This window comes from Scomber japonicus, chromosome 5 (genome assembly GCF_027409825.1).
Source record: "Scomber japonicus isolate fScoJap1 chromosome 5, fScoJap1.pri, whole genome shotgun sequence".
In the NCBI taxonomy this organism is placed as follows: Eukaryota; Metazoa; Chordata; class Actinopteri; order Scombriformes; family Scombridae; genus Scomber; species Scomber japonicus.
The window spans coordinates 9,419,990-9,564,168 of NC_070582.1; the positions used below are offsets into that span (position 1 = coordinate 9,419,990).

Sequence of the window (144,179 nt, forward strand, 5' to 3'; positions counted from 1 at the left end):
GGCTTTTTGCATGTGGTTGGCGCTGTTATGAGCTGCTTCCACTTGTTTTTATCTCACAGAAGCAAGAAGAAAAAAAAAACACAATCCCTGGTTTCAAAGTCAAACTTTTGTTTTCTTGGTTACTTTTTTTTTATACGTTTTTCATGTGGTAAAGAGGATGATTAGAGGACTTGGAATCTTAAAATAACTGGTCTTGTTTATCACTGAGTCTGTGACCATGTGATCAGGTGTGAGGTTTGGAGGCTGTGCCATGTGTAATACAGGCATATAGGCATGCCTCCACTGGGAGGATACTATCAGATAAGACAAAAGGCTTAGAAACAATTGTATACTCGAATGTTGCTGAAGAGAGGAAATAGTATAGGGTGTAAATGAGTGGAAGGAAAATGTTGCTGCTGCCAATATACAGAGGGCAATAATTTGGCCCGACGACATTGTACCACACCAATAAGCATTGTTGAGAGAGAAAAACCCACATGCTGCTGGATGAAGCTCCCAGCATGCTTTATGGTTGCAGTGTTTTAATGTAGTGAAAGTATACATTATTTTGTGGGTCCTCCTGTTTCAATGCTGTTGCTTACACTGCTCACTTGTTGGCATGCCAGTAAACGTTGAATTCATGCAGCAGTTAAGGAGAAGTACTGTAACCACCAGTACTGTAGTTTCAAAGAAAAGTGGTACTTTCATCCTCCTTCAGTTGTCAGCTGAAGTGACAGGTAATAATTACTGTCTTGTAATCAGAATTTGGTTTGTTAAACTTAATCTAAATTCTATAAGAAACTTGAAATCCCTCATCTCATGTATATTATATAGCATTTCTAAAAATAATTAAAAAAATAAAAAAGTTCAAGTGCATCTTGGTGAGTTTCTGCCGCTCTACTGGAAGGATTATCAGATGGTGTTAACAGGTATTCAATTGGGTTAAAATCCATTGACCATAAAGGCCATTTCAAACAATTACCATGATTGTCATAATCATCAAATCCATTCAGTGTTCTCTTGCCGGCTGAGTGGAAGCAATTACATTTTGTATTTTTCTCCACTTATACAGGATATTCAGGTTTTTTGATAGTGTGCATGTATGCTCTACCCTGACTGAAAGTACATCAACTTAAAAACCTAACTGATAATAAATATATTGTGTATTTTATACCACTTGCTGCTAAGTGTTGTGGATGCTACTTTTGTCTGTTATCGAGGACAGTCAAACTTTTAATGACATAAGAGCAGCAACCAACGATTTTTTACATTATCGTGTTGCTCAAGTGATGGTTTCTTCTATAAAATGTCAGAAAATTGTGAAAATGACATATCCAAACTGACATATTCAAACCATTTGTTTTTTTTCTTCTGACGGTCAAAACCCACCGTTGTTCAATTTACTATCACAGAAGCCACAAAATCGACTAATTGATTAATCTGATATTTTTCAGCTTTCTGCCATTGATTAGAAAATGACTACTGTTACCTTGTATGACTGTGGGGCAGCTCTAATATGGATGCTAAAAAAAAAAAACCTTTACAAACATACACGTTGACATAGTTTGTATTTAATACAGTATAGCTTGATTCAATAGTCATACGAATGATACAGTAATAGGTTATAACAGAACAAATATAAAATTAATGTAGATAACTGTATATCCTGGGCAATCGTATGAAAACAGTTGTTGAATACCATAGAAAAATAAAATAGGGCACATTCTGCGTCCATCATTGAAAGGAAAAACAATTCTAAAATCAGAGTGCATGAGGATGGCAGACTTAAAAAATGCTTCACTACAAGCAAATTCAATATGAATTTTGTAGCAAAGAACAAATTTTGTTTTCTTTTCACCCGGCAATAACATAATGCAAAGTATGACAGACAGACACTCAGATTTTGTACATGTACTCTATAATAATGGCAAGATACTGGGACCAGATGAAAGCACTGATTACAACCACAGTCTGTAGAACTTAAAAGTAACAATAATATTGAAAATATATTTAAAGACAGAATTTCTGACTCTCACGTGCCCAAGAAGGACTTTATAGGGTGTAGGCACAGATTTGTGCATGCTTATTCAGCTATTTTTGCTATTCTATTGTGACTTTCTGGTTTCCCTGTAAAATCCTCTTGATTTGTCCAATAAAGCTCTATGCAGAAGTTTACAGTAAGTCAAATGTCACTAAATGTTTTTATATTCAAGCATTGCTAAATTTAACAATAATCAAGTTATCCCAGCATCACATGTAGACCTACAGAATTACTATTAAGTCTTATTTGTCATCCCAACCTAAACGCCATAATGACTTATCTCAGCACATTGGGAATAGTTATTTAAAAGTGCTAAAACATGATTTGTGTAAAGAAAAAAAAAGTATTGCACTACTTTGAGGTCTTAACTGATGACTTACACAGATGTACGCTTCAATGGCATAGTCACTGCAGCAAGGACTGCTCTAAACAGGTGTGTGCACATGTTTGTGTGTGTGTGTGTGTGTGTGTGTAAATATAGGGACGCTTAGCAATACATTTGCACAATCACTAAAGCATGATGGCACTGCTAGTGAGCAAAGGCGGACACGGGCACTGGTCACGGTCTGTACTGCAGGTCAGGAATTCTCAATATTAGGTGAGATGGAAAGCTTCAGTGGATGCATTTGAAAAAAATAAAACAAAAAGAAGAATTTACATGGACAGCGATTTAATGAGTGATCACAGAAGGGATGTATTAATAGCCTGATCATTTGGGATGTGCTTTACCTCTCCTCACTGCCATTCAGTGGTATTTACTGAAGCAGAGGACAAACTCAAAGAACGTCTTTTGCGAATAAACAAGCCAAGTAGCAGTTTCACCTCCTTGTGTTCAGTAGGACACTCCTGAGACAACGCAAAACTAGCTCGTACCATCTACTTGACATACACCTTGTGCTAAAAATGAACTGCAGTGAACTGAATACTTAATGGACACAGACGGTGTAGAAACAATCCTAATCACAGTGGTGATCACACTTCTTACCTGGAATAAAAAATGGTGCATTTAAAAAAAAAAGGAATATTTCACCCCTCCATGTCAGTTGAAACTCCAATGAATAGATTATATTGCACCACAATTACATCTCAGCTCTTCTCAGTAAATCCTGAAAATGTTTTAAGTTAGTTTATCGCTAACTTTTGCATCTGACAGAGATGTTGTACATGTGGGGCAGTCACTGGACCACTAACCATTTAGATTACTCTACAGCAGATGTTAAGAGAATGGTAAAGTGACTTTTTGGAGCACACTGGCTGTGTTAGGTTTATGACTGAATTGCAGTTAAGACTTCAGTTCAATTTTGCCATCATTACCTTCAACAGAGTTTTAACTGACATGTATTGAGCAGATAATGCTTTTTTCTGGGGGGGTGAACTACTCTCTTAGGGTCCCTAAACCGTTGGTTTAAAGTGGAAAGTAAAAAAATTAAAAGTTATCGAACATTACCTCGACTGTGCCTGACCACAGACCACAAAACTGCACAACACTGGAGCACTTTGTTCATTTTAACCACCTATTTTCTGAGATATGTTCAGCAAAAAACAAAATGTCACAATGTTGGCGGCCAGGATGCTATCACATTGAAACTTTGTAATGTCGACACTCAAGCCTTTCTCGTCACTGCCTCGTCTTGGTCTGGCGTGTCAATGAAGAATGGCCTAGTTTCAAAAAGACAGCCTCTGTAAGGAAATTTCTTTCCTGTGCTCACTAATTGGTCACACAACACGGCTTGGGGTTAACAGGTTGACTGCAGAAATCTCAGGGCTCATGGATTGGGTTTGGGAAGTCAGGACTGAAGCTCACTGATTGGCTGGGAGCAGACCCTGCCTTTGGGCATGCTCCAAAATGGCATTGTAGCAGAAGTAGTACTGGTCTGGAGTTTGAATGCTGAAGGCCCTCTGTGTTCTCATGCGTCGCACCGTCTGGCATACATTTAGCGAGCCAACGTCCTGTAGCTGGGACAGACAGATGTCCAGGGCACAGAAGGTACCTGCAAACAACAAGTGGATTGAATAAAACAAACGAACTGTTGACAATAGGGAACAGTTGTTATTACCACCCTGAAAAGTGATGAGTCAAGTTGAGGCTTTTGTGTTCAAATCAGAAAGCTTTTCAACCTCATTCGTTCTGCGCTGAATGTTAACTGACCCTTGAAGCTCATAACATATTTCAAAACTGAATGTCAATGATTCAAAAAAACTAAAAATCTTACCTGTTCTCCCAATCCCTGCACTACAGTGGACCACCATTGGGGGTCCCTGTGGGTGGCCTGACCATTGAAGTCCCAAAGCCTTCACCATTTTCCTCTGCTGTCTCTTCACAGCTCCCAGGAAGTCAATGAGAGTAACCGCTGAGGTGGGAACACCGTAGTCAGGCCAGCTGAGGTACTGGAAATGACTCACTTGTCTCTGTTCACATGTCTGAATGGATAAAAAGAATATTTTGACAGTTACATGCTGGTTGTACATTACTTTTAATTTTTTGCTCATGTAATATGGCTTGATTGCACCATTTAGGTTTTAAATGTGAAAATAAGTTTATTCTAGCAGTGTAAGTGCATTGGCCATCTGATGTGGGGTCAAAATGTAGCTCAAACCTCAGTTATATTTATAACATCGACCTCTCTTGCTGACCCCTGACATGCTGACCCCTGCCTATAATACTGGCTCCTATGATGTTGAGTGTCATTTGTCTGGTATGGAGGGAGTCAGCGCCAGTGTGGGAGGTGTTACCAATCAGATATAGTCTAGTTACGCTGGTTGTGCAACCCAATTTGCCTCTATTGCCAGTCATGGAAAAGAAGGTTCTGACTGTTGTTTGCACCTACACACCGCAAAGCAGGTGATTGCATTTGGCCTTCATGAAGTCAGTAGGTGAATCTTTGAGATGGCATGGCCTGGAAACTCCAGTTCTGATTACTCAACACTAATGTGAGTAATGCCAGAGACATCTATACGTGTAATTTAGAAGAACAGCCTGCCAGGTAGGCTTTGTTCAGTTGCAGAGGTTGCTACTTGCAGTGGTAACAAAGGATGTCGGTACCTATTGTGGTGAAAATGCAGTAAACCTTTCATGAACACAAACAGTGAAGGAAGGCGTAAGGTTGAAGGCGAAGACCTTTGCTGGTCCTGGGAACTCAGAAGCTTCTCTGATTGAGGAACCAAAAAACCAAGTGTGGGAGGAATTCGAGAAGGTCACAGAGAGAGACTTTTGGTTGGTCTCAGACATTTTGTAACTAATTCTGTTTGTGGTTTTCATGGTACACTTATCTTGGCAAAGACAGTTATGAAGTTCTGTTGGCTTCACTGTACCCTCCAGTACATGATTTATATGCTTGGGTAATCCAGTCCACGTCTAGTAGTGGTATGGTACCATGGTGCTCTGCTAGAATACAGCAGGCACAGCTTGGGAGAAAGTTGCTTTTGTTGGATTTCTTGTTTATGATTGATGAGAAAAATGGGGAATGAGGTACAGAGGTAGATTGATGCAGCATTGGGTGAGTAGCTCAAACATCTAAATGGAGCCTGACATAGCCTGGCTGTTCCTTTGTCTTATATGGAGCCACTTGGGATGACTTTGGCAACCTGATCATCTGATGCCTCCTGGGCAACCTGCTAGACTCCTCCCTGTAGAGGTACTCTGGGTTTGTCCTGCTGGGGCAGACCTAACCCTGCTGGAGGATTTCTTATCAGGCCTGAGAACAACTTTGGATCCTCCAAGAGGCACTAGAGAACTTTGGTGGGGAGAAATTGTCTTGCTAGTCTTGTCTCCACTGTGTCCCAAATAAAAAGGAAGCTGGATGGATATCTTAGTATAGGAATTTGTAGGCCATAACTTTAAATTGAAAAAATATCTTACGATGCATTCATGTGCCCAAGAAGTATTAGATGTTCCCAATAAGTTGTTCACTGACAGTCTATTGCTACATGACCTCCCCAGTATGTATTCTTGTTGTGGGTCCATGGCTGTACCTCAGTGTTGTGCAGTTCGAGGGTGGTGTGGTTGTAATGGGTGTGGTGGTCGACCCTTTGGTTCACCACTGCCATATGACCATAGACCTCCTGTCCTCCTTCATCCAAAGGCCAATACTGTCCACACTTCCTCCGACTGCCCTCGTCTGTCCTGCAAAACAGAACCACAATACACGTTTATACAATATTATACAATACATTTTAGTCTCACAACTGTCTCAAATCTTAAATTAGGTACCGGTATCTTTTTTTGATTCAACAAAAACTATGTATTGACTTTATCTTTGTCAAATTACCTGGTTGTCATGACGATGACCAGCACATTTTGTTCCCAGACCATTCTCCAGAAATCACTGTAGGTCTTTTCCAGTGGTCCTACACAGTACAAGAGAGTAAATTGCAATTTATTTTTTCAGTGAATTAGTCAGTGATTAAATGTAATGGAGCATATCCACTTGATTGCACGGAACAGAAGCCTAATGAGATACTCTCATACTTACAAAATAATTAAGACGTGGTAGTGAAAAGTAACCCTTGCCTTTTCTCAGCTCTTCATTAACTGTTAACAACTTTTACATACTATTTAATCAAAAAAATTGGCCTCAGTGTGTTTCTGGTCACTCTTTCGTGTGCACCTGAAGTAATCTGCAGTCCATCAGTTTATTCTGTCAGTTTGAGACAGTCTCCCTCATATCTTCAGCAAATTAGAGCTTATCACAAAACCAACATCCAGCAAATCTCATGGAGCTTGTTTTGATAACAGAGCCCTGTTCTGCCCACTGTCACTTATTTACAGGTCTCTTTTATTGCAATTTGTCATCGTTTTTTTAATTAAAAGTAAACATTAAACAACTGAGCTGAATGCTGATGTCCAAAACAATCAATTAAAATACATTTATAATCTAATAAAAAAGGACTCTGGCAATTTTATGTGGGAGAAAAGCACACCATGCTAAGAATTTTCACAGTGATGTATCACAAGGCTCAGCACACTGTAATTTGTATATGCTACTTGTTTATGTTGTGTGTGTGTTGGGTTGTGTTGGCCCCACATTACAAACAGTGCTGTGTGTCATGTGTTATTTTAAATAACAGGAATTCTGCAAAAACACTTTGGTAATTAATTTATTTTTCAGTGTGCAGCTGGACAAATTAGAAATAAACCCTCTTCTTTCAATATATAATACCAAACTACCAGACAGACTCAAAAATGATTTTCAAGTTACTGACAAAGTCACAACAAATATAAGCTTAATGAATTATTAGATGTTGCAAGATCTACCTACTCAAGAAGTTTGGAAAAATGTACTGAAAATGGTGCAAAAAAAGAAAAGTAAATTCAACTTTGCTGTAAAAAAACAAATCTTTGTGTTTATATGACAAAACTTTCTCCATGACCCGTTAACTTTAAAAAGGCATGAACATGTGATTCTGAGCGCATTAGCTAAAATATCTGACATACCTTGAGTCCCAATGTATGCATTCTTCTGTTTGTAGCCGTCCATGAAGCTTGCATTGATGTAGTCTGATCTCTATAAGAACAACAAAGTTTCATCACAAAGTTGGACCGAGTCTGTGCAGTACTTTAAGTATACAGACGTCAGTTCAAGAAAACACTTCTATTGCCAAATGCCAGCTAGCTGATGATGCTAGTGTAGCAGTCTTTAATTTATGAGGCTTGTCATGTTTCTTGGCAGCCGAAAGTCTTTTTCTTTGTTATGAGTGACAGCTGTATTTTAAATATCACCAACCTCATTCCTTCTGGCTTTCAAACGAACTCTTGTTTGATCAAGACACAGCACGTCACCGTAGCGATTCCTCTCCTGATTGTAGGCTGCTCTGTAAACAATAAAGAAGATTATTAGTGTCACCTACATCTGTAACCGCCAACACTTGAAGACTATCTACAAATAAAAACTGACGTTTCCAATATTAATACATTTCTTTTAGGATGGCTACAATGAAACTATTTTGAAGAAGATAGTGACCAGCATTGGGTTCATATATTAGAAAGTAATTACACTGTGACTCTGATAGGAATATGAGACAGAATAGCACCTTCACAGATACAAAATCACAAACTGCTTTACATAATGAAAAACATATTATTATTATTATTATTATTATTATTATACATATATTAAGGCAACAGCACAGGGCTGAAAAGTTAAAATAATAGCAACAACAAATCAGGACAGAGACACAAAAACACAAACAAGGACAATAATAAAAAAGAAAAGGCAATAAACAAAGTGGAGCCACTCTTCAGCCAGGCTAACTAAAGCGTGATATGTCTGCTCTCATAAACTCACTGTGCACAGTGGAAGGTTCCAGGTGGAGGTTCTTTTCGGAGCTCCTCGTACTCCTGATGGATGCCTGTGCGCTGGAGCCTGCCGAGGTGTGTCAGCAGCTCCTGTGGGCGCATGGACTCGGGTCCGGGGACGTGAATGGAAGAGTCTTCCATGGGGATTCCCACCAGCTCGTCCACTGGGTCCACCCGGCCATTCTGACCTGCCAGTAGCTGCTGGTTCCAGCTGTAAGCATCCAGAGGTAGCAGGCCACCGAGGTGCTGAGGGAGACAGTCTCTGGGGAGGTGCTGGCGCAGCTCAATCATTTTTACCATCTGAACCTGGAGTTAGATGAGACAGGGGTGGACAGGACCCAATAAAGACAGAGTTAAAGGGTAAGGGTTAAGGATAGGTACAGGTTTTTACAAGTGTGTCTTAACATAATACTAACCTACCATTATGTATATGCAAATGAGTCTTGGTTGCTGTAACAGTTCCTACTGTCCATACTGATCCTGAAGCTATTCTCTTGGAAAGCGACTACACTGTGGAGAGTGATGAGGGACAAACTCTACAGCCCTCTTTTCATGTAAAAATGCATTCCAAAGTTCATCTGGAGCCAATATGATGCTTCACTGGTCTCAGTTAGCTAAATTAAGTCAGTGTCTTCTAAAATTCATGTCTGTTTGGTTTGAAATTTCCTCTTTTTGTTTCTGCAGGATAAAGTTCCTCGCTGAGCTGTGGCAGAGGGACACATTCTGGTAGCTGTGTGTCAATTTGTGATTTTACTACTTAAGGAGGTGCTCAGAGTTTGAAATAATTTGAAATATTTTCTATTGCCTTGGTAATCTTGAAACACAATTTACAGTAGAGAATCAGGTGACAGCCTCTAAAAGAAATCCATACTAATGTAATTTTCTTCGGGGACAGTAGTGTTGGGTGATCGACCATACTGATTCAAGCATTCAGCAGGGAGGGGATTAGTGGTTAGAGAGAACCCTCAAATCAAATGATCACTTGCAACAATCAATGACACTGACCCACCTGCTCCCTTATTGTATGCCTCTCCAGATGAACTAAAGAGGTTTTCTCCGATCTCTTTTTAAGATATAATCATGAGTGATGAGACAGCAGAGATAAAGAGAGGATGTGAGAAAATCAAAGTATTATAAAATGAGCACCAAGCTCTTCCATTTACCCTCTCCCTAAGTTTCTCCTTGAGAAGCAGACTGAGCAGGTTGTAGGGCACTCGAAACCAAACAGGGGCCCCGACAATCAACACCTTCTTCAACCTGGCAGGGAACGCCCCCTGGTGGAGAGAGACAGCACACATTTGGAACAAATTACAAGGGAACTGTCAACCGAATTTGACTGACGACAACACTATTACTGCAGTCAATTTTTTAGATCGATATGTAGGCAGAGTATACATGCAGCTGATGCTGGTGTGGCGACATGAGTGTCTAAGTTATTGACTCCAAATGATTCACTGCAGGGCCCTTAGAGCACAAATCACCCAGAAGTGGGCATACATGCAGGTAACTGACACAATAAGCAATACTTTACAGCCACAGTGTATGTATTATATCTCTTTCATACTTGTCAACTCATTCAGTGAGTCAATCATTTTGCCCTTCGGACAGGCGCTAAAATCCTTGAGGACACCAACTGCATTTTAATTGATGTGCTTCAGCACAGGATGCAGGAAATAACTCAGTTACGCATTAACCTTGTTGCTGGAAAAAAAAGTGAATGATTTTCAACAGTGGCTGAAAATTCAACTTTAAACCCAATAAAGTGTTTACAGAGTATCTGTGTGTATCTAATTATGGCTTTATTACATTTATTACCTTTACAATAACATTTACTGTGTGTGTCATTCCAACCTTAAGCAAGTTGAGGATCTTCTTGCTCAGGTCCAGCTCAAAGTTTGTGTAGTTGGAGCCCGCCATGTCGTAGATGAACACCAAGCCATTCCTCTGGGTCTCAAAGCTGCGGGCGACAAACATGTCATGTAACAACTAACATACACAGCAGAGTATGGACACAACTATTATTTTCATTATCTATTCCTATTCTTGTCTAATATGCCAATCAATTCATTGTTTAGTCCACAAAAAGGCAGAAAATAATGAAAAATGTACATATCCTGAAGCCCAATGTCATCAAATTGCTTGTAATCTACAGGTATTCACTTTATTATCACACAAGACAAAAAAAACAAACATAAATTCTCACATTTCATAAGCTGGAATCAACATAGTTGCAAATTCATGTTCAGCTGATCTTTTAATTTAGCTCTACTTGATTTGTCACCATTACATTTGGTATATTTAGATTTAAGACTGTATGTACCATGATAGATCTCTCCCATATTTCCCATCCCTCATACACATCTAATGACCATCCTGTTGTACAGTAGGAGTTGATAAAGTAGTTCTAGTCACATTGTTTCAGCTTTAAGGTTAAGTAGTATTTTTAACATCTTCAACTTCAGTTTAGTTGCCTCATGGAACTACAAAGTGTCTGAATGATAACCTTGTAAAAGTCTAATTTGATGTGAGTGGAACAGGATTCCCTCAAGGACAACTGACCTACTCAGAAATAAACTGGGTGATGGATTTGGTTTCTAATAAAAGAAGAATTCTCTACCAGCCTCCACTGTTAAAGCAAGATATACCAACCTAACAAAGAACTGATGCCCTGTATTGTATCTTCATATATTCAGGTTATTCTACATTGATGGAGTCCTCACCTCTCCACAGCCCGATCCAGGAGGTAGAAGAGGGCCTGAAGCACTACATGGTTGCCTGTCTTATTGGGGTGATGAAGCTTGGCCGTGTACAAGGCAATGGAGGCGCCTGAAGGGTCCCGAACACTCTGCAAATACACAAAAAACAACAACAAAAATCAACTAAGTTCGACAAGTTCATCCCCTTTTCACCACCAGCTCTCATTTCCTTTGACTAAACTGTGGAATATCTGGGTAATTCCCCACCAGGCATCACATAACTATTAAACTTGTCATTATATGCATGAAATACAGCTGTAGAAAAGTTCTAACAAAAGTTGACTGATGTGATTTTCATAGAAATGTGGTGCTACAAGCCACTTCAAGGAGTGAACACGGGGCTGGTTTTAAGTGTGAAAACAAGGCTGCCAAATGGAAGCTGTGCAAAAAATGAAGGCTGAACAATGACCACAGGGGGGCACTTAAGTTCATATGCTGGTTACTGGCACCGTGCCAAAAAAGGGGTTGTCAACATTTCAGCAGGAGGAGCAACTCATGTCAATTATGATGCTGCCTCTTGCGTCTCCTTTCTTTCCCCTGAGAGGGACACAGAACATATTTTTCCAGTCAAATGTGATCAGTGTTAAAGCAGCAGTGTATCATGAGAACCGGTGAATCTCAACTTTAATGAAGTCGCCGACCAAAATGACACACCGGAACCGTCCTTTGTAAGCAAATAAAGCCTTGTGTTCTCGGCCTGTGGAGGCTAAAAATACCTCAGACAGGATATGAAGCCCGCTGCTGAGGCTGGAGACCTCCGACGTCAGACAAGAGGATGTGCAACATCAATGCCACTGTGGCACGTCAGCGGGGAAGGAAGAGGGGAAACGCAGGAGAATGGGAATGTGTGCGTGTATGTGTGTGTGTGTTAGTGAGCTGGAAAGGGGGGGGGGGGGGGCATCTTTTATGGTTGCGATTTGGCTGACAAAGGGCTAAATTTATCTGGCACAGGAAAGCCACTTGGCATGAACATTAGCCAGTAAGTTACACTCGAAAGGACCATTAATTCCTTAATTACGAGAGACTACTTTTAATTTTACACCTTAAACCTTTCTGTCGATGAAAAGTTGCCTCTTTTCATCAGCAATTTAGGACATTATTGAAACTTTCATTGCAAGACAACAGCAAACATATTTAAAGCTTTGTCACAGCCTGAGGCATTTTATTAAATACAGAAGAATCTCCATAATTTCCTTGATTAAAGGGGGAACTTGAAACAGAGGAGGTTGTTAAGTCTGAGAAAATATAAGGAGACTACAAATTTTAATAAAGCCTGCATTACAACCTGGCAGACAGGAAGTGTTAAAGGAAAAAAATACAACAGGTTGCATTATGGGAAAGTGTTTTTGAAGATTGATCCAGACTATAAAGGACTAAAAACCAGAGAATCTCTATTTTTTGACCATTCTTCATTTCAAATTTTATGGAGGTATATACTAAATTAATGGAGGAGTCTTTGTTTTGTCAAAAAATGGTAAATACTGTCACAATTTCCTAATACCCAAGCAGGCATGTTGAAACCCTAACAGTCAGAACACAGAAATATTCTGATTATAATCAAAAAAGACTGAAAACCAGCAAAAGTTTTTATTATTCAGAAGTTGGAACCAGATAATATTAACTTATTGCTGATTAGGCTCGGCTACAACAGACAGTAACAGTTAAATATGGGATTTCAAACTGAGATGGTCCATAAATAGCATTACCTGCAGTCAGTTTTTCCACAAGTTGACATTAGACCTGAGGTATGCTAGATGTTAAGGAAATGTATGGCATTATTCTAAAAATAAAAGGTACCCAGATATGCAGATATACTCTCTTACCAACACAGTGAACTTTCCACTCAGCAGCTCGGAGCGTAGAGGTTCCTCCTGCGGCTGAAGTCTGACGATTCCTTCTTTAAGACGCGTTTCCTGAAGAAAACAGATCACAGCAGGTGAAGTCAGGCTTTTGGAGTAACAGGCATCACTTTGAGCTGAATTCGTCTCTGTGAACAATAGAATTACACGCCTGACTTTCCTGTCAGAAGGATCCCCTCTTTGCAAGGTTTCCACCCCCCCCCCCCCCTCTAAAAAGGAGGCTGTGTGGGAGTTTCTTGAACTTATTGTAAAGCCAAGCTGGGGAGGTGTGATTTCCATTTGCTATTTTATTTACTTTTTGGTTTAATACTGTGAAGTTGTGGGAGACTTAACTGGGATTAAAGGCCAATACTAACCAGTGCAATGTGATCAGGTTGGGGATGAGCCTAACCCACCTGGGAGAAGCAGTGTTTAAGCCCTGATAATTCCCCTATGATTTAATTTACACTGGTTTTAATACAGGGTTTAGTTTTCACTCAAGCTTTTTCTTGAAACCAAACCCTTGGCTACAGCTGTAACAATTTGTCAATCGTTTAAAATAAGATAAGATCGAACTGTGGAAATCTAGAGTTACACAAGCAACAAAAAAAACTCTACAGCTGAAGGGAAAGTGTCAGAGTGTCAGTTTTCACACAGTCATTTGTTAAAGAAGCTTTAACACTAGAGATAAGCGGCATTAAAACAAACAGGATGCAAAAGTGATATGAAAAGAGTGTTAGACTGAAATAAATGAATATCAAAGATTAGCTTAACTTAAAATAAGCAGCAATAAAACAGCTGAATTACATATTTTTTCCCTGAGATGGAAAGAATCTGGTTAATTAAAGCATCTAAAGTATGTTATAAAATGAACCATTGAAACACCTGTAAACTCAGCTTCAGTGTGTTACTAAAAAAAACTTTTCCTGCATATTTCTTGCTTTTTATAAAACACTTTCTTTGGCAATAAATACAGTTTTCAATCCAGTTCTGTTGAGTGCAGTTGTTAAAATTGTGCTGAAATAAGGACTTTTATGTCAAAAATGTATCACTGGCACCTCCTTTTTTTTAATTTGTGGTTTTATCAAAGTGCTGAGATGCTTAGAAATATGTAAAGTCTTAACTTAGACTACACTCAGGCCACTTACAGTAGATGGTGCAATACAAAAATACTTATTTTTCATGCCAAGCATTTTTGAATGCCAACTCGACCCGTTTGTGTGCACCCCCCTCCCACCAAAAACGTATTACACTGGAAACCCCCCCCCCCCCCCTTAGTTTGTCCTGACAAATTACTTGCACCCGGCCCCTGTCCCAGTGCTGACGCAGCATTAAACCGAGTTAAATGAACTGTGGCATAGCAGGGGAGACTAATCCGTCTCAAAGTCACATTCAAGGCATTCATAAATGAGTGGCGTTTATGCAGGCCAACTATTCATTGCTGAAATAAGAACCCACCTTGGTGATTGAAGTGACTTTACTAAAAAGGTAGGAGGTAAAATCCTGCCATGTCTTGAAGCTATTCAGGTCATTAGAGTCTGAGCGAGACGTCTGGGAACTTTCCGTTTGCTGCAGTGGATAAAACCGGAGCAGATCTGAGCAGATAAATCCTATTTTGTAATTTACAGCAGAATAGACCATTTAGGGGCAAAATGAGACATAATCCTCAACTCCCTGGTACTTTTTATGTGCCTCGAAGAAGGTGTTGATTATCTTATTTCCAGACCATACAGTAAATGAGACCTGCATTTTAATGACAAGCCCTGCCCTGGAGGTTTCATCTTGATCATCATTTTCTAGTTTGATGGTAATAATATCATCAAGGTCACCAACAGCTATTTCAGCGATATGAAGTGAACTGACATCTTTTCTCTATGCTGGATAATGTTCAGGCCTCTGTGAGACCTCTGTTTTCATTCATCTCAGCCTCAGCTGCTGCTCAGTCAGCTGGCCTCACAACCTTTCAGTGAGTCTGCAGTACAATATCTGCTGTGGGAAGGTTGTGATACTAGCCGCAGGGGCGTCATGCTCACGCCATTCATTTTTTTGAGGGGGGAACCATTTCACAATGCATATATAACCTTTCCAGTAATTATCTGCATTACATCTAAAACACCCCCTAACTAGTGACTATCCAGATCTATTATTAAATGAGACTTAAAAACACTTGTATTGTAATTTAATGGTGACACACTAATGTTAACATGTGGGTTATAGTCGAAACTTGTGATGCCAAAGTCACTTTAAGAGAAAGAAATTTACAAATCCATTCAAGTCATAGTGTGAGCTGAAATCGGTTTTCACCTATACCTCACACTGCTGTTAAAAGTATAGGATCCCAATTTCTAAAGTGTCTCTTAAATTACCAGTTGGGTGCCCAGATCACCACTGAAAGAAGTTTTCCTCACTGTATTCATTCCTCCTGTTCACACTGGCTATTAAAAGATCCCCTTCAAATGTGCTTTCAATGGAAGTGATTGGAGGCCAAAATCCACAGTGTGTCCACACAGTTATTTAAAAGTTTATCTGAAGCTTATATGAGGCTTCAGCAGTCTGAGTTAGTCACATCAAGTGGATATCTGCCACATTTACAGTCTTTATAGCATCAAATTCCCTCTTTGTGTTTCCTTGCACAGTGTTTCCCCTGTTGAGCTGTGGTGGAAGTATAGTAACAAAAAGAGGGATTTTGGCACTAAACACACTGTCATGTTGAAAGATATCTACTTGATTTGACTCATTTGGACAACTGAAGCTTCACATTTGCTTCAAACTAACAATACAATACATTTTTGCACAGAAGGAGGACTGTGGATTTTGTCCCCTATCACTTTTATTGTAAGTGCATTATAAAAAGGATCTTCTAATGGTCAGTATGAACAGGAGGAATGATTACAGCAAGAAAAACCTATTTCAATTTCAATGTCTGACTGTTGTTTTAAGATAGACTGAAACTGTGAGCCTATCCTTTCACAGTCACACAATGGCAATTTGCAACAAATCAACACGTCATCCACAGCCACAGCTCAACTGTTAGTAGAGAACTCAAAGCTGGAAGAAAACAAGTAGCCTCAACAGTGAAGGGCTGTGTGTAGCAGGGAGAGTTAAACATGGGTAAAAACTTGTAGAAAAGCCACTACACTAAATTAAAAATACTTGCTGTAAAAATAGAATTTGACATTTGTCTAAAGCCACCAATTTTCACACCTCTGGCTTGCAGCGACTGTACGTTTTAAACTTAAGTCCGTTTCCCAGGGAGGAGGTTCACCAGTAAACAAACAAACAGGAAACAAAAAGCAGAACATCAGCAAAGTTCATTAGATATGCACCTAAAAAAAAAACCCTCCCAAAAATAAATAACCTCACAGTAAGAGGAAAGCAGATTACAACTCTTTTATTAGATTGAATCAAGAGCAAATGAAAAGCATCCCATTCCATTATTGTGTTGCATTCAGGCTCAGCATGCCCTTCCCAGTGAAACTTTGATGTGTTCTACTTTTTAAACCAGAGACTCATAAATCATAACCTCAGCCGTACCAACCAATGTCCTGTTCTGATGACAACATAACACTTATTTTGTGAAAAGCTTGAAGCTCTGCTGGAAAGTTGAATAAGCCTGCATGCTGCTTCTTGAAACATCCCCCTGGTGTATAATTCAGTGTGTGACTCAGTGCTGTGTATGTGTGTGTGTGTGTGTGTGTGTGTGTGTGTGTGTCTGGCCTCAGGTTTTTCGTGCATCTGCTTAGTCCATCTCTTGCTTGGCTTGGGCTTCTGAAGAAATCTGTTCAATGAAAAAAGGGCCTTGTGTTTCTTGTGCTGTGGGTGCGGTGAAGACGCTCTGCAATGAACTCTACCTTTTCTACCTCCGGATCAACATCTGTATTATTTTGAACTCCTTTTGTCAGCGTCTTTGGTTTTTAATTTGAAAAAGGTACTTTAACATTGTTGTTGGTATATTTTCTGTTTTTTTTTTGTCCATCTAAAAGCTTTGCAAAATTTGCGTGAGAGAAGCAACTGCTGACTTCACAGTTGTGTCATAACCTTATAAACAACAGACTAAAATAAGACTAATTGGTTCTATGGAAATAACTGGCAGATTTACAGTATGATGTGCTAAAAAAAGGAGTGGTACATGAGAAATTGTGTTCCACTGTGGGTGTCAATCATTTCTTATAATGTTTTTGAAATTGTTTAGACAGATGTGGTAGATATGTATCTAAATTTAGTTTTCTGGAAACTATGTCTAATTAAAACAACCTGAGTTATAACTTGAGAACATTCAGCTAAACAAAAAGAAAGAAAAGTCTAATTAAGATTGTCTTTTCCGACTGTGATAACTTTTTTTATCTTCCCAACAATGTTAAAACAAGCAGCTTTGAATTTTTTTGTTGCCTTTGTGTGTGTGACACGAGCATCAATGTCACCAAGGTCTCCCTTCACTGATTAATGATCTGGAGCTGAGGAAGAGGCAGACATTGTAGTATTTCAGGAAAAACAGCTGCCTGCACAGTGTGAAGTGTTGAGACAGTCGACTGCATCTCTGCTTGTGGCTTTGTAACATTCGTAAGTGTGACGGTCACCAAATGTGTTTTACACATGAAGTACTGAAGTCAGAAGATGATTTATACACCTAATGATGTATGATTAGTGCTGCTGGGTATCAAATCTCAATACTTGAGTTCAACTGAAATGTGTTGTTAGCATTGAAAAGAGTACAGTATTAAAGGTCTCCATTAAAAACTAGATCAGATATTTCTTGATCTAAATGTGAGGCTGTGTTTAGGCAAAGTTCTTTATATTTAAACCCATTTAAAAATAAAAATAAAAGTTTCTGGTGTGATGGTAACTTAGGGATTGTATTGCTACTAAAAATGTGAGGATTTAAATCTTATCCAGCACTAATGAGTCCCCCCCCCTTAAGAAAGTTTTATCTGCCTGCTGACCTAGTGGAAATTATTTAGACTTTTATAAAAATACCCAAACTTCTCAAAAGGTGGTTTCATTTAATTTCAGTTACAGTGGAAATAAACACTAAAAAACATCCTTGTGGTTGAACATCAAATTATTACCAACTATGATTTCTTGAGCTAAATTTCGTGAGCTTGTTGTAAGCTAATTGAAAAGCTAGCATTAATAAAGTGGGAAAATCCATAGCAGCAAACATGTCTGATACTGATGGACAAGTTGTTGTTTTCAAGAGATGCGGACTTCCAATATGGCTGCCAGAGGGAGCCGTGACACTTAAACGTGCTCCAAGTTGTGTGTACAGCTGCAAGATATTCTGCAGAAATCTGACTGCTTCCTCTCTCTCTCTCTTTCTCTCTAACTCTCCCTGTCTTTCTCTTTCCTTACCCTGTAGCTGTGGAACAGCTCGATGGCTCGGAGGACATCAAACTTTCGAGCCATGAGGAACTTGACAGCCAGTTCGCGGGACAGCGGTGACACTCCATGCTGACTGGTCCACTTGTTGATTTCCTCCAGAAACTGCCTGGTAGCCTGAAACAGACACAGATGTGCTTACAAACTTTGTTCTCTCATAATCGAAGGGGTCAAACAGGAAGGAAGTGAAACTCTGCTTTAAACTTGATACATCCTCTGACGTGGCCTGGTCTATGGTTGCGTTTAACATGCAGCCCTGCTTAATGTGAGTTCATGTACATACACACAGAAGCAGAAAATAAAATGACTTGAACTTTAGTGCGGCCAATGTAAAGGCTCAGTTTCACACAGGTTCTTCCTCAATTTTGCTGATCATCTCACGTGATAACCACAGACTATCTTGGGGAAAGTTTGGACATTTTGTGGAAGCCATGGAGCGACAAAATTCCTGTGCATGGTTGAGCTACAAAGAACAAGAAAAACTAAGTAGTGACGCATGTGAACGGCAGCACTTAGATCAACTGGAGAGGTTTGGGAATTTTGTTCAGTACAGGAACAGTTTCAGTTTAGAGCCGACACTTTTATTAAGCGAGTGCAAGAGCATGAGAGAGGTGAAGAAGATGGAATCCTGCTGAACTGGTGTCTGACACAAAGCTGCGATAATGACAGGGGAACATACGCTTTTAATAGTACTTGGAAGTAAAGCCAGGAATATCTACTTGTCTAGTTCTGAAACATCAAATATTAAAGTAGTTCATTGCCAATAAAAATTATGTTTTCTTTGGAAGAATTTGACTGAAATTAAAATGGCTCTTCTACATTTTTCAAGATCCATTTGTCACCAAAAGCCTATTTCTGGTTTTATGGTCTTCTTCACAAGAAAGAAGAGGAATAATCATGCATCAAACTACGATGGTGAAGCTTGAAAATGTGCATCTGACAGCTGTTTTGGGATGAAGATGCTAATTAGTCAAATTCTTGTGAAATCTGGCTGCAACCACAGGAAAGAACCCAAGAAGAGCACAGCAGAGTTGAAAAGAGCTAAAAATGACTACTGACATTATGATAGATGGCCAATGATTACATGGCATTAATTAAACTCACATTTAAAATAAAAAAAATACAAGTGTGTACTGAGTGATTAAACTTGCATCTGGTATTTACAATACAAAATGTAGCATTTATTATTGTTGTTCACTGAGAGGCAGCAGAAATGGGCTGAGTACAAAACACATCATCATCTGATAAGTTAAGATGTCAGTGTGAAAAACAGAGAAACATTAACATTCATTTGGAGATGGATTTTAGTAAGTCTAATACTTGCTCTCCTGTTAGCTCTGTTTATGGTCTCTCTCTACCAACTCTGAGGGAAATATCCGGCTCTTTAGCTGCTAAATGCTAACCAGCTAGTCGCTAACTGTGTTTTTCTCCATTTGGTGCTGAGCAGGAAGTGTACAGTGGGCTTTTAGCACTTTTCCTCTGATAAAAGCTGTCTACTGTGACTGAAAATATAAAACAAACATATAAAAGCTGTGAGAGTGAACCAAAACTGTAAAGTTGGAGGCTGAACAGCTAAACAATGAGCTTAAACTGGCTAAAAAGCCCCATAAAGCTGCAGAGCCAGCTGATAATTCTCTTTAGGTTCATCGCTACTAGCAACACCTTTCATGTGGCATTCATGTGGTGTCAGAATAATTGGAAAAATTAGTTCCTGATTGGGAAAATTCATGTGAACCGCACCTCAAGTTGGAAAAACATCGAAAGTTGGCAAAAATGTTGGCACACGACTTGCCAAAGGTTGACATCATATATGCAGAAACATGGCCGAAGAAAGTAAATGTTTGGTTGATGTAAGAAACTTTTTTATTAACTCATGTATTGCATATTTTTGCTCATGTAATTTCTGATATGGCATTACATTATCTGTCAGAAAAGAGTTTGTTAGAAAAGTTGATCCGTTGCTCTTCGTTGTCACGCAAAGACTAGAAACGGATCAACGTGTTGTATAAACACTGAGAACACATCTTCGTCATAGAGTCCATGTTGTGTCAACATTATGACTTTATGAGCTCATGAACACACTAAAGTTCGAAGCATGACTTCCAAACTCAGGAAATGGGACCATCCAAGGAGCATGAGAATGCAGCATTACATTACATGTCATTTGATATATTGCTATAAAGAAATATCAATTACAGCCATTTTAAAATAACACAATAATCAAATAAGATTAAAGAAAAGTTGGCTTGCTTTGAAATTTTTTCAAAAACACTTTTTTAATCAAGCACCATGTTAAGATGCTCTTTGGTTGATTAGCTCAAATCAAATTCATCATGTCATCTGATATCATACACCACACTGGTAATTTGCAAAGTCTGTTTACCATTAAAGCCTCCACTCATCTTGCAAATAACTAATGCATTTAGCCAGCAGTCTTTCAGGGGCTTCCTGTCCTCCCCTCTCCTCTTCTACCCTGCCTCAGGCCCCCTAACCCCCCCATCCACCCACCCTCAGCACCCGCAGAGTTAGCAAGTCAGCACCCAGTGAATCGTCAAAAGGCGACAGAGGAGGCAATGAAAGCTCACACTTTAAACACAGGGTTCCGCTTCTCTGCTCAGGCACAGCGGCGGTGGGGCATGCATGGGAGACAGGAAGTCAAGTTCTGGGATTCCACGGCTCTTTAGGAATACAAAACGATCACTGACGAGCGCCGAGCCTAAAGACAGGATGCCACTGTCTCTCCTCAGGAAAGCCAGTGCTTTCAGAGACAGGAGGGCCTGCAGCTTCTGCTCTGTTCAAAAGCCTTAACATGCAAGGGATGAGGGATGATTGCACCTGACAGGGCCGAGGTCGTTTCATATCCGATTCTCATGGGGAAAAATGTGGAGCAGTGTTTTTCTAGACTCTGAGCCATACAGTGCATCGAGGATGTGATCTTTGAGGCATTCAAGTTGATTCCTCCATAAAATACTGGCATAACATACTGATTTAAAAAAGGCAACTGGATAAGAAAATAAGAGTAAACTGAACTACAAACACAATTTAACAGCATTAATATGGCCTATGAATCCAGGCTTTGCTGTGACATGAAGCATTAACATGATTTCATAATATGAGAAAGTAATTCTAATTAAAACCCATGCCTTAATGTCTCAGTCTAGTTTTACTATAATAACTTCCACTTCATTTACGGACACTAGATGCAAGTACTGAGCATGATTGTCAAATAAAGACGGCCAAAAGACACATCTCATTCAGCATCAATAGCTAAACTCTCAAGTGAAGGACTGTTAAATGACTGAATGGGTTATATCTTTCCCTTTTTCAGCTCTTCGTTGGATTCTTGCATGTTTTCACACTTATTAAAGATTTGGCTTTACCAGCGGTGATGTCAGTCCACCAGTTTAGTTCAGACTGTAATATCTGAACAACTTTTACATGGATTGTGATAACACTTTATACAAACATTAATGGTCCCCACAGGATGAATCCTAATCCTGACTTTGGTGACATTTTTTCCACTTTTATTATTCCTCTGTGGCCGGCCATAATTTTCACTTATCCTGAGAAATATCTCAAAAATCTACAACATAGATAGCTGCAAAATACAGATGTTCATGGTTCACAGACAATGTATCCTACTTACTTTGGTGATTGTGAGTTTTCGTCTAGCACCACCACAAGACTGATATTTGTGATCTTTAGTGAAATGCCTCTAGAAGTATGAACACTTTTCATCCGCTGCCATATTCAGATAAACTGTTTAGTTTCAGTCTAATACTTTGGTTTATGACCAAATACCTGCAACATTAATGACATTCACATCAGGCTCAGCTCAACATGATGTTCAGTTGGAATTGGAAAACATGCTAATATGCTAAACTAAAGTGACATGTTATCATTGTGAGCATTTTAAAGCAGCTAACATGGCTATATATATTTAACCAATGCAATCTAGTGGGAATCTCTAAGAAGATGAAATGTGATGACACTGACAGAGGTGAACCTGGACTTAGATCTTCTGCTCCGTTTGGCCAGTTTGATTAAGGTGGACTGACAAAAATCAAGCAAAGCTAAATAATATGAATTGAAAAGGAATGCAGCAGGGAGTCTTAAAGTCATGGTTTGTCTTCTTTATCGCAAGAAAAAGTAAAACACACCTGTGATGTCAACAAGATATAAAACCTGGAGCTACTCCACAGAATTTTTGGTCTTTGTATTTGATGAAACTGTAAAAAGCATCAGTGAGAGCAGTCAGGGGTCAGGGTTTTTTTCAAAAGGATAACTTATTGTTTCGGTCCAAATCTTTGTGGGCATTATAAAACATCCTATAGTCTATAAAGAAAGTATCCAACCTCTGTTTCTGTCACTATTTTAGATTTATTTACAGTCATTAAACTGAACTAGACTGAACAGCAACATGTGACTTTTCAAAGTGGTTATACCATCTTTTAAAAATACAAAAGTTCACAATTCCCATCTAATGTGAATTGTCTGCTCTTTGTTGTTGCAGAATGAAGCGTTAATCCTTTAGACTTCGCCAAAGATAACTTCCTGTCAGACTGCTGTCAGGTACACTCGGGTTTCCAAGATTTCAATGGCCTGACAGCTGCTCTTTCTCTCTTAGCCTTTTAAGGAGAGCCTGCCAACTCCAGGCAGTGACCCTCTGTTCCTGGAGAAGCCAGTCTTGTTTGGTTTTTCTGCACTAGGGGCCATATCCGCAAAGAGTGGAATTTGAGGATGGACCAGTTTGTTTTCATGATAGCACACCGGACTGCGGTGGAAGACTCACTGCGGAGGAGTGACTGATTCAATTCCTGGAAGATGCATAAATATTTGCCTGACTTGCTCCAGTTCTGATACAGCAGGAGATGCTTTCTTGAAGTCCTTGATTATTCGTTTTAAAAACACTTAAATGTGGCCAACTCTGCCTGACATGAATCTAAATAGACTGAGAGGTTCTTGCAAATGCTTTCTATCTGATCACCAATCTTATTTTTCCTTTCATATTAATTCAGTTCTCTGTAAATCTTCATTCTGTGACTCTGAAATGCTTGCTGAGGGGGACATTTTAAGAAGTGGTTACTGGCTTTTCAAAAAAAAAAAAACAGCTGACATTGTATAATCCTGTTGGTTGTCAGCGTTGTTCAATGATGGTCTGGGCTTTGTCATTGGTGGGGTTGACAGTGACTGTCAATAACTAATTGATTAGTCTCACAGTGGTAGAAACCCGCTGCACTGTGAGCCAGCGGAGGAATTTTGGAGTTGGCGAGCAAAAAACAGCACAAACATCCGGTGTCCAGGGTCAAAAAGGTTGAGGACCCCTTCCCCGAAGTACACGCCACTAAAAGAAACCGCTATAACATCACAGAAAATGTGTTGCCGCAGGGAGACAGTATGACATCACAGAGGACAAGCTGCTATGAAAACAACTGATTTCACGGAGAGAGAACTCTGTGATTTGGGGAATGTGTGATATCACAGAAACCACAGAAACCATTCAACATTTCAAACAACTCACAGCTACAGAGAACCCTAGAGAAAAATACGGCCCTACCAGGAAGAAGGATTACACAGAAGATACAGATAGCTTGGCGTCAGTGTTTCCACAGAACGCACAAATTACCCTTTCAGTGGAAGAAAAACAAAACCCTGTAGCACCCTAAAGTGTTCCTTAAACACAACGTTTCTGCCCAATACTACAAAATGTTTAATGTTACTGTCATGACTAATATTCTAACATCCAAGAAGTGAAGTGTTTCAACTTCAGTTCTCTACACAATCATTCAATATAACGGCTTATTTTTTTAAAACAATTGCAACACCATGGAAATAATCTGATCAGTACTCTGCTATATTTTACTGCTGCTTCATATTTATTATGCATGTACAGGTCAGTTTGGAGACCGGCACAATTCCACCTGTAACCTTGATGCTGTGCAGGCCTTCTTCTGCTGCGTGTACAGAAAGTGTTTTTCTAACTGTGAAATAATGATAGTGGACTGTACAATATTACAATGTACCATGAGATGATAAAGACTGTCACCTAGGCAGCTTTCCCTTCCATATCCCCGGTGGAGGTGGACTTAGGTCATTATGGGCAATGCTGCAAATAAATGATTGCTTTATGGCTTTGCTGGCATTACAAATGTGATAAATTACCTTGATTTTAGTTTTGCAACTGACAACTATTCATACTATTTGATCCATAAATTGTTAATCATCATTTTTTAAGCAAAAACACCAAACAAACAATCATTGGTTCCACCTTCTCAAATATGATGATTTACTGTTTTTCGTTGTCATATATGACAGTAAATTGAACATCTCAGACCAAACAAGCAAATTGAAGACATCACAATGGGCTCTGAGAAAATGTCAATGCCATTTTTTTCACCACTATTTCATTGACTTAATGATTAATCAAGAAAATTATGGCATATTCTCAATACATTGTTTGGTCTGTAAAATGACCATCACTTTTGTCCCACAACCCAAGGTGACATCTTCAGATCATTTTGAAACTAAAATATTTACTCGCTATCATAGAAGACAAAGAAAACTACCAAATATTCACATTCAAAGAGGGTGAAACTAGTAAAACCTTTCATATATTATATTTTTTAATTACTAAAATTATTAATTATCTAATCATGTAATCAGTTACATTCTGCTTGGTCATGTCATGTATTCAAGTCACTACATTTCTATAAAACAAATCATAGCTACTGTAAATTGCTACCAGGATAGAAAAATACTTATGTGATAGAAACTTCCATCCAGATTTCCCACCCTGCCTGAACACAACTCTATAGAAACTTCCTCATGGTGTAAACTTTTTTAAATGAGGCACTTCAGCATGTGTGTGGTGTGCCTCACTGACTCGCCTAAATTGGATTTCCTTTTGGTTTCACGTACTACTTCTTTGTTACAAGAACTGCTCATTAATGCATTAGTATTGACATGCTGTCTGTTGTGGTCACATTCCAGCCCGAGGGAGTCACACTGTAAGACGGTGACTGTATTAATGTCTCAGCTGAAGAAAATTCAATTGAAAACATGACGGAGAACAGCAGCGGAGGGGGGCGACTGCAGCGTCATGGTTACACCTTGATCCTACCAGACAAGGCTAATGCATTTCCTTATCATTTTAAAAAGAGGATTTTGGCCTTCCCTCGCCTTTCTACTGTCTATTTGATTACAGATGCCATGCTAATCTATTTACTAATATAGGACTGCTGTTGCCAAGCGGCTTCGCTTCACTTCAGCGAGTCCCATTTGGCACGAGTCAATACCAAAACAGGAAGTCAATAATGTCACTCTCTCCCTGCTCCCCACTTTCTCTCACTCCACTGCTTCCTGGGAGTAGACGCAACACACACACACACACACACACACACACACACATACACACTCTTTCTCTAAAGCACATGATAGACACACACTCACTCACTCTGTAACTCATAAACTTGCCTGCCCTCCCCCCACCCCGAGTCTAGTGGAAATGCTTTTAACAGCTGCCTTTAGAATGAAGTTCCACTACACTCGTGTACGCTCCCGAGAGAGCCACCCTGCCACGCACACACACACACACACACACACACATACACAAGCACCCCCTACAAAGCTGGGGATGTAATGAGGGCGTCCGGTACCCTAGCAGGGGGCCCTGGCTCACACAGGAAATGGAGTAGCCAGATAAGGCTTTCTGCTGGCCAGATGATGAGAGGAGTCAGAGAGGGAAGAGAAGGCACAAGCGTGAGCACTGAGCAGCACCATAGAAAGAGAAGATAATGCCTCTAAAAGCCTTTCCCAGGATATATTAAAAATAAACTCCAAACCAAGATAAATGTTAAGTTTATTTGGAACACCTAACTAAAACTAAGAAGGCTGCCAATACTAAATCCTACTTTCGTCAAGGTTGTAATGTTCAGGTTTGGTTTAAACTGCTTTTTATCAAACTTCATGGGACTTTTAGAGGCTGAAGTTAGAGAGAGTGGGGATGTTGGATTGTTATCATAAGAGCCGTTTCTAATGTTTGGTGTACCTTCATTAATATACACAAACCAAAGCCTCCAAAATGACCCCAAAGATGAATCAATGTCTTTCCAAAACTAGTTCAACAAAGCTTCATGAAGATTTACAGCAGGGCGGCTGTTTTAAACTGCATTGGTTTTAGCTACGTGTGCCTAATAAACTGGCAGTACAATCAGTAGGGCTGCAACTTAGTTATATTATTATGACTTAATGTGCTGATTGCTTTATCCATTTATTGTTTAGCCTAACAATTGTCAGGAAATTGTGAAAAAAAGTCAGTAAATGCTTCATTGTATAAGCTTATAATACTACTTTGAAAGGCTATTTCTCTCCCAATTGGGCTTATAACATCCAAAGTAATATCTAAATCAGAGAGTTTATTAATGTGAAGATTTAAACAGCATAAAATCCATTAAGTGTTTCCTTTTGATGTTTTAGATTTGGGTCAAAGTCATTTAAGCTTTAATAAGACATAAATACAGGGAAATGCATTCTCTTTCCTTAATACTGGTTTAAATGTGTGAATGGCTGCTTTATAAGATGATTAGTTGTAATAGGGGAGAACAGGGTCAGTGGTAACATTCGGTAGATGTTGCTCCCTAGAGGGCGTTGTTAAAAAAAATGTTGGTACTCAAATGTCAGAATCAGGGGTCATTATGAGGACAATTCAAGAGTAAAATTGAGGTGAGAGGACTTTTAGTGTTTTTCATATCAAAATATAAACATCCACGTCTTCAGTGATTCTCTTGGGTTTATAATAAAAATAATTATTACCATTTAAAATAATAAGACCTGTAGTTTAGATATGTTTTCTTTCCTAGCTTGATGTATCGTGGCTTGTTCTACATGAGATGTGGGAACTGGTCACATCTTTTTTTAAGCTGTTGGCACAAGACTCGTTCTGGCGCTTTGCTTCTCTTGCTCTCTCCCACTCACAGACATAAAAAGAAAAACCTCACATATATATGTCACATGTACTCCCCCACCTATCCAGATCACTCTCCTGGATGAGTATGTGCAACATATTTAGGTGAGGTAAGGCGTGTCCTTTTTATATCTGACCGAAATGGTTTAACTTTCTTGCTAACAGCTAACAGCTAGTTGTCGCTTTCATTTATTTAAATCATAATAGTACTTTAAGTTTATTATAACAGCACTTAGTCTAGTAGTTTGCAGTAGTTTAGAGATTTCAGAGTATTTATTATATATTGTGTATCGCGATATAGCCGAAAAATATCGCAATATTATTTAAAAGGCCCTGCCCGATTTTAGCCCGTTAGCCAAAAAATCTCAGATGGGTATTCTTATCAGATTCTCTGGTTGTAACATTCATGAACATTTAACATGAAACCAAACTTTATAAATTAATCTTAAAAATGTCCTAAGTTAAATAACACAAGGACATTTGACTACCACCCTTATGATGTGGACGGTTCCCAAACTGCACAAGATTACTTAAAACAGTCCAAATATTTGGAGCAGAATAAGCAAAATGAGAGGAAGGTAACTCCTCTCCTACTTGACACTTAAGTCTTCTATTAGACATTGAAATCTAACAAAGATACAGTTTTTTAAAAAGGGATTCAAATTAAAGTAAGAAATGTGACTATCAACCCTGCTCACCCCTACAGGTTTTTTTTTTATCTAGCCACATCACTATCAGGACACTTTCAACCAGGTTTCTACTGCATTCCTCAATGAGCCAAAATGTGTCCACAAAAAAACTCTGTAATCCTGTAAGATCTCATTCTGTCCCCACCATTGGACAACTGTAAGATCCGAAAGAGATTTTTCTTTTTTTTTTTTTAACATCAGTGGAGGTTGATAGAGGCGAGCTCGGCCTGTGTTTCACAACACTTAAGCCCAGCCGCTGGAGAGGAACTGGCAGTGATGCAACCGGAGCAATAATGCGCCAGAAATCGATACATTATTTCCGCTCTGAGTTCAGGACGATTTCGCAACCGATCCACGATTGCGCACTGCCATCGCCATCGTCGCAGGGCCGAAACACCTCCAGGTGAGGCCGTATAGCAGCAACCTTTAGGCGATACAAACACAATACAGGGAGGGAAGAATGAAGACTTTAATTTAAAAAAAAAAGGGGCCTTACCTGTTCTTCCTCCGCCGATAAAGTAGCTGCCATGGTCCCCGTCAGTTCTCCGCTCACCTTTTCACCGAGACGCGTCCTTTTCATAAAAAGTGGAGAATGAAACGAAGCGGAGAGATGTCTGTGTGTCTGTCCCTCGTGTAAAAAACGGGGTTTAGGGGTTGTCCCTCTCGCACAAAGTTGAAGGCATCAGAAACGCTGCAGTCTGAGCTCAATGTTTTTTTTTTCTTCTCTTGATAACTGTTTTGCGAAACACGGCAGGGGCAATCAGTCTGAAATTGCCATCCAAAACTACAGGCGAAATCCGCTGATGTTGTGTCAGATTTCACCGAGCACACAAGAAAATGAAGAAAGGGAAGAAAGAAAAAAAAAACAGAGAGGACAACACTCGAGCAGCTAGACGAGGCTTGGCTTCGGCTCGATGATAAATGAGTTCAGAGCATGTTCTGCTGCTCATCCGCCTAACCTGACACACATCAGAGGGCTGCAGCTGCCCGCTGACGCCTCCATGCCATGAATTGCAAGTTTTTAGCCCTGAACGTCGCCTTTATGTTGTGAGAGAGGCGTACAGCCCTGAGCAGAGAGAGAGAGAGAGAGAGATATTGGAGGCTGTTCTTCCTGCATGTTGCTCTACCCCCTGGTGGTTAAGACTAGAAAAAAATGACAAAAGCTCACGACCTCTTGCCTTCATTCATAAAAATAGGAAACCAAACAGGAAAATCACCATTTTGAGTGTCAGTTTGCATCTGGAGGCCCGGTGAGGACTGTGAAATATAAAATGTTCCATCAGCTTTTAAAAGATAAAATAACAATAAACTTTAAATGTGTTGACAGTTTTGAACAAAGGCACATCTTTTCTTTTGCTTTCTCCAACAGTTGGTTTATCTTATCTTCTTATCTTTGCTTTTTTGTTGCTTTATTGGTCTATTGTCACTTTTATGGTCCTTTGCTTTTATGGTGTTGCATTTTTGCATGAATTGGGCTATAGAAATAAAGCTTAACAAAAATATATTGATTTTGCACATTTTCGTACAAAATACTGCAGGTATGTGAGTAAAATCTTGATGTACTTGAGTAAAATTCAGATGGAAATATTAGCCTACACTTTCTACAGGTGTAGTTACTAGTTGCTTTTCATATTGCAATTTTACATTAAAAAACGTATAAAAAACTTATAATCTTATAAAATACAGTGCTCCGTTACAGATTAAACCAGAAGTTATAACTAGCAGTGTCTAGTTGGTTGCCCCTTATCATGTCTAAGATGTTTGTCTGATGATGAAGTTCAACCAAAAAGATATTACATCTCTAAACTTCTCATTATTAAGGCTCCAATGAGGTAAAAACTCAATATTTCACAACAAAAGCAAATATTATAGAATATATATAAGAAAATGAATAAAGTTTGTCACACAACTCTAGTTTTCTCTCATTTCCTTTCCCATTAATCATCTCATGACTTCCCAGATTCATCATGTGACCTTTTGAAGGCGATTAAACTACCTACCAGTAAGTAATATAGTTAGAAGTAGCTCCACCTTAACTAACTTCCACACTAACATGCATCTTACTTATGCTGATGTATCAGTATTTACAATCTAATAATGATAAGATATCAGTCACATGCAGCTGTACCTTTGTACCTTTAGTTAAGAAGTCTTTTTTAAATGACTTAAATTTTTAATGAAGTACTTTTTCATTGTGGTATTTTAGATTTATATGTATATAAGTAGTAGTAAGTCTTCTAATGCATGATATAATGTGAGAGGAAGTAACTAATTATAGAAACAGGCCCTTCCTTAATAAGTAGTTGCAAGAAAAGCAATTTAATTAGAGAAACTTTCGACTCATGCACCCCCTTCTCGTCCCCCCCGAGGCCACATTATAGTCCAGTACACTTTACAGGAATTGCATGACATCATAGGAAGAAGAAAATACCCGACAGTACGATAAAGTCTCTGTAATACGACCCACAAACACACAGCAGGTCTCCATAGGCATACAATCGCTGCTGGTATATGTCAGTAGGAAGGTTAGTTCAAGTGCAGTTAGGAGATTGCATTTCCTGCAAGACATATTGATAGCCTTTAATTCATACCTTGATGTGTTTTTAATTGACACCATAAAACGACATGTGATGCAGAGAGTGCAGATAAGATTCCTCCATGCTACATTGTAGATATCTTCTTATACCTGTAGTTAAACAAGGAAAAGCCTTTTGAGACAGGTTGGCTATTCACTTCTTTGAGTAGAAGTGTTTTTGTAAGAGAAGGTCGGAAATTATGTGTGTGTTCACATGCTGTTTATATATTTTTCCCCCCCCACAAAAAACAAGCTCCTACAATAGGAGAACTGTAAATAATGAGGCGTGAGAAAGTCTGGCTTGAAAACCGAGGGAAAAGGGAGTGGACAACAATAGACTTCCTGTCAAACCAGCTGACGTCATGTCATTTGGGAAAATATGATTGGTAAACCCCTTAAGCCCTGCCCACGTAATATCAACCCTTACACACACAAAACAAAAAGTCTTCTGAGTGCATGCAAACATTAAAGAATATTAACTGCACTGTCAAAGAGGAAGATGAAAGTATTTATAGAGACCAATAAAAGATGAGCTTGTAAGATGTGTAGTTGTAAAGATGCTAGTTCAACATGAACAACTCAAGCCCTCATCAGATAAGTCTACTAAGTGACTAATATTAATGTGAAATCTGAATATCAGATTTAACTGGATTTTTATAAGAAGCACAAATGTACTGAGCTAAATTCTGTGGAATCGTGTCCGTAGCTACAAACGAGGACACCGAAGTGATGTCTTCAGCAGAGTGTCTGGGAGTTTAGGGGGTTTTAATGACCTGGCATCGTATTCACAAACATTCTGGGAATAATCTCAGAGAGCTCCTAACTTAGCCTTAATAAGTTTCCAAGTAGTAGAGTCCTGGCTTATAGGAGAAAATTGTCTGAGCGAGGAAAGGACAGACACATTTACCTTTATTATTTATTTAGTGAGGAGGTGTGTTTGACCCTGTTGACACTCTATGACTCATTCTTTTTTAAAATGTGTTATTAGTTGATCAAAAAAAAGAAAGAAAAAAGCACTTTCACTGATAATGGGCAAATAATTGACAGTGAAATTGATAGGCCTAATCATAGAATTTAGTAATCATGAATATTGTATATAATATAAAAATTATAGTCTATACCAGGGGTGTCAAACATGCGGCCCGTGGGCCAGAACCGGCCCGCCAAGGGGTCCAATCCGGCCCACTTTCATTCCTGTCTTCTTTTCCGTCCATCTTTCCATCCACCCTTTCTTCCTTCCTTTCTTTCCTTTCTTTCCTTCCTTCCTTTCATCTTTCCTTACTGTCTTCTCTCCTCTTCCTTCCATCCTTCCTTCGATCCTCCCTTTCTTCCTTCCATCTTTTCATCCTGTCTTCTCTTCCTTCCTTCCTTCCTTCCATCTGTCCTTCCTTCAATATTTCCTTCCTTTCTTTCATCTTTCCTTACTGTCTTCTCTCCTCTTCATTCGATCCTCCCTTCCTTACTTCCTTCCTTCCTTCCTTCCATCTGTCCTTCCTTCAATCTTTCCTTCCTTTCTTTCATCTTTCCTTACTGTCTTCTCTCCTCTTCATTCGATCCTCCCTTCCTTACTTCCATCTGTCCTTCCTTCCTTCCTTCTTTCCTTCCTTCCGGCCCACATAAGATCAAATTGGGCTGTATGTGGCCCTTGAATGAAGGTGAGTTTGACACCCCTGGTCTATACAGTAAAATGGTTGAAAACATAGGCCTACCTGTGCAGTAGCTGCTGACATACTGATAGTTTTTATAATTATTTAAATATGTTTGGATTCAAATGCTGCTCATTTGATTTGATATTAACAGGGAGGAGACTGGCTCAGCTTTCATCAATCTCTGTGATTACTGGCCCAGTCGATGATGAGCAGCAGCGTTTGTTGGCATGTAAATCTTTTTCTTTTTTTCCCCAGCTGCCACCAAATTCAAAATGACTCAAGCTGCCAAATATCTGTTGTGTTGATCACTTTCATTTCTGCTTTAATAGTGTTATTGCATTGGGTGTGAAGACGTGAGCACATCGCTGCACTATCTAATCTGTAGCATTTCATTAACTCACAGTCACTCAGTGTTAGAGTTCTACCTCTTTGTCTTTTCACTATTTTCTCCTCTGCTAAAGGAACTCCTAAAGCCGCACCTCAAAAGTCCCCCTCCCCTACTCACTTACCCCTTTTTCTCCTGAGGGTTAAAATGCTTTTTGTTAATAACTTTTTTCTTTACCAGGAGCTATTCTTAACTGTCAGGGGCAATTCTTAGAAAACGTCACAATAACAATTTTCTTAGAATTTCATCACCAGGAGCAGCTGTTTCTACTAGGAACTTTTATGAGTACGGCCCCCTAGGTGGAGTTTAGTTTCTACAGTTACACACGTTATGACATGATGGCTTTTTAAAGCTGAGTTTGATGGTTTTCAGACCAAAGATCTTTAAATTTGATTAGCTGATTGTTGATTTGTTGAGCTACAAAAAAAACATAACGTTGATATAAGGTTTATATAAATTATATTTAATTCAATTATTTCTACTCTCAGAATTATATGTGACAGCGTGGAACTGCATTCATGAAAATACATTTCACAATCGTTATAGCTAAACAGTTAAAGGAATAGTTCTGCATTTTGCATAAGCACTTTCCCTTTCTTGACAAGATGAGAAGATTGATGGTATCAATTTTAACATCTCTTGACAAGAAAGGCAAATACATGCCCCTCCCCCCTCCCCCCAAACTAACTATTCCCTTAAATGAAAGAAAAACAATAATCAGAAATGTTTTTATTATCGGCTTGTTAAAACTTTCCTCAGGGTGTAGTGTTCCCTTTGGGGATTTGTATTTGACTGCAGTATTTTCTAAAAAGACTCACAGTTCAACATGCATATTAACTTTATTTTTTTCAGACCCTAATATGAGGATTTTATCAGGCATGTAAGCTTCTCAACATGTTGGAGGGTTGCAGAGGAAATAAAAATGAGCTTCCTTAAAAAAGGTTTTCATATATATATATATATATATATATAAATATGTGTGTGTATATATATATATGTGTGTGTGTATATATATATATATATATATATATATATATATATATATCGTCACTTTTTTATATATTTATATGTGTGTGTATGTGTGTGTGTGTGGGGGGGGGGGGGGGGGAGAGATCGAGAGAGCTTTGAAAACTAACTGAGGACTGGAAGGTGCTCAGTTCCTGGAAAGCGATCTGTGCTGCTGACTAATAGCTGAATTCTTGCAGTAACCGCATGGCTGACTTTGCTCTCTTTGACAGGCTTCTCGGTGTAAAGGTGACTGAATGTGAAAGAAAAAACATCCGACTGTACTCGGCGTCACCATTTGTCAAACATTTTTGTTCACAGATACTATTTAGAGGACAAATTCTAAAACTGAGAATTGCTTGTGTTGTTCTTTTTTTCTCCTCTAACTAATTTAAAACCTGAATGATCACAAACCATATGGTTCAGTGTGATAACCTACATCATAGTTTCTCTTCCTTTTCTCTGTCACCCTAACCTAAAAACAGATTTCAAAGTAAAATAATCAGATCTTATGATACCCAATCTATAATTTTAAAAAGACCGGCTTACCAAATACTCTTATCAACTATCACATTGTCAGAAATTGTTAGTTTGTGATGTTCGATGCTTTCCAGGAGTTATTGCATGATCTGGTATTGTGGTACACCAAGTTTCCCTCAACCTCTGATCTCCTACGTTTCCCAGAATGAGTTGTAACAAGCCCCACAGACGGGATGTGAACCTGCTATTTTCACCTGTCTGTGTTCCGTGTAGGTGGTTCGATACCATCATAAAAAGCAAGAAAAGGAGAAAATGAGACTTTCTTTTTTTTTCCAGTGTAGAAAAAGTGAGTCGTGGCTCAAACACAAGACACATCATGTCTTCTTGCTGCACTGCATGCTGGTTAAGTGAAGGAGGAGTTTGTGAAGATATGAAAGATTTTTCTACTGTTCATTTCTCTCTGTATGATCGCAGTTGATTTTTCTTTGATCCGAAAAAGGAAAAGAAAAAAATATTTAGTCTTTAGATCACTTCAAAATGTATAATTCATTGATCTCACTCATGGAATTAGTCTTAATTGTAGTCATGGCTTATTTTCAGTCACTGGGACACTAACTATGCTACCAAATGACACAATAAGCACAGAATATGTTACAAAGCTCTGAATTTGAAGAGTTTTTGGGTCAACCACAACTACCTCACTTACTTTAAAAGCCATACCAATTAATTTCAGAAAAACAGACCTCAGTTTGTCTAAGTGGGACACACCGATCCAGGAAGTTTAAAAAGCACTGAGTTGAAACCAGAAACTTCAAAACTGTTTTCACTAAAAAAGAAAAAGAGGAAACAAAAGTAAAAAAAAAAAAAAAATAAAAAAAAATCGTGTGATCTCTCTTTCCAAGAAATTGTGAATGACTTGCCACAGCAGCCCAGATCTGATAACCTGCAGCAATGATCTTAGGTGTTCTTTCATAGAGGATGTGTTGACATGCGTCGCTGAAACAAGTTCATAACCCCGCAGGGCACTTTCACGTCTTTTCCTGTTGATCATTTCCACCAAGCTACTCAGTGTTACGCAAATGGCACAGTAAGCTCAGCGCAGAGGGAACGGTGCTCATGAATTCTGCTGATGAGCACTAGTATCAGTGGTATGAATCACGTCTTACATACAGGAACATCAGCTACTTGCAGTCATATTGACAGTGCAAGTTGAGTCAGGCCTGATATAATTGCAGAGGTTTTCAAATTTTGAAGCAGTTATAAAATTGAATCATTGACCCTTAAGAATATCCATGTTATATGTGTCTTTAGCTTTATTAAAGAAGCAACACTGTTTAGAAATGCACTTGTAAATGAACAACTATTAAATGGTGAAAACAAAAGAGCATTAAGACATTAATACATTAAGAAGACTTGCATGCTAGCCAAGTGAGTTTACTTTACTTACTGAGCTAAATGCTAAAATAATCATGCAAACATGCTCATTCAAATATTAGCATGTAGAAGTTTAGCACTGTTTGCAATTTTGAACATTTTAGAATAGTTTTATTAGCATGCTAACATTTGCTACTACTACTCATTAGTTTTACAGGTATTTGGTTGTGTTTTGGGGGAATGCTTGTCTGTATGTCCACCCAATAGATACAATTTTCTCAGAATCACTATAGCGATACTTTCTATAAATTAAGAAGACTTGCATGCTGGCCAAGCTAAATGCTAAATACTTTGAGCTAAATGCTAAAAAAATCATACAAACATGCTCATTAAAACATTAGCATGCATATGTTTAGCACTGTTTGCCATTTAGAACATCTTAAAATAGTTTTATTAGCATGCTAACATTTGCTACTACTACTCATGATCACTTATGACTGAGCTCTTTTAAAGCACTTTACATTTTAATCTTTCATTTGCACTCTATGTCCTTTTAATGATTTTAAAGCAAATCATTATATTTAATGCTCTATTCTAGCATTTTATTTCTCTCTTTCTATTTTTCTGTAATTTGGTTGTATCATTAGTGTGGGGGGTGGGGGGATGGGGGGTTAATTGCATGTTTTTCTGTTTTATGTAAAGCACATTGAGTTGCCATTGAATATGAAATGCACTATATAAATAAAACTGCTTTGTCTTGCCTTGCCTTACTCATTAGTTTTACAGGTATTTAGTTGTGTTTTGGGGGAATGCGTCTGTATGTCCACCCAATAGATGTTGAGACACTTTTCTCAGAATCATTATAGTGACTCAGGGTGATTACTGACATCACGAGGACTCATCATTTGGAAAACTTTACAGCAATCAAGCCAACAGTTATGAATATTTCAGTCCAGACCAACATGGTGGACTAACAGAAAGACCAACATCCCTAAAACCATGTTTCTGATGTGACAAGAAATTATAATAATAATAATTATACTATTTTAAATCTTTCTTGGAGAACTGATCTGACTGATATATTATAGACTTTAAACCAGGGCTTTCAATCAACCCCAAAAAAAGAATTAATCACCCCTTTTGCTGCAATGAATCCAATAAATCGCTTTTTTTCTTTCTTAATATTGACGTTTTTAATAATAGATATTAAAATGTAAAAATCACAGAATTAATGTAGAATCAACACCAAGGACGTATGTTAAAATAATTCAAATACTATTGTTTAATATCATCTTTTTTGAACACTTGAATTACAGATTTCCAGTAAAACCATTAAGGCCACTGACTGTCAGCTTGAAAGGCATTTTTCTAACATGCACTAGACATAATGAACCCATACCTACATGTTAAAGTGCTGTTGAATTTTAAAACCATCAAGCTCATTAAAATTAGATATTAGTTAAGAAAGCAATAACTTCTCACATGCTAAATGATGTCCAAGTGCCAGTTGAATTTCAATAACATTCACAGTATTTCATGCAAATATGGAAAAAGAACAAGGAAAGATTCAGAAGACAGAGAGAAAGATAGAGCGAGAAAGAGTTCAAAATGTAACGTTTTAACAATCTGGCATGACATCACTGGTACCAATAGATGCATGAGAGTCATTGTAGTTTCTTGTGATATTAGTAACTTCACTCTAGCGTTGAGCCTGCTACAGCCAGAAAGACAGTAAGGCATTTTCTTTTAACACATTCAAGATTTCAAATTAATAAAATCAATTAGTTAATTTTGACAGCACTACTTTCAATAATAACTATAATCTAATGAGCAGTTACGAACACAGGAGCACAGAGAGCGTAGGGCAATTAAAAAAAACATTTATTTAGGAAAATAGACTTAAAAATACCTTTGAAGCAATTCGAAATTTTAACATTAAAAAGTCCATATCCACATGATCTCACAAGGTCTGACCAGTCGTCTCATCCGTCCAACATGCACACACTACACCAAAACGGCAAGCTTGTTTAGATGAGAGAGTATCAGTGGTAGAAGAAAGCCTGCAGCTGACAACAATGAGGGTGAGAAGTTTTTTCATGTGGCATCTGTTTAAAATGCAAAAAGGACAAAGTGTGCAGAGCATCAAAATAACACTTGACCACAAAATGTGCTGCACCTTGCACTATATCTCACACGTTAAACCTCTCAGGCCCTTTTTTTCAGATGTGACTACCCACGCTGTCATGACAGTAATCTGCATAACAGACTGTGACGTAATAATTACAGTGGCTAAATATTGTGCAGTCATTTCTCTCTCGAAGAAAACAAGTTTCCGAGTTCAACGGAATGTTTAAAAAGGATGTAAGTGTCAGACACATATACAGCATAGCTCTACTAATCTGCACTCTGAGGGCGTCCTGAGCAGTGCCGGATTAGAATTAGCCATGCTTTGCAATTGGTCAGATCTGCAGAACCATTCAGGAGATATTCTAAAGAGCCATATGTGGGCCGCCATCACTCAGAAACACTGAGTTAGCAATTTGCATCTCTTTAAGCCTCCCACTTAGCTCTCCATGTGCGCTTCCCTTATTGGGTTTTGATTTAAAAAGTTCAGTCCGTCCCCTCCGTCCTGGCTCGGCGTGGACAGGTATTCTAACTCGTAGCCTCCGCTGTTATTGGCGGGGCGGACTTCACTCGATGGTTTTTTGTGCTCCAGGATCTGCTGCAGCTGGTGGCTGGCGTACTCTGGCTTGGCGGTGAGGGCTCCGACGGGAACCTCGATACCCAGGATGTCGGTGACCATGTAGGGGCGGAGCCAGCCCACCAGAGGGGTGCTGCCAGGGGTGTAGTGGGTCTGCTGGTGGTAGAAAAGGAGACCATCCACCTGGAGCCAGAAATTCAGAATTAAACTCGTCAAAATTAATGAATAATAAGACCTAGCTTTTCAAACATTTCTCTAACTCTAAAACTTTGTGCAATGTTTGCTTCAGCAGCAAGGGAAACGATTCGTGGAAAACGGATGAAGGACTGAGGATCTGTTCTTACACTGAAGCTGTACTCGGCTGCCAGGGCTTTCTTAATCGATTCTGCTGTGCAGTCTGTGTTCTGGAGGCTCACAAACCGGAACTGTTGGACCAAACAAAAAAAATGACAGCACCATGTTATTACTTACAAACTCAATTTGTCTTCATGTCAAATGTGATCAATTGCTTTTGTGAAACTAAGTTTACTCTATGAGGCCTAAGCCAGATTTAGCCCCTACCGAGCTGCACCACACAAATGCTGAGGATTAAGAGGTGGAACTAGAACTCAAAGTTCGCCCTGAAGTTTCCTGAAGGCACCATAATCTTGAAGATTTGTGTGCAATAATCACTTTAGTGCACAATTAGCCCTGAGGATACTAATGAGAGTTTGCCTTAATTTTCCTTTTTCCTTCCATTTCCCCCCTGAGGAGTTTAAAGTTCAAGTTCAGGACTTTATTTGGGGTATTCAAAGTGCAGCAAGGCATGAAGCACAATAAATACAAAAAGCAGAAAAGATTGAATAAACATGTGTCTCAAATAACAATACTAAGAAAAGAAGGAGCATGACATGGACAGGCTGTGTTTCTGGCACCATTACTCACGGGGTTGCGTTTGGCGATCTCTGATAGGCCGTCCGTCTCCTGGACTTTGGATTGGAGCCAGTAGAAACGGAACTGGGTCTGTTGATGAGAAAACAAGCACTGTAAACAAAAAACAAACCAAAAAAAAAAAAACAAAAAAAAAACTCCTTTTCCGATCCTGAGCCAATGAGATGGCAACGTGGCAAAAACGCACATCTGTGGTCCAGACTTTGCTACTTAAGCAATTAGACAAGCATTCCGGGATTGCTGGAGGATTAGAAACCAGTCTTACCGTGCAGTCATAGACCGGGTGGCCTCTCCAGCACATGACGTCCAGGATGTAGTACGTTCTGTCCACTTCACTATAAATGCAGTCCAGGATTGTGTAGTCTGCATGGACCAAATACAAAAGGCTCAGTTATAATTATGTGGCAAACACAGGTAGAAAACTGATCCTATCAACTACTACTGACTAAAGAAAAAGCAATAAGAACATGTTTTACAACCTCTCTGAATGACTTAGACCAACTCCAGTAGGGTTTAATAGTATTAATAGTCGATATCAGCTGGTTCTGATGTATTTGGTTCTGCTGATTACTTTCAGGTTCTGTAAGATGCTTTAGGAACAAAAATTCCCAAAACGAGGAGAGGAGGAATTTCAAGATACTCTCACCAACCCCCACACATTGCCCTGAGGATGGTGCAACAATGAACAACCGTATGCCTCGAGACATTTTAGTTACAGAGACCTAAAAAGACCCCACCGTCGTAACAAACGGCAAATGACAAAAACTTCTGCTCTGGTTAACCCCTTAACATCCAGCTTTTACGGTTGGAAAAATGTTTTATTCACAATATTATACTATATTTACTAAAAAGTCATCCTGACATATGTGGTACTTTTGGGAAATTTGAGATCTCCGCTAGAATTTAAAGTCAAGTTTCATGACTTTGGCCAAATCTTCTAAGTTTGACAGTCTTTTGATGTTTAAATACTACATCTGGCTCCGAATGAAACTTAAATGTGTATGAATGAGAGCCAGTGGGAGATCCTGTTGTTGGTGGAAAAACTTTCCTGTGTTGCTAAATTGACTATTGTAGGCGTTCATTTTTTGTGAATCAGGGAGTTCCAGATAAAGCGGGTCCACCTACCTTTTCCCATGGCGGAGTTGTGTCTGTTCCCACCAGGCAGCAGGGAGGGGAAACGATTCACACAGTAGCCACTTTTAGTGTACGCTGCAGTGGAACCCTTCAAAATAAACCCAAAACAAAACTTCAAAACCAGAGACGATATAAGAGGAAGAGACAAGTGTTACTATGAGGTCAGGTACTCCCCACAGCATTGTTCTACGCTCTGATCAAAAGAAAAAAGGCTTTTTGACAATATGTGGCATCTTCTTTTGAAGCAGTGACAGTTATTTTTGGGAAATACACTTCTTTGGTTTCTTGTTTAGAGTTAGATGAGATCACTTTTATATCTGTCCAATAAATACTAGAGACTATAGCCAGGAGACAGTTAGCTCAGACTGGAGCACATGGAAATAACCAGCCTGGCTCTGTCCAAAGGTAACAGAATCCACTTACCAGCACCCCTAAAGCTCACTAAATGTCACTCTCAGAGATCGCCAGGCAACCAGCAGTTTTAAAGGCCCCTTAAAACCGTGTGATTTTGGGCTGTCTGAGTTGAAAAGTGGTGAAATCTTTGGTTGTCAATTTAGAAAACTTCAGACTCGTTCGCCTTAATACATCCACAGTACACGAAAACCGAACTGGTGGAAGTGAAGCAAAGAAAGAAATCTGTGCGCCTTTCCTACGGATGATGTGTCTCTGCTTTCAGAAACTTTTTTTTTTTCTATTTACGCTGCTTTGCTGAGATTCACCACATATGCAGCGCACAATCTGACAGCCTGAAACTGACATCATGCAGTCTGATTACTGCGAAGATTGTATTCAAGGTGCCTCGAACATGCAATATATCACTGAAATAAACTTCATCGTTGTTGTCTCATATTCTAAAAGGCGATTTAAGCGTTGTATTTACCAGACAGACATGTAAACGGTATACAATCTGAGTTTTTATCAATTTAAAACTGATTTACTGATCTGAACACTGGAAAAAAACCCATAAGAAAGGGACTAATTTAAACAACATAATTAAGTAAAACAGTAACACAGTATGATTGTATTGTCGTGAAACCATCCCTAATAGTCCACAGACATCGATAATACTACTGAATTATCTCTAAGACCTAATTTATATACATAATCATTTCTGTATATTCTATTTGAGCTTCCTCGATGCAATAAAAAAACAAATAGCATAAAGTGTAAATCTTATTCACAAGACAACCTGATGACTGTAATTGCAGGGGTCATGAGAATTATGGGACCTAAATATGGCATCATGGTTGAGAAAAAGTTTTTTGGTGTAGTCTCAACATGAATCAAACCCCCACACAGTCCCCGCTGAGCTACACAGGCGCTACGAGAGATAAAAGATAAAAACTTGGCCAAAACTGACAAATAAATCTGACTTCTTGCACGCATATAAAAAAAAAAACTTGTCTCATTCAATTTTCCTCCAGCAACGGAAATCCTCTGTTGTCTCTTCTCATCAAAAGACCGCTGGGGTGAGGCCTTTCACAGATTTGTCGTCAATGAGGTCAAGATCTCAATGAACGAGGAACCAGATGACTGTAGGTGCACAGTCATTATGGTTTTATAGATGGTTGCATCACAGGGTGCGGAGTGTGTAACAAAGTTACAACAAAGGGTTTGCGTGTGGTTTAGGGGTCGGTAGGAAAGACAGTTACCAGTAATTTGTATCACATAGTGATAAGCATTTTCAAGCCCCGTCATTGCTCAGAAACCACAAGTTAGATCTGGTACAAAGTAAAACACAAAAATGAAGTCAATTTGGGGAAAACAATCTCAAATTCGGACAAAAAGCACATTTTATTTCACAAGAACTTGAGGTATTAATATCCAATTTCACTTCTTGTATTTTAAGTCATGCTGACAATTTAGAAAATACTGAAGTGGATATTGGTCTCTTTGGTCTTTCGCGGAAATCTCTTCATAAACACCAACTGGTACAGAACGCAGCAGCAGCTCGTATCATAACCAGAACTCCCTCTATTGAACACATCACTCCTGCCCTGCAGCATTGACTTTAAGATTCTACTCCTCACGTTCAAGATCCTTCACAACCTGCCACCATCATATCTCTCTGAACTTATTCACATCTACACACCTTCTCGAACTCTCCGATCCTCCTCTGCCAACCAGCTCTTTGCCCCATCTGCCAACTTAACCACCATGGGGTCAAGAGCCTTCAGCTGATCCCCCCCCGCCGTCTTTGGAACTCTCTCCTACCTGACATTCACAGTTCTGACTCTGTCTCCACCTTTAAATCCTGCCTGAAAACGCACCTATTCAGAGTGGCATACTCTGTCTCACACTGACTATGCAATCTTCATTCTTGTTTATTTATTGTACTAATGCACTTTGTAGTCACATTCATATTTATTCTTTATCTTTGCACTAAATGTCACCTGATTTATATTGTTTGATGTACTGTTGTTGTGTTATATGTGCCTTGTAAGGTGTCCTTGAGTGCTTTGAAAGGCGCCTTTAAATAAAATGCATTATTATTATTTATTATTATATCAAAGGCTTTAAAAAAGGGGTGCGTTTGATTTGACAACACTAGAGCCGTGGTGACAGCTTCAGCCTGGCTCCAACCTGCCTCTCAAATTTGGATTTTCTGTTTAAAACTACTGACAAGTATAAATCCAAACCCAAGTCAGTCAGTCTTTGCCTCCACAGCCAAAACAAAAATATTCACAAGAGAAAGCAAAACTTCCTGCAATCAATCATCTGTAAGATGCTTAGAAAACTCTGAGCCGTTTTAAAGGCGGTCCTTTTCTCATCTTGACATTCTGATTCAATTAAAACATGTTTAATATTATTGGAAGTTTTTGGCTCTCTTCACACATACACAAACACACGACAGACGGCCAATTAACAGTGTTTGGAGTCTGTGTTTAATTTGGCATGTATCTGATCCACAGGCCAGCATGTATTTTAGTGAGAAACTTCAATTTTTTGAAATGGTTCGCCTCTCATTCCCACAGTCTTCTCCCACTAAAAAAAGTGCAGCTAACCAACAGAAACTTGTATTGATTAAATTGATACTGAATTGACAAGAAGACTGTTAAAGTGTCATATTTCTTTAAGGTAGTTTGGTGTAATATTTCCCCTGGAGAGCGCAGGGAGCTAACTTGTACATTTTACAACCACTACAGAAACATTGGCTAACTGCTAAAGTATGATAAGGTTGTTGACATTGACTGCTGTTAGTTATAAGTTTGATTAATGGCTACAGTCTGCTAATGAGCCTGTTTGTATTGAGTACCGACAGTGGCCGATCAGGCTAATTAACAGTTTATTGGACTGTCTCTAACGGGCCCTATGCAGTAAATGCTTTTACTGTCTTTCTACTATCCTAATTAAACGTGACGTGCTTGATGATGTTATTAATGACTTTTGCTGAAACTTGAAAGCTCAGCCATCTCGTAGCTTCCCTTTTTCCTTTTTTTAATACGTCACATTAACGTTTATTCACCCAGAAAAAATAATAATATTCCTCTGTATAATATGACCTCCTCTTTCTGTCAGCTGCTGAGTGTCTGCAGTGTATTTACTAGTTTTTCACACATGATTTCGAGCCAGTTGGAGGAGCGAGACCTTTGTATAATTTTCCAGGCTGCTGCCGTTTCTGCTGTACTTCATGCAGTTTGCAAACAGAAATGCTCCGACGTCCAGCAGCTGAAAGTGCTGTGTCCAGATGGGTAACGGTTGAAGGTGGTTTCTGTGGGAAGCTGTATAAACTGTGTAGCTGTTTTAATGTTGTAAAAATACCTTGTTTTCACATGAATCCTGGAAATCCTGAAAATTTAAAGCTTACTTCAAGGACAGGAAAACATGACTCTGATCGTCTTAGCTTGACGTGATCTAAGAAAAAAAAAGGGCCCTAAAAGATCCCCAAGTATTCGCCAAATCTGTGACTTAACACAGTGATTTATGACACCTTTTCTCTAGATGTGACTGGGTGTCAGATTGAAGTATTTTAAAAGTCTTTTCAAAGTCCTCTAGTACACAGTTGGTATAATCCAACTCCTTTATGACTCGACCGGGAAGTACCCCCGCCACCCTCTCCAATCCCCCTCTGGTTAACACTGCCCCCACGGCAAACCTCTTGTTCCACAGGAAACACTGAGTCCTTTTATCTCCCTTACCTCTGCTGAAGAAACTTTCCAGCAAATCTCTAAAACTCTTTTTTTTTTGGGTGCTTTTTACTAGTAATGAAGTAATCATAAAAGTAATAGAAACACGACACGGACAGACTGAGCAGCTAAGTGGGTGATGACGGAGTGTTTCTGGGGGTTTGACAGGGAGAGAGAGAGAGATGAGGAAAGTTGCACAACAGACTGACTGTGCCATGTTCAAGAACACAGCACAAATACCCTGGAAAGTTTTTATTAAATGTATCTTTTCCAGGCAACCCGGTCGAAAATGTTTTGAGGCCCAGTTACCAGTCCCCAAACCGTAGACTGGTAATCACTGCTGGCAATGACACACACACACACATACACACAGTATTTTTAGTTAAATGTTCCCCAGAATGGAGGAACATTTTTTAAAGATACCCTCAACACAATATATAAAACATATAAAATACTTTGCTTTGACCTCCACCTCCTTCCTTTAATAAAGCTTACAGTTAGAGCTGGCCGAGGCTGGTCTTGGACGAACCCCAAGTGATGCTGCTATAGGCCGAGACAGCATCATGGGGAACTTCCTATGATGCAATGAGTTCCTGTCTCCTCCTCCTTACACTCTCCATCTGTACACATTCATGTACCACTAATGCATGTTACTGACTTGGCAGCTTTCCGGGAGTTTTTGTGCTCTCTCATCTCGCAGGTAAACGTCAGCTGCGGACCGCCTACTGTCCCATTTGTCCAGATTAAATATCTCTGTGTCTCACTCTAGCCCATCTCCACTTCCCTCTGTCTCTCTAAACCCAACCAGTTAAGGCAGACGGCCACCTACGTAGAACCTGGTTCTGCTCAAGGTTTCTTCCCGTCCTCTGTGCTGCTGTTGCCAAGGGGATTGTTGGGCCTCTGTAAATTGAGGAGTGTAATCTAGACCTGGGATATCTTCTGTTGTGATTTGGTGGTATATAAATAAAACTGACTTGTCTTCCTCACTGAAAATCAAAGAATCTCTAAATAATATTGTTTGGTTCAAAAAGTTTAATTGCCAGACACAAGATATCTCCTACTTCACTTTAAAGCCCATTTTCAGTGAATATACACTGGAGGCCTCAAGTTTCCACATCACACTTGTGGAAGGATTGTGTAGAGTTGGCTCAAGTCTACTACATGTGATGTGACAAATACTGCTCGTAGATAAACAACTTATATTTGGATTTGAGGTGAGCAAAGAGAACCTTTCCACCTTCGTCAGATGAATGTGAAAACAGCCTTTTAATGTCAAACTCAGAAATGTCAAGTGAGGTAAAAAAGGGGGACTTTTAAAATGACAAAAATTCTAACTTTACCTTTACTAACCTTATTAAAACATATGTGCCACATTTCAATAGAGCACAAAATCAAACTACTCCTCATTTATTCTTGTATCATGATCTAGTGACATAATTCAGGTTTACATCAGAATAATTTTAACTTCTCTTATTTAGGTGCCGCGGTGTAATGTGGGTCAAAACAGTCATTACAAAACTGGTTTGGCTTGTGTATGTGTGTTTGTGTGTGTGTCTAGCGCACACAAACACACATGCTTTTGGTTCTTCAGTTGTTCTCAACATATCTCTTCTGTGTTCTTGTCTGTGGTCATGATGTAGCGTGTTTACAGGAAATACTGTAGTGTTTAAATTATGGTTGTAAGTTAAATGCCAACAGCTGCATATTTTATCCCACTGTCACCTTTTTGGTAAAAGTGTTTCACATAATGACTCAGGCTTAAAATAGCTCAAATTGTGTGATTCATACTCTACTCATATCTCACCTTAGGTACCAGAATGAACATCTTTACTGTATTATGGTGGAATCACTCCAGGTTTACGGCTTACGTCACTGATTCAGGAAAGTTTTTCTTCCTTGTGCGCCCACATTATTAATTTTATGTGGGGTTGCTCATACTGGTTGGTTCATCTTACTCACTCGTTCTACCCACTACCAAGAATGCATAGCTGAATTTACGAGCAAAAAAAGGTTAAATACGGTAATCCTCTCAAAGTATTGATTAGAAAAGGATCTGAAAGCTGTTGATCATGTTCATCATTTTGGAAACTGGTTACTCTTTCGATCAGGACAGGAAGATGACACAATAGAAACAGCAGAGATGGAAAAGTAATTCATCAGTTAGTAAGAGGCAGCTCAAAGAGTGCAATAAATTCTTAATGTTGGGCCTTTAAAATAATTACTGACCAATTTAGAAATGCAGGAAGAGGAGTGAAGGCAGTGAAAGGTTCTTACCTTGGAGGCAACAATGAGAGACCTTTTCCCCACAGGACAAACCACCATTATCCATTCAGTGTCCAATTCTGATGGCACATCCACTAGCCACTCTGACAGCATGAGCTGAGGAGGAGGAACTGAGTTAACAAACTCTGCATTTCATCTTCATCGACATTATATTCAAGAGTCAACCACTGAAAATGGAAAAGTCTGTCAGCATTCAAAAAGCTGGTACAAACACAAGAATGATTTATTATTGAGTCTTATGCCAGAGACAGAGAGCTGTCATTCTAGAGACTCAAGCGCCCTCTGCTGGCCAAACTGAAGAATGTAGCTGAGAAGTACAGCTGAGCTGCTGTCCTTCACACATGAACAAGAGTAATACCTCTGGGTAATAATACATCAAACACTGACCTGGTTAGCATAATGTTTTGGCAGCTTCCTCCTCTCAATCTCCATCCCCTCTTCCTCCTCTGCTTTGTCATCTTGCTCCCGTTCCCCCTCTTCCTTTTTCTCCATGTCCTCCTCCCCATCGCTGTCTGCTCCTGTCCAGTCCCCGTCAGCCAGACGCCGTGCATGGTTGACATAGTTTAACCTTTTACTGAGATAAAAAGAAAAGTTCATTCAGACGCTTTCAATGTGGCATAAAACATTAAATAATTAAAATTCCAGCCAGAACAGACACCACTGAATATAAACCTAAACTAATCAAACAACAATTAGGGTGACTGCAGTACAATTTTCAATGAAAGTATCAAAATATGAACCATTTATAATGGACAAATACTGGAAAATTCAGACATTTACCTTTTCTGCAGGTCAAGGAAGCGCCGGCGTCGCTCGCTCTGCTCCAGCACGCTGTACTTGCTCTTGTATTGGGCCAGCCGAGGGTGGGGGCAGGCCGTGCTGTTGGACTCCTTGGACACAGCAAAGCTGGCCGAGAGGGCTTGGGTCAGGTCATCCATGGGGACTCTGCAAAACAACACAGTGGTTAATTAATATATTGTCCTCTTTTTAAAACTCCCTTTCTTCCACCCACTTATAATAAGGATAATGTGGCTGATGAATTCATGAGTAACCACTATGAAAACCTGAATATCAGATGTAATGTAATTATTACAGCCACTCGAGCAGCTTGCAGTAATACTACTTTGATTTCTTTTAAACAGCTTTAAACACCTCAGATGCATTACGGACAAAATAACTGTACAGTTATAAACACATTTTGAGTGGGAAAATAATATTGTGATGTAGTTTTCAGGTGTTTTTTGTGTTAACAATAGGCAATATTTCTTTTCAAAAATATTGGATTAACACTACTGAAACCTGAGAAGCTGAAACTAGCAAATATCACACATTTTTTGATTGATAAGCAACTTTTGTGGTGGAGATTGGACAAAGTAAAACATGTTAAGTTGTTACATTGGGCTCAACACATCTTCACTCACTTACTGAAAAAAATAACGACTAATTGATTAGGGTTGCAATTTAAGATAATTCATCTGCTAACTTTTTCTCTCATTTTTTTCATTAAGATATCAAATTGTGAAGAAGTTATGACTTCCCAGAGTCAAAGGTGAAGTCATGTTTCTTGTTTTGCTTGACCAACAGAGTCTAAACCTCCCAAATAATTCACTTTACTATCATGTATGATGACAACCAAAAACATAAAGTCCTCACATTTATGAAGACATAAAAGAATGGCTAAAATGATTATCAAAATAGTTGACAATTCATTTTCAGTTGATCAACTTATCAACTAATTGTTTCAGTTCTACAATTGATAATGTAAATAATCAGTAGTTCCAGTCCTGCAGATAATTCCCTCTAAAAGATATATTGATCAATATTCTGTTCAAAATATCCTGATAATGTGATGATGAATATTAATCTAGATCTTTGTTGATTGACAGTCACTGACAACATCTGGTTATGCTTATTTGTTTCTGTCTATGTATCCTAAATGATTCTTGGTGCAATGTAAGAAGCTGTTTAGTGCTGCACATGGTTAGTTAATGTCAATACTTGCACACTGAACTATGACAGTAGCTACGTTTCACCTATATCAATCTTTGTACAAGTTATAAACACATGCCACAACAAACACCTTTACAACAGGTGATAAACCCACTTCTATCTAGTCGAGCTTTAGTAGAAGTTTTTAAAAAAGCCCGGGCTCTGCTAACTCTATATCCAGCTAGTCATGCTAGAGGGTTAGCATTGTGCTAAAGCTGCTAGCATACAGTGGGCCGACCAGTCCCTAGCAACAGTGATTCTAGAACGTTACGTCACTGCTAACACGTCTACTACAGAAGACAATTAAGCCGCTGCACCCGATGTTTAGTTTTGATAATAGTGAATCAATTAGAGAAATACATTTAAATAAATAGATACCTTTGGACATGCAGGGAGGTTGCTGTTAAAAAAGTGTCACGCTGTCATCTCTCCCCACCGGCGGTGACTTTTTTGTGGGCCGACTACAGCAACAAACTAACCCGGAGTTTTTTTGCAGCAGCACACGATGAGGATGGAGTAAACACTGTACATTCATCGGCTATTTCAATATGTACATCTGTGCAATCTTATTCAATCAAGCTCTGCCATAAATTGTACTGTTTCGATGTTTATACATTTTCAGGTTATGTTGACATTATCAAAAAAGGTAATCATTTTACTTTTATGTTTATTACTGAGGTCATACTAAGTGGTGGTGGCCTACTGAGGTGCATTATATTGACTGGTGTCCCTAATATTTTGTCCCCCTCATGTATGTTAATGGAGTGGACAAAATATAGGGGACACCATTCAATATAATGCACCCTAGTACATCACCATCACCCACTGTGACCTCAATATTAAACATCAAGAATGATCACCTTCTTGACAATATCAACAAAAACTGAAAATCTATAAACTTCATAAATATAGAATTTAAAGCAGAGCTGTTGTATTGGATTGGATTGCACAGGTGTACCTAATAAAGAGGCCAATGAATGTACAGGAAATACTTTATAATAAAGATGATTTATTTAAGTAAAAGTAACAATACACTATAAAAATAAGTACCAGCAACAAAATGCATTTGAAGTATCAAAACAAAACTAAATTACTCATTATGCAGAATAACCGCTGTAAGTGTCACATTACATGTTATTGGATTATTGTTATGAAAACATTAACATATAAACTATATATATTTGAGTAACTTCTTGCACTATTTGATAATATAATCAATAACAGTATCTGATTTTAAAAACTGATCACATGTTTTGTATGTAAAGTCTTAGTCTAAAAAGTAGCCATCGCTATCATATAAATGTAGTGGAGTACATGCAGTGAAGTAGAAGTATAACATAGCATAGCAAGTACCTCAAAATTTGTACTGTACTGCATAATTGAACTTTCCTCTGAATCTATGTTGTATACTTTTGTATGAAATGGTGCTATAAAAGCTACATTTTATCTTAAACATGAACATCTTTATGAACATCTTGTGGTTGAGAGATATTTGAATTTCAGAATGTGAAATAAGTAAATATAAGAATATAATGGTGGGTTTTTCATAAAGAAAAAAAAAGATTGTGCAAATGTATAGGAAGCCAAAGCCAACGATACATACCACTACTAGAACTAATAGCCTACCATACAAAATAATAATGATGATACGAAATAATAGTTATGGCCTTTATTATTAACTTTATTATCATTCCTACGTACTTTATTCCTCATTATCATAACTTAAAGCCTGATTTCATCAAGTATCCTCGGGATGTTGTAGGTCATACTCTGTTCCTCCTGTTGGGGGCGGTGTTGAGCCAGTTTCTCCCCATTGAAAGAATATAAAGGAGCTGATGAAAAAAGGCGAACTTGCCTTCAATTGTCCAAGCCTAACGTCATGGAAAGAGTTACTTTGTTGCAGCGCGCATAGGAATAAACCTCTAGAAACAACACCGGCCCGTGATGCGTGTTGATACTCAGTAGACGGAGATTGTTTGGTTGCTGATTCCGCTCTTTGTTTCATGTGAAGGGTCGACTGAAGATGCCCAGGAACCTGTTTACAAGGAAAACGCAGCAAGTTTCTGTCTGAGGGAATGCGGAGCAGGCTCAAAATGCACAGGGATACCATTACTCATCCCTCTGCCTTTCTTCACGCCAGGCCACTTTGTCTTGGAGATATTTTCACCAAGGATCATTTCTAGGGTGAGAAACAAGTGTCTGTTAAGCGAACAACGCGAGGTTGCTGTCCAGGTTTTGGGGATTAAAACCACCGTCGGTGCTTTTGCAGGAGCTCTTTGGTGAAACCAGTTTGTTTTTAAACCTGTTGTGTTTGTGATGTGATCGGAGATACAGTCTTATTCAGTTAGGAAGGAGTTCATGTGTTATAGAACATTTTTATCCTAAAGATACAGTTAAAACTTTAAATTGAAATAGTTATTAAGACAATAGAGCGATGCCCTCAATGGGCTGAGGATGCCTGTGGTCCCAGTAGGTGTATTTTTGGACATTTAGATTGTTTTGGCGGATGTAAATAGTAGTCTTATGTAACTGTTGACTGGTCCTCTGTAAATTGAGTATCAGTTAATTAAATTTTAATCAGCTATCTTGTGCTTTTGCACACCTGATCCAACAGCTGCCATGTAATTTGAGAAGAGTTTAAATATTACAGTGAGTTAGTGTCAAATGTTTCCAAAACAGCATGCATCAAGACAGTAGCACCAGTACAGTCTAAGCACTATGTGCATGTAGAAGTTTCTGGTTGAGGACCCACTGAAGTATCAAGATGTCAGCGAAAGCCAAAGCCATTTATACTTTTCAAAGTGAAAACAAAGAGGAGATCAGCATTCAAGAGAATGAGGAACTGGTTATCTTTGACGAGAACTCAGTGGACGGCTGGTTTCAGGGGGAGAACAGTCGAGGGGAGAGGGGTCTCTTCCCTGCATCCTATGTGGAAATTATTCGCACTCGTTCAAACTCTAACGTGACTGACTGCTCCATCAGTCCAGCAGGCTCTTTAGGAAATGACTCCTCCTATTTCCCTTCAACTCCAAACACCACTCTTCACATGCAACAGAGTTACTATGACGACGACGACGATGACTGGGATGACTGGGACGACAGGTCCACAGTGGTGGATGATGACCATAGTAGGAGCCCCGGTGCAAATGGACATGCCCATCAGAGCCCACTGTCCAACAACCCTAATATACACTACCGGGCCAAACCGCACATGGACAGACAAGACAGCATCTCCAGCTCCAGGAAAGGCAGTATGGTGGGCAGGAACTTGAACCGCTTTTCCAGCTTTGTCCGATCAGGGGTAGAAGCCTTTGTGCTGGGTGATGTACCCATGATGGCAAAGATAGCTGAGTCATACACCATTGACATGGGTCCCCTGGGGCCCCGATGGAAGGAGAGCCCACAGCCTTTCTCCTGCTCCATTGAAGACCCCACAAAACAGACAAAGTTCAAAGGCATCAAGACCTACATTTCGTACCGGGTCACACCGAGCCACACAGGGCGCCCTGTCTATAGGCGCTACAAACACTTTGACTGGCTGTACAACCGTCTACTGCACAAGTTCACTGTGATCTCCGTGCCTCACCTGCCTGAGAAGCAGGCCACGGGGCGATTTGAGGAAGACTTTATTGAGAAGCGGAAGAGACGACTGATACTGTGGATGAACCACATGACCAGTCACCCTGTCCTTTCCCAGTATGAAGGTTTTGAGCACTTTTTGATGTGTGCTGATGACAAACAATGGAAGTTGGGCAAGAGACGAGCTGAGAAGGATGAGATGGTGGGTGCCCATTTCATGCTGACCCTACAGATCCCTAACGAGCACCAGGACCTTCAGGATGTAGAGGAGAGGGTGGACACCTTCAAGGCCTTTGCTAAGAAAATGGACGACAGCGTCATGCAGCTGACACATGTTGCCTCGGAGCTGGTGCGTAAACACCTCGGTGGATTCAGGAAGGAGTTCCAGCGGCTGGGAAATGCCTTCCAGTCTATTAGCCAGGCATTCATGCTGGACCCTCCCCATTGCTCAGATACCCTCAACAACGCCATCTCCCATACTGGCCGCACCTATGAGAACATTGGAGAGATGTTTGCAGAGCAACCTAAGTATGACCTCTTCCATATGCTGGACAAGCTGTCTCTCTACCAAGGCCTGCTCGCCAACTTCCCAGACATTATTCATCTACAAAAAGGTAATGAACTCAGTAGTTTCAGTGTTTCAGCATTTTCTCTTATGTCTTTATGCATGCAAACTCCAGTAAAGTGGAATAACATGTAAAATAGTAAAACATTATAATTATGATAACATTCATAGTCAACACAGATGTTCAGATGCAATCTTCCATTATTTTTCAATCCCACAGCTCCATTCATATTCATGTAAAGTTGGTTTCTCCATATTTAACTTTCAGGCAGAAGATAGAAGATATTATGGTAAAAGAAGAATACTCCTCTAGTTTTCCCAAGTTTTAATTAAACCTAAATACTGAAACAACCACAAATGTCTGAAATTCTTTATCAGGATGTTGAACAGGGTGCTGTAGCATCCTACAGCTGTGACAAGAGCAACTCTATGGGAAAGTGTAGCAAAAGCCTAAGCCAATCAGTCATACCATACTAAATACAACATGTCTGCTAATAGAAACTGTGAACACGCTTCATTTGTGTTCTGTGCTCATTATTTTGTTATGGATGACATATTAGGTCGAGCTTTGCTTCCAGCGTCTCAGCTCCCCTCCCCTCCCTATAGTCACACACCTTTTGAATCCCAGAATGAAACATCATGTTGGCTTTATGTATGTGTCAGTCTTGGATGAATATTAGGTCAGCGTGTTTGCCTGTAGCATCTGAGGTTATTAGCTCCACCTCCGTGACCCCCATCTACCCACATCTACCCACTTCTACTCAGACACACACAAAAAACTCACATATTACTGGTGTATTTAATATTGTTGACCTTAAATTCCTCTAGAGCTTTGTTCTACTGTAATATTACAACCAACAGCCATGATGTGACAATGAAACTTGAGTAACATTGGCAGGGAGTGGTGTATGGAACAGACAGTCAGAATAAGTGGCAGGTTATCAGGTTGCCTTCATAATCATTCTTAATTTCTTAAGTGTTTTCCCCATTTGTATAACCATTACCATTTGAACCTGTTAATAGTCAAATTCCTGCTCAGATTTGAGTGAACCAGAGCTGATTGCAGTTTCACAAAAACAGACAAAGAAGTACTCCTTCAGATCCTTGTGTTTTTATATTTATTTACATTAGCAGTTAACTTTCCAGCTCAATGACAAATGTCTTTTTCTCATGAGTAAGGTTTCTGTAGGTAACACTTATTTCTGTGGTTGTTTGATCAATATAGAGTACATATCATATTAAAACCACTGCCCAATTCAACTATTATTTACATCAGATAAAGTGCTGTTGTTGCTGCCATAAATGACTGGTCACACTTCTTTTAATTGTTAGATATGTGTAACACATCTAGTGTGATCTGATTTATGTCCTCCAATGAAGCCTTTAGATTGTGCAGCATTGTTTGCTGTGTCTGATACTTTACTGTTGTACACCAGTCTACAACAACAAAATGATATTCAAAAATTGTTAAATAGTGATAGCTGGATTCGCAAGATCACACAAAAAAAACATCTTGTCAGGCTTCAAGTTATGTACTCGTGTGTTAACCACCATCAGCCTCATGAATCCTGCTCTCTCTCACAAGGTATGACAGTGATAGATGGTGACAGACAGACAGACAGACGGACAGACTGAAAGTGCTTGCCCTTTTCCGAGTAGTTTCCATGGACAACTTCTCAGATGGTTCTGTATAACAAACCGGTGTGTCGTGTTAGATGGGAGTTGGAGCTCAACAATTTTTACTTAAATTGTTAGTTTGTGTTATTAATTTTATAATTAACATAATACACAACAACAATATAATAATAATTATAATAGATGATGATGATGATGATGATAATAATAATAAATGTGTTGAACACAGGCCACATCAGTGGATAAAAATAATATTATGGAAAAATGTCCACAGTATTTCATATTTCATACATAATTATTCAGCCGTTGATTGTTAAGGTGGCCGTCTATTGATCAAGGAAATTTGCATTCCTATGTAGGCTCAGCAATCACCACCACTTTTCTATCTGAAATCTAAGCACCTTTCACACATACACATCATGAGTCAGGAGATGTGCATACATTTCCAAGAAGTGGTTCATCCTGTTTGTAATAATCAGTGCTCACAGCTGTAAATGACTTGAGTGTAAATACCCACAGAAGCAGGTGATGCTCTGGGCATTTACTGGAAAATGTTGTACTTGTTCTGCCACTGGAATCAATGACATACTTTACTCTTATGTGGTATCATGATGTTTAATCAGTAACTTTGTTGGCTTCAAATCATAAAGCATGCCATTGTCCTGTCACTGTGACATACCTGATTTGAATATGCTCTCGCAGTTGTGTTTTACGGCTGATTTTCATAAACCACATGGTAAAATATTAGTTCTGGTAAGATCTGCATCCCATGTGTCATCTCCTGTTTACCATGTAAAGTTTTTGTCCAAGACAGTCAGAGCACTGGCACATTGGTATTCTGTGTCAACCCACAAACAAATAACCATATGTGTTGATTGGAGTTAGTTCAGGAGGAAGGAAAGGGCAGCTACCAGTGAAGAAATTATGTTGCTGGCAAATGATATTATCTCTTTAAAACAGCTGGCACTCATTATAACAAAGATTATTTGCGATAAAATTCACTCCACCCTGGAATAAATACAACATCTGAATGATATTAATGGGTCAAACCACCCAATTACAAAAAAATGCAGCAGATTTTATTACTCAGCCCTAGAGGTTACAGGACATGCAGATAGGTTTAGTTACGTATACAGAAGTTTGGAGATCCACCTCTGAAATGAGACTCTCAAAACATGGTTGACAGAAGTGGATATCTCAGAACCTGGGTGCATGAAGCCAAAAATATCTGCTTGTGAAAAATATAAATAATGCAGTATTAGATTTTTGGAATAATTTTCTCTGTGGAATTGATGCTGAGCATACATTGATCAGGTATGTCCTGTGTAAAAGGCCAAACTTTTGAGCTAAGATAATGCTTAAAGTGCATACTTTAGATTGACTGTTTGGAACATCTAAAACATCGGAGGATCTATAGGAGAATGAACAACTGACTATAGATTTAAATACTATGGCTATTTTGTGGAAAATGTTGTCAGCATACTTTTACGTGTCATACATTGCTCCACATAATTTTGCTTTTGCAGCTTAGCTATACTCTATTCTTGCCTTTCCATTTATTTGCGAAAATGGGGTATATAGTGGACACCAACATTTGCCTGAAAGTTGGCATTCATTCATTGATTTGGTCATGTTAAGTTCTAACTATAATATGTCTGTACCACTGAGTACTGAAAACTGTAGTACTGAAAGTTGCTGTGGTCCTGTTAACTTATTATTTTATCTTATTTTATCTTGATTAAATTATTATTTTGCCATGTTCAGGCTATTTTAAGTTCTCGAGATGACATGTAATAAAATTAGCCCTTTATGAAAACAGTCTATTTTGGGAATCTGTACCGAACCTAGCAAAGAGACAACAAATACTGTACATGAGGAGGTTGAGCAGCAGTGTTTTTGTGCAGGCAGCAACCTTTTCCCTCTGCTGAGACTTCCCTGTCGGTCCAGATAACTTTTCTTGATGTGACTTGTGTTCTGCTGAACCAGATACAGCTGTGGCAACACGTAGAACACACAGAACTGAGGTCAACCTTTTCCGGTGCTCTCCTCCTCCTCATTGCTTCTTTCCTGCCTGACTCTCTTCTTCACTGAGGTCTATAGGAGCTGGCTTTTAACTGTGATCCTGGCGAGCCTGTGAACTGCAGGAATGTCTTTGAGATGTGGTGTTAGGCAACGAGTGCATGTGGCCTTGATAAAAGGGATCAAGGGAGGAGAAGGTTTTGGGTAATGTCAGAAAAATGTCAGAAGTGTTTGCAGCTTTCATCTCTATCTCCTCTTTTTCCTGTCCAGTTTAGGCTTTTACTTAACTGATTTTTGAGTCTCTTTCCTTTTTGACTCTGCTGTTACTCAATCAGCAAATCAGTCTATCGCGAATGCTCTGCCCCTGTTTCGTTATACTCGTCATGTCTGTCTGATTCTTTTGATCTATTTCCCTGCTGTTTCCCCCCAAGACACCCATATCAGAACTGTCAAAGTCTGTCTGTGCAGCTGCCCTGGTTTCAATAGTTAAATCTAGTCCAGTCCATGGGCTTGAACTCCTAAGAGTGCACTGCTTTGAACCTCTGCCAAAACTACTCCCATAGTTAGACCCTTATCTCATTTGAAATACAATTGAAAATCTTGATCTGAAGGGTTAATTGTATTGCATTGTTACAGAATAAAGGGCCTCTGAGGCTTTTGTGTGAGTACAGAAATGAGCTACTCTACTGTAACCGCACTGCCTGTTACAATTACTAAATTGTTGGTAATCCTGGTCTTCCGAAATGTATTTGTGTTGTCTCCTTTTGAATGATTAGAATTTATTTTGAGTTACTGTACATAATCATAAACTGAGCAGTGTTGTTGGTTTTGTATCAGTCTAGTCTCACAAAATAAATATGTTCTCTCGACGTTATATTACATCGACTGTCAAAGGGCATTTGTGTGAGGAACGCAGATATCATGTTCTGTAGATCTTGTACCTGGCAACAACTCCGGCATTAATCTCAGCTGAAGCTTTGATTTGATACAAAAGATAGCACAATAGAGAGAAACCAACCTAGTCCTTTTGTAGGTATCTAGGTATCTGATCTCATGTTGTGCAAGAGGAAACCTGAGGTATTGAAGCATCTGCGTCACCTGTATTCCCAGAATGACATGTTGAGGAAACTAAGGCAACAAAGACTTAAATTCTTGGGGGCAAACCAAAAAATATGAATTTATTTTTGTGGGATTGTTAGAAAAGGCCACACTTAACTTTTAACTTTCACTTAAGAATGCCGGAGCACAAGGTTATAAATTACATAAAACCAAAGTAAAAGACAGATGTGTTGTGGTAATCTTTAGTGCATTTTTAAAATCAAACTGCAGCAGATCTCAATTCTACTGCTATAAAACACAGAAATTGTTGGGCTTGTTTTCTATCTTTATTCAGCGTGGTCTCTCATTTTAAGAGCATGATGTATTGATTCCATGTTCAGATTTTGTAATTAAAGTAAACACAGACAATTAAATATATATTTTTAAAAAGGACAGACGTCACTGTGATGTCACCCATTGGTTTGTTAACTGTCGTTTTGAAACCACAAGCCATCTTTTATTTGACCATTGTTATCTTTGATTTTCAGAGCCAGAAGTCCCCATATTTGTACGAGAAGGTGGAAATGACCCTACTGCTAACTGCTAGCTTGATTAGCACGGTGTATTTACCGTCTGTGGTTAACTGTGATGATGCTAATGTTAGTCTGCAAGTAAAGCAAACATGTCTAGAAAGAGGCATTGATCATTTAATTGTTCAACACTACACCTGGCATTCTGTTGGTTTGGGGATTTTGACAGGGTTGTCTCACAAAACATCTGAGAACAGAGCAGAAATCTGATAGCAGATGTTTCATGAGAACACAGAAGCAGCCTGAGTGCGAGAAGAATAGTTGAAACTAGAGTGCTGGAAATCTGTGCAAGAAACAATACATTGGAGTCCAAGCATACAGAATAAATCTAAGAGCAAGCAGGAGCTATTTGAGTACTATTGCAGGGTTTTGATGGAAAGAATGACAAAATCTGACATCGAAATCAATAAATCATGCTCTCAAATTGAAAGAACACACTCTCAAGTAAAGATAGGAAAAAAGCCTCATAAGAAAGAGTGTTGTGTGTCTTTTCCTCCAGTGCGCTGTTACTGGGATAAAACCTACAGTGATTCACAGAGCATTATTCAATTTAAGGATGACCTAGCTTCCCTGGTACGTCTCCAGCTTGCCAGTCAGACTTCTAATCTGGACAAGAGGTTAGTTTTCCTCCATATGGCAACACATTACCAATCCACATGCAGACTCTATCAGTTTTAAGGAAAAGATATTCTGCTGCCAGTCTGAGGAAATGTGTGCACCAAATGCCACCATGATCTCCCATTACAACTTCAGGACTTTTGCCTGCATGAACACATGAATGTATCTATATGTTTTGTCCATATAGTTCTCAGTATTGTTAAGCTTTTCAAAATGCTGACTAGACCACATGACATGTTTAATATGGTCTCACAAACATGTTACGAATTAACATTCCATACACTGCTTGCAACACAGAGGAAAATACTGCATTGTCAGCAGGTAGACCAACCTCAATCCATGAAACCAGGCTTGGGTTTCAGAGGCATGCAGTGGCCCAGTTACGGCACCTTTTTGAATGTTGATTGTATGTTATTTTGTTGGCTACAGTCCCCTTTACTGACTGTGGTGACCATGGAGAGCAAATGTTTTCTCTCTCTCCTGTTTGCGGACTCATAAATCTTGAAAGGCTAGGTCTTCGTCTTCACACTCACTGTCTATCCACATGCTTGTGCATTCCTGTCTATGTTGGCCCACTGCACTGGTGTTTCACACTAAAGGAGATTACAGATGTCTCCAGGAACTCAGTCTTAACCACCAATGCCACCGCTTCCCTCCTCTTCTCAAAGACCCACAGATTTGATGCTATTAAAAAAAAAAAAGGTGCAAGGTAAGAGAGGAGGCAGCCAATATAATGAGGACTAGCACCATGATTTTTTAAAAAATATTCTCATCCATTCACATAACTATCTTTAAATGGTAATCAGATTAACCATTTCAGTCTAATGTAAAACAACACCCCCATCAACTGTGCCTTCTGTTAAAGTAGAGTTTAATGGTTATGGCTGATTCTGTCAATGAGTCTAGCAGCAGAGCACACACAACAATAAACTGACCTTCCTACAAGTTGTGTATCCAAAGCTTGATCTATCTTATTTCTCTGTGCCATACACCTCCAACGTTGTCCAAAAAAGATTAAAAACACGTCATGGAGCCACATTGCTGCACCATTAGTCGTGCTATCACAACCTCTTGACTTTATACCAAAGTTATTTACAATTCTACAATGTTGTACAAAGTCAAGAGGTTGTGATATGTTGCCCAACAAGCTGTGTAAACAGAATAGCGTTCCTGTGCATGCGCAGTGACGTCTGCTGTACATGGAAGTACTCTCCTGAGACTGAAAATGTGATTGTTGTTTTTAGTCTTTGGAGCCATTTCTTAACATACTACCATGACTATAGTCTTTGTGGGGAAGGAACTTGTCACTGGTGTCTTTGGACAACAACAGAAGTCTATTGTACAGAAGAAAAAGGTATAACTGCTTTGGCTCTGCACATGAGCTTTGTTGGCAATAAGGACAACAGAAAATCACAAGCCATATCCTTCAGCGTCTCAAAGGAAAGCTACTTTGCCTAGTTGGCTTCACAAGTTCAAACTAGACATATGAGCACCAGCTCTGACAAATAAGGGGTTATCATCATAGTCAGTATACACTGTATTAGCCAATCAAGTGTTTTAATGGCTGATTTTACTCGTTACCTCTCAATCAACAAGACAGGATAAGACGTTTGTCACTAGGAGAACCTAAGACACATAAAATGCTGTCTATGAAGTTGAGGTGAAGTGTTTTCACATCTGATAAGCCTTCAAACTCTTTACTCAAACTAGATTTTCTAAGTTGTATTCTAGATTCTTAGTTGCAGAAGTTTTAGTTTCTTTTAGGTCATTGTTTTGGTTTTACAATCCGCAACTTCACAGTTTTTGGTTCACTCTCACCAGAGACCACAACCGATGTAAACAGAGAGTAAATATGGGGCTGACTTCAAACTGTAATGTACAGTAGCTCTATGTCTGCTGGAGGTGTAAATTGGGCAACAGTCTGCTAACAAGCTAACACTCCATTCAGCTTTATATATTGATAACATTTCAGTGTTGTGATACAGTTTGTTGCAGACTTTACTTTATTTCTTAAGTCTGATAACTTTAGTGGAGATAACTCATGCCATCAGAGTAACCTCTGCCCGTGAGACCCTACGTTTTTTCAGAAAGCTGGCAGTACAAACTGTGGGTGCAGAGTTTAAAAATCGATCATTTACAGGCAGGGAATGTCCTCTTGTAAGATCCAGTATTTTTTCATGATCTATAAAAGTTTCTTGGCTTCTGCTGCCACAGTGTTGACCATTTTCTAAAAATATGCCTCTTGCAGTGTTCCCAACTTTGTGGGAGTGCAACGCTAAATGGCTGGAGTGCCCCTTTCATTGGAAAACTGGGAAAGTACAATGTTATATTTGTTATTATAACCCTGTCATAGATTGGCAACCTGTCCAGTGTTTACATACCTCTAAGTCAAGCTGTGATTCGAGCCCCTCACAACCCTGAACAGGATACACTTTTTTAGAAAGTGGTTGGATGGATTGATAGTTGAAGTGATCGCAGTACCATGAATAAATGGAAAATAGAGGTCATTCCCATCTGCATTTGTTTATGTTTGGATCAATTCATTCTTTGGCATCAGGTTCACCAGTTAGCTCACAGATAAATTGTTTTCTTGGCTCTTTCCATTGAGCAAATATGACTTCTACCTCCAGTGCAGCTAAAACTTACACATATTCAGTTTCAGTCTTGCTACATACGCATGTGTTAAATTAAAAGATAGTATTTGTCTCATTAGTTACTTCATCTTTTCACTCCCAATGCAAAAATGAAGATTTAACGGCCAGAAATGCTCTGGCTGCCAACTGTAGCTGCAGCCTTGGTAACACTAACATGATGCTTGGAGTTGGTATGGAGACACCCAACACTCTCTGGTCCCTTTCCTGGCATCATGATGTTGATGTGTGACCATTGCCACACAATCTTTAAAGGTTGAGACAATGGAAAAGTACAATTTTGATCATCCAAACCTCGTCTTTTTTTCACAGAAACATCTGTTGCATAACCAATGTTGTAAATTGATTTACCATCACAATCACAAACAGAGCCTTGAGATTTCAAGAGATGGTGTATGTCTCAAAAAGCTTAAAGAAACTAAATCTGACTACATAAAGGAATTATGATATCACAGTGACTGTTGACAAAGATAATTTATTTTATGGTATTTGTGATGATAACTGTTTAAAAAAAAAAAAAGTTAAAGTTGTGAGATAGTTGGCTGACTTTGAAACGCCTATGTTAAAACTTGTAAAAAAGCCAGTTCACTTTGTTCCAGATGGCAGCTGGAAATCCCAAATATTTTTTCTACATGTCAAGTTCCACTTTTGATTTCAAAGTGAGTGTTTGTTTTCATGCAGATTATGGAAACCTTAACCATGGATGGATGAAGTAAATCCCTCCGCAGAGGAATTCATTGAAATGAAAATGTGGCTATTAGCAGTGGTAATGAATTACACTATCCTTCAAGATCAGTGCTTAGCATATCCTTAAACAAACATACCATGACATCAGCATGTCTAACACAGGCGTGGATTTATTACTCCATCTGCGGAAACATGAAATATAAATCAGTTTTAGATCGGATTCTCTCTACACGTGAAATAAATAACATCTGTCGAACATCTCTTTGCATTGCTTTAATTAAGAGCTTTGATTTGAGCAGGCAGTTATTCTTATTTCTGTGTATAGCAGTTGATTGAAGTCATGGCAAAATGTTGGATGTGCACAAAGGAAGGTAGAGAGTACAGAGGAAGTCACAGATTAAGCATTTTTGGTAACTAATTCTCCGTGCAGGCTAGAGAGGGAGGGGTGGTTCTGTTTTGAACATTCTTCATTTCTGAAGTAATGAAAAAAACAAAGAATTGGAAATATTTAGTATCCCATAGACAGTCCGAGTCAAATTTTGGCTAGAATATAAATGGATAAAGGATATTTGAGATGACTAAAATCAGTTGTGAGCACATTCCATCTCAGGACAAAAACTCCAGTTCTGTTTTTTATCTGTGTATCTGATTGGCTCCTGTAAACACTATTACTGTTAGCTTACTCAGCAGTGGGGTTTTTTCATGTTTGTGTATCCTCAAGGCTTTTAAGACCCACTTTAAACACTCAAAGAGTCCTTTTGACCCTGTCATGCATTCTTGAAGCCATGTCTCAGTTCCTCTGTTCTTCTCTAGTCTTCTCTTCTCTTCTCAACTCTATTTTCTCATCTCCTCTTCTCTAATCTAGCTTCCCTTTCCTCTGCTTTCAGCACAGTTGTTTTTCCTTTTCCTTTCCTTTCCTGTGCTCCATCAAGCTTAACCTGTCAAACCAACATTTGATAGCTCACCTTTGACAGAACAGAGAAGCAGAGTTCAAAAATCAAAATTATGCTATCGTAGCTAATTAGCTTTTCACAACATCCACTTATATTTAACTCCTTCTTTGTCCAAGTATGAACTGCTTCACACATTAGGAATAGCTTGCAAAGTCATGAGTCAATGGTCCAAATATCTTTTTGATAAAATGTGTGAACTTATTGTCCCATTAGACCGAGCTAACAGCTAACTCTGGGATAATGAATCCCAGGAACAGAATTCCAGAAGGGGTTGCAAAATGGCAAAGTAGAAAAAAAGAAAGAAAGAAGCTTGGAGAGCTGATTGACTAGCGCTAGCATGTCCCTGACTTGTTTGTGTTGGAGCTGTTAGCTCACTAGTTACAGTGGTTCATCAACTAGCCCAGCTGGTAGTCGCTGTGGATGTATTATAGGAGCTGGATACTGTGTTCAAAGAGCGTGCTTATTCACTTGAATGAAGTGTCTGCAAACACATAATGGTGTTTATGCACCTGGCTCCTGGGTTAAACAGGCTCAAAGCAGAATGGTGCATAGTGAGGTGTGACATGACCCATTGCTTTTCACTGGAGCCAGTTTGAAGGCCTGATTTGCTGCTTATAGTCAGTGCCATATTTTCTATTTGGAGCCAGAAACTTTCAGATAATGAGTGCAGGATGTTGCCTTTCATGCTCTGGAAAAATGTCCCTCTACGTCAGCCTGAAGCTAATACTAGCTTACTGGGGTGCTCACTTATTGATCTAATGTTAACTACTTTAGCTAAATTGTGCAAACAGGTGCTTCAATTATTATTAAATAACAAACTAAACAATTAACTTACCGAAAATATAGCGACAGTAGTTCCACTCAGTGCAAATATGGAGCCAGGGAGAGCAGCAGGTGAGCCTATTGTCAATCACAGCTGTCAATCAACAGCAAGTGGTTGTCTTAAAGCCCAATTTCCACTGGGTCCGTCAGTGGTTGCGTTACAGCTGCGCCGCGGTCACCAGAGCTCATAGGTGCTATAATCAACTATAATCAACCGCAGCGCTATCAATCCGCAGCATTTCTTTTTTTGATGGAGCCGTTTCTAACTCGCGACAAGCTCAACAGAGGAGATTGCACCAGACAGGAAGTCAGACACAGCATTGGCATAATAAAACTTCCGTCTTTCAAAATAAAACAACCCATGCAGCCTCCCGATCGTATTTCAGCAACAAACAAGAATAAAACAGACAGATAAAGACACCATCTAGCTACGTAGCCTACTGACATATGATATAAGCACAAAAATCTAAGAAAATTACCAAATCAACTAAATTTGAGCAAGTTAACAAAATCGGGCCTTTTAGTTGTACTGCTACTACAGTTACGGTAGACTAAAGGCACCCGTTCGGATTTGATTGGGTTGCCGTAATTACTGTATTAACAGTGCAACTTCATTTTAAAAGGCAGATTTCTCTCCCAGAGCTTCGCCCCGCTGCCGTAAAGCTCCCGGTGTGAGTTGACGCCGTGCAGAGGACGGAGCTAAACCGTGGCACAGCTGTTCCGCGCCACTAACGGACCCAGTGGAAGAGTAGGAGTAATAATTTCCAAAATGACCACCAGCACACTTATTAGAGGGCCTGTATTTAGAGATTGAGATCATAATGACTTGTTAAAAAAGATGATTGGTTGGCACTTTTTGAATGGGAGTCAGTTAGAGTCAGCATCTAGTAGCCGTGGGTGGCATTGCACTTTAAGATACTTCTGCTTTGGCTTCAGGCTGTGGTAAGTGACGCTTGGTGGTGCCACTGTATCAAGCGGTCTTAATAGTCCCTATGTTCCCACACTTCAAGCAGGCACAGTTTATTTTGCTGTTAAACATTGTGGTGTGACATGACAGGGACTCCCCTAAGAGAGTGCACATCTTTCGTAGCATTACTATGTTGCAGTATTCTGAGGTGCTTTTTTCTTTGTTACTTAAAATCAACAGAGAACAAATATCTATTCAGTTCAATGTGGTGCTTGATACAGACGTCAGCCCCCCCGCGCACACACGCAGACACACACACACACATCAGAGCTCTCGACTAATGTTCACTGTTTTGTAGTGACAAGCCTCATTTGTCCTCAATGTATGATCCACTAATCTTACTTTGTGTAGTTCTTTGTGTTTTAAGTCTTTGAAGAAAATTCAGAGATTTATTTATTTTACAGTATTTTACACTGATTTAACTTCTAAACTGTATTCTACTATACATGAGTAATGGCTCTTTCAGTCAGACAGTTCACCAACACACTTCACATTATCTCAGATTTTAACTTGTAATGTCATCACCTGCCAAATATTTTTCCTTTTTACTTATGAGAGAGACATTTTGCCAGGTCTTAAAGGAAAAATGGAGGGTGTTGTGTGTTTTGTGGTTTTCACTGAAGCAGTGAAGTCATTTCATACTAGCGACTGCACTTTGACATATTAGTCCAGTGCTGTTTCACTCCCACGCACTTGCAAACATTGAGAGGATTGTGAAGCAATAAGCAATGTCTCACATTCATTAAAAAAAAAACAAAAAGCAAAAAAAAAGATATCAGCAAATCTTAATTTGTAATGATGGATCATCTCAGGTCATCCCAAATAAGTTTCTCAGTGTCTTTGTTTTTAAAATATAAATATGGTAACAAGTACAAGTTGAGAGGTCTTGTTATGTAAAAAAGCCCTCATAAAACATGAGTGTTATTAATGCAATATAAAGACATTTTGACAGATGTTTCAGCTTATTTCCAACCCTGATTAATGAGTGATTCTACATGGGTTTCCTAAAGACATCCATTATAGTGTATAGCCAGACTGATGAGTATGAGCCAATGTTATGCTATTTTGGTCAGCAGATTTACATAAACTAGTTTCAACAGAAGAGGCTCCACTCTAGTTAAATGATGCTTCCACTTAAACAGGAAGTTGAGGCATCATTAAACAGGAAGGTTAATTTAATGAGCTGTGACCGGAAGCATGATCCCAGATAAAAATGAGATAAAATATACATATTTGTCATCAGAAATGCTGTGTGGTAATATTTGGATCTTGGTAATGTTTACATTGAACTCAACCATATAAGGTATAAGAAAAAGGTCATTAACACTGATATATAAATGCAAGCAACCTATACAGTAAACAAGTCCTACTATCTTTAAAGAGGCACTTCAAATGTCAAACACTTCCTGATTTAGTCCTTCAGTGACCTCAGGACCCCACCTCCCCACTCGGGGGCGGGGGCTATGGCAATAGGGAATTTAGAAGATGCCTGAGTTCAGTCGCCCAGAGGATTGTGGTCATAGTTAATCTCAGCCGTCCTCATTCTTTTTCTGCCTGTCTCATACTCACACATACTGGACTGTAGAGCATTCACTTTCTGTCTGTCTCATACTCACACATACTGGACTGTAGAGCATTCACTTTCTGTTCTCAGCTCTCCTGCACACTGTTGTCCTTTACCCCCCCCCCCCCCCCCCACCCCCCCTTCCTTTCCCCTCCTCTCTTCCCACTTTCACCGCCCACTCCTTCTTAATCCCCCACAGAATATCTACCACAGCACAGACCCATCAAGCTGTCACATGTGAAATAGTTAAATTATTTCTTCGGCTCCAGCCATGAAACATGCGGTAGCCGGTCTGGTTGGGCAAGATAAACAAATCTGGTAACTTTCCAGACCACTGGCCATGTATCATAGAGCATTTGTTAGCCAGAGGAAAAAATGAGGCATAAAAACCTATAGTGGTTTGTTGAATAAATGGTAAAACTACACCTCTTTGCTTTTTATTCTGACACAGTTCTTTTTGTTGCTTGGATTTTGCAGCTTTTAATGGAATAGTTTTGTGTCAAATTAGAGAGGAATTGTAGCTGCAAGAAAGAGCACATCAAGCTTTTTGCTGAGTTGTGTTTTTAAGATAGAAGGAAAGTTAAACAGCTTTCGGGTCACATTTTTACTTTTTTACACTTATATTAGGCAACTTTAATAGTGTAGTTTTGCAATAAGTTAGCAGATTTCAGATTCCAGATTTCTTTGTGATGAGATTTTGCATCAGCTCATCCAAAAAATGTTGAATCCATACCCCCCCCCCCCATCTCTATATACACACACACACACACACACACACACACACACACATACATTCTCCCTCTCTCTTTCACATACAACCACAAGCCTCTTTCCTTTATGTCCCACAGACATGCTTTCTGGTGATGCACATTCTCCTCTCATGTGGAAAACAGAATACATGAATGTAGGTCAGAGACACAGACTTCGGTCCACACGCCTCTTCACTGGAACAGACTGAAAGTGCTGTTCATGCTTTCCCAGACTTCTGCCAGGAATTCCATATGAAATCCAGGACGGCATGAACTCACAGATACAGTTAACGGATAAGACCTGTACACTGCCGCAGCCACATTGAAGGTTGAGCACCTAGCTCATCTGGACTAGTCCGGAGAGCTAAATTATCTACACAATGTCCGACTAAAATCTGTGTGTGCAGACTGGTTTTGGGTTTAGGTCGGATGTGATTGAGACAGACTTGCTAATCTGATGGGAAATGCAGTGTGGCTCTGTGCCACTGGGCTGCTTCAGTACTTTTCTGCCCCTTGGAAAGTGACGTCATGTTCGTCTGGGTAAATGTGGTTACAACTTCTCATCACACTGAAACTAGACGTTCAGTATGCAATGGAACAAAAAGTGATTGTGTGGTGTGTTCACTGCTAAAGCGTACAGCTTTACAGTAGTTAACTTCTGGGGAAAAGTTACGATGTTTTCTTTTACTGCCAACGCCACTGTGAAGATACTGGCATTTTTTTCATATAGCACAACATACAGGAATATAGACAGCAGTGAACATCTGACTACATTTAACTTTAGTTTTGTGGGGTTTTTTATTATCCTTTTTTTCACAAGCACATATTACAGCTTTCCAATTACTCTGTACATCAACTTGTTGTCATTAACATCAGATTGGGAGGTACTTTACAAGTTTACATTAGTTTAAAATAGTACATGTTGAGTGGATTTAGTAAAATTAGAGGCTCAGTTTGCCCAAATTATTGAAAAAAAGAAACATTTCTCACCTAGCTCTAGTGGTATGTAGCAGTGCAGAGTTTTATGGTTGAATTTAGGCTAATGTAAAAATTGGGTTGAATAGACTTTTTTGGTAGAAAGCAGTTCCAGTGAGTTCTGTGGACACTGTTGTAGGAAGCTGTTGCTGTTAGCTTTTTCAATGGACTGAGCACAAATAAATTTTTTTTCCTGTTTTATCTACTGGAGTTGAAGCAGAAATCTTAAGACACATACAAAGAAATAAAAGTGAAACTATGTATGGCCACATTCCAAGTGGTACGTGATACATTTCTGTTGTATTTGGGTGGAGGCAGAAACCTCAGAGACAGAAAAACTGAAAAAGCCAAAACTATCCACATGACTGCATACTGCACCAAAGAGGTTTTGGGTCATTTGAGTAAACTGACCCTTAAACTGTCAGTGTAGCTTCCAACCAGAGTTCTGTTGCAATAAATCGTGCACTAACACAATTTACCATAAACCTTAAACAGAATAATTAAAACATCTTTTTTCTTAACCTAGGTGCCTTCGCTAAGGTGAAGGAGAGCCAGCGGATGACTGACGAAGGGAAGATGGACCAGGACGAGGCCGACGGCATTAGGAAACGCTGCAGGACGGTCGGGTTCGCCCTCCAGGCAGAGATGAGCTACTTCCATCAGCAGCGAGAGGTGGACTTCAAAGACATGATGCAGGCCTACCTCAAGGAGCAGATAGCCTTTTACCAGCGTGTTGTCCAGCAACTGGAGCGCACCCTGCGCATGTACGACTGTCTGTAAAGACATCAAACCGCTGCCTGGTGCAAGATGCCAAAAAACGTACACACACAAGACAAAGGAAGGACGGCCAGTGGCTTGACTCTTTACTCAAGGCTTTTTGTATTGGTCCTGTTTGGTTCAGTTTGAAAAGACTTGCAGATAAATGAAGCAGCAGTTACTGGAAGGACAATTCAAAGCCAGTCATTCTTTCACTTTGATGGATTCAAAGATGCGTTTCTTGTTATTTTAAAGACCTACTGTACCTTTTTTATTTCTAAAATATACATCACATCATAGGCAGTGTCACAGCATATTGTTTATTTTACATAATTTAAGGCGTTTTGTAACATTAAAATGAGAGTATAGGTTTCAAATTCATAGCGATTTCTATAGTTGATTGTTCTATAGTGTTACACATTAAAGCCATGAAACGGGTTATGAAAATGTCCCCTTCTCTCCAACAACATGCACTTTGGCTCCTCCAGGGACTCATTCAACTTCAATTTTACTTTCAAAATGGAAAAAAATATAAAAAATCAGAATATTCTGGTTTATTTAACATCAAAGAAACATTCCAAGCCTTTTTAGATTTTTTTTTTTTTAATCAAAGTGAAACGTTTTTACTCGTGAAACGTGAAAAGGTTGTGTCCAAAAAAGTGTACCATACACAGCATAGTAGAGAGAACTGTCACCATCACCTCTTCATGTTGAAGGCTTGATCTGCTCAGGTGAAACACTGACTAAACTTTGCACCATGTGGAGGACTCACTGATACTGAATGTCGTTCAGTTTCATTGTGCCTTAAAGCATCCGAGGCATTCTGATGAGATGTATTGTGGCTTGTTTTACAGAGCGAATTGTTGGAATGAATTGTGTTAAGAGACAAGTTTGCACACGTTTTTATATACTCGTGGTTCAAAGAGTGTATGTGGTTGTGTTAATGTGTGGGTGAGCGAGTGAAATGAGTCAACTACTGTGCTGATCAATTCCCTTTTCCACGGTGGAAAACAAAAAAATTGCATCTTTTATATGTAGCAGCAGGTTCATTGAGCCAGCTATTAGGAAAAAATAGGGTATTAACTGTTGGTGTGAGGCACAATAGCAACTTGGCATTTCAGTGTTTATATTAGATCACTTACTTGACTTCCTAATATCATAGTTTTTTGTCTTTTTATGTAGGCTGGGTCAAAAAGCAAAGTTTTTCATGTTATTTGTCTAGTATTTTTAAACCACATAGTCATGCACAAAGAAAACTACTTTATATCAGTCAGACTGTCTCTATACCATAGCTGTAATAACTCAATAATCCATACTCCTTTTACATTTACATCCTTGTGTACTAATTTCTCCACATTGAATAAGACTGAATTGTGGATTTAAGTCACTTTTCTCAGCCTTTATTACAAAATGAGTTGTTCCAGTAACATTACTCATCCTGTTAAACTAGAGGACAATTTCATGGCAACTCTGGGGTTTTGACGAGACTATCTTTAGCTGTCGTGACGACCTTAGAGGTTTATGTGGAGCCTGCGTTGCAATTATAAGCATTACCTCAAGAAGTGTAGGGAATGTTTTTTGTGAGCTCAACATGCTTTTTTTTTCTTCAAGCAGTTCCTAGCTGTGAGACACTGATTCTTCACTGGGATGGAAGAGGGTTTGATCTCTCAGTTGGTTTACCTGGGTGTGGATGGGGAAAAAAAATGAAATGAAAATTAATGTTGTGAAATCGCTGTTTGGTGTTTTTTTGAATTTCAGCCTGTTTCAAGTCAGAGCCTTATTATGGTTCTCTCATAACAAAGGAGTGCTGATTCAGAGTCCACGTTTCTCAGTAAACAAATGGACTGTGTGTGTGTTTGTGTGTGACTCAGATGAGTGTTGTCTCAGTTACTGGTACTGTTCACTCCACATCTGCAGCCTTTTAACTCTTTGCTGTCTCAAATGTGGTGTTGTTTTTGTTTGTTTTTGAACAAACCTTTTGCTTTTCATACTTAGGCTTTTTTTTTTTCTGTCAGCATTTTGCACTTGCCATTTCTCCAAGACCAAAGAAGTCAGATATTTTCTACTGGGCTTCCTTTTTTTTTCTACTCAGTTTGGTTGTAGTGAATTGAATTTGCTCTCTGGTTTTGTAATTGAATCTGTTCTACTCTGAGGAAAATGTGCAGACAGCATTTGGAAAGACTTTAAAAAAACATTCCACAAAGAAACTATAAAGGACACCAAAGGCAAAGACAGATTCTGGGCAAAATGCAAGGTGCAAAAGGAAGAGTAAAAATCCATTCAAAGTGCTTGCTGCGCCAAACAGGTTTCATAATGACACTTTCTCTCATGTTTCAAAGCTGCATGGTGAGTTAAATGTAAGGCATTTCACACAGGTGACTGTTTTTAACATGGATGTGTGACCTGGAGAGTTGCAGGAACTTTATAATTTAGTTTCAGTCTTTGAAATAACAGATGGTGGTTGTCAGTGAGTAATTTGTCACTTGATTTAAGGGAAGGGGACATAAAAAATTTAATAAAAATGATGGTGATCGCTGTCTGACTTTGTCATCTTTGTGGATTTGTGTGTCTGAAATATCACTCAGAAATCAAGTAACATACAATACAGCAGCAGTATGAGTTTGTTTTCACACACACTATCTGGATCACTTATTTGGCCTTATAGTTGGAAAATGCCAGCATCATATTTTATTTACAATAACCCACAAAAGTCTCTATCTCATGATTTGAAAAACACAAACACTGACGTAAAACTGGGACACTGAAGCGTGTATCCAGTGTATCCACTATGTTCATCTTGTGAGGATATTTATGAGCAGGATGTGATGACACATACAAACAGTTTGTGCTTAATATATCCAAATAAAGGGTAGCTGGGAGCTAATTTACAAATTCCAGTGTACATGTAAACACATTGGCTCAGTGACACCACCAAAATAAATGAAAAAGAAATATGTGCACATCAGTAGCCCGAATAAAGAAAGCAAATTACAGTTAATTTAAAGTTGAAGGATAAACTAGTAACTGTTGTGTACCTTTAACTTTTTATCTAACACCGTCATTAGGTCAAAAACAATAAATACCTGCAAATGTAATGACATTCCCATTATCTTCCTCGTTAGCAAATGTTAGCATGCCAACAGGCTCAACAAAGATGGAAACCCATGGTAAACATTACACCTGCTAAACATAAGCATGCAAGTTAAGTCATTGTGATCACATTTGCATGCTAAAGTTAGCTTTTAGCTAGCCCTGTGCTAACTTTAGCATGCCAGTAGCACAGCTGTGAAACTACTCCTACTACTTTTTTTTTCCAATGTGCCAATAGGCAAAAATAAGATAAGACTCAGACTCATTTTATTGTCAGTAGTAATAATGACCATGACAAAGATGATTTTCACCAACAACAAAGGTTTATGTAAATACAACTTTATCTGAATTATTTAGACTAAAGTTTCCCATTGTCTCCCTCCTTACATATGTTAGGAATGAAGAAGTGAGTGGCATGAGTATAGATAAAGAGGAGCTCTTTAAACTTAAGAGACACATATGTTTGTAAGCTTTGTCTAAAAGCCAGGACACATGTTCCTCAGCTGCAAGGATCTTGTGGGAAAACTCTCCACATAACAATCACTACACACTTTTTGATTAAGTTTACACCCATACTTATAGGACATTTTATTGAAAGTTTCCCCGATACAATCAAGGCTCTGTTGCCAGTTTGATTCTTGGAGACAACTGATAAATGCCAAACTGTAGTCTAGTGCAATATGCTGAGGTGAAATCCAGGCTTTTCCCTTAAATGGCTTCCAGATGTTTCGGAAGCAAACATTTCATTTGGACAACTCAGATCAACAGCTCTGTTGTTAAAGTGAATTAGGTGTTGGCATACACCTTAATATATGGAATTCCCTCGTCTGTTTCACCTTAACAACAGGTGATTTAAATGGTTTAACTAATTAGTGACACATTGTGATTAAAAGCTAAAGAAGAGTCACTGTTGCTCCCTGGTCTGACAGCGATAAAACATATAAGTATACGTGAGAGATACATTCAATGACTTGCAATCTTTTTAACTTAAAAGCCAGATGTTTCTATTTGAACCTAGTGCCTGGGTCTGATATTAACGTTTCAGACTCTCAGGTTTTGGTATGCAACTCAAGCGGCGGCATGATGTCATCTTTGTGATATGTGCCAGGAGGAGATGTCACTAAGTTCATTTAGAAACCCAAGATTGACATAGGAATGAAAATCGTAATTTGAAGTATAAAATATTGCACTAATTAGAGCAGTGAAAACAAATTCACATGAAGTATTTTTACCAATTAAGTTTGTCTGCCACACACTTCTCCTATTAGTGAAGCAAAAAGACCTCAATGGCTGTAAAATGACACCTTGGAAAAAGTTCTAAAACCTGGAGGTATTGCCAAAGTAAGGCTAACAGTGCACTTCTCCAAAGCAGCCCACTCTGTGTGAGCGAGGAAGTGGGGGAGATGAAAACCAGTCAACTTTGCCTTCTTTTAGAATTTTTCCATCGGACACAGCTGAAGCTTGGATGAGCTAACTACGTCTTTTCCAGGAGAAGGGAACAGTTGTTGAAACGGCTCCAGCGTGGTGCAAAAATGGAAGTTGTATAATAAAAACACAAAATGTTTGGAAGCAGAGCAGCTGTTGAGTTATCACTGGGTAACATACCTATTGCTACTGGTCTCGTCATGCTTGCGTGTCATGTTGCAAACCATTTACATTTACATTACTTAGCACATTCTTAACTTCTTTGATTTCTCTGAGAAAATCACTTGGCTCATCTAATGGGAAAAGTGTGGATTTCTTTCAGGTCTGCAGTGCTGCTGCAGGGGCACATGGTAAAACCGTTACAGCCCAAAGTGCCAGCAGATGTCTATTAAAAAAAACAATGCTGAGTGAAGGAAAGGAGCAGTTTCATGTCTGCATAGTCTGGGGAGGAAAAAGTGCACCTCCAGCCCCTCTACAGGATACCTCAGAGGACACGACGTACCCAGAGTCCTCATTTGTTTCCCTTAATGAAAAATCAGTCTGAGCTCCAAAGCACTGCAACAAATGTGTTTCAGTCCCGGCAGCAGCAGCACATCTGTCTCCATCAACTGTTAGACATGAATCACACATGACCTCTTCTTTAAACATGTCACAATGCCAGCTTTTTAATCTCAAATTTCCCACGCATTTGTAAGTAACTCTACTTTGATGTATAGGTGCTGCATGTACTGTGTGCTGCAGAGTACTACCATATTCCAATTGAGATGTTGTTGTTGCTGTCACTTGTTTGGGTGATCAAACAGGATTGTCGTCTGACATGGACTTGACCTCCACGGTGTAGAGGATTATAGCATCGTCCCCCTCGAGCATCTGAGAGAAACATAGGCAACAGATGGTAAAATCAACACACACACACACACACACACACACGGTAGGCCTGGTAATCCCTCCCCCGTCTCCTCCTGCTGGCTGCAGGGGCCAACGTCATGGCAATGCCAAAAGCCAACATTCAAACCAGATTTGTGGCTTCATTGAGTAAGTATGGGAGGGGAATCATGGCACTGGATGTCACTGGAGGGTAATTATTGTCTCTTCACTGAATTACCAAAGAAGAGCAATCTATCAGGTCAAGACTTTTTGCACATGCAGTTTATGTGGATATAGGAATACAAATATGACTCCTGACCTTTCAGCTTTATAGCCCTTTAAAATGAAAATATATCTCCTATCTTCTTGTGACCGTTAAACATAGGATGTGTGACCTTTGTGTAGATGTGAGTTGTGCAATTTTCATTTGAATGATTTTTATGAGCCTAAAGTATTTTAGGATAAAATTGAAATAGTTCAAAGGACAAAAACACAATTTTGTTTTAATTCTTGTTTTATGCCTCTAGTTGTGGCATCTTAGATTCATCGTTGGTCAGCTGCTACTGCTCAACAGCTACTGTGGATTTTAGTGAATGAGAAGTGCCAATAAAACAAAAACATATCACTTTGTAAGCATTTATTTATAAACTACTGTAAAATGAAGCATGTGTGCAGGAAACAAAAGTCTCAGCAGATGATGAGTCATATTTCTTTTTAGCCTCAACATTCATTCCTCATCCTGAATCAAATCTCTGGAAGACAAACAGTACACAGTGTACAGAAGTATAACTTCTAAACTACATAAATTCAGTCAGTATTTGACATGTCAGCTAATAGTTGTCAGCTAATTCGTTTATAGATGACAACAAGGAGTATACAGAGGAAAAATCTATTTGAAGCTGATGATGACACGTTGTCTGAAGAGCTGAGTAGTGTTTTGTTTTGAAACTCTGTGCAGCCTTGGTTCACTAATTATCCATATGCTGTACACTAAATATAACTACCACTAATGTAAACTATTCTGTGTCTTCTGTCTCTCTCTGTCTGACCTCCGGGTCTCATTGTCCTCCACTCACACTTTGATAAGGAGGGGTGACTCAGACTTCAGACTGACTGGTTCCAGATGTTTCTTACTGGCCCAGACCCATCAGAAAAGTACATTTCAGGTTGCTTGAGGTATTCCACAAAGGAGTTCATGCCAAGAACTATACAATGCAGTGGACACTTTCACAGTAGTGTCCTACAGTAAATGTTACAACATGCTTGGTCATGATAAAATGACAGGCTGAATGGACATAGCAAGGTGTGATGTCATCCATTGGTTTGCATTGAAGCTGGTTTAAAGCCCAGACTTGCATCTTATAGCATGCTGTGTCTTCTGTTAGGAGCCAGGAGCTTCCAAATAAGGAATGTGGGGTGTTGCCTTTCATGCTCTGGAAAGATGCCCTGCTACTGAACCAAATGCTAGCTTTCTGGGAACACTTTTGGGCTACTGTTTGTTACTTTAGCAGCACAGGTATCTTAAAGTAGCATTAAACTTACTGAAATATAATATCAACACCCACATGGAAGACATGAAAGCCTACTATAAGTCTTCAAATCTTATAATAATGACTTGTTGGAAAATATTCTTGACTTAATACTTCTAGAGAGAAATTGACACTCTCTGAATGGGAGTCAGTTGGAGCTAGGGGTTTTGGATTTTGCATCTAGCAGCAATCAATAGTATTTCACTTTAAAGTACTTCCACATTGCCTCAAGCTGTGTTAGTTGCCATTTGGGAGAAACCAAATGGGACTTTAACCTTGGCAGTGTCAGTGGAATTGAGCTGCACACAATGTAATTCTGCCTTAGACAAATGTTTGTATGATTAAAACTCCAATCCAAGTACACTTCCATTTGTTCTGTGTATATCAAAGGTACTGACATTTTGAGGATAAAGGTCATATCTCCACTACAGTAGCTACACAATCACAAATGAAGGTTTTCTCCTGGTGGTCCTGAGGGTCACCTTATAAGCATCCATTGGTGGGCATATATTACCATTTCTTCTCTTATACAGAACCAGCACATGCTATTTATGCCATATACTGATCCTGAACCAGGCTGGTGTAATACGTTGTCTGGCTATGAGAAAGGACATTCCAGTGGGTTGGACCCAAAGAACTTTCACATTCTTCCGGAAAGTCCCAACAAAACGTTTTTGCTGGTGGAATTTTTGGTAATGGGCCTTCGGACAAGTTAATCAGGCCTCATCTGCCTCTGTATGGCTGTCCCAGCTGGATGACATCAGTGGTGGGAACAGACAGAACAGGATGTATTGCGAATATCTATTTTCTGTTCTAACTGCTGCACGCTACACTCAGGCATTCGAACACTGACTCATCAATTTGTTTTGTACAATGCTCTCTTTCTTTTCTTTGTCAAAAAGAAAAAAACAAAGAGCAGAGACAACCTGGAGCAGTTCAACAGACAACAGATAGGAAACTCACATTATCTATCAAATACATGAGCCTTTATCATGTATCATAAACCACAGACTTTGAGGCAGCGTTTGAGGCAGTATGCCCAGAATACAGGGTGTGACACATTCCTCCGACTGGTTTTTGGTTTTTATAAGATCTTGTCAAATTAGAGTGCATTTCAAGTGCTGAGAACATACCACACAATGTAATCCCCATGCTTTTGGTTTACTCTCAAGACACATTAATCCTGGTCATTCACATGTCTGTAAATGTTACATATGTGCCTGCTGGTGCTTCAAAATGATGAAATATTTTCCTTGCCACAGGCCTGGACAGGTAATATAAGTGTTGCGTGTGAATAGTTCCTTGAGTGCTTTCAGGATGTCACATGGCAAAGACTTGTTTATCCAGAAGTTAAGCTGTTGTGAAAACCCTTGTGAAATCCTTTAGATAGGGAGCGAGTCAGACTGGAGGTGGCTGTGGAAATTCTAGGAAAATAAAGAGGACAGCTCAGGCTTAGATAAAAGAAAATACAAAACCTGTAAACAATTCTGCCAGGACACAAAATGCTGCTGGTATATCCGGACCACAGTCTCTAATTGAGACTGCTCTCATTCAAGATGCAGTGGTGGCAATTCTTATCTAAGCACATCTGCATCGTCATAAACCTTTCATTTGTGTTTCACTGGCAAGTTATAAATTCTTTTTCTAGACATGTGCATAGCAGTAGTTGAAAATGAAATATGAATGTGTTGAAATATTAACAATTCATGCGTCGACTGTTTCTGGGCAGTATCTTCAAGCCAATTAATGTCTTAATTAGTGTAATACGCTATTTACAACTTCAGAATATGTGTTGGTAATGCAGTTTATTATATTTACATTATTTTTTTAGCATTTAAATGCAAATGTAAGAAAAATTGTGCTCGACTTTTCCTGAAGATGATCCTGTGGACAAGATCATCCAAGTAAAAACAAATGTTTGCACATTAATGCTCCATTGATTTACACAGTAAAAAGCTTCAGCAAATGCAAGGAGAAAACTACACTAAGATGTAGTTCTAACATACTTGTGACTCCTAGTAGAAGAACAGATTTTAACTTGTAGAAACTTCAACCTGAAGGTTTTCTGCAGGATCCCATACATGTGCCAATCTGGGTTGAAAGTGATGTCCCATCCAAAATCCATGCTTTTAGTATAAACCACTCACCCCCCTCTAGCTTGCAACGTTTTATTGGCTCAGTAATGCTTTAAGCTATGCACTAAAGTCAGCATGCTGTTTGCTGTTGTGCTGCTAGCTTACACAAACAATGTTAACATGTTTTTCCTTTTATTGGGTCTTATTTTTATTTCTCAAATTGCATGTTTTTATGTTTTTTATTTCCAATTCTTACTGTTAAATGTTTGTTTTATGTAAAGCACATTGAGTTGCCATTGTGGATGAAATGGGCTATATAAATAAAGCTGCCTTGCCTTGCTTTGCCTAATGTTTGGCATCATACACATATGAATGCCAAATGTTAAGCTAAGATGCTCACTGTCCTGGTTTAGCATGTTAGCATGATAATATTATGATTAGTGCTAAACATAAAGTAGAGCTGAGTCTGCCAGGAGTGTGATTTAGCAGGTATTTGGTTCTAAATGAAAATAGTACACTTTGACCCAAGTTTGGGTTTTTGAGCCCATGATGCTGAGGGACATGAATGTCTGTATCAAATTATATGACATCTACCAATTTGTTGTGCTGTTTTACTCCCAGCAAAACCTGACATGTCAACACAGTGGCACAAAGAGAAAAGTCACAGAATCATATAAAGTCATTAGGATTCATGGTCAGGAAACCATTAATGTAACACATTTCACATCAATTCATCCAATAGTTGTTGAGATATTTCAGTCTGGACCGAATTAAGTGGTAGACTGACCAGCAAACAGAATGACATCCCCACAGTCATGCCGCTAGTGTCATACAAACTTTTCAAACCACTCACAGCTCACCTCTCTACACTCCATATGTTTTGGTATGTTCCAAACTCATATTTTACCAAAAAAAAAAAAAAAAAAAAAAAAATCCCAGCTGAAATCCTTGTATGCATCCCAGAGTCATTGTTCCCTGATGATACTCCTTTGACTTTACTTGATCAAGTATGAACTAAATGATGGAAAAAAGGGCATAAAAAGACAGAAGATATATGATAGTGCTTTTCAAAATAGGGTAGGAACAATCGGGAACATTGAGAGAAAGGATGAGATGTAATGGAGAGTGACTATCATATTCAGTTTACCAAGAGGTACCTTAATAATATCCTCCTTTCAAAATTTTAAACTTAATCTTTTGGAATGATATTTGTCTAATAAATACACATAGTGCCTGCATACTAAATACAATCACAATACCAGAAATGTGCTTTGAGAGATCATGTCAAGTTAATTCATTGGGAGCTTAGATGTGAAAGGCACAATAAAACCACCCAAATATTAAATCTGGAATCAATTAAAGCTTCTTTTTTTTAATGGACCTCAATGAACTGCATGAAGCCATAACGAGTTTGGAGTTTTGGGCTGTGTTGGTACTTTTCTGTGCCCACTGCATTACAGAATATTCAGTTCAGGAAAATATAGGCATCCTCATAGTCTCACAAGTAGTTAACTGCCCATTAACATTGATTTTCTGACCACCTGTTCTTCTTTGCTCTCCAACCTCTGAGGTTGAAGACTGTTGAAATTAAAACCACTTGTTTCCATCACAGAAGCCATCCCACAGTTGGCTGTGGATGGATCTAAGTAGGCTGAACAACAAATGCCTGACAGTTCTCTTCTTCACTTCGACCATTCACATCAACATGGACCCTCCCTTAACTTAACTGGATGATTAGCCAACTCACTGGGCTGTCATTGGGTGTTGTTTATATAAAAATATGTGGCTGCTATAGGTAAGTTTCTCCTGAACTGTCCACCAACATTCAATAAATCCCAGGCAAGATGTCTGTCATAAAGTGCTCATGCCCATTTCATTTTAATTGCTGTTAGTGATATTTACAAGTTCCCCAAGGCAAGTCATGTTATCATCTAAACACTATGGTTAGATAATTGGTCTGGTTTTCATCAGACCAAGCTCAAATAATTCCCAGAGGATGTTTCTTAGATGTGAATACCATCTAAGAAGCCAGAGTACCAATAAGTTGTATTCTGGCTGTGTGAGACTGTGAGACTGTGAGACTGTAAACAGATATATTATCATCACATCCTCTTTTAAACTGGAAAAAAAAACCCAAAACATTTACATCACTTGCACTACACCTAAGCTTTGCCCCTGTCAACCTATCTCCTCTGTGTCTGCAGCCAAGCTGTAGAAGTTCCCTCTGGAGACAACCATTTCCTCAGTACACAGTCTGCATTCCTGAGACGCTGTCCAATCCCAGTAAACAACATTCCTGCTTGGGAAACAAAAGCCACAAAAAAACATTATCTCACTATCAAATCCAAAAGCTACCTCTCTGCCATCTCTCTCTATACACAGAATATGTCTGTCTTTTTCTCTCATATGCTAATTTATGCTCTTTCTCCTGGTATTTCCAACATTTTATTGGAAACTGTGTCAAGAAACATTCAAACTGAGTCTGACTGAAGATCACCTACAAGAACACATAGCTGTATCTTCTTCAATACATGTTAACATAGAAAGACTCCAACTCAGCCTCTTGACCTTTCCACAGGCTGTAATTTGTTCAACAATGAATCTCCTTTCCCAATTTAAATTCCAATATAAGTCAGCTGCTGTGTTTATCTAAATAGATTCTTGTCCATTGTGATAGTCATGATAACATTGTTTCCATTGGATAGATTTGGGAAATGCAAAAACTGGCAAGACCTACAACTTTCTAAAAACTTAAATCCTACTAAACTGGACTTTCATCTTACATCTTACATTGCCAGTCCACTGATTTTTTTGCAATTTACAAAACTTAACAGACATGAACATTCATCCACCAACATTAAATGGAAAGTGAGCCACAGTTTCACACTAACAGTGAGTGTATGCAAACAAAAGAAAGGTAGAAATAGCAGACAGCATAAGTAACTGGAGCTGGAGTCCCTGTATGTTGCTAGCTAGCCACAGCTAATGTTTGTACAGCTAATATATTCAGTGGTGAATAAAATGGACTGTACAAACTTTGTGCAAATAAAGCCAGATGAAAATGTGCTTCCTCATAACTATGAACACACCTTGTGCTCATAAAAGCTTCAGGTAAGTCAGCTGACCAGGAAGTGGACCTGCTATGCATCGCGGTAAGCTACACTATACTATGCATAGCAACAATAGCTCCAGAAATGATAGTGCAACAATTCAACAAAAAAATATTCTCGGAGGTTTCATATGAAAATGCAAAACAATGTACTAATAACAATTTTATGTTATTTATACTTTATCGCTTTAATGTTTTGCACTAGATTTATTGCTTGTAACACGTTTTAGTCACTGGTGTTAAACATTTTAGGAAGTACAAGTACAAATGGGAAGAGTGTTGTTTTAAACAGGAGACAAGCCAAATAAAACAATGAGTTTTGAAATCGAAACATTTAAGCAACTGGCCAAAAAAGAAAAACAAGGCTGCTCATATGTTATGGTTGACCGGGAAACCTGCAAGAGGTGGGGACTAATGCTTGGTTGTTACATTAAACAGACACGAGAATGACTGATGATTTTGACAGTCTCAACCATCTGCCCCCACCATCATCTCCCCCGGTAAGTAGGTTATAATCTGTCCATGAAATTCAGAAAAAACATCAACACTGAAAAACATTAGACACCAGAGAGTACTGTATATGGCGTAATTACAAAGCTTTATTCTAACAACACTTCTACAGCAGCATTGCCTCATATTTCCAGAGAACAGATGAGTTCATAGTATATCATCACTCATGCTCAGTGAATTTTACTTTCATGGCTACAGTGTTTTGATAAGAGTGTGACTCAGTCTTCAAATGATGGATATCTAATGTTCAAATTAAATTCTTCAATCCCTTCACTGTCAAAACACCCATCACTGAACACAAAGCCTGAGAAACAGTGTCAGTCAGCTGCTTCCTTCAGGCTGCTAGTTGGTCAAAACAGATGAAAAGAAAAACTTTGACATTGACATTACACAGGATATTTCTCTTGTTCGCATTATTATTGATGATGAAAGAAAGTTGATCCAAGAGGGGTTTTTTCTGACTTTGAGGTCAACATCTTAAAAGATTGAAAAGTTATACTACGTCAAACATTCCATCCGTAGATTAGATTTACACCCAGACATCAATTTTAGAAACACTGCTTGATGAGAGGATAACCAACAGAGTGAAACCCAAACCAAAAGGACCCAAAAATGACACAGTAAATTGTCCAGCAACCCAGCCTATAGAGCTGTAATGCTTCTGTATCATTTCAGTGAGGCGAACAGAGTTTCATACGTTGGAAAATTAAACTTTAAATGTGAAATTTGAGGAAGGAATGAAAAGTCAAAGATAGTGTTATCAATGCACAAATAAGAATGTGACATAGCTACAATGCAGGAGCGTACGCCCTGACACGCTTTATCTGCACACATCACACCCGGTGCAAATGTCAGAGCGCAAACACAAAGCAAGGGGAAAAAAGATAAGAAAAAAAAAAAAGTTCTTCCCTGGTTGTTTGGCTATGGAGGCATACCAAGATTTTTCCCCTCTCGTCTGCAGCTCTGTGATTTCTTCTTCCCCACACTCTCCCTGACTGTGGTTGCATGCATTCCTGGATGTGTGGAAGACTAAACTTTGAACAGATATTAACCATAATTATTCAGATCCCAGGAATCTTTCACACAAACAGAAAATTGTCGCCTACTTTGTAAACCAGTCGCATCTGTAATTATTGTCATGTGTAGTTAGCCCTCAGGAGGAGGTGTGTAAATAATAGTGTAATAGTGTGAATTCCCAGAAATGTGACCAAGGGTTTCTTTGGAAGCATTAATGGGGTGAAACATCTGCCAAAGTTACAACATGTCTGAAATGCAGGTTTCTGTTTGATGTACAACACAGAAGTTCAGTTTCTGGATCTGAAAATATGATAACATTTAGAATCCTTTTCATCTCAAAGTGAAAAATACGTAATGCACTTTGTGTAAATAAAGGTATTATATTCCTGCCACGGTTCAACAACACACAGAACTGCAACTTGACTCAGAGTATGGGGTAGATAGGATCATTCACATGTTTTTGTTACTTTAAAATGGATATTTGTGCACCTGTTGTTTCTCTTATGTAGTGTTATATACACAGTGTTCATACTGTAGTCTTTAAAACTCCACTAGAATTGTATATTTCATGTGTAACCTTAAAGACGTCACAGCTCTTTGATTTTACCACCCACAACTTAATTGTTGTGGTAAACTCTCATCATTCTCATTAACCTTGTTTCCAGCTGTGGCAGGGAGCTGTTTTCATTGCAAAATTAGTGATAAAAGCCACCGCAAGGCACCAGACAACAGGTAGACAAATTTATCGTTGAGAGTGGAGCATTTAGCAGTTAGAGAGACATATTTCATACAGGAGTTGGTTGAATTCAGAACTGAGGTAAAAGGGAGTGTGTTTGTTTGACATTGCCAGCAGCTTTATAAGATAAAACTTGGAGTGCTTGTTACAGTGATTTAGTATAACATTTCCATAAAGTTGGGGGACTTGCAAGACTATTACAATGGTCAAGATCAATGTAAATTTCCATGATTCAAACTGTGAGATTTTTTGTAATATAATTTGAATGTAATATATATTTTAAATGTGTGGTTTCCAAGCCCAAGCCAAGCACAATTATCTCCTCCAGAGCTACAGAAGATATACTATAACTGTTCTCACAGAACATATTAGCATATAAATGATGTACATAGCATGTATATTGTCATACATCAAATGCAATATAAAAAGTATTAAAGAAGGATAATAAAATATAACAAATAATAAAATAATATATAATAAATAACAGTAAAAGCACAAGTCAAAATAAAAATACTCTAGACAAAAGCCAGGCTAAAATTGAGTTTTAAGTTTTCTTTAAAGATATTCAAATTGACTTTGACTGGTAATAATGGTGGAGCATCTCTTCACAGTACTTACATTAAGTACTTGAATATTACTTGTAAACCCATAGCATCCTTTAATTGGTAAACAGAGGTTGTGCACATAGTAAAGTTGAGTTAAACATCTTTTGAAGAACCCAGTGTTTTTCCGCTGTATGACTTCACATTATTATGTGGTGGCCTGTGGAGCAACGTCAGTGTTGAAAAGCAGTGGAGGCAGACAGCTCTGAGTGAATTTCCAGAAGGGCTCTCCCTTAAAATAACTTCCCAGCCGGGTTCTGCATACCACGTCTCTGTGTGTGCCGAACCCCCAGCCTGCCCTGATCTGACCACCACCTCACCCTGCTCTTATACCTTCAGGACCACCTCTGATACTTCCTCTGGTCATATTACAGGTTGGTGCCTTCATTTTTCCAACATTAACATGGAAAGCTTGCATTAATGACAAACCTGCCTTTGAAAAATGTCAAGTAATTAGTGTTTGGTGAATTGTATAAATAAATGCCTGTCAGTGTGAGGAACGTCGTCAATGTGTGGAATATTTTACATATTCCCCAATGACGAAAAGGAATCAAAACCTGTATTGCATGTTTCCTTCATGTATGCATTCAAACTGATGCAATTAGTTTCCTTGCTTCATGTAATGACACAATAAATCCTGGTGGGAGAGCTCCACCCAATCAGCTGGACGGAGCAGCGACACTCCACAGATCTGAAGTCATGACCCCAGAGTTTTCAGGAGGGGTGTTGGGGGTCCAGCCCCTGGTGGTTTCCTGCACAATCCAGACTCTTGGCCTCGTTTCCTGCTTTTGGAGGGCACAAGGGTAGATGGAGAAGGGGTGTATAGAGAAGACGGGATGGAGAATAAGGGGATGAAAGGAGGGTGTTAGGCAATATTAGACCAGCAGTGTGTTGTTCTTGGCTCTGTTTGTAGTCTGTCCCACCCCACTGCAGGGTATTACACACACACACACACACACACACACACACACACACACACACACACACACACACACACACACACACACACACACACACACACACACACACACACACACACACTAAAAAAACAAAAAAAACAGAGATTTCCATGACAATAGTGTTCCAGCCAGTGGGAGTAACAAAGCAGGGCGACCACAGTGCATTCTCACAGAGGAGGAGAGGGTGAAAGTCTCGCTCAGTGTTGGACCCGAGGAATCATCTGCTCTGCTAGTCAGGCCACAAAACCAAATAAGCTGCACGATGACTTCAGAGGCAAGCTGGCGTCTAGGCAGCCCTCTGGGGAAATGTCTCACTCGTGGGGGTCTGCGGAGAAGCCGAGGAATGGACTGTGTTAGGTTAATTCACTTCCATTCATTAGCAAAAACTAGGAATCAGTTATCAGTGTTGTGTCTCAGCAAAAAGATGAGAACTAGCGCTAGTGATAGTTATCTAATCGCATTCCTAACAAAAGAAAATGATTGAAGCTTCAGTTATTTAATCCTTTAAATGTAACCTTAAAAATGACTATTTGGATCTTATTTTTGTAGTTTTGGCTATTGTTTTTATTGGTAATAATAACACTGTACTCAGCAAGTTATTTGCTGTGAACTGCTACGTCAGCTACTTTGCAAAAAGGTCAAATATGGCAAGAAACACAAGCAGCCAGATGGAAGTGAAAAATGAAGGCAAATGTTAAAATAATTATGATTTAAACTGTCTATTGTACACATCCATTACAGTTTACAGGTCAATCTTGACTTACAGTAGGACATGTTAGTTGTGTGTGAAGTTTTCCTGTAAATTTCCTTGTGTCTTGTCGTCACAAAGAAAACACTGTGCCTGTCCAAGTAACAGTTCCAGCATAAACTCCCCATAAACCCACAGCTTGCTATTTCTTTTTTAACCTTTCTACTTATAGACAGTATAAACAAAGAAGATCTAAAGTGTTAATTTTAAAGTGTGAAGTGTAAAGTGTTATTTATGTGCTAGTGTAGGCGTATTTGTTTGGACAGAGTCAAGCCTTGCTAAGCGCTAATCACCAGCTGGCTGTAGCTGTATGTTTAGCATTAGCAGACATGAAAGAGGCATTCATCTTCTTTATGTATCTCTCAGCAAGAATATAAAATAAGGGGCGTCTTTTTCACATATGTCTAACCATTCCTTTACAAAATCAAAAATAAGCGGATTTCTAGCTAGCACACATTTGAGGAAGTCAAGATAACCCTAAATATGACAGAAATGATCTATGGTTGAGTTGTGATGTCATTAGGTGCTGCCCCTCCCAATGTTTTCCCCAACGGCAGCTAGTTAACATGTTTCCTAGATGGTCAGGTTGGTGTGTAAGAGCCTTCCTGCACAGATTTAATGTAAATCTAATTACATGGTAGCCTACTGTGAGTGGAATGTAGCTTGGGGACGTTGTGGGGAAATCAAGGGGAAGCACACATTACAGTGTTTACAGTTTTCATAGTGCAGAATAACGTAACGCCTTCAAGGGCTCATTAGCTTTGTCATGGGTTATGTTATCCTCTCTCTTTTTCCCCCCTCTGCTCATTCTGTGCTATTAAAGCTGCTGAACTCATTAAAAGATGACAAAAAAGAGAGACATCAATTAAGAGCCAAGGGTTTAAGGAGCCACAAAATTTCCCAGATAGAGTTCAGCCAGGAAGCTTTAATGCTTGTCATTCCCTGTAACTGCATGATTCAGATCTTCCAGTTTCACAATGAGACGCTGACCTTTTCTGTTTGTAGCTTCAAATGCTCACTTCCTGCCGGCTTGACAGGTGGCTTTAAACTTCATGTCGTCCTCCCGGGTCAAATTGACTGTTCCTACTTTCCTCCTTTCCTTCCTTCCTTCCTTCCTCCCTTCCTTCGTTCCTTCCTTACTTCCTTCCTTCTTTCCTTCCTTCCTCCCTCCTTTCCTTCTTTCTTTCTTCCTCCCTTCCTTCTTTCTTTCCTCCCTCCTTTCCTTCTTTCCTCCCTCCTTTCCTTCCTTCTTTCCTCCCTCCTTTCCTTCCTTCTTCGCCCCTTCCTTTCTTGACTCGAGGACAACAGGTGGCTTTAAGAGGGTCACTTTTTTTTCTCCTCATGAAGAACAACAGCTGTATTCAGGTTGAATTCATGTCAGACATATGGATTGTAGTGGTGGCAAAGTTCTCACAGCTGAAAAAAAGAAAAGGATGAAACCATCCACAAGAAACTTTGCAAATGACTTTAGAAGCATAAACCACTTCTCTACTGACCATGTTTACTGTCCTTTCATGGCCGGCTCATAAGTCATGTTAAAAAATGTGAGAGACACAATCGATACAATACTTAAATCATACTGTAGTATTTACAAAAACAAGTAACAAGATGGGATGTGTAATCATTCAGGTGTTGTGTAGACGAACATATGTGTAAATGTTGGTGAGCACAAATAATAAAGTAGCTAAACAAAACATATGAGCCAAAGCCTCTCTGAGGGAACTGAGGTGGCAGCTCTTATTGTGCACAAAGGGAATTGGGCCCAGGTGCACCTCGTTACACTAATTAACATTCTCACTTACCTAGCTGCCTTCAAGACAACATGTACTAGTAAACACAAGCCAGCAGTTTCCCAGTTGTAATTGTTGCTCTGTTAACTACATCATTTTAATATAATTTTAATACTTTCATGAGTTCAAATGAGTTGGTCATTTAGTTGGTCTTTGGTTTTAGTCATCTTTAAACCTGTAATCATATTTTTCTTGGCCACCTTGGTGCACCAGAAACAAGCTGTGAAAACAACATTTAGATATTATCACCTCACAAAGTTGACATGGTGAATGTTTCGGCAAATAGTCGCCTATTTATACTTTAAAAGCAACATTGGCATTCATTTGGAGTCATATCTCTGATAAATGTTTTGGCATCTTGATACAATGCTGTTAAGAGCAATGAGAGTGAACCAAAACAGAGAAGTTGACCACTTTCACACACAAGCAGTCATGTGATCCACTGTTAATATAAAAATACGGATTATAGCTGCATTAAAAAATCATTTAACACCTGGCTTTAGATCATTGTTCCCCTGCCATATATTTCCAGTTAGTTGCTCTTTCGATCACACACCCAGCAACACACCCAGAAGCCCAGATGACTGTGGCTGCGGTCAGAGGTGTGGTCTGTTACACCTGCATACCTAACAATGACGTCACTGTGTAGTCACACAGCCTGGAGAACATTTTTAACAAATTCACTACAGCAAGGTGAGACGTTAACCCACTGGAGGTCATCAAAATCAGTTGTCTGTTGCCATCGGATATGATGTTTTGCGTAGTTCTTACTAACAATTTGAATTATAATTTTAAACTTCATCACTCTTTTGCTTGATTTTGTGACTAATTTTGTTTCACGTTGTTTATCTGTCACTCATTGTTTCATACTCTCTTGCCAAGGACACTTAAACCCCCCCACTTTTTTTATTAGTGTAAATGACGCAAAAGAAGGTTATTGTTCTCTTGTGTTAACATGCACACACACGGAAAGACACCCACACCCTGTACACTGGACAGCAGCCTACAAAACATTATCAGTTATCTCTCTTCCAGCTGTCTGCGCTGACTGAAAGGCCTTTCTTTCTTCAGGACCGACTGCAGCAGCAGGGCTGTGTTTGACTCTCACGCTGGCCTCGGCCCAGCACATTACACTGCTCTCCTGACCCTGACATATGGCCACGAGGACCCACCTCCAATCCTCTCTGACAGCTGCCTCTGAGCTCAGACAGTGTTGCATGTGTTGAATCTTAGGGGATCCTTTTGCATGCACACTATCTTACTGAAGTATTTTTAGTTTGGTGAATTTGATTTCATAGCTTAGTTTAAGTTCATTGTGATTTTTACTGATTATTGTAACATGCAAATATTTTATTCCTCTCACTTATTGCCATTTACTCAAACTCAAACTCCACATATTAAGTCAATACATCTACCCGATTTCTCAAAATAATACATTTATGGGTTAACAATTTTTTCAAACACAGCCTCTTTCTAATTTGAGTAAAGAGCTAAAAACAGCCATTGAATGTGAACTGAGCACAGGTGCCAGCTCTGTGGCCGCTCTTGGTCTTGCGCACCATGATTTTTGCTTTCAATAAATCTCAAAAGGGAAAAAATGTGAAAAATATAAAACAACCTCAATTGTCTCCCAAGATGTTTTAACTACACTCGCGTCAGCAAAAAGAAAAAAAACTCATTTATTATTACAGACACACAACTTTTTGCTTTTAAAACACCATAAGGAATAATCTCTTAAATGCTTATTTGTGCAACTGAACATGCAATATTCAACTACACAACAAAATCTTTTCTAGGTCACTTGGGGCATGTTGACGTAACCAGTGAGTGTCTAAATGCAAAAAAACCCCCCTGCAACTTTGCTCTATTTTCCTGGGAAAAATCCTGAATAATTCACACACCAAAGTGACTTGTTTTATACTGTTGACAACAGCGGTTTGCTTAGAATAAACACATGACTACAGAAATGAATCCACTGAAAATGTGTAAATATGGCATCACTGTACCGCCTACGCTGCTGCTTGATTGACAAGTGATCTGTAAGAAGTGCAGTACAGCAACCCCACTGTTTTTAACACCAACTATGTTGCCAAAATGAGAACCAACAGGAAGTTGCGGATAACCACATCAATTAGAGAGAAGTCGACCCAGTGGAGGTTTAAATGTGACAGCAGCGATGCACCAATCAGGCTGAGAGGTTTTATTTTCAGGCCGTGACTTCTGCACTGACGTGAGAGATTTTTTAGGAAGGAGGGAACAACGAGCACAGAAACACATCCTGGTTTGGAGGTTTTGTCCTGTTACATACCACTTACTGCATGTGGAGAGCTGATTTACTCTGTAGATAATCTAGCAGAGTAAAGTCCAAAGCAAACAGTCGTGTATCTTCTACTAAGGCTGACTCAGAGCCTTTCTGTAAGAGCTAAAGCCAATGTCAACACAACCCTGCTCAGCCATATATTGAAGGTTAATAAGCTCTCAAATGTTCTTAAATTCAAAGAGGCTGGAAATAATGCTGACTTAATTGCTTGTTGCTTTGCTTGTAAAGACACGCAGGTTATCTGAAGGAGGCAAAAACAATTATCTACTACTACAACAAGTATACTGCACCATCTCATGTGATTCTGGCACTTATATGTAAATATGTAAAGCTCTAACACAGCTGTATTGAAATTAGTGTGTTTAATGACATGCCAAGAACTACAGCAGCTACATAACCAACCAAAAAAGGATCAAATGACACTTTCTTTGTCTAGTCCTTTAGTTTCACAATTAAAGAGTATTTATTTTCATGGCATCTGAAGAATTATTCCTTCCTCCCTGCCTTGAGTGTTTTCATTCCTCTTGGTCTTTTGGGAGAAAGGAGGAGTCGGTTTGTTCCGAACTTACGCTGAATAATATTAGCCAATCAGCTCAGTGTCTCTGACCAGGCCAAAGACAAAAAAAGAGGAAAAGGGAGTTCTGCTTTAAGAAACACTTTCCTGTCCAAATCAGAAATCTGGTAAGAGGCCTGTGGCTACAAAGCAACACCCAGCTTCAATATACAGGCACATCTGTGGGACATTGGGAGGTGTCAAGCCAGTATTTAGAAAAATAAATTATTCATTTCGCACTGTGTCGCTGCATAGTTTGTATTTTTATTAGAAGAGTTGAGTTTCACCAAAACACAAACACCCTACTGTCAGAACATTTAGTCCTCCTCCTAGTTGTTTATAACTCAAATGTTTTTATTAAGGCATGACAAAACAATATATGTGATGTTTTTCAAAATGCTGCTTAATGTTTGACCTTCAGGGCAGAGATTCAGATGAGCATGTGTCTTCATGTGTTTCACATTAACTTTGCTCAAACTGTTTCTTTTTCACAGTTATTGTTTTATCTTAATATTTTCAAAGAAGTCATGGAAAACAACATTGTGTTCATGCTTCTACATACCCATTGTATACTCCTGAATCCTATAGATGATCCTCGGTGTAGTATATAAATATTTATGCTCATTTTTATAAGTTGGTTTCCATAACAGTTTCAATTTTGCTAGTTTGTCTCATTTTGATTTCTTTAGAAGTTCAACTTTAGTTGCAACTGGATGTGCACAAAGTCTGCCAATACTGCTCACTTTTTAAAGTCTTCAATAAGCCTTGAAGGAGGTAAATGCACATAGTTACACATGTAAGAAAACAAAAACAAACAGAGGGCAACAGACATAGTTGTGAGTGACATTCATTGCACATTGACTGCTGAGAGACCATGACATAAGCAGACACATGTGGAGGAGCAGCTGTGCCAAGGAGCTTATGAAACCTGCAGGATAAATGAATTGAGCAGTGGCATAGCGAGTGCAGGCGTGTGACGTCGGGAGAAGACAAGAGAGCAGGAAAATGTAAAAAGCTGAGTGAAACACTGAAAGTAAAGGCCATTCACTGGAAAGAATGACAGCCAGAGAGAGCCTTGTTAAATGTTGACAAATGGCTGCAGGAACAATTCAGGTTTCTTAAGGGTCTGTTTGAACACTAACGCCACCTGGTGGTGAAAAGCACATGTAGCATCTTTAAAAACAGATGAGTTAAAGTTAAAGATGCAGCTGTGTCTTTTTTTTCTCCAGGAAATTGTTTTAATAGAGTTCATTTAATGAAAGGCTCAGTTCTTTGTCTCTGTTTTCCTGTCTTTGATCAAATTAACACCAGGCCATCGCTATAAATAACAATATTTGTTTACTCCATTCCCGGAGTTAATTAAAAAAACAAATCAAATGTAAAACACTGAATATGTTATCCTTCACTTAATAATGTGGCATGTTTATTAGAGCGGGGTGGGATTATACATGAATAATGTGCATTAGATTAGACGGACATGTCATGTTAAAACATCCATATGTAGTAAGAAATGTGTTTTGCGATTATGTTTTGTAAAAAACTTATGTGACTTGAAAATAACATGGTAAAAAATAGCACCCATCCTATCTAGAATCCAAATCTTATAATAAACTGCTTCTGTAATTAAATAAAATGCACAGTGCAACTATGAGCATGCTATAATGTTTACCACACAAAACAAACATACCTAATATTAACAGGTAGAACAGACACATGCATGAGAGCAACACAAAACAATTAAGACATCATTAACATAACATTTAAAAAGGATAATTGATAAATAACATTTTACCTTTAATTCTAATTAGTGGCCTGTAGAGAGAGCTCAACACTCGAGGAAAGTTCTTTCTGTGCTTTGTCCTTGTAAGAGGATTTTAAACCTTCTGAAAACAAGCTCCATTTCCTTAGCAGAGGCATGAGTTACAGTAACCACATATCTTAAAAGTATTTCTCATTTGGCCAAAAAAAAAAGCTGTTAAGTAATGAGTAAATAATGAAAAGTGCTTTGTTATGTTATAATGTGTCGTATTAGTATGAAATAAAAAATAACAGACACAGGTTTTGTTGCATGAATGTTTTTATTTCCATTAGTACCGAGAAAAAGCTAAGAGGTGTACTGTAGCTTTGATGGACATTTCTCTTGCTCCAGAAACTAAACAATCGCTTTGAATTACTATTTTTTTTAAAGGCACCTGCAGTTTACAGATTACAGTTTAATCTCTGACAAAGCACATGACTTTCAGTATGACTTGATGTACGGGGAGTGACAGAAATAATAAATAATGAATGAAAAATGATGGGTGGGTGATTTCTGCGATGTAGTCGAATCATCACTAAGCAGAAATTGAAAGAATGACAAACACACACACACACACACACACACACACACACATACACAAAGACAGACATACACACACACACATGCACACACACACACACACACAATGTAGTTGATCATTCTCATTAAATGTAGTTACTTGTACGTATCCCTTCAACACAAAACACGATATATATATATTTCGAGATGTTATTCAAGCCCAAAAATCATACTCATGAACAGAATATTTACACATAAAACTGGTAAAACTGGTAACTAGTAACATATGAGTGTGATATCCTGAAGGAGTAGCCTATCTTTTTTATTTCAGCTAAAGGTTAATGTCACTGGAAATACACAGTCTCCTGAAACACATCACTTCCTGAGCTCTGTGCTGTCTGTAAGATCTATATGTCATGCTCTCAAAACACTACAAAAATAGAAGATCAATAGAAGATTAAAAAAAACTTGAAAAGAAACAATTGTATATTCAGTAAATGACTAAACAAGAATAAGGTGTCATCGGTATACAGTATGAGAAAGGAAATGTACAGCAAATAGTCAAACACTTTGCAGAAAGATTAGTTGTTTGCCTGTTTCTTTTTGTTAAGTGGATAAAAACAAGCTTTTTGAATGTCTCATTGTACTACTTCACCATAATTCTCCATTCGACATTCAACAATCAGATAACCATCATAGGCAAAGTGACAAAAAAAGACCTTTAAAGATGAACAAGAGAACTTCTGATTTACAGCAATATTCTTTGCAGTTTTAACATACAAAACAAATCTAAATCTCTCTTCAATATATGACTGTCTCTATAGTCAGCTTACATGTGGAATGCTTAAAATCAAAAAATTAGCTTTGAAGACGTGAAACAAAAAGGAAACTGCATCAAGTCAGTGTCTTCATTTTAACCTCACCAGTGGAGTATTTTAATCAGTATCCCCACCCCGGCACCAAGCAGCTTTTATGAATCCCAGATTGAGATGACCTCATCTCTGCCTGCCAGCCAATAAGGATGTGTTAAAGACCAATGCTACCGAATAACGTCCTGTCCTGCGGTCTACAAATTGTGCACTGTGTACTTTTAGCGGTCAGTGCCGTGCCAGTCCAGTGAATATTCACAAGCACTTTGGAAGCATGCAGAAATAATAATGTATGACGGATGGTGACGTTACTCTGAGATAAATTCAATCAAACCTGTGCATTTCTTTTTTTTTGCAACAAGTTTTTCATTTTTAAAGGTTAATTTTCAGTATTAAACCATCCACTTTCCTCTTTACTGAAATGTTTAGTGTGATGACATTAAACTGAATTTAACCCTGAGAAACAAAACACGACGGTACCTTAAAAACACTGAAAAATAAACAGAAAACACAAAGAGGCAGTTTGTCATCTTCTCGATAATACAGCATATATTGAGCTCTTCGATTATGTACATGTTTATCAGCCTTCCTGAAGAACCAAAAACTAAAATCAAACTATTACCAACTTTAAATTACCTATCCACTCAAATGACTAATATTGGCCTAGGATATCATATGCAATACAATGACAGAGCACACCCACAATACTTTCTTTTTGCAAACACAAAGTATGTTTATGTCTTCATTTGTGCCCTTTGACCAAGAGGAATGATAAAACTAAAATAAATAGACATGACATGAACCTCCTAAGATAAGAAACTGCCTCTTTCTTTGCCAATATGTATTCAGTGTTTTGCTGCCTGAGAATCTTTCCACAGTCATGTTGAGATAAGCAAATAACCATTGGCGTCAAAAAATAATTTTCAATTAAACTGCTGTGGCAAGAGGTCTTTAATACTGAGAGGAATGATTGGAGGAGACTGTGTAGTAAACACTTGAGGATCCACCTCTCTCTGTGTCCCGTGTCAAAGTATCTCAGACCCAGTACTGGTTCTTTTTCAAGGCCGGGTTCGATGTCCGACAGTGCTGCAACAACTCCGGGTCTGCGTCTTTGGAATCCATGTTGGACATGGGGATGTTATTGGCCGGGTCAGTCTTCCGAAAGGTTTCTGAGCTAGCCACTTCTCCGTTTTTGGGCTTGGATCCTGCTGTCTGGACATCATGCTTGCCTGTCTTGTTTTTACGGACCAGGTAGTAAGCCAAGACAGCTGCCAGGAGCAAGAGGAGAAGGATCACCAGGATGGGGATGAGAATGGACCAGAAGTTGCTGCGCCGTGAAACCACAGGCGTCCTGTGAGAGTCAGTGCCAGAAGAGGCTGTAGTGGGGGCATCTCCATGGGGCCAGTCCATGTTGCCCCTCCAGCGGGGGCTAGCTGGAGTGGCACGAGGGGAGCCAGCCACACCAGGGATGTCATTACTGTCCTTTGATGGGGTCTCTGACGGAAGCCTCAACAGAGTGGCAGGGTAGACCCCAGAGGCATTATAGGGACCGGTCTTAAAGGAAAGCACACACTCTGCAGGAGGGACCCCATGGGCTTGTAGCAGGAAGCGGGCCTCATCCTGAGTGACACCACCTTTGGATCTGGAGGAGCTGTTAAGGATTTCCATAGCTACGCGACCTTCATCCAGGTCCCGCTGACTGAACGTGTCCACTGGCTGACCTGCACCAGAACCTCCAGACTTCACAAAACGAGCCCCTCGTGGCTGCTGGATGACAGTGAACGTGGGGGAGGACCTAGTCTTGTTTTCCAGGGGAGTTGCATCCAGAAGCTGCCTGTCAAGTTGGACAAGAGCACCTTGGGGTAGGAGAGGATCTTGAGCGATATTGGCCAGAGGCTGGACTGTGATGTTGAGGACAGAGGACACATTGGCAGCCCCACTGCGAGCAATAAATGCAACGCTGTCTCGAGGTGAAGTCGACTTTACAAATCGGACACTGACTCTGCCTTCTTTGATCTGTTTCTGGGTGAAGGCGGATGTGGGCTGCCGGTCCACCATGACAGCTGCATACTTGGGAACACTTGTGATCTTGTAAAGGACATTTTCCTCAACAGGTCCACCAGTAGTGGCTTTCAGCATGTCCTCAGTCACCAGAGTCTCATCATCTCCTTGCTTCACCTTGATCTCAGTGGCTTTGTCAAGAAACAGGGTGCGAGCTAGGACGCCAATGTGAAGTGTATGTGGCTCTGTTTGATGTTCCCCATCTGACACAATGAATTCCACAAAGCTGCTGGCGAGGTTGCCATCACTGTAAAAGCCCACCTGCCCACGATTGACCATCTCTTGTGTGAACTCAGAAATGGGGTCCATCGTGAGTGAGTCAACCAGCTGACCATTTCTGGGGGCTTTGGTTACCTTGAAGTGCACCTCATCTGGGGAACTGTCCTCATCTTGAGTGTTAAGATGCTTCTTGGTCAAAATGGTCATTGAGCCCTGAAGAACCTCCAGCAGCATGTCTATAGTGACAAGCTCGGGAGGATCAGAGCCACGCCGTTTGATGGAGATGTTAAAGATCTCTTCCAGGACCACGGACTCAGCAGGTGAGGCCACACCACGACCCTGAGGCTTCAGACGAGCCCTGAAAGAAAAGCTGTCAGAGGGGGCCCCTGAATCATCATGGAGATACTCCAACTCTTTCTGAGTTACATCTTCCTGCATGAAGAATGGAGCATCACGGGGCAGGTCCTGACCACCAAGAGTGATACGTCCATGGTCAGGGAAACGTTTCATCTCGAAAACCACATCCACTTCACCTCGCTCAGACTCAGGCAAGCTGGCCAGAAGGTTGGAAGCATCAAGAATTGAATTGTCAATGACTTTCCTCTGACCTTGCACAATTTCCAGACCTGGTTAGAAAACAATGAACAAAAACACATTTTAAATGTCATTACATTTAGTTTTCAGATAAACTTTTTATCCAGTTTTGGCTGTCCCTTGTCACTATTTATTTATGCAGCACAGCAAATTTAGGGGGTTGGCACATTAGGAGAGACAGATGGAGCAGGGGGCTTGTTGTTTTGGCAGTGTCAGAAGCAGGGGTGATAAATCCTTTTATGACTTTGAACTCTTCAGGCGATGACGAATTACAGTACATAGTATAAATACTATTCTAAAACTCTATGAAAAACTAGAATGACAAACAAACTGCAATCTCTCAGCAAGAGAAATTTTGCCCAGAACAGAAACTTTTTTTTTTTTTACCATGGAATGAATTGGCCAGGGATGAATAAGATTCAATATGATTCAGTTGAAATATTTTCTTCAATCTGTGAGCAAACTTGATGCACAATTGAAGTCAAGCTGCCTCAGAAATCTGTTAGTAGTCTGAAAACATTAAAAAAATATATCTTACTTGATTCACATTTGACATAGTCAATCGGTGTTTTCCACTGAATCGGAGGCACCACGAGTGGTCTTACCACACCCAAATTCAACTTTATGTTTTAAGAGTGAAACACTCACAATAAGCTGACTGCAGACTATTTTCTCCATGAAGAAACAGACAACAAGCGTTTTATTACCTTGTGTCAAGCCTCCAATGTGCAGTACTCATTAACAGACTCTGACTCCAGCTTTAGACTTACGACACCCTAAAATAAATGCCTGTTTTCTATCTTATTAATGACTGTATGTGAGGGGTGTTGCTATGAAAGCCAACCTGCCCTGTATTAATAAAGGAAAAACTGATCAACAGCTGACATTTCTATTCAAATAAACAACTGCTGCAGCTGTTGAAAACAATATTTCCATAATGACACACTTGTGCTATTATAATTGGGCTTTACAGGCTTATAGCCACTTACCACTGCACCTCATCTCTATTGACATTTGTACAGTAATTACAATTGTGTTGAATTAGTGACAGAGTGGTCATTTATTTAGGTACTAATTTATTTGATTGGTCCTTTCGGGAAACCATCTCACTTATTCATGTGAAAATACTGTGTTCATCACCTCATCTCATCACTTACCTTTGTTTTTCCACAGCTGAGAGGAAATGTTGCTGTGAGCGGCATAGTAAGAGACGGTGATGGGTAGGATGTGACGGACATCTGGGGCTGGTTGGGATGACAGAATGAGCTCTATGGAGTCCCTCACAACCCAGAAAGGCTCCTCTGGTATCTGATGCTCATAGAAGACCGCTCCTGACTCCAGCTGTGTATCGAGGGAGGGGGGAAAAAAATTAGAAAATGGTGAGCCACAAGACTTCTATAGGTTAACTTTATTATATCCTCCCATGTGTTGTTGGCTAATTTTAGTACAGTGTCAAAACACCTAGTATAACATCAACAATAAGATAATATTTCAATTACGTATACTGATATTTCATTCCAACTTTTGTAGATTTGAGCAAGAAAAAAAATTAAGCACCAATATGAGCTTCATTTTCATTGATTTGTACACATTTTCAGTCACTTTTTACTTTTCTTGAGTAATCCTGTAAACTGTAACTGACATTTTAGCTCCCATATTTCATTGCTCTTTCCCCCTCTGATGTTTTTAAGCACCACAGTAAAATGGGAGCTTAAATGGCTGCAGCAGTGGTTTTGGCTCGGCTGAACTGGGATACGGGTTTGAGTATTGGAATGTGACAATCTGTGTTTGCTCGCTGAGGTCACTGTGACCTAAACTCAACTCTTCTCTTTCTCCTCTTTCTCCGCCTCTCTTACACACAAGCACATTCTCTCTCTCTCTCACACACACACACACACACACACACACCAATAAATTCATGCAGGCACGCACAAACACACACACTGCTGAATAACTCAAATCATCAGCCCAACCTAGTGTCAGATTTTCTGTCACACTCTCGACGGAGCAGTTTGCAAGGAAAGAATGTTTTCTCATACTCATCCAAGCACGGTCAAATGTCGGGAATGGAAATGAGCAGATTGTCTCGAATCGGATGGAGACGAGGAGGAGCAAAGTGAGAGACACACTTGGCCTGATGTGCAATGTGCATGCTCAGTTGGGAATCATCACCAACCCCCTGGCTGTTATTTTGCACAACATGATGAAGTTGTGTACCCCATAATCCTCCACCAAACCCAATAAATGCTAGCAAAGTTACAGCTTTAGGTACATGCAATATTTACTCATGTTAATCAAGCAACCTACTGTGAGTAAAGAGAGAAAAACAGGGGTGTGTGCAGCTTTATAGACAGTAAGTTGCACTCAGACAAAGGAGCTTGTTGGAGTGAGGAGCCACACCCTGACAAAGAGTTTTATTTATTTAGTTAGTTTTTTACAATGTAGCCCACAAAATCTTTCTTTTAATTAAACTCAGGACTCTCTGTGGCTGGAGTTTTCTTTCTTGGTTGCATGTAATCTGAAAACTTGCTTTAACGACTGTACAATGCACATTAAAATGGCTGTAACTAAATCCCTAAAATCAATTTACACGTATTATTTTCTGATCTTGATGCCAGTGTAAATTTAAATCTTCTCCAACCTATCCAGTCTTTGACATACAGTATGTAGCTGTGACAGATAAATAGATTTATTTGCCCATAATACAGATTAATGCAATCACCCAGCCCGACAAACAATTAAACTTGTCAAAAAACAAAAGCTTTTGCATGAGGGATGCTAATGGTGAGCCTTAACAACACAGTGGTACTATGATGTGTTCAATGAGGCCCCCCGCTGGTGAAGAAGAGGAACATGTTGATGCCTTGTGAGTTTGAAAGATCACTATACTTCAACATTCATGCACAAAATGGAAAGTAACACACAATTTCTGTAACCTAATAAGAAAACTTTATTTAGGCAGCCCAGTGCTAATAATACGGTGATAAAACAGGTCAGTTTTGACTCTCAATATCTTAAATGTAGGCTACATATATTCAAGGTGAAGTTACAGGAGTTGTAGCAACAGGAAAAAGTAAAAGGTTAGACCTAAAACAGCGGAAGTTGTAGACATGCAGTAAATAGCCAAGTACAAGTGTTTGTTGAGTGTTCGTATTGTCTGATTCAGAGGTTTTCAAAGCCTGAGACTGTGGGCCTCCACTCAGACAAAGCTTGGAAAACTGCACCACTGACCCCTCTCCTCTTTAGGGGTTTACTTGCTTAGTAAAACATAGTTTTGCTCAATTTGTGGATGCCTATGGCATCATTATTATGTCATTTGATCCGAATGACATCCAACAATTGAGCCAACAATTATTGTTGTCTGACATATTCAAACTACATCTAATACATAAAAAAGCTCGTTCTAAGGCATTCATTTGTCTCTGCCTCTGGAAAAACAGTAACAGTATCACTGAACTACCTTTTTAACTAATTACACACATTAAGCTATTCTATGTGGTCTCATTATGATACAAAAATGTAATATTTTTAAATTTCCATTCACTGAGCCTCCCCTGAAATTATTTGGACCCCCCTGGGGAGGCCTGCCTCCCACTTTTGTCTGATTCAATAGATTACTGCCAAAAAAAAGATATTTTATTCCATTTTACAAAAAGTTTCCCCTGCAAATAACTCAGCTTCTCATGTTTAAACATAAAAACAGGCTGCTTGTCAGTGCTTTCCAAAAAGCCCCATACAGCGGTTACACAATGGATTCATATCAGCATTTTCTGTTCTGTCACTTCTAAGATTTGTTGAAATTTAGGTAACTCAAACTTTTAGTTTTAAGAAAGTGATGAAGACAGTGGTCAACAATTTATAGAAACCAGCTTTGCTTTATCTTCCTTCAATTATGTTGCATCTGTTTTATTTGATTATTTCACCCTAACCCTATTTATATTATATTATACTGTTGGGCGTCAAAGTAAAAAGTGTTCCATCACAACAGATCAGTTTTCAGACAAATGAAATGAGACCATAAAGTGGTTAATTTGAACAAACATCCAATGCTGTCGTTTTTATGGTGAGGCAGCAGTCATCAGTTTTCTGTCTAAAGTCTGGACTGAACAACCTTCACTATTGACAGAGTTCACTACTGGACTTTGTTCACAATAAATAAAAGTATATGTTATGGAAAATACATGAAATAAGAAAAGAAAGCAGATTTTTAAAAGTCTTCAGAGTCGTTTTAATAACTTAATTTCTATCTTTAGAAGAGTGGTGTGTCTGCTGCACCAGTTTGTGATGAAAGGAGGATTAGCTTGGTTTTTATGCATTAAACTGGCATTATGTCTTCTTATATGTCTGTTTGGTATACGCAGCTGACGACTGGAGAGCTTTCAGTACCTATGACTGCTTAGTAATGCAAACCTACTATTAATAGGAATGTTAGGGCTGAAAGTGAAGCAGATTTATTAGAAAAACGGAAAATGAAGAATAATTGAACTTCCAGTGCCCTCTTAATGCAAGTCATCATTGAAGTAAATCCCGTCAAAAGGTTTTTTTTTCTTCTAGTTTTCCTTGAAAGTTTTAATCCACAAGCTATTTGTTAGTTTTGTTGCGTTTGACTGCCTTAGTATTTACTTTTCACCAAAAAAAAAGTATTACTGTGATTAAAGAGGAACACATAATCCATTCATTTATTGTTATTATGATTAAAGAGAAACACATAATTCGTTCACTTGCTGTTATTATGATTAAAGTGAAACACATAATTCATTTTAAAAGGAGATGAAGGGAAATATGTTAAGTGTCTCCCAAATTCCCAAATGAAGTACATTCCAAAAACACACATTTATCATTTCACACACACACACACACACACACACACAGAGAGAGAAAAAAAGTAATTACCTGTGTTTGAGAGAAGCGTTTAATTTCCTCATACTGGTTCCGGTCATTGGACAGGATCAGTCTTCCCAAACGAGGTGGGCGGATAAGTGAGTAGCTTATCTCATTTCCATCCTCATTGGTTACGGCTCCCAGATTGGCACTCGTGATGGGTTGCCGTGCTCCTGTGAAAACACACACACACACACACAAACACACACACAAAATTCATTTAACTACACTTTGGAATTACTGAAAAAGCAGCAATAAAATAGTTTGATCTCACAGTTTGCATTCTCTAAACATCCCACTACACTGACAAAAAGACACATGCATATAACACTATGAACACATCCTACAACTGCTGACTGGCAACTCTGAGTGCTGTGATTATTCAGTGGAAAAAGCAGCCTCTTGGCAGTGAGGATGTGCTTGTAAAATTAAGCAGACTAGAATCGTCTCAAACTTCAGCGGTTACAGTAACTTGTGCACATTACTGAGCAGAGGAGTTTCCTGATGGGGGGGAGGAGGGGGGGGAGTTTCATTCCAAAATTATATCCAAGCTTTTAAAATAATGTCTCCAATGTCAGGCATAAAAAGTTTATTATGAATAGAGCTGAGGTTATTTCCTGCGTGCTGAGTTTTGTTTTTCAAACTGTCGATATAAGATGACATTGTATTTCCAAAGTACACAAACAGATCTAGGGTTACTGACCCACCCCCTCCCCCCACCATGTGAAGCTTTCTCCCCACAGTCATTAAACAGTCGATGACCCTCCTCAGATTTAAAACAAGCTCTCAAAACTAATCTTTTTAAAGCTCTTGCTCATCTCTAAGCCTGATACTCTTAAAATAAGTACTATTTATTTTTTGGTCTTTTATTCTATTCTCTTCTGCATTTTATTTTCTCCTTTTAACACTGTGTATTTCCTATCTATGTAAAGGGTAAAGAGTACCTAATAAAAGCACTGTATATATAAAAATGATGATGATGATGATGATGATGATGATGATGATGATGACGGTGATTATTATTAAGCTTCAAAATTGAATAAACATGAATAGGATTGACACTTCTGTTTTGGGGTACTCTAACTGTGACATCTGGAAACTTAAAAAAATATAATCTACCTTTTATGAATGATAAGTTCAGCTAATACAAAACTAAATGCTCCCTTTTTAAATTCATTACTCTCTGGGTTTTACTGCTCCATGGTTTACTTGTTTTTATGTATTTTTTTAGTCACTTTTTGTGTGACACAGATCCCAAACTAAAAGTACACCAGTTAAAAAATACACGCACTGCAACGACTTGATTGAACATGTCATCATCAGACATTGCTCGCTGTGGTTGTCCTTCCATCACTGCATCTTACCTGGAAACACCATGAGCTCCTCCTGCGTTACCATGGTGATAGTGAGAGGCCTGGCTGTGATGACAAATTGGTAGAGAGGAGACGTGTGCTCTCCGTCTGTCACGGTAAAAGTGAAACCACCAGACTCCTCCCCTGCAGGATGAAAAGAGTAAAAATTATTATGAAACGTAATTTAACATTTTCTACATATAACCTGAAAAGGAAACTTTTATTTGGTACAATAAAGTGGCAAGTAAACTATTTTTTTGAGTGCATCATGACATAAAATGGCCACAGTATATTTGCATTAATAGTACTGTATACATTAGTGTTATAAATTTAAGTTAATGCTGTTGTAATACCAAGAGTGTCAGGCAGAGGTCGCTAAATATCACAGATTAATATACAGTAGACTTCAGCAATAAGATTGAGTCATATGTTTTCAGGCTCATTCACTATTCACTGTTACGTGTTAAACTCTCAGCCTCGTGGCCTCACCCTCGTGAATGAAGATGACCTCCCCTCTGTTAATGTGAGCCTGTGTGAAATTTAGGAGGCTCTCCTCTGGTGCCTCTTTCAACGCCAATATCCCATTGGTTGGAGCCTCAATGTTGTACACCAATTCCTCTGCAGGGGTATCAGCATCCGCAGTGTTCAGCATGCTGGGGGTAATATCAGCTTCCTCACCAGCAAGAACCTGTGAGATATCAAAGACAGTGTGGAGAAAGAGAGAGAAACAGATGAAAAGACACTTCAGATTACTCAGTCTGTTTGGAGGAACATAGTTCAAAACAGGGGCTCAGGAGTTCATTTAAAAATTATGAGAGGCTGCTCAATATACAGTGTACAAATACAATGAAGCTGTTTATGATGATATACTTCAAAGTAACATTTTTAATTTTTTTTCAAATTAACTTTATACAAAAAAGAGTTAGAAGGTCAACAGACATAAACAAATAAAGAAACCCTAAAAAAAAATTTAAGTGCAAAAACAAGAGCAAACCGATCCTACAAACAGCCACCCTCAAAAGCAACAATTTAAAAGGTTAATTATTTCACTGTGGCAGTCTAGACGCTCCTGTTATCAGAAGATGGAGCACAGCAGTGCAGGCTGAATGACTCTCCTCGGATGGAGTGGCTTTAATGGACTTCTAATGGTCGGCTGGCTGAAAGGAGCATTAATTGAAAGAAATGGGCCAGATCCCCAGAAAGTCATTCTTAAATAACAGGAATCAGTTGGGAAAGTGAGGTGAGGGTACCCTGCAGTAAGAGGTACATATTGATCTTGGAAGCCATTCGCCCTCCGATACCTCTCTTTCTGCCTCCAGACACAAGATGAAGAACAAGAAGCCTCCAGCAGAAGGAAAAGGAGAGAAGAAGCCTCTGTCATGGATATTAACGCCTAAGGTGTCACTCACTGAGGTTCAGTTATATTTAGTAGTTAATTTATGCTAAATGGCACGCACAACTGTGTATCATCCGTGTATAACACATATGTTGAGTTACTGAAGCGCTAAAGGTGTAATTAACTTTTTCATGACCCGGGTTTTACTCAAGATACTTATATCTACATATATACCAATTACAAATCCCCTTAACTACTTTTGAAGTGCATGTATTATGCATATATCCATGTTTCTACAGTATATCCTGGAGCTTAGCTGTTACATTTTTCCATTAGGAGTTAAAAACCTCCTTATTTATCTTATTCTGGTATTTCATGCAGCCCCTCGGTTCAATCACTGTCTGAAACAGGCTGTTTTAGCTCCTTCTACATTAGAAGTAGGATCCGTACATATTTGCACCCAAATCTAATGTGAAGTAGTGAATGCTATGATGATATGCAGGGTTGATGTGTCCCCTTCAACAACCTTCAGTGAACCGTGAATTTTCAGTGAAGTTATCATGAATATTTATTAAGATATTACACAAAGAAAAGTAATAAATCATTACATTTGAGGCTTAAAACAAGACTAAAATGATTATTCCGTTGCAGGTGGAAAAAATTAGAGCTGCAACAATTAGTTCAGTCAATCATTAGTTGATCAACAGAAAATGTATTTCTCAAGAAAATACTAAAATGATCTTGTTCCAGCTTCTTAAATGTGAATATTTTCTGGTTTCTTCAGTCTTCTATGATAGTAAACTGAATATGTTTGAGTTGGGGACTGTTGGTCAGGAAACAGTAACTAACATTTTTCATAATTTTCTCACATTTTATAGAACAAATGACTAATTAGGGTAAGGGTTAGGGTTAAGGGTTAAGGGTTAGGGTTAGGGTTAAGGTTTAGGGTTAGGGTTAGGCTGAACAGTTCTTTCATCAATGATGAAAGAACTGTTAGTTGCAGCCCTATAAACAATATACTGCCAAGATAGCAAGTGCAAGTGCGGAGTCACTAAAATGCAAACCATTAATTGAAAAAGTTTGCCTAGGAGTGCATCGCTCTTCCAGCTTTCTGTGTCATTCCTAGTATTTCAGATTCGTCTTGACTGGTTCAATATAACAAATGTGTTGTGAAGTGTATAATTTAGTTGCCTTACAGTCCACTGCTCATAGCATCGCATTCAGTTTGACACTCCATCAAGGCTCTATCACTACGACACACAGTATCAACAGTTCAAAGCCATCATCCATCATTACATTTGCTGTGCTTTTTCTGCTGGTGGGTTCCGACTTTCTTCCTCCCAAATGACAACTTTTAGAACGAGTGATAACTACACAGCCAAGTAATTTGACTTGAAGTGAAACAGTACTGTTCATGCACATAGCTCAAATTCTGCAGCTGTACATTTTATTTATATTCATATTTATATTTATATAGTGACAATAGGTCATTACAGAAGAGGATCTTATATTCTGCAATTTGTCTTTATGTATCTGTGTTATAGTGATAAGTTTAAGAAACTTTACTTTATTTCTTACTTTCATACAAGTCGTCAATAACTGCATTTATGTGCATAAACAATATGTAACACGCAAACCAATTAAAACAATGGCGAAACATTTAGAATGATGTATCATTATGTATTATTATTATTAAACAAATGAGATAATTACTGAAAAGAAAATGTTATTTGTGGCCTTGGATTGGATTTGAATTTGCAGGAAATCTGCTGCACTGCTTGGTAGAAAAAAAAGAAGAAGATGATGATGGTGTCATCTGAATGTTAACCACCTCATCTCTGCATGAGTGTCCAACATTTTAATGCACATGCTCAGTCAAACAGGACGAGCACTGATTTAATGATGTGGAGGTCAAATAATGTCTGGAAATCTAGTCAAACATTTTTAGACTTATAAATAACATTTAACTGTTTTTTCATAAGCATTTAAATGGCTGTATTTAAATGTGCAGTTAGCCCTCTTTCACACTCTAATGCAGTCATTTAAATGCTCACTGGGCTGTCTTGGATGGCAGGGTGTGGAGAGTGGAGGTGCCAATGTTGGCAGCCCAGCTTGAAGCCTGGTCCCGCACTGAGCAGAGGACTAAATCTGGGATTATCCCTGGACTATTTAGCATCAAGGGGAGTGAGGCCTGCTGCTTGAACTTTCAAACAGCAGGAACCCTGGTGAGCACACCTCAAGTACAGTATCTGCACCTGGAGGGTTCAGCTAGGTACACCTGCAGTTCCACCAGGACTACTGCAAATGAGTTGCCTGCAGAGAGTGTTTGTCAGATTGCTATTGGTCCAAATGGTGCCGGATGACCATTTAAGGCTTACGAAGGGACGTGGCCTATTGGAGAAGCTGAAGGCTTACCTCTCAGAAAGGCAGTCTCATGCAGTATCAGATGCATCCACACAGGATGGAGGTAATCTGACTGCATGAGCTTGGTAGGATGTGTGTCACCTTGACTATCACAGGGTTAAAGTGTGTCTATTTGCCTCAAGGCAGAACACCCACTGTCACCCATACACCATGTACATTGTAAGGCAGTTGCTTCATGTTTTCCTTCTCCTCTATTTTATACCTCTCCTTATACAAAAACAAATGGAAGTCTTCTGGTAGCCTGGACAATGTATGTGGAGATGACTCAGCTGATAATAACACTACCCACCATGAATTTCTGAGCATCAAAGACCATTGTTGCAGACAAGAACTAGTATTACAATACCCTCGCTATTATTCTTCCACCACCACTAACACAGCTGAGTCTGACATTTTTTTAATTTCAAGAGGGTAGGGATAAGGTCCTGATGGGAAGAAACATAATTAATATTGACAAACATTTCAATATCACGACCAAACTCCTGAGAGTCACTTTGACCATGGTTTCAGTTGTAATGTTACCAAATTAACTGCCAACCGTAGCATCTTTAAAAGATTAACAAAGTTAATCAAGCGCTCTATCAGATTCTCAAAAAGGCCCACCACAACCGAAGTGTTAATCTCCAGGCTATGCTGCAATTGGTTCCAGGTATATGGAGCACAAAATCAAAAAGCAGTATTTCCCAGGTCAGTGCTAATCCGAGGAAGCTGAAGCACCAACCAGCACTGAGCGCATTCATACACAAGGAAATCCGAGTTTCCAGTCAGTAAGACATGAGAGATAAAAGTAGTAATTTCTAAAGAAGCACGTCGTAATTCTCCTCATAATCATTCCCCTTCCCTCTCTGGATATAAAAGGATGGTCTGCCTGCTAGGAGTTTTTAAAGAGCCAGATTTATAACCATCATCAACTACAGTTAATGATTTCATTTGCTGATTACCGCACAATAGCCTAAATCAGGAAGACATATTTTTTAGAATATTCTGCCTACGACATGTTGTAAATTACATTTATTTCTATTTTGAATAACAGATCATTTTTTGATTATGTCTCAGAATCACTTGGACTAATTTGCATGCAAGCAGACAGCAAAAATAGCTGCAGAAGTGTCTACAGGCTTAACACCCACTTAGGTAAACAGTAAGTTTAATCACAGAACAGATAGACATGTTTCAGTGCCTGAGGAATTAATTAGCTGTTCATTTATTGACTTATTTATTTATTTATTTATTTATTTTATAGCTTGCTGCCATATTTCTCTATGAGGAGGTGATGTGGAACATTAGTGCTTTCTCATAGTTCCTTTCGACACAGATAATTATGATGTGTGATGGCAATGATGAGGTTGATAATGATCGCTGTGTATTCAGGACTGATTACCTATTGTGCTGAAATGCAACTTTGAATACACTGATGGGAAGAAAACTAAACTTACCCCGCAACAGTTTTCTTGAATAATAAAACAGGTGTCAATATTCAAAATTAGGTCACATCACACGGTTCAAGGTGCTGTCAGTACTAGTTCAGATAGACATGCAGTCCACCTTTCTCAACACTAGAGGGCCACATCAGCTCACGCTACACCCAAGCAAGACACCAGGCAATCTAGGGCAGGTAATCTGAAAATGGCCCTGCAAATTGATGGTTTATATAACAATCAATGCATTTAGCACCGAAGAGGGTGGGCTATAAATACAATTTGATTGGACACAATGGCTGAAATTTCATTTCAGGCAGTAATGAAGGAGCTGCCATAAGCACTTTGATGACAACTGAACAGGATACGACAGTTTCTTGAATGCTTGAGACTCTAAGGGGCGCCAGATGTCTAAAGCTATATTCCAAACTTCCTGGGCATCCAAAATGCTGGCTGGTCTAAGTATAGGCTACACCCGTGTGGTCCCAACTTTATAAGAGGAAGTAGGGAGGGCAATGTTGGACAAACTATATGAAAATAATAACAAAAAAAAGATGAAAGATGACAGTAACGATAGACTATGACCACCGAAGAAACAAGACCGATTTCTGGTCTTACATTTTAATTTCAGCTCACTGTAGCAATATTTTTCTCACAGATTACCTACCCAAATACCTGATGCACTGTCACTTCTGATTTGTGTTTTTATGGAGGATAAAAACACATTACTGTATTTTATATATAGTTTATTGGTCATTTGTACCACTTGCAAGGGGGTTTATCCTGGCAAAATGATCCTGCCGAAATGTAAAAGACTGTAGTGAGAGAAGGCGGCGGTAGAAAGGCTGAGATAGATAGACTGAGATAGATAAATATAAAAATAACAAGCCAGACTGTCAAAAAGTCAGACTGACCCAGAGGGACAACTTTTCAGAAATTCAGCAAGTCAAGTAGAAACAGACAGACACAAACAGAGACAGAGAGTAAACCCTTAATGGAGACCATCTGTATCCTATAGACATATGCCAAATGAGATCAATGGTGAGCTTGAACAGAGCCTGATCATGGCCACGTTGGTCATCATATCTGATCATCTGCAGAGGTCACTATACACACACTTCCTGTTTTAAATCAATCCAAGTGTGGCTGGGCCAGCTCTGACTTTGTGTGGAGAGACATACACATATTATTACGTTACATTCTGCAGCCGCAGCACAAGAGGCGCAGGGATGGGATGCTGCCCTCACTCTGCCAGAAAGCCGCGGTCTCGTCAACCATCTTGGTTTTCCAAAAATACGGGTTGCCAGGGAGATGCAGAGCCGCAGGCAGAGCAGGGAGGGCTGAATGACACAGTTGTTTTCCAGTTCTGTGAGCTGATTACTGCTGGCTTTTTCCAACTGCCTGCCTACTCTTACAGTAGAATCTATTTCATTGATCCTTGAAAACTTTTCTTTCATGACTGACGAGAATCAGCTTTGAAAGCAAACACATTCTGAAGCTAGATTCAAAGTAAATACAGGTGCAACTAAGTAAATGTCTTTCTATTTACAACAAAATGTAGGCCAATAATTTGGTGACACAGTCTTAAGAAAAAATACAGGTGGGGTTTATCCAGAATGTAAGAAATGTAACAGCACACTATAAACTACACACTAAAAAGTTATTAGAATTAGGTGAAAAAAGCAAATCTAAACTTTCAGCATAACTACGGATCATTCTGCTACAGCTTGCTTGTAAATCAATGGCAACTTACCTTTCATTAGTATGATAGCACAAAATCCAAACACGTAATGTGAAGACTCAATAGCTTAAGAGTTTCAAGTCATACATTGCATGCATGTATGTTCTAGTGCACACTGAGTGCTTAAACTACACACAGATACCTTATGTTTTACTTGACATTTAAGGGAGTACATAAAGGAGTATTGTTTTGGGACTTACATGATTCACTTTCCACATTTTGGAACAGTCAAGCTGAGAATATGTTAATTCACCTCTTTTTATGGCTTTTATAAAAACAAATATGCTGTGGAGGCCACTGCAGCACTGCTGCAGCATGCGTCATTGTCTGAGGTCAGTATTCTTCAGTGTCTGAGTAAAGATTGTCTACATTTTGTGTGCTTCCTGCATGATTAAATTAGATGTTTAGTTCCTACAGGATTCATAACATTGGCCTATAACACCTGATGAAACTATCCAATGCATATGTGAGAGAACAGCAATGACTGCATAGTTCATTCATTCTTAAAACTTTATATCAACTAAAATTTGTATCATTATGGTACATTTTTACCCATAAACATCTAATATAAGATAGCATCAAATGTGTGTTTACACCTCATGGGACCTCCTAGTCATCAGATTCACACTATTATATTGATGCACTGTTTTGTCAGAAAATCAAACAAAATCAAAATTAAAGACTGCAGCACAAGGAGGTATTTTTTTTATGAATTGACTTCCTTTCAACATGTCACAATCTCTATTAAAGAGTAATTTATCTGCCTTGCTTTTATTATTTGTGGGAGTTCACGCAATCACGCAAACTCTGGTGCTTGTGGGAGAGCGTACAGCCTGTCAATCACACATGCACAAAATGGACTAGTTCTCAGTTCCTGAATATTGCGAGAGATAAAGCAAATGCCCACAAAAAATATCATGAAATAAGCTGAACACTGGAACAGACATTTCTCCACAGTTTCATCTTTTCTGTATTAAATTATCATGTTTTGAGATAAAATGTTTGTGTCTTCCTCCTTTACATAGAATGGTGGCTGTGGTCAGCTTTAATTCTCATCAGCTGAAATATACTGTAGGAAATAAGTATCCAACAAACTGAAAGTTTGCATTTTATAGGCTTAAAAGATTTTCCTACACTGCATTTCCAACCCATTTATCATTGAATATGTTGGAGAAAAGCAAGTAACAGCAAATGTAATTCAAAAGAGCAAAACATTACCTCCAGTCCTGTGTTACGTGTCAGTTTTGGCGGCTCATCGTTGACTGGTATGACAGTCACTGAGATGGTGACAGGGAGGCTCCGGCGCTCAATCTCATAAATCGAGGCAGAGAGTGTAAAACTGTCCTCTGTGCTCTCTGTGCTGTCATGCATGTAGTAGATCAGTCCAAGTTTCATCTGGAGAAGACAAAAAAGGATCCAGTTGTCACTCAATTTTGAATCAGACCTGACTGGTAGGAAACATGATAAAATAGGGGGAGGCTGAGTAAGCATAAAGGATGGAATGAAATTTTACAGTGACTGTGTCTCTTTGCACATCAATATTCAAATAACTATCTGCTTTTGAGAAACCATGTTATCAGTTTTAGTTATCAGATCCTGGTTAACCTAGAGAAACTTGGTGACGTAAGTCCTACATAGTTTCTTCTCCTGCAAGCCTTCAAAAGCTTAAAGGGGACCTATATGCTTATTTCCAGCTCTATATTTTTAGTTTTGGACCCTGAGTAACTTTTTATGATTAATGTTTAAAAATATTCATTATTTATCTTATACAGACCCTTTGTGTGACCCCTCAATTCAACCTCTGTCTCAGGCGGTCTTAGCTCCTGTCTCTTTAAGGCCCACCTCTCTATTCTGATTGGCCAGCTGTCAGGAAGCCTGTAAAGTTACCGCTGATACAAATGTACTCATTACTTACTGCTTCAAAGCTTTTAAATGACTAAATAATGGAAGACTTTTATTGTGATGGATTTTTACATGAAATTTAAATGTGTTCCTCATCGAATTAGCAGAGCTTTGTGAGTGGCACTAAAAATGGTCAAAACAACAACATATGGACATATTTGTGGCTCTTTGTGTAGCAGATTGGTTAGAAATAATGCAGGCAGGAATAGTACAAACAGAGACAGCCACAGTGATGATGATGTTTGATGAAGAGCTGCAGACCACCTTCAATGGATAAACAACAGATTTTACTTTCCCCTGCTGTGTAATTGAAAAAACATTTACAGTATGCTAGATTGACTCGAAAAAAAATTCCAAAAGTGTATGTGTATCCATATGAAGCCATACGAAATCTGTCATGAGCTGATGTCAGGTCAGGCTTAATGTAGAAAAAATGCTGGATCAAAGCAGCCTGAAGCCAGCGCCTTTTGCTGACAGAGATTACTTCTACATGTTTGCCTCATTATTTTGACAATTCGGCACTGTAGCATTAAATATATACGACTGAAAATAATAAAAAGCATACTAATTCCCCTTTAATTTCTGTATGATTCAAATATTATGGTGTGCAGTACAATTTTTTTTAAACATTTGTCCTCTATGGCTCTGGAGGAGCTTTGTCAAGTCTGAGAAAAGCACCCCAGCTATGGATTGGAGATGACAGATTTGTAACAGAAAGTGTGTTACAAATTGGAGTTTAAAAGATGCGGGTGATTACCAGGTTGCATTAACGGAGATGTAGGATCCACTCTCTTTGAAGCTTGACTCCCCATCGGGGACTAAATGTTATGAACATGGACATTACCAGTTTCAAACTGATAGAAAAGCATGCATAAATATTTATTTCAGAATAACAGTTACCATGCAGCCCTGTTTCCTGGAATCTGTGTTCAAATACAACTAAATTACAGCAGTAAAAATGATTTGAAATGTGTCAGTGGCTGAATTATATTTTTCTCAACATAATGAGAAAATGTTAATTCATGTACTTGGGAAGTTGTAAAAATGATGATACTGAACATATGTGTGAACTCCATCCATCCTCTTCACCGCTTATCCTCTAGAGACTCGCGTTAGAGCTGGAGACAATCTCAGCTGACATTCGGCAAGAGGCGGGGGGTATACCCTGGATAGGTCGCCAGTCAATAACAGGGCTGACTTATAATATAGAGACAGACAATCATTCACATTCACACCTACGGACAATTTAGAGTCACTAATTAACATGCATGTTTGTTTTTTTTTTGGTATGTGGGATTACCTACAGAGAACAGACATGGGGAGAACATGCAAACTCCATACAGAAGAGCCTGAGCCAGCTGGTGGGTTCAAACACAGAACCCTCTTGCTGTGAAGTGACAGTGCTAACCACTGCAACACCATATGAGTGAAATGTCCAGTGAGATGTATATATATATATTCTTTAAATAAGACATATCATGGTTATGTTACAGCACTTGGTTAAGGTTAAGGAAAGATGGTTTTAGTTTAATACAGAAAAAGTCTGCAATGACTTGGAGCACAACATGTTTATTACCATTCTGGTGAAACCATCAGTCACCCTCCCAGGCACACAAGTGTGATATATCAATCTAGTGCTTAATTCTTTTGAAAAAAACAGTTACTGTGAGCATAATCCAGGCAGTAATTACATTGGCCAACACAATGTGAATATTAATATTCACATTGAATATTAATATAATTTATAGTAGACAGAGTTGCACAATATTACCCGATATGCAGAAAGCGTGCATGTTTCAGTAAATGTAGACTATAATCTGTCTCACTTTGTAACTTTAGTTTTGAAGAATGGTCTGTAAATGAGACTTATTGTCTCTATGTTTTTAGAAGAAGAAACTATAAACTATACAGTATCTTTGCATCGTACACACTGTATCTTTTGTTGTTCTAAGCAAATCATATATCTTGTCAAAGTTTTGAGACAAAGGCTATAATCAGATCTTAAAGTCTGGCAGCAGCAGGGACAAGGAGTATCTCCCCGGTGGGAGAAAACCTTGAGGGAAACCAGATGCACAAAGGAATCAGTCATCCAGTGTCAAGTGAGCTAGATGGAAAACAGCACCTGTGGCTATAGACCAAGCCAACACTGGTGAAGTTCTGCATACAGAACAGGAATCTCAGTACTCAGAATCTTTTGTTCTTGTTTCTAAGTCTTGTAGTCCTACCCGTATCAAACAATCTGCCTACCTATTCTTTTCCTCTAACACTTTTTGTCACATTAACAGACATTTGAAGTCCAAGAACAACAAAAGCCGGTAAGCTGCTGTGATGAGAGGACCTGCTTCAGAGAGCAGGAAGTGCCAAATGGAACCCATATGACTGGCATCTTTCTGGAAAAACAAACCCAATCATTACTGATCAGGGAGAATTTGCGAGACAATCAGCCTGCTCGCTGTGACAATAAACAATGGGTGGTTATTGGACATGTGGCCATCAGATTTGCTCAGAGAAAGTATGATCTGTGTGTCAGTATTTGATACTAACTGCATAATTTAGTTTACCTTGTTACTGTAATTGATGTATAATCTCAGCCTCAGTGTTACTGTCTGTATTTAGAAAACATTGTAGTATAAACTGCTCTGAAATGAAAAATAAAGATGCCTGTTTGGACTTTAAGAGGTTTCCACAGATGGAAGATCTAATGGAGACCTTATGGAGAGCTGAATCAGATTATAGTAAAAGTGTACCGGAACAAAGTGTTTCAGATTTCCTATATATCCTCAAGTTGGATCCTACTGAGCATAGCAAATGTTGCTGAATGTATACATGACTTTATTGTTTAGAGAGAGAGAAATTCAAAGTCAGCTCTGTGGTTAGCAAAATGTCATACATTGTCTGACACAGATTCTATACATATGTGACACATCTGGGCCACATAGCACACAGAGTTACTCTACATTCCTGTGGTTGGTGTACATGTAGATCCCCACATGAATCACTCTCAGTTTTTCTCACCCCCCCCCCCCCCCCCCCCTGTTACTGTATGCTTACATGACCTGAGTGAACTGCCCGAAGTAATGGCTTTATTGCTAAATTACTACATACGCTAGTAAATCTAGTGTCCATTCCCAGGGACAGTAGGGCCCAGTAGAGCTTGAAACAGCATTGATCTTAAAGAAAAAAAAACAAAAAACACTGCAATACTGAGAAGTACACGCACATCCGACTTTAATTTCGGAACAATTATGGTGCGGTTTAAATGCTGTGCCGACTCAGGCTTGGACATTATTCTTCAATGTGGTACTCATTTGGGAGAACTGACTGTGTTTCATTCTGTGAGTATAATAGTGAAAGAAAACAGAAAAAGTACACATAGTGTACATATAAAAAGTCTCCAAGAAGAAGTATAAAGAAGTCAAAGCATTGTCTTTTTCTTTGTGACATTTCCATAGTGGCAGAAGATGATATCTATGTTCATTTTTGCCTCCCTACCATGAATGCAATCGCTACTGTGCACTAGACCCATTCAAGTCGCACACTGGGATCTTTAAGAGACAGTATGAGTGAGTCTGGCAGTAGCAAAGCGCGGGAGGTTTGTGTGCACTCACACATTATTATAGGAATATACCGGGCCAGTTTATTTTGGCTTCAGGCGGTCCAAAGGCATCGTCAGTTTTTCCACAATGGTTCAGCAAAGAGAGAGTAGAGGCAGACCAGGGATATATGTAGGAGCTATAAGAAATGTATCTAACTAGCTCAAGCTAAACTATGTGGTCCATTCAGAATGCATGAGGTTTTTCCACCGGTAACTACTCATGCATTTTTAATATTTTCCTAAAGCTGGGGCCTCTGAGCCGCATGGAGAGAGACCAGATAAGTGTGCAGCAGTGCCCAGATTCTCCCTCTCTCTCTATCTGGTACAACACAACAAATCCAAAACAGCACTGAATGGTAACTGGGGAAAGTTCCATAGTGACGCCTTGCTGTGGTAATCCTCTTGAATAACCACCATGCTCTAGTTTGGATGAGGGAGATGTTACTCCCTGGAGTTATTAAGATGGGATACAAAATGGATAATTTGTTTTTTGGGCGTCTTCTGGCAATGTTTTTAGTCCCAGAATGACAATATATGAATCTTTGTCCAGATCAAATTCAGGTGCTGGGTATGGACAAACACATGTGGTACACACGTGGTAACCATTTGGTGAAAACAACTATTGGGTAAATAAAAGTCTCAAGTTTAATTTTACAAGGTGTGTCTTTGCCAATAAGCAGGGCCAAAAATAAACATCAGAACTCAGAGTGAGAGTTTGAAAGCAGTAAGGGAAACCAAAAAGGAAACAATGATTTAAGATGCTCATATTTCAGGAACTTCTCTATATACTAGTTTCAGACAATGCTGGTAGGTCAGATGATCCTGGCAAATATACTGTAACACATTTAGTGGAAGCAGAGGAACTGGCAAATGCATACACTGGAATTCATGCATATCAAAATAATGAATATACAGGAGTAGAGCTGGTTCATTAGCCACTGGGAAATCAGCCAATAAACTTGCTTATTATTGCCAGCGGCTAATTAGACAATGGCACACAGTAGCATTGCATAGTACCATATTTTTGAGCAATAAAAGTTAACTTGACTGTTGATTGAAAAGTCTTCAAGAGTCATTTAAGGGGATTATAAAAAATAATTTAAACCTATCGTGGTGTAATAGTGAAAAAAGGCTGTATTAGTTAAATGATAAAGCAGGGAGATAATGTTGTTCAGAGTCTTTGATGAAATTTGGTTTGGAATATGTAAGTATTAGTCGAATGTATGCATGTCTTCCAACTTGGCATTACTGTACATACCTCTTCCCACGTAAAGTAAGTCACGTCGTCTCCATCAAGGTAACGGATGTCCCCGTGCTGTGGCGGCTCTTCTACAAGAAAGTCAATGTTTGCTGAACTGTAGAAGGGATGTGAGATGTTGACAATCTCTGTATTAATTGCCCTGCTGAGGCCTTCCTTCACAGTAAAGTTGGAGGTCTGGATGGGGATGATCCGGGGAACAATGTTCACATCAATTTGCAGGTCCTCTACTGTGGTAAAACCATTACTGACATCCACTGTGAAGGCATCATTGCCCTGTAAGAAATAGATGTTCAAATGAATTATCGGTGTACTAAAAATAAACCTTAGAGGCTGAGATTTTCTTTTGTCTGATTTTACTCAGAGTGTGAATATGAAAGGGAATAAGCTGCCACATTTGATTTATTGGTAATACACCAGAATAAATTAAATGACAGCAAACCTGGATGGATGCAGACACATAGAGAATGCGCCCCTGATCGATGTCCTCCTGAGTAAAGGAGTGAATGTAGTCGAGGACAGGGGAGGCCGTGCTGTCTGAGCTGTTCGTCAGCTTAACCACATGACCAAGACGAGGGGGCTCTTTAACGGTGAAAACCATTTCAGTCGGCAGAATATCAGCCTGCTCCACCTAAAAGGTAAAATGTTACAGGCACAAGTATTGTTACTTTGGTATTCAACATTTCTATATATCCTAACTTTTTTGTCTGATCTTCTTTGTAAAACGTACAAAAAAGTATAGAGTTGGCCTGACAAGAGCGCTGTTCACAGTGCCAAAAATTCTGAATATGTTTTGTGACAATATTTGGACTTGTTAACTATACCTCAAAATGCCAGCATGCAGCTTAAACTGAGTGAACTTTGAAATATGGTGTAGATTAGAGGGCTAATCTACACCATATTATAGGTCTGTTTCAGGGGAGGTTCAGTGAATGGAAGTGAAAAATTGTATATTACTTATTACATTAGTTATCAAAAGGAGATCACATAGAATAGCCTAAATATATGGGATTTGGTTAGAGAGATACATAGTTTCAGGGATTTGTAACAAATAAAGGCCTGCAGACAGACCATTTTTATGTATTTGGTGTAGTCTGAATTATGTCAAACAGCAACATGAGGCTATCTTGGCTCAATACTTGAATTTCTGTGGGATCAAATAACATGAGGCATCCAGGAATTAAGGGGGGCTTTTTCCAAGCTTTGTCTGAGGGGTGGCCCACGATCTCAGACTTTGAAAACCCTGATGCACGCTTAAAGTTATTGTCCCACTGTGCAATACAGAATGGAAATTGAGGAACTATTCACAGCTGACAGAAATAGAAGAAAGTTGTGCAACTGCCCCAGCAACAGTTCACATAACAAATCAAATAAACTAATAAAACTCCGGAAATCCCTTTAAAACAGTTTTCATTTGACATTAGCAATGGTATTTTCAGTTAGATTGACATCTGGAGTTGGGTGCTTTTTAAAAATCATTTCCTGTTAGTACAAGGACTGTACAGTAAATCCATGTGAGCACTCTACATAATATCTTGTATACTAATTACCAAAAAGATGCACTGTCAACTGCTTCATACAGGTACTAGCATGGTGTATAGTAAAAAATTGGGACATGGTCAGAAGAAGTTTAAAAAAGCCAATGTGATATTTGGCACCCTTTAAAGCTTACAGATTTACACACAAGCAGATTTATGGTCATCCTGCTTCGAGAAGTTTTAATCAGCTCTCTCATGCCTGAAGCCTTGAAGTGTTTAGCAGTCATGCTTGCATTTGACAGTATTTCATAACATCATACTACTTTCTATTCATAGTAGGATACACATTGGAAAAGCTCCCAGAAGCCAAGTCAATATTTTACCTCTTCTAAAGGCCATTCTGTCAAGGCTTTGTTCAATACATATTTCAGTAGGATGTGTACTGGGTGTCTGGGCTCAGTCCAGTCAATACCACAGATATAAAAAGTGTATTCCATTGTTAAGTTAAAGTTTAAACTAAATTATATTTTATCTTCATTAATGTTCTTCATTGTTCTAAAAGTCAAGATATATGTTTGGGGTATGTGTTAGGAATGGACCAACACTTTAAACCCCATTAATTGCTTTCAAGATGAAGTGAAGGGAGGCTCTTCTTATAAATTACAGTGGGCTTCAGGAAGCCCCTCAGGGGATACTTAGTGCTCTGTTTTCCACACTTAATAGACTGTAATTTAGTACATAAACTAGATTAAAAGCAGCAACTGTACAGCCATATTTAGCCCTGCTTTCATGTGGTTACAATGCAGATTAAAGACAGGGTTACAAAACATGGAAGTATGCTTGAATGAGTCATGTGAAAGAGCTGTCCACAAAGAGAACAAACAAACAAACAAACAAACCGACTTGAAAAACACAAAGATAATGGCACATAAGTGCTTCCAAAGTGTATACATATTAAATTCTGTCTTGTTGAATGAAAACAAATAGTGCTGCATGGATTAAATGTCAGCAAAGCAAATTAGTTTAAACTGATTTGTTAACTGTAGTGCTAGATCTCACCATACTGTAATTACAGAGTCAGTAAACATACCTTGAGATGGTCCTGGTTGATTATGGTGTGTTCCCCCTCATAGGAAATGATGACCTCATTGGTTAACACCTCAGGCTCAGAGAGGTAACCTTGCTTGAATATTTTAATCCTGAATGTGCCCTCCTCAGAATGTCCTCTGGCTTGGACTGTGAAGCTGAAGGAGTCCTTGGATCTCAGACTCTCATAATTATGCTCATATGACACAACACCTTTTTTCAGGTCCTCCTGGGTAAAAGCTGAAGCCTCAATTCCACTCACAATAATCCTGCCATCACTAGGAGGCGATGTAACCTGAAACTTGATTTCACTGTCATCTCTAATGTCCATGTTGGAGTCAGCACTCAGCAGAGTGGTGTTAAGGGTCTTGGTGCCTCCATGGTCAATGACAATGATTGTGTTGTTCACTACTCGCAGGTAGGGCTCACTTGCTTGAATCTGAAGTAGTGCAGTGGTCTTGTGGAAGCCATCTGACACCTGTAGAGGGAAGCGTTCCCGGTCTGCTCCATGGTGAATGAAGAGGATGTTCTTATCTCGCAGGTCGGCTTGTGTGAAACGGAAAAGAGACTGTGAGGGATTTGATGTTGAGACAATATTGCCTGAGAGGATTCCTTCACGAGCATAGACGATCTGGGAATCATTGAAACCTGAGTCATCATCCTTGAATTGGATAACATCAGTTGTTATCAGACGCTGACCATGGCGGACCACGTTGAAGACTTTATCCACAACCCGCATTGGAGCGTGCTCATTCTTGGATTGGATAGATATTCTGAAAACACCACTTGCTATTTCCTGAAAGTTTTTCCTGGCTGAGAAATGGAACTCATCATTGCTTGTCTTGGAGCCATCATGCTTGTAAATAAGCCTGCCAAGCAGAATGTCTTCATTGCTAAATATTCTAATTGCACCCTCAAATCGAGGCTGCCCAGGTGGGGAGTCCCTTATGAGTCGCCCATTCTTTGGCACTTCTGTGATCTCGTACATAAAATCTGTATCTGAGTTTGGTGACTGTAACCAAAGATAGTTTTTGTCCACAGTTTGCTCACCACCCTGCAAGACAATGAGCCTCTCATTGGTCAAAACGGGAGCATCTGAATTGGCGAGGATGTTAATTGGGTAGGTGTACAGGGGCGAGTAGTGATCCTCAGAAAAAACTCTGAACTGGAACTGGTCTATACTATCCACAGCTCTCTGCACCCGAACCCTGTAGCTAATAGAACTTTCCAAAATATCTTTCTGGGTGAAGATGTCACCCTCACCCAACTCTTTGTCTATTAGCAGGAGACTACCCAGTGTTGGAGGCTTGATGAGGATGAATTTTACAGATTGTGGATCTGTGTTTTCTCCTTTTACTTCAGCTTGAAGCTCGGTATGTCTGATTGTTATCTCTTCACCAGCCTGCATCTCCAGTGGAACCATGACAGAAATTTTCACAGGAGATGGGATGATCTTGATCAAAAAAGTATTGTTTCTAAGGGCGAACTGCCCCAGGTAGACGTCAAACTGAATTCGCTCAACCACAATATCTTCCTGGTCACTTGAGTCTGTGCTGAAGTATCTGAGGCGGTTTTGATCCAGATCGGATTGATGGAATGTTGTAACCTGCTTGTACATGCCATCACTTGTCATAATCTGCAGTTCTCCATACATCAGTGGTTGTGTGATGTTAAACATAATATCTCCGTTACGAGGATGAGCGAGGATAGCCAAATTTAGAATACTAATGGAATCATTGCTGCCTTGAGACAAGATAAGGCCAGTGTTGGTAACAATTGTCATATGTGGCTGTGTCACAGAGAACTTAAAAGTAGTGGAGTGGCTTACTGATTGTCCATCAGATACTTTTAAGGTAATTGCAGTAGCACTACCTCCTCTGTGTACAAAATAGATATTTCCTTCTTTCAGCTCCCTGCAAGTGAACTCTGTGATGCTTCGACCTGGCTGCTGACCGTTTTCTAAGTAACCAACTTCCATGGAAGGCTCTGATGTTAGACTTACCACTAAGTCATCACAGCGGGTGTCAGAATCCATGATTTTGATGAGGCTGGGGCTCAAACGAGTTCTGCCGTTTTCTGTTATGGTAATTTCTCCTCCACCAAGTTTTGGTATATCATTGACAGCAATTATTTCAACAGGTAGGACATAATCGCGAGGAGTTTTTAGACATTCTGGAAGGTATTCGTTATTGTAAGCAGCCACCTCTAGCTGGATTTGATCGTCATGCCTTTCATTTCCATCATGCATATACTTGATTTTCTTATTGATGACATCGAGCAGAGTAAACTTTTGTGTGCGTTTTGTGTTGACGTTCATGTCAACCAGGCCATACCAGGGATCACTCTTGAGAGTAAAGATTATCTGAGACTGACGCATTCCTGCAGCACTGAGGTCAAATGTAGGCATCAGGTTTTTAATATCAAGAAAATCTTCCCCGCCTTCAGGCACAAGCAATGGGGTAACATCGAGAAGTTTTGTTACATTCTTGAATACCTCTGGCAGGTCGTCTGATGGGTAGCAATGCTGCTCTTCGAAGTCCATATCAACATATCGGATGCGAACAGGTGGAGAAGTTGTAGTTGCTTCTGAGTCGTAATAAGTTGAGTAGTCGTAGTCCTCCCCTTCACATTTAACATGGACATCTTTGGTCACCAAAGCATCCTGCAGGCTTCTATCCTTCTGATTTACTTTGATTTCCCCCAAGCACCCAATGAAGGATTCAGCAGTCATTACTTCCTCAACACGATTTAAGGACCCACTCTCACGAAAGACATCTTTCATTTTTTCTTGGATACCTCCTAAATACAGATTTCCAACCAAGTCCAATGAATGTGTTGGAGGGTCAAGAGGGACGGAAGCAGACTGGCTATCTACATTAATTTCAAACAAGTCCTGACTGACTTGGACCTTAACTCTATGCCACTGATCATCATCCAGCTGCACCTGGGCATTGTCTAGCACCTTTATGCCAGTGCCGCAGTCCAGCACACCTTTGAGATAGCCTTTCATAATACCAACCGCAACGAAATCGGACTCTCGGCCAGGGTGAAAAATAAGTAGCGCATCCTCAATGGTGGTTTTCATTAGGAATTCTAAGACCCTTGGTGCACCACTAGCCCCGCTCCAGGTAGGGAAGGATACAAAGGAATCAGGAGTGCTGAAACTAGTTGCCTCCCCATCGCCAGCCTCGAACTCACTGCTGCAGGATTCCTTTGTGTCATGGCATTGTTTAAACACTGTGCTTAGAATATCAAAATTATGGGACTCAAATTTGACCTCAGTCATGCAGCCACGGAAAGGGGTAATGGCATTGCTGAGGTAGGGAGCTTCTAGGTTTGCTGTTCCTCCCAGCCAAATGCCCAAATCAATGTTGAGCTGCTCCCCTTCATAATCCACAGGGACATATGTGGAGAAGAGCTCATCAATTGTCATGGTGAGTTTGCCGTCTTGCAGTGTGAGAGAGACTTTGTGGTCCAGAAGGTTGTTCAGCTGCACTCCTTGAGTTGAGGACAGTGTCACCTCGCCAGCTCCGAAATTTATCCGTGCCTAAGGGAAAACAAGAACATTTTATTTAATTCTAATCTCAAATAAATAAATGTCTATTGTGGTATATTAGGTATAATTTGTTATGTATATGATTAAAATTATCTGTGTTTGGGTAGCACATGGATTGGATCCAGGGCAAATGTTTGAAGAGATTACCTTTCCCAAAATGAGGTGAATTCTGTAGTGATGCAAATCTAGATGAGAACTTAACCCAACCCAAATATTTATCACCATGTCTGCATCTTCTCACTTACCATATAATATTAAAATATTTACATTTAGGATCTAGGCAGTGTAGCCAAAATCTGGAAAATTACCCCAGATATGGTCAGATTATTGACCAAGATATATTTCAAAAGGAAGTCTTTCAAATAAGTTTCACTGATAACATCAATGATCCAAGTTTTGCTTAAATCAAATTTAACAACATTATTCTTACACATGCATGGAAGATTGGGCGATTTCATTTTTGTAAAGCCTTGAGTATATTTGTTCAGTGCTTTTAATATCACATATGCACTGAAACACTAAGTTATCTGGACATTACCTGGAGGAGCTGAATGTGAGAATGCAAATGTCAGAATCAGTTGGATTGGACATTAAATTGACTTTACCCTGCCAGCTCCTTAGCACAAGTAGAACGTAATCATATATACGATGTATTTGACTTCCAGTAGTCAACTCCCTTCCCATCCACAGCCACTTTTATACATGTGACTGGCGCTGGATGAACGCAGCAGGCCACCACAGCTGCACTGTGTTGACTGAGCCTGTACGCTCTGCTGTGAAGCTAAGGCTAATGGGAAAGAGGGCTTTGTGGGATTTCTTGTGAAATAAAAGCAATTTTATTTCAGATGAAAAGCTTAAAAACACTGAATCACAACTGCAGTGTACTTTTTGCATCATGTCCTGTCTTCTGCCCCTCTCGCCTAAACCAAACAGTATTCCCAGCAGGTGAGAATGTGTCTGACATGGACAATGGCCTGCTGTGTGCTACATGTGTGAAAGGCAACTTCGGAAAATGTCTGGACCTAATTCTCTGATCATTGTCTGGAGTTCACATGTGAAAATGCCTTAGGAAGAAAACAGTGAAAGATAGTATTTCCTTTGATTACACGTATCCTGAGATTTTACCTCTTTAGGATATTGTTCTTTCTGGAGGAAAATCTATATGAATCTCTGTGATGGCACACCTGGCACTAATTCTGCTGGTTTTCGGAGATGTCAAGCAATTATTATTGATGTAAAACGTTATGGTTTTCATTCCAGTGAGACACTTAGAGAAGACAGCAGCAAAAATCGAATCAATGTAGGTTGCTTTTGCAGTGACGTTAAATAAAATGTGTCATACACACGTCTGGAAGTTGAATGACTCTACATTTAAGGTCACACTCTTCCAAAAACATTACATTTCTGTAATGCATACATAATTTTATGGGATATTTTACAGCTAAGATCCCCAAAATCTCTCTTAATAGAACTCATTTCATATGTGATGTCTTTGAGATTATAGCAGAAAATAAATCAATAGGTTATTATCCAGCTGAAAAAATAACAGTGGTGTCTTTTGTATGTACAAAGCATTTTCAGGGCTTTCAGTTAAACTCCAGCAAAACAATGCAGAACAAGATGCTATACATCTATTGCATTTATAAGTGAGTACAAACAAAGGAGACAGCTTGTTCTGACATTTAATTTACATACTGTACATATTTAGAACTGCAGTTAAAGATGTAATGTGTGAATAGCTACATCTGCATGTATACTAACGCTATATGTGCTAATTATGCCAATTTTGTGTTTATCCTCATACTTCTCCGTGGTGAAAACTTTAGGAGAGGCATTTCTAGAACTTTACTTTAACTCTTACTTAGTTGCAACTAATATGTTTGAGGTTTTCAAGTTTTGGTTTTGGAGGGAGTTGTTTTAAAACAGGCTCCACAAGCAAATGAGCAAATTTAGTTATATATATTATATATATATTAGTTTTTTTTAAATTCTGGGGGCTTATCAACCTACCAATTGAGTGACCTATCTACACTATTTTACAGGCTCTAAAAATATTTAATTCCACTTTCACCTCCTCTGCACTTTAACTGCACACCTGTATTTTCCCGTTTTGGAGCTCAAGGAACAGGTAGTCCTCCATTCCTGCAGCCAGGAGCAGCAGCCCACTTCTCCGACTCGTCTTGATTTGTAGTGACAAGTGGAAGGTGGAGACATCTTGGATGGCTTGTAAACTGCAGAAGCTGTCCCCAAAGTAGGATTCTGTGAAGAGTGAAAAGAGGTTAGCGCATCAAGAAAAGAAAAATGCATCCTTTTAGCTGAGAAGGGAGAAGAACAATCAGTGATTTTCCCTGTGTATCAACCCACACCCACACACACCACGCACACATTTAATCGGCTGCACCTTTGAAATACTGAATACAGACAAAATGCCACCACCTTCTTTTTTAGACAGAAAAAGCACCAAAATTGCACTAACTAAAAGTAAAATAGTCCGATTTGACAATTTGCATTCCCTACACTACTATGTTGAGATAACACAAAAGGACATCTGCATATGATACTATAATCTCATCCTACAACTGCTGACTGGCAATTTGGTGAATTCTTATGTGGAGGTTGGGAGAAACCAATTAGATGTGCATTTTACATAGTCTTATGTTACAGTGCAACTTGTTTGGGACTGATTTCTATATTATCAGGTGTCCTCCAGCTGCTCCTGGCTGAAGAGGAGATCCTCTCGCCTCAAAGGGATTTTCTCACTGAGACATCAGTCATTACCCCTGCGGAGGTTTTCCGGGCATATAGAGTCTTGGGGTGCAGGATTTCCCAGGCTTGAGCTGTCTCGTATCCAATGATATGCAAATTCAGCCACCTGCCTTGGACTGTGCTCTCCAGGGCCCTTGAGAAAATGTAAACCATGGAGGAAGTCAATTATTTCTCAGTGCACATGCTCTGAAATTGAACTGGACCACCTCCAAGACCCTGCTTCCTTAGCATGGGTTTTCCATGGCCTTAGCCAAGAGATATAGAAAGGGGGCTTTCCATTAGCTACTCACTCATCCTCGTAAGGGCAGTTCAAGACACAGAAACTCACTGGAACACAGTGAAGAAGGCAGTGCTGAAGAAAATGCTAATGCTCTAAAATATTTGGACTAGTGAAAAGAGGCATTGCTGTGTCAAAGTTAGAACATTCCTACGAGATCATGAGGGCCAAAATATTCCCTCAGAAATCAACAGCAGCACCCAGTAGCCTAGCAGGGTGGTGGGCTTGAAGCCACTGTGCAATACCTCCAAATCATCTCTTAGACTGAGTCAGAAAGTAGAGGAGACAAGAAGATACTCTACATTCACATTCATAGCTATAAATGGAAAACTATTTTCTCAAGACTGTGTTCGAAGGTGTCCTTGTGAGAGTATGTATCTATGTGTATGTCTTTAAAGGGGGGCTTGTGTCTGTGTTGTGTCTACATTAATGCCATGCTGCCAACTTCAAACAGTGACGGGTACATTTGCCCTTTGGTTTCTTATCCTTTAAATGAACCCTTCCATTCCAGATCTGCAACAAACACTGAAAATATGAACAAAGAGAATCATTTTGATGTCAGCAAGGACAAAAGCAAAGCTTTTATCATCATACCCGTGCTTTGTGATTTCACTAAGAGGCATTTGCTGTTGGTTCCAAGGCTGCTCTGTCATGAACAAAGTCATTGATGAACGGCCTCAGCTCAGAGCCTAATACACACAGTGACTTTCGATTACACACTGCTGCATAGCACCAATCTCCTGCAGCCAAAGAAATGCCATGTGGGAGCCCCTCTGAAATAGAAATCTCTATTTTGACAATATCACATGTTGAACTTTGTAATTGATATTGTGTGAATATTCACAATTGAGCTGAATAAATTTGAGAAAGGCATTGCTGGTAACTTAAAAATGAAAATCAAGTTGAACATGCAAATATCATTTGTATTTCTAAATCGAATAAAATGATCACCTTTACAAATCATTAATTTTAAATTGTCATTTTATAGGGGCTATTGTGGTTAGCTGTTACTGGCCACGCCTGAGACTATTATGGCACAGTTCTGAGAGTTTCTGGGTAATGCTAAGGTATCCAATGAAAGACTTGCGCTAATTGCACAGGAGCCTTCAGGCTGAAACTGAAAAATGGGGGAACAGAATCTTTTCTTACAGGCAATTGCATTAACAAAGAAAATCGCAATGAGCTCCATGGTTCTTAAACCCAAGCTTTTGTTGGATTGTTCACTGAGCATGGGGATAAAATGCTGAAGGAGAGAATGATGCCAAGACAATTCTGCCTGGGGATTTTCTGGTTCAAATTCAGCTTGCTGCTGTTGCCTTCAGGAAAAGGAGCACATTTTCTAATGATACACACAATAGCTTTACTCTATGCTGTGTACCTGGACCTGGAATTCATTAGTTTTCCAGCTAAGCTGTCTAAAGCTCTGTATAGAATAGGCTTCATGTAGGAAAAGCACATTTTCAAAAATGCTATCTAATGTAAAATGCCCTCATCTGTGACACTACCTTTGTCTCTGTGCCCTTACTTAAATGCTTTCTGTGCTCACATTGTCTAACAGGTATGCAAAGGATGAAAGAAAAACATAAGCATATCTGGCTTTTGAGAGTGGGAATGTGGATCACGAGCGAGCCTCTTGTTTTCTACTGCAACAGCAAGCTCATCTCCATCATCCAGGGACTTGGGGCTGTGGGTAGATGAGATCTAGCTGGTGAGGTGATTTTGCTGACAAGGCATCATTATCTGTAAAGGATCATCTCTGTGCCTTTAGAGAGTAAGCTGGAGCTGTGAAGCCACTGCTACACATGTGTGTGTGGAGGTTTACCCACCTAAGAGACTGATTTAGGGACAGTCTCTGATCCTCTTTAACTACCACACCCCTCCTCACACTACTTTATTGTACGTCAAGTAGAATCCTGGTCTCAGGCCAATGCAGATGGCTATAATTTGATGACTGACTGCACTTGTATTCATAATGCTCAGAGGAAACTGAGTCTTCCTCTCTTTAACGGACGTCTGAATGAATTACCCTGTTGTCTCTCCTTTCCTTTCTTCCTCCTCCTCTTCTCCATCCTTTTTTGGTCTCAATCTAGCGACACATGTCCGGAAAAGCTATGGGGAAGAGAGACGGACTGACCACAAGTGCATGAAGATTGGAGCCATTCAGTCGACTTTGTGTCCTGTGACTTGTCTGTGCCGATGAGTCACTTGCCCTTCAGTCATATTTTAAGTGCGTGCAAAGATAGACAAGATTTGAATCTTGAGGATTTTTGCTGCCCTTTAAATCACATGCACAATATCCAGAAGGCTAAATTATTATAAGGAATTGAAGCAAGATTAACTAGACTAATGTTGGTTTTAACTGAAACAGAGTAACACAGAGCTCTATTATCTTAGACACAGGACAGTGGATGTGTCCTTTAAATAATATATTTTGCTTGTTTAAAATGTTTTGCAGAGGCAAGAATACCCATGGGGTGTTCCTCTACTACAATTTCACCATGGTAACACTGCCTGGAATCCAAACAAACCACTTATTTAACGTAGCCCATGGTTAAACCTTGGTTAGCTTGACTATAAATAGTGGTTATGTTGGTCATTTGTTTCCTTTGCTGGGCTGTGCCTACTACAACGGGGTATAATAGCTCCTGGATATAATTATATGAACGATAGGGTGTTGTTAACCATAGATAGAATTTGGTAGCTCTTAAGGGAATACCATATGGCAACATGATCACTCCCATGATAAACAATTATATCCTTCACAAGGCTCAATAGCACTTCTGCTTGTAATAAATATGGTTTTCCAGTAATGTCTCCACATTGCAACACTCTTCGATTGATCGTCTGAACATGAAACAACAATTTTTCAACTTGAATAGTTATAATTTATTGATATCGTCAAGCAAATATTCCAAAGTTTCAACTTCTAAATTGCTAGAAATTAGCTGTTTTAAATAAGCATATCTGCAAAATTGCAATTTGCAAAATGTTTAACATGAGCATATTTTCAAAAGTTAAAGTGATAATGTTGATCATTTGTAATCCATATCCACACCTGCAATGCAACAGCTTTTTGTAGAAACTGAAGCATGATTAATGGCCATAAACCATATGCAGGACTTACCATGCAAACTCAATCTAAATGTTCTTGTTTTTCCCCCTCCCAATTATGTGACTGCCAAACATAATAGGCAAAACAAGTTAGTAATATATAAATATAATTTTTAGGAGGCAGGGTTACCAGAGCAGCCACTACAGGTTAATATATCAATCAAAGGTTCAATGATAGTTATTGGAGAGTAATTTTGTAATAAATTGCCACTTTAGGTTTTTTTTGGTAATCACAATCATAATTCAGAAAAATGCAAGTGACATGTCTGCTATTTTAGGATAATACCGCATATCCGGGAAGACATATTTTTATATTCCCACATAATCATACACAAGCTGCTTAAAGGGAATTGATAATTTTAACATGTTTACAGACCTAACTCTGAGCAGATCCCTGAGCACAGCAGGCTGTACAGGAAAATACTGCTAACTCCAGCACCGTTAAACAGCAGAGAGCAGAGCCACAACTCTACATACCTTGACAGCATGGCTTTATAAGGACCCCCCTTCCCCACCGACTTTTCAGAAGTCACCAGGGACACACTTTTACAGGCTTTATGGAGCCATTTCTCAGACCAGACTATGTCAGTGTGAAAGCAAACACAGCATAATTTAGTCCCTTTTCAACTTCCCATCCACCCCTGCATCCCTGTAAGACACTGCAATGCCAGCCGGAGAGTGAAGAAGTACAATTCATAAAAAACATGCTTGTGGAGCCACAGCGTGTGGCCTCCCCCCTGGCAATAATTAAAACTTTTCAGCTCTCTGTTGTAAAACTTGCACTTATACAACAGACAAGGGGTGGCGGCAGAAACAAAAAATTATGACCTTTCCCTGTGAAAGGAGAATGGCAGTGTAATGTAATTTTAGCTTAGGAAAATGGACCTGTGAAAAAAGGGAGGGAAAGCGTGGAAAGGAGGATGTGAAAGACTCAGTGTTGTCTGGGTTTGTACTGTTAATGCGAGAGAGGTCTGAAAGGTTGGGTCTCTATACAAAATGAATAGGAAAAGCCCAGTTTCTTTGAAGATATACAGGAAAAAGGTGGGTTTTTTTCTTTATGGCAGACTTGCTTTGTGACGACTAATGACATTTGTGAAAAAAGTGACAGGACTGCTTACATCTGCTGCCATTTTCTGGCTTCATAAGTAGATTGAGATTTCTGTGGCTGAGCAGGAAATCAGGAAGGATCAGAGAAGTGAAAGCTTGTAGGTGAGAAACCGAAGACCACACAGCATCCAACTGAATGCTACTACTTTTAGAAAAAGAAGGGACAGCCTTGTTTTATACTTCAGAAACTCGCTGTGAACTCTTCTTTACTAAGACGGTCCTGCATGTTCTCTTGTGAGGCTGCCAGGAAAAATATTTCCATCAAAAGTTGGCTGCATTTCAGTTTCATGTTAACTTTGCTATATTGTATTTCAAGGCGACAGCAAACAAAAAGAACATTGTGCTAGCTCAGTACACAATGGGACATTCTCAAATGTTCAAGGCTTGGGTAAACATCTTTTCTCAAAGCCTTTTCCAGCCGAATAAGGTGTGTGACGAATGCACACACGTTTGTTGGCTCATCACACTCAACTAAAAGACTCGTTGGTTATAATGACTTGGAACTGATGATCTCACTCACCTAAGAACATTGTAAGACAAACACAACCGTGAACAGAAGCATTGTAGTGACTCAGGGCTCTGCTGTAGTTTATGACTGGCTAATACAAAGCGTGCCTCTGTATGCTCAGGCGAGCTACGGAAGCCATCAACTGCCAAGGTCCCAGTGGGTGGGTCTTGTTAAAATAATCCCCCCGTGACATCAGAGGCCTGACCCGCCTCTTACTATATTTCAACCTATACCTCCTCACATCCAACTGACCACCTCTACATCCTTACACACACACACACACACCCATTCTTTTGCCAAATACTCATTTAAAATGAGAAACGTTCGAACAAGTGATTGTTTATACATATAGCTGTGACTTTCTCTGTTTAACCTCAGCTAAAGAAAGGCTGTTTATAGACTGAGCTGAAGGACATTTTAACACACCAGTAATGAATTCCAGTGTGAAATCTCAGCACGTGAAAAGTGGGTAGAGCAGTGTGTCAAGGGAAAGGACAGGAAGGAACAAAGTAGTGCAGAAATACCGATAGAACACACGTATATAGACCATTAAACTTAAGACTTTTACAATGATACATTTCTTAACTTGCAGAATAGAAAGTGTCCTGCACCTTTACACCTGAAATGCCCTTATAAATCTAATTAAAGGTCAATAAAGGATTTTCATTATACTACAGTACTTTATTCAAGAAAAGCTTAAAGGTGAAAGAACAAACTGAGACTACAGTATGTAATGCATGACTGGCTAGGTTGCCCTGGCCTTGTTCCACAGCACTGATGGTCCAAGGTAATAGCAGGAGGAAATTAGCTAGCACTTAAGGAAAGCCACTTAAGTTTCTAATATTTACAATGTCAACACAAAATGGGAGCGCAAAAAGGCTCTGTGTCCTGTTGCTACATCACTGATTAGTACGGACAATTAAACTAAATTATTTTAATGTCAGTTATTTTAGGCTCCCATTTTGAAGCGAGATAGCCTACTGCATCATGCCACATTGTTTAAATTAATGGATATCATCATTGCCTAATTTTTCCTATGATGTGGCTTAATGTTAGTGCTTTTTCCATTTTCCCATTATATAGAGTATGTCCTCTGTAAATATGCTTTACTATTCTGTCGGTGTCACTGCAATGGCTCTTAGTTTTTTTTATTGGGAACATTTACAACGACAGTGCTATAAGTGGAAATGAGCCACTGAAAATCTGTCTGTAGGCTACAATGGCTTCCAACATGCCACCTTCGGAGGGCATTGTAACAAACTCCAGTTAGTCAGCTATCCAAGTTAAATACAGCTGCTGTTGGCCACCAAGGAGCTAAAAACTTATTTTGATACTGCTCTCAGTTTTTGTACTTTAAATATGTAGCAGAAGAAATTAGCTAACCTAATCACCTCCTCTCCAGCTAACACATAGGCATGAGGGTGGTATTGATATTCAAATTCTAATTTGTAGAAAGTTTATAAAGTTGTATTTCCCATAATGTTGAACTTTGAGAGCATTGAAGAAGGCATAAATATTTGAGTTTTCCTGATGTGGCCTGTGTTCTTGTATCGTAACACAAACACCCCTCAAATGGTTACTGGAAATTCAGCAAACTGTGCTCTCGGGGTCCTTTACGTCGGTTATTCTATGGGTTGAACAATAACCAAAGTGTTTCCATTGTTAGATACCATTCATTTGCCGTTGCACACTATTGAAAGTGTCTGAAGCATGATTGGAACTGTCATAAATTCAAGTGTGAATGAGCTGAGAGCAGTAAAATGGTTTGGGTTCATAACTTCAAATATCATGCTTTTAGGGATATTAAAAAGGTAACAACTGCATGTTTGCTACAATCCTGATCCTTTCCATGCATGCCTCACTCACTGTTATTTCTGACATATCAATAGTTCCATTCAGCTTTCACTCAGCATGCCCGAATGCAGAGTTTGAGTGTAGGCATCAGTCACTCCACCGCTAATTATCAGCATGACATTGGCTTTTCAGTCGGCTGGAAAACACTTTGGTGAGTAGCAGTCCACTGTCATAAATCATTCCACTTAAATGTCAGCACAGGAGGAAGAGATTTAAGACCTGGACCCTGAGAAACTTTGCTCAGCTGGGGTCCTGTGCAGGGGAGCACTTGATAGAGATGGGGTTGAAGTTTGGCTTGGCTGCTGTAGGGTCTCCAAATATTTCGCAGACAGATCTCATAAATTCAAAAACTCTCTCTTGCTTTGTATTCCCTGATTTTTAGTCTTTATTCTTCATTAGGGTCTCAGTTGTAGATTTTAGGCCTGGGTATTGTTCAAAATATCTGTTGTAGTGCTATTGTTGATACTTGAATTTTGGTGCAATAGCCAAAGTGACACTTTATCCAGTACTAAAATCTACAAGACTTTTTGATTCAGATAGAGCTGGTTGTCCATTAATGGCAGGATTGGTGGCTGGCTGCTGTTGTCTCATGGCAGCTCTGTCCACATGTGTGAATGGATGAATGAAAAGAAAATTTGTAAATTATCTGTCCACCAAGGTAGAAAAGAGCTTTATAAGTTGATTTAAAAGTCCAGTAGTAGATACAATAAGTAGATAAGGTATGATGACCAAGCATTTGATCCTAAGCAATCAAAAGCTTTTAATACTCTTTGATACTCATATTTCAGTCAATTCTACAAAGTGATGGGGTTCTTAACCTAGCCCTGAAGTCTTATGTTAACTTCATAATCTTATTATGCATAAATAAGCAAACAAAAAACAAATCGAAAGTTTTAAAAAATGAAAAAGTTACATGCTTTATAAGTCTCATCTTATTCAAACGTTATGTTGATCTAACATCCAGAGGCAGGACCCTTTATCACATCAGTTTCAAGCTTTCAAACCTCCACACTTTTCCATGACCAAATCCAACAGGGAGGCCTTTCTGTAAATGAGGCCCCCAGTCTCGCCATGCTCCAAGGAGGGAAACTGTGATACAGAAGCTGCAGTGAAAGGGGCCTCCCAAAACCTATTTCCGGCTTTAACCTGGGTCTGCAAAGTCAGTGTGTGTTTGAGATCAGAGCGTCACATTAGCCCCATAATGAGAACCAGCTGAAGGCACACACCACCAGACTGACCCTCTCCGGCTCAGACTTATCCTTCCCTCACCATCTCAGTCTTTCCCTTCCCCCCAAACCCTGGAGACACCTCTCTTACTTGCTTAACCCACTGAATTTAGGCCCAGATATAAATGCTTTATCCAGATGCTTGCTCTCAAACGCTTCCATCCACAACCAGCGTTACTCTAAACCATTCCAGTGCACACACCCAAAGACAGAAGTACATGGTGCAAACATAAACACCCACAGTCACCCCTGCACATATTAGTGGCCTTGAGCGAGCACACACATACACACACACACACACACACACACAGGCACAGTCTCGTCTCTCGCTCTCTACTCCATTAGTTAGACGTCTCGCAACTTGACAGCCATTCCTCTTAGGTCTACTGGCTGAGTCAGCCCACCGTCTCCCGCCATTCACACAAATGTTTTCCACCACGTTACTGTTAAGGAGGCCCACCCTGCTCCACCCAGACCATCCAGCTACTATTTTCTTTCCCCAAAAGAAGGCTCAACTCTCATTTGGGAGAAGTTAGGAGTACCCGTCTGCACCCGTCTGCACCCCCACCTCTCTTTCCCGTCTCTCTACCCTGCTCTCATTCTTCCTCTACCTACCCAAAATAAACTGACTATAACATGGAAAACCCGGGAAAGCTATGAAACAACTTAAAAAGCACTCTAATGTTCCAGCTCCAACTTATACATCCATGCCATTTTTTCACGGTTCGGTTTCATTTCTTAAGTACTGACTTGAAGATGGATAGCGTCGGTTTCACTGGAAAATGTTGGTTGGTGGTAGACATGGGGAGAACTCTCTAAGGATCTGAACTTAGAACATGCTCCTTTTTTTCTGCTCTTTTTGAGTTTTTTATCACAAGCTAATGCATATGTGCTGTCTGAAGCAGGTTTAATTGTGAAATTGAATTGTGTTAAATGTAATTGTGTTGAAGAAACTTTAATCCACAGTGTTTCATTCTTTATTATGTGATCTTTTGGTTTCATACTATTTGGTTTTTGATGCCAGTGAAATGCAAATTATTGTATACTAATGTAAAATGTGACTCAAACCAAAAGAGTCAATGAAGTAATGATAATTTGAATAGGCACTAAGAGGTACATGTGGTGATTTTGACCAATGTGAACATGTTTATCTAACCTTTCTTTAAACAGAGTGGATTCACTGAGCGTGAATGGGCTTTTCCAGGAACGCCCTGCTCCACACAGTTGTACGGATACACCAATGCAATGGGAGGGTAAATCCCTTGCTCAAGAGCTCCTTGGCTGTGGCATTGTTAAAGGAATAAGAAACACTATTTCATTCCTCACACCTTGACTTATCTGAGGATTTAACTGGAAAGGTTATAAGCCAGTTTCTTTTCCACATCTCAGCTTTTATATTATGTCTACACAATACAAGAAAAAGAAATTGTGCCATCTGTGGAGTCATTCCTGCCTACAGATGGCATACGAGGCTTCAGCATAGAATACACATTTAACGCAAACATTGGTTTTCTTGGTCTTAAATACTCATGCCACATCTGTGGTAATGGTTTAAACATGTGGTGATAAAATTGCTCCAGGGGGGAAACAAACTCTGCATCCCTGCCAAATCATTCACTGACAGCGACCACTCTGCAAACTGTCTAGAGATACATTGTGGCAACATGCGTCCTCTAAAACAAGCCACTGTTTACTGCGCATCACTCACGCCCTTTGACAGATGTGGTGTGTACAGATGTAGCAACAGACAATGCTGTAATCTATGGAAGCTATGTCAACTTTCACCTTGCTGGTAAAAAATGAATCTCTTATTCTTAACAGCCATCTGTCATAGTTTTTCAAAACAAAGGCTTTGCAGAGTTCAAAACAACACACTAATTCACCTGATTTCTGTTGAGATGGCCAAGTTCTCTGTTCAGATAGCTGCTCAAAGGCATTCATACCCAAGGTCTAAGCACTTCCAATGTGGCTGACAGCCATTGCTGCACCTGGAACCACTTTATTTACTTCTACTTTGCAACATTTGAGACTTGAGACTTGCCTGCTTGAGCCACTGCAGTACTAATGTAGGATAAGAGCAGGGTGGGAAAGTTTAGCTTTGGCTGCTTCTGCATCCTCTCATGTTTTTGTTTGAGACAGGGGGGTGTACTATATAACAAACAAACCTTATCGCAGATGTGGTAAATTGCTAAGAACTTTATCTTAATAGCTATCTTATTTAGACAATATGTGTTGTCAAGTAAAATGGAAGCGATAGTAGGAGGGAGTAAAGTAGCCCTATCATACTCTCTGGTGTTAAAGTTGCTTTGTATGCCCAACTATCCACCTGTGCTTAAGAGCTGATAGAGGCTGAAGAGGTCACTTGTCAAAGACAACCGACTTATCATCTAATCAAACAACCAATGCTGCTGAATTTTTGACAAGGACAGTCTCCTTGGTTTTGTGTGGAAGTGACTTGTGTCAAGGGTCATGAGTCAGATTTGAAGCCACAGTGCCACATGTTTATCACAGCTCACTGAACCTCGGGGATGCCTCAAAGACAGGAAAGAAAAAAAACTTCAGAAAAATTTAGACAAAAATGTTCAGAGAGAAAGAAATATGATGAATAAGACCCAGTGAAACTGTGAAACATGCTTTTGGGAGCCGGGAAAAAAATACAAAGAGTGAGTGCATAAAGATTGAAAGCTACATCAGAAAGTCTTTCTTTTTGCTGGTTCTGTAAGTTGGCACAGAGCTTCAGCAGACAGACACACAAGGTCCTTATTACATCCAATTTGCATTTAGATGATAACAAGTGTATGGAGTTCGAATGGGCTGTTGTTCCAACAACTTCACAGTGTATCAAAAAGATGTAATTACAAGTAATGCACCTTATTGCTTCAGACTGATTACAGTGTTATTTCTTCATTTCATCTGAGAGAATTTGCTCATAATCTTCCTTTGTGTAACCCCCCAATGTGCTCGGCCGATTCAACCAAATGATCATCACTGCATTCAAAACAACTGTATGCATTACAGAAGACCGTGGAGAACTCAAATTCCCTCCCTTACTGCACCGCCCACCCCGAGGATGACAGCAAATCAGGGCTGCTATTGTTGGAGGTTGACTGCCTCTCAACCCCCTAACTGATCTGTGGAGGTGTGTGTCTGTAAAGAAAAGCTATAGTAGTGCATTCAAAGATCTGCCTAAGTTTTCAGGACACTAGATACAAGGACTAATGGCCTGTGACAGCTGAATACAGCTTTCAGGTGTGCTCAGAAGCTATGAAGTGTATATTCATGATCTTAAAAGAGAGAACAACTGCTCTGCTGGTTATAATGTACAGCCGATAAGAAGCTGAAAACACCTTGCACCTTTTGTCATAGAAAGATATCGATCAAGCAGTCGATTCACAAAGAGGAAAGAGTTCAAGGTGTCTGGAAGTGAAAGCAATGGTAATGTTTTGCACAGACACACAGGTGGAGCACTCCCAACGCTTGGATGCACATGAAACTCTGCTGGTTAAATTGTAGAGGTGAGCAACTACATTGGGAAGTATCTGATATTTTGATAAAAAGTTAAAGCTACAAGCCTGAGAGGATAAAACCACAAGGAGACAAGTTCATTATAATTTCCAAAGAAGATTGCTTTAAGAAATTTCTAATCACTGAACTGAAAGTTCTGTTGCTGAAGTGAAGGAATTGATTTTTTAGAAAACTGATTGGAAACCACTTTCTAATAAGGTATCCTTTAAAAAGGGTTTTAATTATACTATAGATCAGCCATTAATGAGAACAATGTTTAGGTTGCCAGGTGATGTACAACCCCCTTTGGATGTTTATGCTTTCTTATTGTTAATAATGCATTTATAAATGTTGGTAATCCATTAATATTTTTACAACTATTTCTATGTTTGATCCAGATTTCCTGCAGCCGTTTCCAGAGGGAAAGTCTAATCAGTCAAGGGATTCTTTCATAATCTACCAACCAAAAAATTATTCCTTTTAATGGCTTATGTCCATGATTTATCCATAAATCATTGGTAAATTATTTAAAAACCATTAATAAAGGCATTAGTTATAGCTTTTAGACCTTTTATAAGTGATATTTTAGTGGAAAGTGGAATACCCGATAAAACATTTACATAAATTCTCCAACAGATTACACAAATGGAGCTGTGCTGTGCTGCAAAAGAAAGCATCATGGATTTAAACATCTAATAATTTTAACCAAGATAAACAGACAGTTATTCTGTTAGCACTGAGCAACAACATAGTCGCTGAATCTTAGCCAATAGTACAATGTAAAAGAAAGCCATCAGTAGATTTTCATTTAATAAATAATATGGGCAGAAAAATAGAGACATGTTTCCATCTATTGAAAAGACAGCTGAGGTAAAGCCTTTTGAGGCTGACATACACAAACAATTGGAACAAAGGCTTGTGGCCATGAGGGTCATCATGTGGCCTTCAACCGGTCTTCATCCTCCATCATAATGACCCTGATGAAACCCAAAAGCAGAAACACATTGGTCTAACAGATCACAAGTGGTGCTAGAGTCTCTTCCCTGTGCACCATGGAAATAGGTGAAGTTGTGAGAGTAGGAAAAAAGTGTCACACATTCATATTCATCTCAATAACAGAGAAATCTATATGGAGCCAGAGTGTGTGACACTTTTTTCCTACTCCCAAGTGTACTCCTAGTGATCAACACATCGCTACAGCGTTTGGCGTGCATTACTTTTCCATAACTATAGAAAACAGAAAACCCCACTTAGCTTCTACAGTGAATGCTACAGTCCATGTCTCAACTCTCTCCAGTGTCTTACATGCTGCCTCCTATATTAATGTGTCTCCTCCTTGACTGAACAAGATTTAGTAGGTATAATCAATAAGATATTATAGCATCCATTAAGATTTACCCTCAGAGTACATTTTCTCTTTAAAACTGTGTACACCATGTAGAAGTGCATCTGCTAATCCTAATCTTGTTTATCTCGTGAGCCTTTCATCCATCATCAGGTAGACAAATCTTCTGTCTTGCCTTTGCACAATTACGTGTACTGATGAAAGTACCACACATGGGTGAGTAATTTGATGGTATATGACATGCCATTCGCACAGATGGCACATGCAGATTTTGTGCATAATACCCTCATCGCTAAGCATAGTTTTACATACAATGGTGACAGCTCCACAGCTATATTTAGATTTATGAGCACATTTGTTCATCTTGTCGAAGCGCTAGATGGCTTTTTGCCCACTTTGGGTGGTGAATATTGACAAAGCTGTCAGACTTTGATGAATCCAGGGTTGGAGGAATACAATGTTGAAACACAGTGTCAGTGAGAGAGAGAACAGGGGTTAGTAACGGAGCAAAGGCGAAAAGGAAAGTGAGGAATGTCTTTATTGCTCACTGCTGGAGGCGAGAGCTCCATCGAGACAGAGTCACTGTCTTCACTAAGGACTAAGACAAAGCCCATGACTAAAATCAATGCTTGTCTTCAGAAAACCTTGTAGCCAAAAACAGAACAGAACCTGACATAGACAGAGACGTGATGAAGAAAAAGACCCGATAAACCCATGAAGTTTAAAATTATCCAGACAGCTGATAAGTCCAAATATTGACTGTATGAAAAGTTTTATTAGTTGATGTTGAGTTTTAGTCTTTTATTCAAATCCACTCATAATGTTACTTCCTAACACAGATATATCTTTTGAGCAGGCTCGACCACAATAACAGTTTTATTTCACATACTTATACACAGATTTAGTCTACAACTTGTACTGCTGATTTATTGCATCATATCTAAATGATCTGAGATCAAAACTATTCTGTTTTTCAGTTCAACATCTGTTTCACATAATTCCTGTCTAGCAGATGAACAGTTAACCGCAGTTAAGAAATCATGCAGCAAAACACAGAGCAACTACCAATTTAACTACTTTATATTAAATAATAAAAAGCAACTAAGTAAAAAAAAAAACCCTTTAAAAACATCATACCTTGTGAAATGTGATTTCAGCATTCTGTGAAATGTCATTGCCAATTCAGTTTGTTACATGGACACGAATTCATAAAAAACAGTATATTAGCACCCAACATTTCAACACTGAGAACAAATTGAGTATAATATGTAAATTCATTTCATTAAACAGTCTACTTCTCTGCTCCTGCTCCCAGTAGATGAGTGAAAGTATGTCATGATGGTGCTATTACAGATAATGTTCCCTTCTGGAGCAAATGTTCTGTCCTTCACCTTCTTTCTTCTCCATTTCCCTTCTAATGTTTTATGGACATGTGCTCAACACGCTGTCATTTGGCAGACGCTGGCAACTGGCAACAACATGTTTAACAGTCTCGCAGGTCAATTATACAGTGCTGTTTTTGCACCGGATCACCTTTTAGTGGTGAAAAGTAGACTTTTACTATCTGTTGGAACATTTCTGCCTCGTATTTAAAGCTAGACTAAACTTTGCACGTTGCCAGGCAGATAAAAAGCAATTGGAAGCTTTAAACTTAAAATACAACTTCAGTATTCGGAAATCAGTGAGTTCCATATGGCATTCATCTTTATCAACCAGCCTGTGATCACTTTATATCAAATGTGGGTTTATGTTGTTAAATTCAATGTATTAACTTTTTCTGGACTTTTTATATGAAGTTTTAATGAAGTGACAACCATCATAACTGAATGTTAAAGCCAAAATGAAAGAGTCTTAAGATGAGGGGAAAAGAAATGAGACTCTTCTGTGGAAATACATGTCAATACAAAAATGAATCTGGCCTCAGTTGCTAATCTAATGCCTTGTGGAGTGTGTCAAGATGTTGATTTTGATATATTGTTTAATTAAGATGATATCGTGCTGTAAAGAGAGGGTATGGAGGAGTATTGACTTGATTGGCAGGTCTCAGATTCAGTAAAGAGAAGTGGTAGCTGTGGCTTAGTTGCCTGAAAACTTAAGACATCAGCATGCTATGAAAAACGTACAATGTCCATACATGTTGACATTGCAGACACAACAGTACATCTAGTGCCAAAAGTGTCACACACATATCAGAATTTAACTTCTGTATGTACCGAGATGTCAGAGCCTAACCTTAGTTGCTTAAGTTCAAGAAGAAGAAGAAGAAACTTAAATTTAATGTAACATTGTGTCCAATGTAGCTTTAAAGAGTACACAGATTGTCTTTTATTAATAACTATTGATGTTTGACTGCTTTAACTTACCCTGCACAGAATAAATAAATGATAAAACAAACAAAATTTAATTTGTTTCCAGTAAACATGGAGAAAAACTTTAATCCCTGAAAAGAAAAAACATTGATCTCAATCATAAAGCTGAACATCCAAAAGAGAGGAAAATGGTGATAATCTCTTTTTATGGATAGATTTTTTTGGAGCTTACAAGGCTTCAGGCAGGATTTCTCTGTTATACTTGTTCTTCTTTTGACCTCCTGCAGAAATCCCTTCTGCACACCTGTAATTTGGATGTTCATTGTGATTCATTAGCTGTTGCGTGAATGAATAAAACTATTTGAACTTCTTCCAGAAAGAGAGTTATCATGCATTATGTTCCATCTGGCTCTTTAGTGAGGGAGCAAGAGTTTCTTAAAATTGAACTTTTCCGTTCTCCCTTTGCCTCATTAAAGTAAAAATGATACAAGTTCACCTGTAAAACTCTGGGAAAATGAGACAGGAGGCCTCCAAACCCAAACTTAAACCATCTGCAGATGCGTTCACTGGTGCTTACCCACTAAATAAGCAAACCTCGCAGAATGTCAATACTTGTGAGAACTGATGCGCCACATCATCTGAACATGCATATATTACATCTTGTACCTCACAGGGAGATCAAATTCCATGCCAGCGGATATGATAATCATAAATCTGAGGATTAGCTTTGTGAGCATTTCACAGATCTGGATGATCTGTCAAGCTGGCAACATGCTTCCTGAAAAAAGTCGCAAGTCACTCAAAGCTTCTGTTTCAAACATCTGACAAACAAATTATAAAAAACGCCCAGTTACCTCATCTTATAAAACACATCTGTTACAAAACTCTGACACTTTGCTGTGGATGCTTTCATAGATTTTTTTTTTTTTTTTTAATTCAGTGAGAAAAAAAAGTAAAATTCAAATAATTCACTCGTTTCACAAAAAAAGGACAAATAACACTTCCTTGGGAAATAGAAACATTGTGCAAGGCCCAATCAACTTATCACTCAATCAATTGATCATCATCAGTGGCAGATACTGATTCCACTGACTTGGATCTGAGTCTGAGCCCTCTGAAATATGAAACAGATGTCAGACTTTATGAAATGGAGACTGGATTCAAGCCCTTGAAGCCCTTTGACTGGCAAGTATAATATTTTTTGGTTTTTTTTTACATCACCTGTGATCTTGTTGTTTGTGTGTTTATTCCTATTTGAGTCTGGGGATGAAATGAAAACAGCTTACAAAACCATTAATTTACCATCCGAACAACACAAGCTAACCCAGTTGAAAGCTTTCTGAGTGTAATTAAAATTCCTCAGGATTTAAATACATTCTCGAGTGCGCATGTTAACGGCCCTTTTGGGAGCTTCTTGGACTAATCGCAGAGACTGAGAAGTGTGTTACTTTTGCTAATGGGTGAACACATGATTTCACAGCTCCCAATGCGATTATACTCTTATTAGGGTCAGACATTCATAAAGACTCATTAGCAATTTTTCCCATCATGTGTGTGGGTGATATCATTGCTATCTCTTTTGGTGTGTGCAGTCTTTTTTCTTTGATTCCAGTGACTCAATCCCTTTGAACAATTTTGTAAGCCACAGAGTGCTTGCACCCAAAAAACTTAACCAAGACTTAATAACAAGCAAAAGCCTACCCCAAAAAAGTCAAAAAAGGCTGGTTTGATGTTACAAATGTTCAGATGGTTCAGTTTTAACAGATTTTTGAGGGATCATGAAATGGTTGGTTTTTCTGAGAAATAAAAAACCCTCAATCTGGACAGACAGCTGGTGCACACTGCCATTTTGGACTGGGAACATCTTAAATGACTCATTCTCAGGACAGGAAGTAAGAAAAGGTTGGAAAAGTCAAGTCATAGCCCTCAGTCTGAGAAAAAATTATAGTTATTTGTGACAACAGCAACAACATCTAACATCTAAAGGTAATTCACTGCTGCTCTGTGTTCTCCTCCAAATAAAACCGCTAAAAATAAAGAGCCTCCCATGCTTCTGGATATATCGACAGCCCACCTGCAGACATGGTTTACATTCAACTTAATTGAATAATGTGCAAGTATGAAGTGATGGCAGTGTAATTTACGGTTAACAAGCCATCACTACAAATAGTTGGCTTGTGTATGTGGCTGAATTTCTCAGACATATGAAACTCGGTATTTTAAGCACATGCAGTGAAGTTCGCAGTTTTAGAACAGTTGCATGACATTTGGTTTCCTTCCTGTGAGTCATATGAAGGGTGTGGTGCTGGATCAAGCAAGGATAAATATCAGTGAGCTCTTTATTTTTCAATATTGGTTAATGCCGCATGAAGTCAGTGTAACTTCTAATGTCAACGGCACATTAACATTCTTTAAACATTACCTGATATGTTGCTACAGTGGTTTCTGTAGCTTTCAAGTAGTTTATGATCTGATGATTATGGTTTGATTCGGTGTGGAGAGCATGAATGCTTTCACCGAGCACATAATGACTGTCAATATTGTGAGAAATGCAAATTAAATTTATTTCTAAACCATATTTTTGGCAAAAAGGTTTGTGAGAAAAGTTTTTCACAGAGCAACAAAGGACATAAATACAGATAAAAATAAAACAACTGAACCGAATATATTGGCAGCGGCACAAGTGAGAAGCTTAAAATGTATGACTCATCCATCTGTCTTCATGCTTCAGATGGCCACACACATGAAAAATCACACAAACACACATAAATACACAAAGATCCCCATTTCCTGCTGTCACAGAATCAGCCTGATGAGCCACAGACACGCTCAATTCTATCCACTCAGGCAAAAACAGACACAAACACACAGCCTTCGATGCAGATAAAGGTCTTCCTGATTAGGTGAAGGCATATGCATGTGCTGGTGGCATGAAGATTGTAGAGAGGGGGTTATGACTACAGGGGTGTCAGTTTGAATCCCTGAGAGAGCTCGGGGGTTGAGTAATGCCGTTTCCTCCCACGACAAAAGGTCCAATGAGGTGCCCTTGAGCAACACATGCAAGCTGTAGGTAACACGGGTGGCCCCCTAGTATGAATCTACTTATGACATGAATGTGAAGCCAACTGTCATCATCTCATCTCGGAGCAGCTAAGCAGCCTCTATACCTGCCATATGGAAAGTGTATCCACATTCTTGGTGATCCGCCACACGAATAACAAACTGTTGTAAACATGAAGCTCATAAATCTACACAAATTCTCTAAATCATCATACCACTTAGCAGCTCAACGGAAAGTGACAACAAGTGACCGTGTAGCTTGATGTGGCGTGTAGTACACAAACAAAGTGTGAGACTTGGAGTTGACAGAATTTTGGAAAACTGGATTGCACAGATCCACACAAACTCACAACCTCACACGTCCATCCAGCACTGCTTTGTGAGGCTGATGACATGGAATGTGTTTGTTACATTTTTACTGTGTACGTCCTTTAACTCTGCCAAGCTTTGGAGTGGTTTTGGATCCAGGAGAAGACGGCTCCTTTTTTTAAAACATTTATAAGCTACAGAGTGACTACGCTGCAAAAGGGAGGGGCAATCTAAACCAGGCTGTGGAGGAAACCGCCTCCCCAAAAAAAGAAAACCAAACAAATGGCACAAAAAGTTATTTTTCAGATGGCTACTGTAAAAGGAGTCTTTGTGTCCTCTAAAATCTGCTCCAACCGACACTTGACTAAGTGCTGCAAAGTAAAGGACAAATGGAAAGAAAGACTCAAAGAGAAAGTACGCTATGTACCCAGTGGGAGGAGGGGATTTTCTGGTGAGCAGCAAAAGATGTATTTTGGAGCTCTTTCTGGAGGCTTCTGATCCGCTGTTTCACCAGAAGGTCTTGGCGCACTGTCAGGGCGTTGGTCTTGTTTCCAGTAGCGTCACTTTCTCTGTGACAGCAGCTTCATAAGACCTTAATAATGTGTTTCATTTTTTACTGCTTCAGTTATCAGATGTGGCACTGCTAACTG

The 144,179-nt window shown here is 39.2% G+C and overlaps 4 protein-coding genes across 4 annotated transcripts; 1 reads left to right on the forward strand and 3 right to left on the reverse strand.

Annotated features, from left to right (window-relative positions):
• Positions 1 to 1,536: 1,536 nt before the first annotated feature.
• Positions 1,537 to 28,936, reverse strand: ptpn9a (protein tyrosine phosphatase non-receptor type 9a). Its single transcript, XM_053318822.1, has 13 exons — positions 28,433 to 28,936; positions 18,259 to 18,402; positions 12,895 to 12,984; positions 11,036 to 11,160; positions 10,167 to 10,272; positions 9,479 to 9,589; positions 8,305 to 8,621; positions 7,744 to 7,831; positions 7,455 to 7,524; positions 6,289 to 6,367; positions 5,993 to 6,143; positions 4,234 to 4,441; positions 1,537 to 4,011 (listed from the first exon to the last, which is right to left on the reverse strand). The coding sequence occupies exons 1-13, from the start codon at positions 28,514 to 28,516 to the stop codon at positions 3,821 to 3,823; spliced, it is 1,764 nt and encodes a 587-aa protein (XP_053174797.1). The 5' UTR covers positions 28,517 to 28,936; the 3' UTR covers positions 1,537 to 3,820.
• An 8,332-nt stretch (positions 28,937 to 37,268) lies between these two features.
• Positions 37,269 to 49,014, reverse strand: snupn (snurportin 1). Its single transcript, XM_053319060.1, has 9 exons — positions 48,947 to 49,014; positions 47,360 to 47,524; positions 46,967 to 47,153; positions 46,571 to 46,675; positions 40,161 to 40,257; positions 39,301 to 39,398; positions 39,030 to 39,107; positions 38,450 to 38,530; positions 37,269 to 38,288 (listed from the first exon to the last, which is right to left on the reverse strand). Exons 2-9 carry the CDS (start codon positions 47,515 to 47,517, stop codon positions 37,968 to 37,970), a joined length of 1,125 nt encoding a protein of 374 aa, XP_053175035.1. The 5' UTR covers positions 47,518 to 47,524; positions 48,947 to 49,014; the 3' UTR covers positions 37,269 to 37,967.
• A 2,318-nt stretch (positions 49,015 to 51,332) lies between these two features.
• On the forward strand, positions 51,333 to 69,002 carry snx33 (sorting nexin 33). The gene is made up of 2 exons (XM_053319271.1): positions 51,333 to 52,761; positions 68,507 to 69,002. The coding sequence occupies exons 1-2, from the start codon at positions 51,333 to 51,335 to the stop codon at positions 68,758 to 68,760; spliced, it is 1,683 nt and encodes a 560-aa protein (XP_053175246.1). The 3' UTR covers positions 68,761 to 69,002.
• Positions 69,003 to 94,241: 25,239 nt separating this feature from the next.
• On the reverse strand, positions 94,242 to 125,213 carry cspg4 (chondroitin sulfate proteoglycan 4). Its single transcript, XM_053319510.1, has 11 exons — positions 125,210 to 125,213; positions 124,249 to 124,412; positions 118,602 to 122,144; positions 116,476 to 116,664; positions 116,034 to 116,309; positions 110,497 to 110,673; positions 102,849 to 103,047; positions 102,372 to 102,503; positions 101,020 to 101,180; positions 97,284 to 97,467; positions 94,242 to 96,158 (listed from the first exon to the last, which is right to left on the reverse strand). The coding sequence occupies exons 1-11, from the start codon at positions 125,211 to 125,213 to the stop codon at positions 94,288 to 94,290; spliced, it is 6,900 nt and encodes a 2,299-aa protein (XP_053175485.1). The 3' UTR covers positions 94,242 to 94,287.
• Between the last annotated feature and the right edge of the window lie 18,966 nt (positions 125,214 to 144,179).

What these genes read in the sequence shown, in the direction of transcription:
- cspg4 (XM_053319510.1), bottom strand. An exon ending in CTTACTTTACGTGGGAAGAG is followed by an intron (nt 110,674 to 116,033) that starts GTATGTACAGTA and finishes TGTCTTCTCCAG; the next exon opens with ATGAAACTTGGACTGATCTA. An exon ending in GGAGCTCATGGTGTTTCCAG is followed by an intron (nt 101,181 to 102,371) that starts GTAAGATGCAGT and finishes GTGTTTTCACAG; the next exon opens with GAGCACGGCAACCCATCACG.
- snupn (XM_053319060.1), bottom strand. Translation starts at nt 47,517, where the DNA reads ATGGATGACCTGACCCAAGCCCTCTCGGCCAGCTTTGCTGTGTCCAAG. An exon ending in TTCCTTGACCTGCAGAAAAG is followed by an intron (nt 47,154 to 47,359) that starts GTAAATGTCTGA and finishes TTTTTATCTCAG; the next exon opens with TAAAAGGTTAAACTATGTCA. An exon ending in CAACTCCGCCATGGGAAAAG is followed by an intron (nt 39,399 to 40,160) that starts GTAGGTGGACCC and finishes TGGTCCATGCAG; the next exon opens with ACTACACAATCCTGGACTGC.
- snx33 (XM_053319271.1), top strand. Translation starts at nt 51,333, where the DNA reads ATGTCAGCGAAAGCCAAAGCCATTTATACTTTTCAAAGTGAAAACAAA. An exon ending in CATTATTCATCTACAAAAAG is followed by an intron (nt 52,762 to 68,506) that starts GTAATGAACTCA and finishes TTCTTAACCTAG; the next exon opens with GTGCCTTCGCTAAGGTGAAG.
- ptpn9a (XM_053318822.1), bottom strand. Translation starts at nt 28,516, where the DNA reads ATGAAAAGGACGCGTCTCGGTGAAAAGGTGAGCGGAGAACTGACGGGG. An exon ending in CTGGATCGGGCTGTGGAGAG is followed by an intron (nt 10,273 to 11,035) that starts GTGAGGACTCCA and finishes TGTCGCCCGCAG; the next exon opens with CTTTGAGACCCAGAGGAATG. An exon ending in TGCATACATTGGGACTCAAG is followed by an intron (nt 6,368 to 7,454) that starts GTATGTCAGATA and finishes TGTACTGTGTAG; the next exon opens with GACCACTGGAAAAGACCTAC.